Source organism: Aotus nancymaae, unplaced genomic scaffold, assembly GCF_030222135.1.
Source record: "Aotus nancymaae isolate 86718 unplaced genomic scaffold, 86718_ANA_hifiasm-v0.15.2.pri h1tg000064l_1, whole genome shotgun sequence".
NCBI classification, from domain to species: domain Eukaryota; kingdom Metazoa; phylum Chordata; class Mammalia; order Primates; family Aotidae; genus Aotus; species Aotus nancymaae.
Window position 1 is genome coordinate 25,313,697 of NW_026988479.1, and position 140,409 is coordinate 25,454,105.

At 49.0% G+C, this 140,409-nt stretch overlaps 3 protein-coding genes, 1 long non-coding RNA gene, 1 other non-coding gene and 1 pseudogene across 23 annotated transcripts; 2 read left to right on the forward strand and 4 right to left on the reverse strand.

Moving 5' to 3' along the window:
- Window positions 1-14,270: 14,270 nt before the first annotated feature.
- Window positions 14,271-36,537, reverse strand: LOC105716192 (uncharacterized). 3 transcript variants are annotated; one of them, XR_001107234.3, is made up of 5 exons: window positions 36,289-36,537; window positions 27,423-27,571; window positions 21,575-21,666; window positions 16,194-16,372; window positions 14,271-14,429 (listed from the first exon to the last, which is right to left on the reverse strand). It is a non-coding gene; the product is annotated as an uncharacterized LOC105716192 (long non-coding RNA). The 3 variants fall into 3 exon arrangements; XR_001107222.3 differs by having other exon boundaries at window positions 27,409-27,571; XR_010338750.1 differs by having other exon boundaries at window positions 27,409-27,577.
- Window positions 36,538-39,235: 2,698 nt separating this feature from the next.
- On the forward strand, window positions 39,236-80,958 carry TCOF1 (treacle ribosome biogenesis factor 1). 15 transcript variants are annotated; one of them, XM_012449629.3, is made up of 28 exons: window positions 39,236-39,384; window positions 42,571-42,626; window positions 45,531-45,670; window positions 48,948-49,021; window positions 49,956-50,139; window positions 50,770-50,843; window positions 52,244-52,471; window positions 54,361-54,573; window positions 54,785-54,973; window positions 55,121-55,330; window positions 55,513-55,701; window positions 56,153-56,359; window positions 56,552-56,797; window positions 56,890-57,087; window positions 59,392-59,529; window positions 59,716-59,883; window positions 60,015-60,218; window positions 63,451-63,576; window positions 68,644-68,830; window positions 70,572-70,708; window positions 72,262-72,375; window positions 72,671-72,890; window positions 73,403-73,488; window positions 74,057-74,237; window positions 76,940-77,488; window positions 79,037-79,134; window positions 79,705-79,753; window positions 80,482-80,958. In XM_012449629.3, exons 1-27 carry the CDS (start codon window positions 39,277-39,279, stop codon window positions 79,729-79,731), a joined length of 4,551 nt encoding a protein of 1,516 aa, XP_012305052.3. In that variant the 5' UTR covers window positions 39,236-39,276; the 3' UTR covers window positions 79,732-79,753; window positions 80,482-80,958. The 15 variants fall into 15 exon arrangements, with proteins under 15 accessions (XP_012305052.3, XP_012305127.3, XP_012305203.3 ...); XM_012449704.3 differs by having other exon boundaries at window positions 73,406-73,488; XM_012449780.3 differs by having other exon boundaries at window positions 63,466-63,576.
- Window positions 80,959-82,126: 1,168 nt separating this feature from the next.
- On the reverse strand, window positions 82,127-93,434 carry CD74 (CD74 molecule). Of its 2 annotated transcripts, XM_012450647.3 has the most exons (9): window positions 93,141-93,434; window positions 87,583-87,755; window positions 87,304-87,383; window positions 86,667-86,729; window positions 85,498-85,593; window positions 85,094-85,181; window positions 83,581-83,772; window positions 83,043-83,105; window positions 82,127-82,722 (listed from the first exon to the last, which is right to left on the reverse strand). In XM_012450647.3, the coding sequence occupies exons 1-9, from the start codon at window positions 93,215-93,217 to the stop codon at window positions 82,712-82,714; spliced, it is 843 nt and encodes a 280-aa protein (XP_012306070.1). In that variant the 5' UTR covers window positions 93,218-93,434; the 3' UTR covers window positions 82,127-82,711. The 2 variants fall into 2 exon arrangements, with proteins under 2 accessions (XP_012306070.1, XP_012306123.1); XM_012450700.3 differs by lacking the exon at window positions 83,581-83,772.
- Window positions 93,435-108,752: 15,318 nt separating this feature from the next.
- LOC135270669 (small nucleolar RNA SNORA8) lies at window positions 108,753-108,891 on the reverse strand. The gene has a single exon (XR_010338812.1). It is a non-coding gene; the product is annotated as a small nucleolar RNA SNORA8 (small nucleolar RNA).
- A 9,079-nt stretch (window positions 108,892-117,970) lies between these two features.
- LOC105715225 (NADH dehydrogenase [ubiquinone] iron-sulfur protein 5-like) lies at window positions 117,971-118,540 on the forward strand (annotated as a pseudogene).
- A 12,075-nt stretch (window positions 118,541-130,615) lies between these two features.
- RPS14 (ribosomal protein S14) lies at window positions 130,616-136,258 on the reverse strand. Of its 2 annotated transcripts, none has more exons than XM_012449361.2 (5): window positions 136,188-136,258; window positions 134,089-134,239; window positions 133,308-133,469; window positions 132,109-132,185; window positions 130,616-130,731 (listed from the first exon to the last, which is right to left on the reverse strand). In XM_012449361.2, exons 2-5 carry the CDS (start codon window positions 134,235-134,237, stop codon window positions 130,664-130,666), a joined length of 456 nt encoding a protein of 151 aa, XP_012304784.1. In that variant the 5' UTR covers window positions 134,238-134,239; window positions 136,188-136,258; the 3' UTR covers window positions 130,616-130,663. The 2 variants fall into 2 exon arrangements, with proteins under 2 accessions (XP_012304784.1, XP_012304859.1); XM_012449436.3 differs by lacking the exon at window positions 136,188-136,258 and adding an exon at window positions 135,969-136,109.
- Window positions 136,259-140,409: the final 4,151 nt, after the last annotated feature.

Genomic DNA, 140,409 nt, shown 5'->3' on the forward strand with positions numbered 1-140,409 from the left:
TGTAATGCACTTAGCACAGTGTGGGACACTGGTAAAGCTCTTGGCAATTGGTAGCTATTATTTAGATAATATTATAGTAGACATTATCCAGAGTCTCTTCTCACATTCTGCTTTCATTCATTCACTCACTCATTCATTCATTTGATGAGTATTTATGTATTGAGTACTTATAGGGGTGAGGGGCAGGGCTCAGGGACAGGCCCCTGAAGTGAGGCTTTCTGGTGACTGATGGTCACTCGATTGCTGATTGTATTATTCCTTTTTCATACTGCTATAAAGAACTGCCTGAGACTGGGTAATTTATAAAGGAAAGATTTACAGGCATGGTGGCTCATGCCTGTAATCCCAGCATTTCAGGAGGCCAAGGCAGGCGGATCATGATGTCAAGAGATGGAGACTATCCTGACCAACATGGTGAAACCCTGTCTCTACCAAAAATACAAAAATTAGCTGAGCGTGGTGGCACGTGCCTGTAGTCCCAGCTACTTGGGAGGCTGAGGCAGGAGAATCGCAGGAACCCAGGACGGGGAGGTGGCAATGAGCCGAGATCGTGCCACTATACTCCAGCCCGGCAACAGAGCAAAACTCCATCTCAAAAAAAAAAAATTGTTTTCAAAGGAAAGAGGTTTAATTGACTCACACAGTTCAGCATGGCTGGGGAAGGCCTCAGGAAACCTACAATCATGATGGAAGATGAAGAGGAAGCAAAGCACCTTCATCACAAGGCAGCAGGTAGAAGTGCTGAGCAAAGAGGGAAGAGCCCCTTATAAAACCATCAGATCTCATGAGAACTCACTATCACGACCCACCCACCATGATCCAGTTACCTCCACCTTGTCTCTCCCTTGACACGTGGGGGTTATGGGGATTACAATTCAAGAGGAGACTTGGGTGGGGACAGAACGCCTAACCATATGTTCATGGTTAACCCCTTCGTTGAGCAAAGAAAATGCAGATATCAACAGACATGATCCCTACCATTGTGGAACTTATATTCTAGTGGGGGGAAATGAGACAATAAACAGACAAATGGACAATAAACACGAAAACAACAGATATGGTGGAGAGTGATGGGAAGAGGCCACTTTAGATGGAGAGGCCAGGGGCAACCTCTCTGAGAAGGTGACATTTCCTGAGCCAGGAGAGCTGAGCCATGAGGGGAGCCTGGGCTTGTGAAGAGTCAGGAGGAGTGTCTCAGGCAGGGCAAGGTCAAGGCAGGCACCAGTGTCAGGAGAAGGCTTTGCTGTGGAAGACACAGCCAGGAGACAGGGAGACTGCAAGGAGAAGGGAGCGGTGCAGGGTGAGATGAGGGCAGGGAGTGGCAGGGCCTTGTGGGCCATGTTAAAATGTGTGCATTTCGTGCTAAATGCAATTCCATGCCTCTGTAGGCCGGAGTCCAGAGTAAGACTCCTGAATGCCTGAATGAGAACTAAGTTGAGAAGAGCTTAACCATCTTTCTGAGGGCCATCCATGGCCCATCCAGACTGCTGTGAACATCAGCCCTTTCAGCACCAGCAGGGACCTTGGAGTGAGCCCCTCCCCACCACAGAAAGCCACCCTGCACTGTGCTATTTCTGGCAGGGGGCCGGGCCCTCCAGCTGCATTCCAGGAGGAAATCTGCCCAAATGGTTGAACCTGAGGAATGCAGAGCCCACCCCTACCTCAGACACAAGGAGCCCTTTCTCGCCCAGGCCCCTGAGGTGAGGCTTTCTGGGGGCTGAGGGTCACCCAATTTCTGCTGTTTATGGTTAAGGCCTTTGCTGAGCAGAGAAAACACAGCTGTCAGCCAGAGGCTCAGCACAACACCTGCAGAGGAAGGCCTGGGCCTGGCAGGGGAGGGGGCTGCCCAGGCTTGCTGGGGTCCTGTCCCTGCCTGCAAAGTTCAGTCACACTGGTATTCAAGGACCTGCGTCTACCTTGACTATCCCAAGCAGGGAAGACAGCCTGCCACAGATCATCCCCTGAAGCCAGAGAGGGATGGGACCACCCAGCTAGATAATAACAATTGCTAACATCAAGAACGTCTATGGATCGGGCAGTATGGTCAGAGCTTGAGCAATATCTAACAAACCTTTGGTGTGGTTACTCGTGTAACTGCCATTTTAGAGATGGAGAAATTGAAGCTTCAGAGATTCAATGACAAGCCCAAGATCAAACAACTGCTAAGTAGGAGATTCAATATTTGAACCGGACTTCTGACTCTAGAGCTCACTCTAGTTTTCATTGTGTTTTATTTCCTTATATTAATTTCTCCCCCAAAGGGAATTTATCATAATACTGCTATTAATGGAAACACATATTAGGCAAAAGTAAACATAAAAGCAAAGAAAATCAAATAATGTTAGTAAATTCCAGCTAGTTACTGTTGCTGTTTAAAGAGCTGAATCTGAAACCTTGATTCAACTGATGAACAAGAGAGATTAACAAATGTCAGAAAGGTGTTGATGATACACAAGCATTGAACTGAGTCAGGGTTTCTCTTGAAATAATCTGAAGCTAAAATGAGATTGAAAAGGAAATCAGTGTTTCACTGTGTGCCTCACTGTTATTTAATACGGTTTAGCTACATAGTCATCATTAGTGCTGTTCAGCAAACATTTCTGGCTTTCTGCCTCCCAGGCACATGGAGGGTTGACACCTCCTGGTTCCTTTGTGATTGGGTGGGGCCATGTGACCAGTTCTGGCCCTTTCTAAATGGCACATTACTTCTGGGCTAGAACATTTTAATTCCTGGTGTGAGGCCAGCCAGCCCTCTCTTGTCCAAAGCCTGGGTCCCAGAGTGAGGACAGTGCAGAGGAGAGAGAGCCCCCAGCTAAGCCACAGTGATTATGTAACACAAGCCAGAAATAAGTTTGATGTTATAAGTCATTAAGACTTTCAGGTTGTTTATTTACTGTAGTGTAATCTAAGCTATTCTGACTCATACAACATGTCATCTAAAATCACATTAAAGATGCAGCCCCCGTTTCTAAAGCCCACAGTCTTAATTGCTGTGTTGTGCTAGACACTGACCAAGCCGTGACCGGAGCAAAGACTTCATGTTCCTTGTGGAATACTCCTACCTTTGCTGTTTTCTCCATCCCCAAGTCCACTACCTTGGAAAACTACCCATTTCCCCAAAGTGTCCTTGACTCTCCCCATCTCAGAGTGTTGCTTACATTTTCCTCTCTGCCAGGAATGATACATGCCTCCATCTCTGCCCTAGTCGGCGACATGGTAAAGAGACAGGCTGCCTATGTTTAGACGTGGACTCTGCTATTTGTCAGCTGTGTGATCTGGGCTCTTAACCTCTCTGGGCCTTGGTTTCCTAATATGTAAAATGAGATAGTCTTGACTCTACTATTCACAGAGCTATTGTGAGGATTTCGTGTGTTAACATCTGGAAACCACATAGAACAATGTCTCACACATAGTAAGATACTTATAAGCATTAAGCTATCAGTAGCAGCCCTGCTTGCTGAAATCCTGCCTACCTTTTGAGGACTAGTTTACATTTCACCATTTCCATGAAGCCTTCTGCAATCCTCCAAATGGAAGCACTCTGCCCACTCTCAAGGCAAGTTGCCTAGTGCTTTCAAACTCCCTAGGTCCTCAGCTTCTTGGGCAGAGTCACGTCTTCATCATCGGGATCTCCCCACCTCCCTTCACAGTGGCAGCACACAGCCCAGCACACAGTAGGACCAAGGAATGGGGGTTACATTGAACAGAATAGTCCAGGGTAGGGAGGGGTACCTTGGGTATCAGTGAGGTTCATGCAGGGACAAGAAGGCTCTGGGTCTTGGCCTTGCCTCTTAAGAGGGGCTGGTCTTATCAAGTCAGTGCATCAAAAGCCTGGAGCCCTCTCCCTCACTTTCAGGTGGCAAGACCGAATACAGGTGGATTCACTTCCTGCGGCTGCCATAACAAAGAACCACAAAGTGCGTGGCTTAAACAGCTGAAATGTATTCTCTCAGTCTTGGAAGCTGGAAGTCCAAAATCAAGATGTCAGTAGGGCCATGCTCCTCTGAGGCTCTGGGTAGAATTTGGCCTTGCCTCTTCCTAGCTTCTGGTAGCGACCATCAATCCTTGGCTGGTAGACACATCGCTGCCTCTGTTGTCATGTGGAATCGTCCCCGTGTGTCTGTGTTTTCACATGGAATTCCATGTGTGTGTATCTCTCCTCACTTCTTAGAAGGACACCAATCACATTGGATTAGCCTTCCCCACCAATCCAGTACAACTCATCTTGAGTTAATCTGTAAGACGCTGTTTCCAAATATTGTCATGTGTGAGTTAACTGCTGGGATATTTCTGAGAAATATGTTGTTAGGCAATTTCATCATGTGTGAACGTCATAGAGTACACTTACACAAACCTAGATGGGATAGCCTACTCCATACCTAGGCTGTATGGTAGGCCCATTGCTCCTAGGCTACAAACCTGTCCAACGCATTCCTATACTGAATACTGTAGGCAACTGGAACACAATGGTAAGTAATTGTGTAACTAAACATAGCCAACAGAAAAGGCACAGTAAAATACCATGTACAGTTAAAAAAAAAAAAAAAAAAAGCTGGGAACGCTGGCACCTGTAATCCCAGCTACAGGAGGTTGAGGCTGGGACTCAGCCTTGAGTCTAAGAGTTCAAGATCAGCCTGGGCAACATAGCAAAACCCTATCTCTAAAAAAAGACAAACACAGATGAAAAAGATAAAAAAAATTACACCTGTGTAGGGCACTTACCATGAATGAAACCTGCAGGATTGGAAGTTCCTCTGGTGAGTCAGTGAGTCAATGGTGAGTAAATGTGAAGGCCTGGGGCATTAGTGTACACTACCGTAGACTTTATAAACACCGTACACTTTGGCTACACTAACTTTTCTTTTGAGACTGGGTCTTACTCTGTTGCCCAGGCTGGAGTTCAGTGGCTCAATCATAGCGCACTGTACCCTTGAACACCTGGACTCAATTAATCCTTCCACCTCAGCCTCCAAGGTAGCTAGGACTACAGATGTGTGCCACCACACCTGGCTACTTTTTATTTCATTTTTTTGTAGAAATAGGATCTCATTGTGTTGCCCAGGCTGCTCTCAAACTCCTCCCACCTCAGCCTCCTGACTAGCTGGTGCTACAGGCATGTGCCACCATGTTCAACTAATTTTTGTACTTTGTGTAGAGATGGGATTTGGCCATGTTTCCCAGGCTGGTCTCAAACTCCTAGGCTCAAGCAATCCACCTGCCAAAGTGCTGGGATTATAGGCGTGAGCCTCCTCACCAGGCCACGTTTTTTTTCATGTATAAGTAGGAGGAGTACACTCTAAAAATTGATGATAATAATAATAAATAACTAAAAATAAAATAGTAATAACAATGTATAGTAAATACATAAACCAGTGATATACCAGTTGTTTATTATCGTTATCAAGTATTATGAACTGCCCATGATTGCGTGTGTCATACTCTTATATAACTGGAAGCATAGGCCGGGCGCGGTGGCTCACGCCTATAATCCCAGTACTTTGGGAGGCCGAGGCGGGTGGATCACGAGGTCAAGAGATCGAGACCATCCTGGTCAACGAGGTGAAACCCCGTCTCTACTAAAAATACAAAAATTAGCTGGGCATGGTGGTGCGCGCCTGTAATCCCAGCTACTCGGGAGGCTGAGGCAGGAGAATTGCTTGAACCCAGGAGGTGGAGGTTGCGGTGAGCCGAGATCATGCCATTGAACTCCAGTCTGAGTAACAACAGCGAAACTCCGCCTCAAAAAAAATAAAAATAAAAATAAAAATAACTGGAAGCATAATAGTTTTGTGTATGCCAGCATCACCACAAACACGTAAATAATGCATTGCACTATGACGTGACTAGATGACAGCAATTTTTTAGCTTCAGTATAATCTTATAGGATCGCTGTTGCGTATGCAATCTGTTGTTGACCAAAGCATCATTATGCAGTTCACGACTGAAATCTCACATTCACAGGTACTAGGATTAGGCATTCAACATACCTTTTGGGGAAACACAATTCAATCCATAACACCAGGAGTCAAGAAACTGGGACCTCTGGGCTTCCCCCATGGGGGCCATAGAAACTAGGAGAGAAGGGGTGAATTGGAGAGCTGTAGCCTGGGAACCAGGACACCTGGACTCTGCCTTCAGCTCATTCCCCTTGATGGTAAGATGAGAAAAAGTGTCCCCCATCCTCACCAGATAGGTTCTTGTGAAACTCAAATAAGGTAGGGAGTATGAATGTAGGAAAATTGCTTTGCAGCCTGAACACTGTGCACAGATGAGAAGACCTTCTCCTAGGCCCCAACTGCACTCTTACGCTTCACTCGTGAGTTTGGCAGAGAGTGCCTGCAAGGGCAGTTTTTCTACACAACCTTACTAATTAGAGGCTTCTGATGCTGTTCCCCTGGCCCTCATTAGTTTGATTTTATATAGAAGTAAGCATCATCGCCATAGAGAAATAGCACATGTGACATACGGAAATACAATACAGAGCATTGCGGCCACTGCCTGTCTACTAAACCCCCAGGCCTTCACTGACGCACCCTTCCAGCAGACTTTGCTTCAGCCCTACTCAGCTCCTTGCCAGGCTTCAGAGAGGACGGGACCGCTCCTTTGGAAACCCCAGTGGCTTGTTGTGTGGCTTGGGGAATGGCCACTCTCTCTGGTCCTTAGTCTTCCAGTCTGCAGTATGTACAGGGAGGGCTTTAGGTGATCTGAGAGGCCCTGCCACCTTTCTTTTTGTGTGATTTTAGCCTAGGGTGGTCCTTTAGGACACTTTTAGCTCCTGACCTGAGGATAGGCATGATGGCAGGAGCTCAGACAAAGGCCAGGACACCAGGTTCTGTGTCTGCTCTGCCACTGACATGCTTGAGCAATTCCTTCCTTCCTTCCTCTTTCTTTCTTCCTTTCTTTCTTTCCTTCTTTCTTTTCCTATCTTCCTTCCTTTCTCTCTTTCTTTCTTTCTGAGACAGAGTTTTGCTCTTGTTGTCCAGGCTAGAGTGCAATGGCGCGATCTCGGCTCACTGCAACTTTTATCAAGCGAATCTCCTGCCTCAGCCTCCCAAATAGCTGGGACTACAGACATGTGCCACCAAGCCCTGCTAATTTTGTATTTTTAGTACAGGGTTTCTCCATGTTGGTCAGGCTGTTCTCGAACTCCTGACCTCAGGTGTTCCGACCGCCTCAACCTCCGAAAGTGCTGGAATTACAGGCGTGAGCCATGGCATCCAGCCAATTCCTTCCCTTCTTTAGGGCTTTTTCCCTTGCCATCACAGAGGAGTCTGCCCTCAATGAAAGCCCTTCCCGTTTGGCTTTTTTGGAGTCCAATAGCCAACACCTTTGGAAAATGGCATGGTTACCCTCGCCACCTGGACTTAACACCTGCTATGCCCTCCACCAGGACCACTGTTCCCCACCGTGCTCACATGGTGTATTTCTTCATTCAGGTCTTCACTACCCAGCAGAACCTCTCCTTTCCATGCAACCTAAAGTCACATGCATATACACAGCCCTGATAGTCTTTTTCCCTAAAACATTGATCATCACCTGACATCATACTGCACGTTTATTAGTATCCTGTCTTTTTGCCAGCCCTCTAATGGAATATAAGCCCGATAATGGCAGGGATCTTCTCTAACTTATTCAACATGGCACCCCAGTGCCTAACATAGAGCTGGGCATCTAGTAGCTACCTGATGTATTTTGGAAGGAAGAAAGGGAAGGAGGGAAGAAGGAAAGAGGGAGTGGGGAAGGAGGGAGAAAGGGAGGAAGATTTTACCTATCTGTATGAAATTAGCCTAAGATCATGTAAAATGCCTTTTCTTTCTCACCCTTGCTGTTGCTAGGCTATGTCTTTTTACCTTGCATTTGTCTGTTCAGCCAATATGTGTGGTTGGCTAGCTCTGCCCAGGCATGGTGCTAAGCCCAGGCGATCTGAAGGTGAACCTGATGCCCCAGCCTTCTTTTTGGCCTTAATCTTCTGTGGAAGATGCAAGTTAGCATTTGACCTATATAGTAAACCAGGACCACACCAAAGACTTCTGTGCAACCCTCCACTCCACGCCTCGCCAGAAGAGCAGTGGCCTCGGAGCCCATCTACTCCATGACACTGTGGGGGCTGACCCAGGGCCTGCTCCTTTTCCAGAGACTCCTACTGCTTCCTCTAACGAGGGGAGTGGGATAAGGTTGGGAGGGGACTTGAATCATAGAACTTTCCAAGCTTGAGCGAGACCTAGGAGAATGGAATTAGATAGGGATCCTGTCCTCTGAAGGTTCTCATAAATATTAATAACTGCAGGAGCTGACATTCACCCGGTGCTTACTCTGTGCGAGGCACTGTTCTAAGCAATTGCATTAACTGGCTCAGTCCTCACAAGAACTATCCTCTCCACTTTACAGATGAAGAAATCTAGGCATGGAAACTCATCCACACAGCTACTAAGTGCTAGAGCTACAAGCGAACCCAGCAGGCTCTCGAGTCAAGCTCCTCCCTGAAGCATTTCTCAGGCAGTCACTAACATCGCACTTTGTCCAGGCTAACTTCAATCCAAGACTAGGAACACCCAGGGACAAAGGGATGGATCATCGCATCCCACAGACACCCCAAGCCCCTGTCCTCAACCTTCTGAATGTTTGTCCTCCAGTCTAGAGGCCATTTACACAGTGATGGGTCTGGATCCCTTGCAGAAGAAATATACAATTTTCTTTTCCACTCAACAAGCCCACGTTTCTTTCCCCTCCCTCCAGCCCCAGTGTTTATTTCAGCAAGGAAATGGCCTTTGAAGTCCTTGCTTCTTGAAAGCTGAGAGGGAGAGGGAGGCACTACAAACATTTAAAAGCATATCCACGTTTTGGTTGGAACCTGGAAGTTTTTAAGGATTAATCACAGTTTTTGGAATCCATGGACCCTGCTACTCTTTCAAGGTGAAAAAAATAACCCTTTGAATATCACAGCTGCTGGGGTCTGGGGGAAGAAAACCATCCAGAGCCCTGTCAAGGGTCTGCTTAGGCAGAATGTGATGAGGAACAGACCCAAACTCTGGTCCAGGGACTGTGTTCATAGCTCTGTGGTAAAGGGCAGTAGGAAAAGGATTTTCCCAAAGCTCCATTCCCTCCTTCGAAAGGACCATCTTTTATGCAGGTTATGCCCTCCCTGCTTTGTTTGTTGTCAAAAGTCCTTTCTTTAAGGAATTTGTGACTATGGTAAACAAAAGTTATTTAAAAGTGTCTTCAGCAAAAAAAAGTAGTTGGCAATCCTCCCTCAGTCTCCCAGTTCTTAATCTTTTGGAATGTGCCTGGTTAGGGAAATCTCAGTTCTTCAGCTGAGGAGGAGGAAAGAGGTGGACACACGTTATCACACCCTGAAGTAGAGACAGGGGCCTCATAGGACGCCGCCAAAGTGCAGAGCGTGCTTCAGGGGCAGTCGCTGCAGATGCAAATCCTGGGGAAGGCTTCTCAGAGGGGGAGTGCATCCCCGGGCATCCGTGGAAGGCAGGTACCACCTCACCCCCACAGCCAAGGGGAACTCCAGGGAGAGGGAAGGAAGCAGCAGCAGAACCTGTCCTAAGAGGACACCTGCGTGTCTAAGGGCTTCCTCAGATGCTGCTCTCCTATCCTTCTCCCACAGTCCTGTGATGGGTGTACTCCAGTTAGCGCCATCGGACATCCAAGGAAACTGAAGTATGGTAAGGTGTAAATTTCCTGGCCATTCCCTCACTTCCCTTCCAGGACCACTTGACTTCTCTCTGCCCATCATCTCTCTGACTCTGGACCCCTGCCACCCCACTTCAGTCTCCCATCCTGGCTCTAATCAATGACTGATGGTCAGGACAAGAGTGTATTATGATCAACCAGAGCATATGGGCCGGCAGAGAGACCACAGCCCTGGAAGAGAAACTGAGCCTAGTCCCTGCACTGCCAGGCATGTGCTGTGTGGCCTTGAGCAAGTCCCTTTCCCTCTCTGAGCCTGATGTTATAGTGGGGTCCTTTAACACAGTGTGGTCTAAAGCTCAATGACTGCAACAGTCAAGGAAGCAATTCCAGTTACCAAGAACTTTTCCTGAGAAACAGCAGAGAGGGAGTGAAGCAGGACGGTCTGGAATGGGGCAGTGTTGTACAGTGGGAAGAGGAACTCTGAGTTGAAGATCAACTCAGGTGCTCAGATACAGTGAGCAGTATCTGCCCCTCTTGAGATCTCTGTCCTCTCTGCTTCAAACTGTCCATGGTTCCAACTGCCTCGAGAATAAACCCCAAACTCCTTCCCATGGTCCTCCACAGTCTGTTCTGCCAGCCTTGTCTGCTCCCATTCTTGATTCTTGCTCACGCCCCGCCTGCCACACTGACCTCCCTGCTTTTGTGTCAAGCTCATTCCCCTAACAGGGACTTTGCACTGGTTGTTCCCTCTGCCTGGAACTCTCTTCCCCAGACCTTCACCTGACTGACTCTTTGGATTTTGAGCCCCAGCCAAAATGATACTCTCAGAGAGGTTTCCCTAGCTACACAGCCCTCTATCCCATAAGCCCAGGTCAGTGTCTTCACAGCACACTCATCATCTAATGTTTCCTGTTTATACATTCTCATGTTCATTATCTTTGCATGTCCCCCACGACACTGAACACCATGCCAGTGACCTACTGTCTGGTTCCCCACTGTGCCCTCAGTGCTTAGACAGTCAACAAATAGTTGATGAATGAGTGAATGGGCCGCAACGCGCCTAGCAATACAATTAGAGGGTAAGGAGAATTCAATTGTTCTGGTCACAGATGTCTTTTAAAATATAATAAAATGTAGGGATCCTCTGCTCAGGAAAGCACACACATAACATTGTGCATCCAGTGAGGTCCCCTGCTCCTTTGAAGCCTACCCCAGAATCCCTGATCATGCTCTGAGGTTTTCAGATCTGGGAGCAGAAGACAACAAAGATCAAATGGGTGTTCCTTTGATTGTAAAAGGTGCTCAGGACTTGGCACTCCATCCTTGTGGAGTTTATATTTCCTCATTTGGAGCCAGAAGTGTGTCTCCGTGCCCTCTCCCACACTCCTGTCCCTAACTCAGCCGACCCCCTTGGCTGGAGGGGCCTGGCTCTATTATTCTTGCTCCTTCGTTGGCCCCCGGTTTTCCCTCTGGCCCTCTCCTCTCCTCTTCCTGCTGCTAGGATCTTAAGACAGCAGACCCAGGCCCCTGGAGAAATGGTCTCCCTTAACACCAACATGCTCCCCCATCTATAAAATCTTTCAACTTCATAAACTCGTAACTGCGGAAATCTGTCCAAACATTCTGGGGCGGTTGTAACTATTGGTGTTGGCCTGCAGACCTGAATGGAGCTGCCAGAACTTTAATGAGGAAATACTTAACAGGCCCAGCCCAGGGTGACGGCCAGGGAGGGAGGGGAGCCCACAGATGGGTGCCAAGGAGCCATGAGCTGGGCACAGTGGACAAGACAGGCTATCAATTGGCTTCTCAGAAAAGTGAAATTGACTTAATCCTGTTACCCTTTGAAGGTGTGGGTGGAAGAAGGTGAGATGGGTCAGAGATGGTGGGACAGCTGCCAGGAGTGAGAGCTTAGCCAGGACTGAACTTTGTGTTGAGACAGATGAAAAAGGCGCTTTCTCCCTCCCAGGCTGGGGCACGCTGTCTTTTCCATGATTAATGCGGAGAGAATGGTTTAGACGCTTTTGAGGGCCGGTGAAGAGAAGTGGTCTTTTTTCTCCTCCTCCCCAGGCGCCTGTCTGGAGAATGGTGGCAGGGAAGCGTCAGTTGTGTTGATGGGGACTGCTGTGGGGCCACCTGGAACTTACACAGGAATCCACATCACTGAACACCCAGGGCCCCTGGCACCCAGAAGCTGGGCTGCGGGTGACCTCAGGAAGAGAGGGCTGCTGCAGTCCCAGCCAGGCAGCTACAGAGAAGCAACTACCCCTGGTATTTCCCCTCCCAGCAGCCACATGAAACAGTTCTTGGGGGACAGGGAGAGAGAACACACTTCAGAGGTGGCTGTGAAAATTTGGGCCTGGCAGACAAAGTGCTAGCCACAAAAAAGGGGCAATTCTGTGGTCTCTTACATCCTGGAGACTTCATTGAAGGAATCCTCTTCAATTTGATCATCAGGAGGAAGGGCGCTGTGCCTGAGGTTGGAGGAAATTGTTGCCCCCGCCGCCGAAGCCCCACGAACCCCACCCCCCCGCCAGAGGCCCCTCTCTCCTTGTGATGTGATAAAGGCCTGGACCCTGATGGGGCCACACTTTGTGCCTGTGGCTAGGTGGGCATTTCTAGAAGCTGGGTACCCAGAAATACCGGATCAGAACAGCATCTCTGACCTAACCACATGGCCCAACTTAGAACCACACCCTGGAGTCCCAATTTCCAGGGAAGCCGCCCCCAGGCCAAGGAGGGCCCATAAATTCCATGTACATGAAGAAATGAAGTCCATGCTTACAGAAGCAGGGAGATAGGGTTCTTTCCCAGCTGGGTGATGGATTTCTTTTCCCTTCACCACATCAATAGTTCTCAAGACCTTGCCTTCCTTAATGTCAAGGACCCCATTGAGACTCTACAAGACTCCATGGAATGAAGCCCTACTTTCTTTACAGATAAGACCCCAGAAATCCACTTGCAGCCCTGAGGGACAGGAAAAGAGTGCTTAGGTGCCTGTCTATTAGACAGAAGGAGAAACTGAGGCCTTAGCAAAAAAAAAAAAAGCTGAGTTCAAGTCATAGAGCAGATTTTCCCTTGGAGGCCATCTGGCAACACACTGGTTTTACACGTGAGAACTGTACGGCTCCGAGAATGGAGAAGACGAAATATGCCCCAACCCCTCCACGCAGCATTGCACCATTCCCTCTGCCCACGACCCCTGAACGTGGCCTCTGCTCTCGTCTCTGGAGGGGGCCCAGCAGGCCATCCCTCCACAGATTTGCTCCCAGCTCCAGCAGAGGCCAGGCCTGAGCCTCGAGAGCCTCGCCATCACTGAGGGGGCCTAAGAAAGTACCATCTGCAGGGACAGGCATCGAGAACGCTGATTTCAGTCCCAGATCTCTGCTGGAAAGCCCTGTGACTTTGGGGGGCCCTTTAAATATTCTAATATTTAAAGAACACATTACGTTTCATGAGGCTCTTCACATATGTTATTTCATTCTGTCCTAAACCTCTTGGGGCCTCAGTTTCTTCACATCAAAATGAGAGAATTGAACTGACAGATGGCTTCAAGGCTTTCTTTCCCACATGCTAATATTTTGTGAAAGACTATGTTTTATGGCATCTCATAGATTATATTGTTTGTTTTAGGATTTATGGTGCTAAGAATCTGTGCTGTGGGATTGCAGAAGCCCCAGTTTCTAAAATTCAATGGTCTTTGATTCTCAGAGTAGATAACTTTTTTCATTCCATGATTGCATATGTCAGAGTTTCCCAGATTTCACTCGTTCCTGTTCCACCTTTAGCACATAGACTGTGTCTGCATACCACCTGTATTATTATTCATTTAGTATTTTTTCTTTAAATAGACACTTTTTTAACTTAAATAAATGTCTTTAAAATGGAAACTTTATATCACTATTGCAAATGGAAAACCAATCTCACCTGCCATAAATAGGAGCTAAAAGTAAAAATAAATACAATAAAAACAATGCTATTAAATTCTAACTAGATACTGTTGCTTGCCAAAGGCTCCAAGCCCAAGGCTTGCTCTTTAAAAAACGTTTTAATATACACACACACACACACACACACACACACACACATGTGCAAGGTTTAGAGAGGTATTAAAGACATGTTAGCATCAAATTGAAATGGTATAATGAGAAGGATTGAAAATATAACTGAACTTTTCATCTCTTTCTCATGAAGTGGTTCCATGTTGTTCAGTGCTGTACCTGGGCACCACCTAGGTTCACTGTGGGGCATGTCCCCTCACTAGGTTTACCTAGTGTAAAACTCCTTGTTCTGCTACGTGGTAAAAGAACCTAAACTGTTGCCTCTCAGGCCACACAAATATTGTCCAGAGAGTTCAGTTGGCTTCTTCTCTTTGAGCTTGGAAGAGCTTTGCACTATTGCAAAAGCAGTCCCTCAGATTCAGGCCTGGGGCTTCCCTCTGCTGGTCTTCCCCTGGATAAGAAGAGGCAGACCAGAACCCCCGCCAGGCCTGTCGCCTGGAGACTGTTAGAGACATCAGAGGTTCTGGCGCTGCTGACAGGACTCCGCTGGACAGAAATGCACTTGCTTTAGTACAGGTCTGGTGACAGCTAGGCCTGTAAATGATGCCTTTGCTTGTGGTGCAGAGAGAGCAGACACAGATCTGGGGGTGCTGGCCCCCAGAGTCAGGAGTAGGGGTCTGCAGGAAGAGCCTGTTGGAAGAACTCGGCGTACCTGTGGAGGTTCAAGGCTGGACTCATCCTCTCTGGGTCTGGCTGCAGAGCCACGCTGGTATCAGGCCAGGCTGTGACCTGTGGGCAGGAGAACCCAGGTTTTAATCCCACCTGCTGCTGGCCCACTGTGTGACCTTGAGCAAGCCCCTTATCCTCTGCAGGCCAACATCCTCACTGTACAATCAGGGAGTACACACTGGCTCTGACTATCTCTGTGAGGAGTAGGGTATAAGAACGCTTGCTGGCTCACAACTCTATCTTCAGCACATGTTTGCACCCAAATAAATGACTGCTGCTATTATCATGATACCAGTAATTATTATTTGGTCCTCATGATTCTTTGAGAAGGGGTGAGATGAGCAACAATTTTCTCATTGACAGGGGCAACATATAGAAACGTTTTGATACACAGAAGTACTCCATATATTTGATAACGATATTTCTTTTTCCTTCCTCCCAGGCACCCTGGTACCTGAGGGCAGCATCAGTCCTTGGACTGGGCTCAGTTTCTGAAGCTGGCCTGGTGGCTCCTCTGTGATAGTGACATCGGCCTCACATCAAAGACAGCCTTTCTTTGTCTGACTCAAGAACAATATATGAGGAACCAAGGCAGCCTTTCCCTTGCTCCCGTCACCTCATGCAGAGTCCCACCTCCGGGCTTTGCTCTTGCCCTTGCCTTCCCCTACAGTGTCCTCCTCGCTTCCCATGGCTTGATCCAGCCCTCAGAACCAACCTCCAAAACCCAGGTGATAGTCCTGGCTCAGCCCCGGACTCTCTGATTGGCTGCTATGGGCGTCAGTTTCCCCATGTGAAATAAAGAGATTGAACTGCATGACCTCCAAGCTCCTTCCAGTCCTGGCGTTGGGAATGGCAGATGCAGTAGTGCACACCATGGAAAGGAAATGACCATGGCTGCTTAGACTAAACTGCTCAATGAAGACCCTGTCATGCTTGGAATCAGGAGAATAGGGACAGATGGCTTCATGGCTTATGTGTATAGTGTATACCCTTTATCCCATAAACTGTAGGCAACCAGAGGACAGGGGTAATGTGTGACTTACTAACCCTCACATCTGTAGAGTGCTCAATGCATAAAACTTGCCCAATAAATAATGATCAAATAAATGCATATATGCTTGAACTGGGCAGTACGATAAGCCTTCTTACTAGAAAACTGAAGTTGAAGTCAAATGCAATCAAATTAACGCTCCTTGACTTTAAGCTCCAAGGAGAGAAGCCCTCCTCTTTCTTTTCCTTCAGGCTCAAACTGCAGCATCAGCCAGAGCCTGGGGCCAGGGGTAGAGAGTAGAACAAGGCTCCATTAACTTATTTGAGCTATCTAGAGAAAAATTTCTTTCTTTTTTTTTTTGAGACAGAGTCTCGCGCTGTCGCCCAGGCTGGAGGGCAGTGGTGCAATCTCAGCTCACTGCAACCTTCACCTCCTGGGTTCAAGCAATTCCTGTGCCTTAGCCTCCCAAGTAGCTGGGATTATAAGCACACACCACCACACCCGGCTAATTTTTATATTTTTAGTAAAGATGTGCTTTTGCCATTTAACCCAAGCTGGTCTTGAACTCCTGACCTCAAGAGATCCGCCCACCTTGGCTTCCCAAAGTGCTGAGATTACAGGTGTAAGCCATCATGCCCAACCAAAAACTTCGAATCTATGGGCATATTCAGGCTTTTAAATAGCTTTTCACCCTTCCCAGTATTCATGCATTGATTTCACAAACACTTCTTTTTGTTTAACTTGGGGATACATGTGACTGTTACATAGGTAAACTTGCATCACAGGAGTTTGTTGTACAGACTATTTCATCACCCAGGTATTAAGCACAGTACCTGATAGTTAACTTTTCTACTTGAGAATATCCATGTAGCTGGAGCTACAAAGAGAGTGTGATGGACAGGCATGGAATTAGAGGCGTCCGAATACTTGGTTTCCGGCTCCAGCTCTGATAGGAACGGTTTGTGTGATCTTGGGCAAATCACTCCTCTTCTCTAGGCTTTAGTGTCCTCATCTGTAAAATGGAGTGTTAGACTTGTTAATATCTAAGGATGTTTCCATTCTTATTATCTGTAATCAACATCTTAACCTGTGAGCTACAGATTCCCAGAGCGGAGGGACTAGAATTTTGTTAAGTGGTCTGGGAAGTAAGTCTATGCATCAAGCATTATCTATAAATAATACACAAAATTACAATTCCTTTTGTGTGTGTGTTGGAGCAAGGAGGCTAATGTGCTTTGCACAAGTGCAAAATCAAGAAGCTCTGGTGTGAATGGCACCGGCTATCATCCTGACTTGCACAGAGCTTACAGTCTAGCAAACATATAACCCAAGCAACTCAAATACAATGAAAGAAACAGATGTGGGTCCTGAAAGTTTAGAGGCAGGAGAGACCAGTAAAAGCAAGAAAGTTCTCTTAGAAGTCATAGACACCACTGAGAAATTGAGAGAATTATTTTTTCCTTTTTTTTTTTTTAAAGATCGGGTTTCACCATGTTGGTCAGGCTGGTCTTGAACTCCCAACCTCAGGTGATCCACCCACCTTGGCCTCCAAAGTGCTTGGATTACAGGCGTGAGCCACCGTGCCCAGCTGAAATTGAGAGAATTATTGGCCTCTCCTCACCCCCACCATACAAAATGCACCAAATTTTACATACAATTTCTGGGTGATCACAGGCCTTCAAGTTCATCTCACAGAACCCATCTCAGTTCTTAATCAAGGTTAAGAACTATTGATTTAGATAGGCCCATAAGCATAAATCAGACAAGTCTGGAGCAAATCCCTAACTTGAATTCTTGAAAAAGGGCACCACACAAGCTTGTAGGAGAGGCTAGAGACACTTTGGGATCGATGGCCCCAGGACCTGAGAGGTCTTGATCAGAGAGAAGGGGGCACAGGGACGCTTGGGTGAAATAAGCCATAAGCCACCGTCTCTGCTTTTTCTGATAGATGAAGCAATTTATTATGCTGTTTCAGAAGACCAAACTCATAAACTTCAAAACATAAACAAGCAAAGTCTCTTAAATCACTGGGCAATTGTTTACAAATTAAATCATCTCTTCGTAACAAATAGAGACCGGGCTGAGCATCCACAACCTCCATGATTAGATGTAGACAGGCAAGGAATCAAGAAGGGCCCCTGTGGGAATGAGACCTCATCTGAGATGGTCCCATTCAGAGGCAAGGCCACTGGCTAGAAAACTCTGCCTCCATTCTCATGAGTGAGTTGCTTGGGGTAGTAGAAACCTGATGGACATATAACAAGATTTAAAAGGTAAAAATATGCTTTTGATCCTGAAGTGGTAATCATTTTAAAGGCTATGGCCAACACCACCAGCATTCAGCAGTCTTGTAGCAAAGGACAAAGGACCCAATAGCAAAGTGTAGTTTGATTGAGTCAATGACACAGACCCCCTGAGTGACTGTGGGCCCGGAATGACTCCTGAGTCAGAGCTTCTCCCACTCTAATATATATCTGAGTCACCCAGCATCCTATTACTATGTGGATTCTGATTCAATAGGACTGGGATGCAGCTGAGATTCTGCATTTCCAACAAGTGCCCATGATGCTGGTTCCCACGCCAAGATAATGGCAGTGACAGCAGAGCACAGCTAAATCCGTGGACTCTGGGGTCAGATGGGCCTGAGTTCAAATCTCGGCTTCCTTATCCCACTGGCTGAATAATCTTAGTTATTTAACCCGTTTGAGATTCAGCTCTTTATCTGTAAAACAGGAATAACAGGCAGGATTATCTGTTTATTCAATAAATATCTATTAACATCTTCTATGTGTCAGGCTTGTGCTAGGCCCTGGGGATACAATGGTGAGAAAAAGCAGACTCGGTTCCTGCTCTCAGGGATCTGACGGTCTTTGAGATGATGGATGTAAAGTATTTAGCACAGTGCCTGGTACCTGGTAAGAGCTCAACAAATGATATCTATTTTTATTAGTATCATCAATTTGAAGCACCTCGGGGAGAGAACTCTTCCGTTAAGTACTGACTTCCTGAAAGGAGCTGTGATTCATTCTGTAATAAAGAGGGCACAGAGATGAAGGGTATAGGGTATATGGTCCCGCCCCTTGAGGAGCTCCGGGTTTCTTGGAGAGATGTGTATTTAGCCCAGGTGTAGCACAGGTTAGATACGGAGTTCGCTCTGTTCACAGGCTTGATCCAGAACCACTAGCCTTTGCGTGCTTCTCAAAACTGGCCCTGCTTCTCTCTTGGTTGCTCTGACCCCAACCTTTGTTTTTTGACTCTGCATTCCATTTTTACCCTTTTCCTACCCTTTGACTTGAAAAATGCTTTAGCCCCTCAGTAATGACTGTAACCCAACTCCTGCTGGCTAGACAACCTGTAGACCTCCCATTAGAAGCTATGTATCACCCACTAGGCCTCCCTACCTTCCTGCCCACCAGGGTCATACAAATGGATCAATCTAGGCACCTGCCATGTCATGGAACTCTGGAAGAAAATCACAAAGACTTGGAATGCTCTGCATTCCATTGGAATTCTCAGTAGGCTGAGTATCAGGAGGCTGGAGATCATGGATGGTGTTGGTAAGGAAATGGTAGTGTGCTTCCAGATGCACTGGGCGTAGACACCTAGGTCTGGGCCTTCCTGTGTCCCATTCCTGGTACAGGCTTCACGACAGTGGGGCTCTAAGTCAAGGCCAGTGAGAAAGTGAGAAGGAGTAGGGAGCAACTTCAAGGAACAGCTAATGGAAGGAGACTCAGAGCCTTAATCTTAAAATCAACTGAAGCAAGCAGACAATTGTTGAAATTGTCACAAGCAGCACTGAGGCCTATGGATGCAGTGAGGAATGGGGCATAGTCCCTGCCCTCATGGAGTTTATCATCAAGCACAGAAAGCCAACAATAGCAGGGCATGACAGCACAGCGTGGTGGGCACCGTCATGGCGGACACACTGGAACCAGTATAGCCCATCAGCAGAGGCTTCCCAGGAAGAGCACTTCAGCTAAGACCTGAAGGAGAAGGGTGAGGCCAAGGACGGTGAAAGGAAGGAGCGTATGAACAGCACACAGAAGGCTGGACCAAGAGGGCTGGTCCATGTGATCACGGAGACAGGTGTGAGACATGGACCTGTTGAGGAGGCCAAGGGCAAGCCGTGGAAGTCTAACCATTCCGAGGAACCTGGACACCTCCCCGAGGGCAATGGGGAGCACCCATTATTAGTCTGCTTTTACAAATGGGAAACTGAGGCACCAAGGAGTGGTTAGGTAACTGGCCAGAGGTCACACAACCAGAAAGCGCTAGGGCCAGGATTCCCTGCCATCTGAGGCCAGAGCCTACACTTTCCAGCACGCTGTTAAGTGCAGACACAGGTACAAATAAAAACAGCCACGGTGCAGGGCTCAGCCAGAGGCCTTACAGGCAAACTCTATTTAAACCCGTTTAACAAGGAGCCTCTTAATGATCTCATTAGCCTGGGCAGGGCTCTTAGGAAACTTGAGGCAAGGCTCTGCTTTAAATGGGGCTTCCTTGAAGTGGCCACCACCTGAAGCAGCCACCTGAGCAGCGGGTAACAACGGGAGCCTGTGAGCCCCGCGCCCACTTGGGCTGCAGCCACGGGGCCTCTAGCACAGCAAGACTTGGCCTTAGTGGGGCCCAGGGCGCCCATCAGGTTGCTATTAGCTCGCTCCCAGCCACCCTCTCTGCAGGCCCATTCAGATGGGCGATCTGGCTGGCAAGGCCACAGTGAGGTCATGCGTCATGATGGCGGTGGTTGGAAGGAGACTGTGGCCTTCCCTAGGCCTCACCCTCTCATGTCTGGACTCCCAGGCTCCCCTTAGCCTGGCTTGGCTCGTGATCAGGGATGCCTCATGGTTCTCCCTGAGCCCAGGCTCTACCTCCACCCTCTCTATCCCCAGTTCCTCTCATTAGTCCTCCTGTTTCTCGACTGACCCCTTTCCCTTCCAGCCACCCAACTCTGACCTTTCATGATCCCCTTAAGGGTGGGTGCCTGATTTTCCACAGGAGCAGCTGTGAGACCCCACCCAAATGTCACCCCCAACCCCAGCACCCTGGATTCCTGCTGCTCTGGTCAGCTCTGGGGACTCTGGACCCCCTCTCCCTTGGTCTGAGGGGGAGTCAACATCCCATCAGGGTCAGGCCACACAGCTCCCAAGCTGCCCCAGGAAATGACTGGGGGTGACTGACCTTCTGAGGAATATGCACCTGGCCAATTGTCCCGCCACAGGGTGCAAAACCCAGACAGGCAGAAGGAACCGATTCACCTTTTCAGAACTGCATGCGGAGGCCCTCCCAGCAGGCTGTGGCTGCCGCCCTGCCTATTAATAGTCAAGCAGCTGTTTGCCTCTCTGAATGAGACTCTTTATTGCAAGCTGCGTTGACAAAACAGATCCTGCTCCTTCCTGCCCAGAATATTTGGGGGTGGAGGGGCCACAGTGAGATGTTCCTTCCTTCCAGGGACATTGAGAAGATCAGCACTGGGACAGACCTTAGCAGAGACCCCCTGAAAATCAGGGCCAACACCAAGCTCATTATTGCCACGTCCTCGGCCCCTCACTCACTCCTCTGCTCACGTTTTCAGTTTCAGCCAGCAGCTCCACTGCTCTCGGTACTTTCACAACATTCTCATCCCTCCCTTGTTCCATGCCAATCTAGAAGCCTCAAAGGCGAGGCCTTGGGCCAGCACAAGGACTCACCCAAGTAATCTCAGCACTTTGGGAGGCCGAGGTGGGTGGATCACTTGAGCCCAGGAATTCGAGACCAGCCTGAGCAACATGACAAGACCCCATCTCTACAAAAATACAAAAGTTAGCTGGGTGTGGAGAGCGTGCCTGTAGTTCCAGCTACTTGGGAGCCTGAGGTAGGAGAATCACCTGAGCCTGGGAGTTCTAGGCTGCAGCAAGCTATGATCATGCCATTGCACTCCTGCCTGGGTGACACAGCAAGATCCTGTCTCAAAAAAAAAAAAAAAAAGTTAAGGCCTCTTCTGACATCTGGCCTCACCTCCCATGCCCCGCCCCCTCAATCAGCTAAGTATGTGACTTGACATGCTCTCCCTTACCTCCTGGCCTTTGCACATGCCATTTTCTCTGCCTGATGTTTCCTTTCCCCAGATCTTCATGTGGTTGATGGTCCCTTAAGTCTTGGCTTGGAAGAGACCACACTAGAAAGACTTGTCTCCCAAAACCCACCTCGGTGTGCCTCCATGCTCTTCTGAACTTACCTCCTTACCTGAAGTTCTTTCTGGGTGGGTAGAGATGAGGCCTTTTTCTTCTCTTACTTGCCTCTACCAGCTGCCAGGACACTGACACTGAGCTGAATCAAATAAAGATACGTGAATGCTCCCCTCTCCTTCCCCAAGCCCCCATGCTCTGACCAGTCAGCAAGTCCTATTCATTCAACCTGGTAAAGAATGAGAGATCTGGAAACAGGCTGCCTAGGTTTGAATCATGGCTCTGCCACTTATCAGTTGAGGGATACTTGGGCAAATCATTAACGTTGCAGAGCCTGTTTCCTTACCTGTAAAACGGAGCCAGTCATAGTTCCTGCTTCCTAAGGTTACTATAAGAAGTCAAGGAATGGCCAGCACAGAGCCACATGCCTGTAATCCCAGCACTTTGGGGGGCCGAGGAGGGTGGATCACTTGACATCAGGAATTCGAGACCAGCCTGGCTGACATGGCAAAACCCCATCTTTACTAAAAATCAAAAAATTGGCTGGGTGTGGTGGCATGCTCCTGTAATCCCAGCTACTCAGGAGGCTGAAGCAGGAGAAAGGCTTGAACCTAGGCGGCGGAGGTTGTGATGAGCCACTGTACTCCAGCCTGGGCAACAGAGCAAAACTCCATCTCAGGAAAAAAAAAATAAAAAAAAGTCAAGGGACAATGTTTATTAAAGGCCTAGCCCAGCATCTGACACAATCAGTAAATATTAGCTGCATAAATAATTTTACTCGATGTTTCCATCTGACCACAGAAACTTCCCCTATCCATGCCTCCTCCACCCCCATATAACCGTCATCCACAGTGGGAAGTGTCCCACAGCACATGCTTTCAGAAGTGCCTCTGTCGTCAACACTCCTGCCATTGAATGAGTGAGGCATGTAGGGCCAGAGGAACAGAGGACAGAGCCATGTGCCTACATATTAGGCCTGATGGCTTGGCCACATTGCTGCATCTTGGCCTAAGGAGCTAAGCTTGTGGCTGCCTGTGGGTCCAACAGCCTGCAGTGTCGGGTCTCCCAGTAAAGGACCAGGTACCAAGGGGTCACTGTCTTCATATTAGAGCAGGCTGGCACAAGTTTTGGTTCCCATGGATCCTCAGGATAGCCTAAGGCACACGTAGGCCAGGAGTTAATGGAGTTTTGTTCCTTCCCTGCTTGATGGGTACCTGGAGATGAGGGCTGTGTAAAGGAAGAAGATGTGCATTTAAGCCTTGGTGCTGACGCTTTCTGCCTACTGGAGGTTGGCTGGCTGCTTCTGCTCCGCTGGGCTCCAGAGCCTTCTTAAATTGTCTTCAAAGAGGGAACACTAATCCCTGACTGCTGCAGGACTTTTGAGTCCCCAAAACACATCCATTTTCTTGATCTCACTTTATCCCTTAACTGCCCTCCCTGTGAGCAGACTAAGTCTCTCCCCAACTTGGCCAATTATAAATGTGAGGGTCAGAAAACACAATGCGCCTTGCCTAAGGCCACAGAGTAATGATGTGGCCATCCTGAGGCTAGAGCCCAGGTATCTTGGCTCCCTGTCCAGTGCTCTTACCGCTCTACCTGGCTGCTGTCCAAGGCGTGTAGTGGAATGTTCACTGTGGTATGAGGGAACCAGGCACCACTTTTTTTTTTAAATTCAGTATTATTGAGCACCTACTGTTAGCCGTAGTATTAGGGATAAAATTATAGGCCTTTGGGGTGTATATGTGTGTGTGTGCGTGTGTGTGTGTTTTAATGGCTTTATTAAGATATAGATTATATACAAAAACTGCACATATTTAACACATACAGGACCCAGGACTTTTAAGCAAACAGTTCTAGGCCCATAAACATATGAAAAGATGTTCAACTTCACTGGAATTCAGAGAGATGCAAATTGAGACCATTTAGAGATGCTTTTACACCCACTGGATTGACAAGAAATTAAGGACCCTGACAATACCAAGTGTTGGCAAGGATGTGGATCAACTAGATGCTTATACACTGCTAGGAGGAATGTCTATGGGAATAAGTGACTTGGAAAATCATCCAGTGTGATCTTGTAACGCTGAACGATCACTTTCCCTGCAGCCTCACAGTTCCACTCCTAGGCAACATATACTCCCAGGAACATACACACCCATGCTTACCATTGTGACCACACAGTTGTTAGAATCTTGAAATACTTCCATGCCAGTTGGTAAATAGCTACTACTCCAAGTCTCCCCCACCCTTTTACCATGTGACCCCCTGTGATCCAACTGCCCCCAGTCTTTCCCTTAGGTACCCACCCAAACTCCCTACGATCCAGCAACTAAAAGGTTAACACCGCATCGACTACTCCCAGGACCACATTCCAGCTCCACAGCATCCGTTCTGATTGCTCAGTGCCCTCACCTCTCCGGTTGTTTATTGTTATTGTGTCCACCTTAGAGAAACCCTTCCTCACATGCACCAAGAGGAATGCACAAGGTTATTCATAGAATCAATGTTCTTAATAGAAACAACAATAACCACAACAACCACAATAACCAAACAAACATAAATAACCTCAGGTCCACAGAAGGGAGATGCCCATCTAAGCTGCTTCCTTCTGTCAGCTTAGAGAAGCTCCTGAAGGTTCAGGGCAGACAGAAGAGATGGGCTCGTTTCCTTCCTTCCTTCCTTCCTTCCTTCCTTCCTTCCTTCCTTCCTTCCTTCCTTCCTTCCTTCCTTTCTTCTTTCTTTCCCTCCCTCCCTCCCTCCCACCCTCCCTCTTTGCCTTCCTTCCTTCCTTTTTTTTTTTGACAGAATCTCACTCTGTTACCCAGGCTGGAGTGCGATGGCAGGGTCTCAGCTCACTGCAACCTCTGCCTCCCAGGTTCAAGCAATTCTCCTGTCTCAGCCTCCCAAGTAGCTGGGACTACAGGTGCTGCCACCACACCTAACTAATTTTTGTATTTTTAGTAGGGACAGTGTTTCACTATGTTGACCAGGGTGATCTTGAACTCCTGACATCGTGATCCAAGATGGGATCATTTTCTAGTAGGATCCAGGCCCAGGCAGATGGTCATGCTCACTCTGTGCCTTAGGTTTTGTCTTATTTACCATCCAAGGTAGCAGTTAGCATTCTTCATCCCATTTTACAAGTAAGGAAAATGAAACATAGAGAAGTAATGTAACTTGGCCAACGTCATATATTGTAGAGCTAGGGTTTGAGCTCATGTCTGTGTGATTTCAAAGCCCAAACTCTTCTTCACCACAATGGGCACATTACCATATCTTGGCTTGTGGGACTTTTTTCCACTTGGGATCCCCTGCAACTAGCACAAAGCCTGACACACAGGAAGATGCTCAGTGAACAGACTGTGATACAGCAAAGCAGTCAATCCATCTGTTGTGACTGACTTCAGCCTCTGCACTAGGCCTCACTTCCTACTTATCTCCCTGATTCCTGAATTCCAGACCAGAAGAGCATTTTGCCCTGAGATCCCTTGTTTCCTGACTTCCTGATTTTGAACCTGGACTTGTAAGGTACATCTCTGAGACCACTTCAAATATTTAAACACAAATACTGCAACTCTAGTCATTCCTTCCTTCCTTTTATGAGTCCTTAAATTTTTTTTTTTTTTTTTTTTTTTTTGAGATGGAGTCTTGCTCTGTCCCCTATGCTGGAGTGCAGTGGCATGATCTTGGCTCATTGCAATCTCTGCCTCCTGAGTTAAAGCGATTCTCCTGCCTCAGCCTCCTGACTAACTGGGATTACAGGCATATGCCACTATGCCCGGCTAATTTTTTTTTTGTATTTTTAGTAGAGCTGGGTTTTCGACATGTTGCCCAGGCTGGTCTCAAACTCCTTAGCTCAGGCAATCCACCTGCCTGGGCTCCCAAAGTGCTAGGATTACAGGCATGAGCCACCACACCTGAACTTATTCTTTAAATATTGATTGCACACCCATGTGTACAAGGCACCGAGCTGAGCTTGAGAGAAACAGCAGTAGCCAGACACAGTCCCTGCTTTCTAGATCTCTCAGCCTGCCCTGGGCGCCCCCAACCCTGAAACACATTCCTCAGAGCAGCCGGGTGCTGACATGAAGCCCACACGCCTGGCTCGGTGGCCCTTCAACTCAGCAAAACAGCAAATCCAGGAGGCTGGCACTGTAGCGCCTGGGTGTTTTGTCCCCACATGCCTCCTGTCTGACCTTCTGCCTGAGGAAAGAGTTTGTTTTTGCTCCTGGAAGAGAGGTATAGCTGTGGGAAATTCAATGTGCTTATTTGTTTGGCTTCCCTAATTTAATCTCCTTAACGAATAAAAATAAAGATAGCATATTTGCCCAAATAGCAACAGGCCCCACCTGAGATGTTATTACGCTTTCCAGAATTAGTTGCACCATTACTGCTAGTGGCCAATGTGCCCAGGGCAACGGAGGGTTAGAAGCCCGAGCTCCCACTCCAGCTCTGCCAATGACGGTTTGATGTCAGAAAAGTCCTTTCACCTCTTCAAGTCTTGCTTCCCTCCTTTATAACATGAAATGCTTGATGCTTATAAAGTCAGAACTTTCACTATCACATTTTTTGTTCATAATATGCTGTGAAGAAGGCATTTTGATCCTATTTCATTGGAGGAGAAATTAAAGCAGAAGAGACAGAAGAGTCCAAGTGACCCAACCCATAAGAGGCAGAGATAGGAGCCGAATCCAGGCTCCTAACTCTTGTGTGGGGTCCTTTTGTCCTCACCAGGGTTTCTAATAGTTGAGTAATGTACAGATGCCTCCAAAACCATTCTCACTGGCCCTAAGAACATGGCCAGAAATCTTAGGAGTCTGAAGATAAAGAAATTTAATCTACAGCAAAATCTTGGTTTATTCAGATGGCTGTGAAGTCATTGATGATCCCAGCGTCAATGTGATCACAAATACAAGCATCAATACAGCACTGAAATCACATGTCCATACAATGTTATAAGGCAGATGCTCAAATGATCCACAAATACAACTTTTTTCTGAGACCGAGTTTTACTCTTGTTGCCCAGGCTGGAGTGCAGTGATGCGATCTCTGCTCACTGCAACCTCTGCCTCCCGGGTTGGAGCAATTTTCCTGCCTCAGCCTCCCAAGTAGCTGGGATTACAGGCGCCCACCACTACACCTGGCTAATTTTGTATCACCACACTGGGCTAATTTTGTATTTTTAGTAGAGGCAGGTTTCACCACGTTAGTCAGGCTGGTCTTGACTTCCTGACCTCAACCTCAGGTGATCCACCACCTTGGCCTCCCAAAGTGCTGGGATTACATGTGTGAGGCACCCTGCCTGGCCTAAAAAAATTTTTTTTTTTTTTTAGAGATGCAGTCTCACTCTGTCGCCCAGGCTGGAGTGCAGTGTCGTGATCTCAGCTCACTGCAACCTCTACCTCCCAAGTTCAAGCAATTCTCCCGTGTCAGCCTCCTGAATAGCTGGGATTACAGGTGCATGCCGCCATGCCCAACTAATTTTTTGTATTTTAGTAGAGACGGGGTTTCACCGTGTTACCCAGGCTGGTCTCGAACTCCCGAGCTCAAGCAATTCGTCCACCACAGGCTCCCAAAGTGCTAGGATTACAGGCGTGAGCCACTGTGCCCGGCTAAAGTGTTTAATTATTTTAGATTATCATTGAAATGAAAATTAAAAATTAAACTCTTGAAGAACTTGTTGGAACCGTCCCCTTTCCCATTCTGAGATTCTATCACGCTGCCTCCACATTGCCTGAAAACCCCTCCCGGTTCTAACATTCTTTGAGTTTCCCTGGTAACCATCTGCTGGTGGAAATGACAATTAAGCTGTTCAGCTGCCTGGTTCACTTAGTTCCCCCATTGTGGCTCTGTGCCAGGGTCAAGAAGGCCTGAATTTACCCACCTGCAGCAACATACCGAAGGAGAGGGATCCTCCCAGGGACGGATGGGTCTCAAAACACAGAGTAGAAAACGCCTGCACCTGGATAGACGTTGTTCATCCTTCCTCCACCTCGTCCACTAATCCATCTGTTCTGCATTCACTCTTGTCTGTTATGTTCCAGGCCCTAAATCTGTGGGAGAGAAGATGGGGTGAAAAAATAAGCAAGGTTTACCTTGGTGTATATAATGTACTACTATCAATATTGCGTGTGTGTGTGTGTGTGTGTGTATGTGTGTGTGTGTGTGTGTGTATATACAGTCATATCTAAGCTCTGGTAATATTGCTTCCTCCTGGGAAGATAACTGAGAAGCTGGGGAACAGAGGATGGGAAGCCTTTTCTCTGTACCCTTTGCATACCTTTACATGTTTGTATCATGAGTATGCCTCGTCTACTCCAAAAATAGGCTTCAATTTTGAACTACATTCTTCACTGGCATCCAGTGCTCTGGCCATGTGAGCAGGCTGACCCTTCAGAAGTGGTGATGGTAGGGTGACTCGAGGTCAGTAAGTGGAAGGAAGAAGGAGGCATCGTCCAGCCCTATTGGCCATGGGCTCTGTGGCCTTGTCCAAGAGGCTGCTGGTCCCACAGGCCTCTGCCCACCTACCCCCAAACCTGTTCCTGTGTATTCTGTGCCCAGGATGAACTGCTCAGTGGTGATGGAGTACCCCTACCCCCCTGCCATGGCCTCAAGAGACCTGCTTGTGTGGGCTGATATGTGGTCACATGTGAGTGAAAGTGATCAGGTACGTGTGTCCTTTTCTTTCTCCAGACAAATATTTTCCTTGGAGGCCGCAGATGTCCTCCCAAACCTGCTGCCAGGGTGACTGGGCAGCTTTGAGTGGCTGTGGTATATGGAGGCCATGGGATACATTCCCTGTCATCTTCTGGTTTTCTTGAGACATCACAAATGCCACTTCCATAAGTTCCTGCCTCCAGAGTCACCAACCATGGCCCCAGGAACAGCTCAGAACCCAGGGCCATGGGTGGGAGGGAGAGGAGGGGGACTGGTGTCTCGTGTCTCGCATGCCTCAGCTCCTCCAGAGACCCAGCTCCACTTGCAGATGCAAAGTTAGATTTGGAGATATTGCTTTGAGCCCTTGGGGCCAGGCAAGATTAGGACAACCACACTGGGTAGCTCTCAGGGAGCAGTGTCTTCTGAGGCTTTTCTCAGTGAATCCCCCCTCTCCCTGGGGGATTTCAAGATGCCCCACTGTGCATTGGCCTGCTCCCTCTAGCTTCATAGCATCCTCAAGAGCTCAAGACAGTTCTCATGCTTATTTTACAAGTAAAGAAGCTGAAACCCAGAAGTAAAATGTGTTTTTACCCCAAGTTCACCAGCCTGTAAATCAACCAGCCTGAATTTCAACCCTAGTGGGCCCTGCTCTAAAGCCCATGCTCCTAACATTCCACCTGAGATCAAAGCCTCCTGAGGAGGGTGCCAGGCCAAGAAATGGCCTCAGCTTGCTGTGGCCTGCAGAACCCCAAACCGTAGAGGAAGACATTGACGCAGTTCATTATATTCAAGCCTAAAGCCTTTGTGCTTCGCAAGGCTGCATAAATAAAGTGAAAACAATCCACACACTGGCAAAAGATAGTCACAGCAGACCACAGGATTAGAGCTCCTGCAAATCAATAAGAAAGACACAAACAGCACCATGGAAACATGGACAGAGGGTAAAGAGGCAATCCACAGAAGAGGAAAAAAATCCAAACCACCAGCACAATTATGAAAACGGTTTAACTCCACTGATCAGAGAAAGAGAACTTAAAAACAAGAATGAGAGACATTTGGCCCTCATCAGAGTGACAAACATTCCAAAGTCTGACTATTGCCAGCTTGAGTCTGTATGTGGAGCCACAGAAACTCACCCTTTCAGATATAGCCAGGCAATGACAGGGAGCCCCAAGATGCTCACGCACCCGGCCATATACAAGACACACACGCGGATGGTCATGGCAGTGCGGTTTTTATTGTGGAAAACTGGACATCACCCAACTGCCCACCAACAGGAGAATAGATTGATAAACTGTAGTACATGCTTACAATGAAATTGATTGAACAGTGGATATATGTATACTGGTGCTCTGCACATCAAATGTGGATAAATTTCAAACACAATGTTGAATGAAAACAAGCAAGTTGCAGAAGGCTATGCACAATATTATGTCATTTACAAAAAGTTTAAAGCTACAAAGCAACACTTTCCATGTTTTATGAATGAATACATGTATAGCATATATACATAAACATGTCTAAAAACAACTCATGCCAACTTCAGGGAATGAGCTGGTGACTATCTCTGGGCAAAGGGAAGGAAAATGAACTGAGATGCTCTTATTTATTTGAAATGTCTTATTTCACAATCTAGGCCAGCTGCTGTGGCTCACACCTTTTATCCCAGCACTTTAGGAGGCCAAGGCAGAAGGAGGATTATTGAAAGCCAGGAGATCGAGACTGGCCTGGACAACAAAGCAAGAGACTGTTTCTACAAAAAGTTCCTAAAAATTAGCTGGGCATGGTAGTGTGTGCCTGTAGTCCCAGTTAATCTGGAGGAAGATAGCAGAACAAAACACTTGTCTCTAAAAAAAAAAAAAAAAAAAAAAATTAAAAGAAATCTAGGCCGAGCATGGTGGTTCTATGCCTGTAATCCCAGCACTTTGGGAAGCTGAGGCGTTTGGATCACCTGAGGTCAGAAGTTCGAGACTGCCTGGCTAACATGGTGAAACCCCATCTCTACTAAAAATACAAAATTAGCCAGACATGGTGATGCATACCTGTAATCCCAGCACCTTGGGAGGCTGAGGCAGGAGAATCGCTTGAACCTGGGAGGCAGAGGTTGCAGTGAACCAAGATCATGCCATTGCACTCCAGCCTGAGCAACAGAGTGAGACTCTGTCTCAAAAAAAAAAAAAAAAAAAAGAGAAATCTAGATCATGAGAACATGGAACTGTATGTGTATGTCCCTGCATTTTTCACATGCCAAATATCTTAAATTTTAAAAATCAGGGAGCTGGACAGTTCCTCTAAGGTCAATTGGCTTCCAGGTCACTGAGCACTGTTTGAGAGTTTCATCTGGAATTAACTTCCTATTCATTGGCCCAAATTCTCTTCTTTAAGAATCCCATGTGAAAATCCAATGGCTGGTGTCATACATGTGAACTAGCTCCTGCCTGCAGCAGGCTGACTGGAGGCTGGCAACTGTGAGAGAAGGCCACGTCTCCCAGCCACCCTCTCCATTGGCATCTCCCTCCACCCTCTCCCACCACCATCCCTTGCCACCCCTCTGGCCTTCTCAGCAAATGGTAGCTCACACAGCCCATTTTCTTCTGTAGAAAGTCCTTGACAAGCCCAGAGAAAAGAAGGCTCAAAGAAACCCTACCACTTTTGTCAGTGGAGTTGTGTTTGCTAACCATGGACTAGGCTCAACAAGGGACACTCGGAAAAACTGAGCTGGGAGTCAGGACAACTGCTGGGTGACTTTGAGTAAGTGACACAACCTCTCTGAGTCTCCACAGGTACATTGAGGGAGGTGTGTGGTTTGAAACCTCAAAGCCTCAGAATCCACTAGAGATATTTTAAAAGCCCAGATGCGGGGGTCCCAAAACAGAAGTTGCTTGAGGTGAGGCCTTAGAATTGTATTTCCATTGACTAGGAGGGTGATTCCAATGCACAGCTAAGCCTGGGAATCATTAGATAGTCGTGGCAGGTTGGAGATTCAGGTATGTGAGCAAACTCTGTCCATATCGCCTATTTTCTCTCCCCACCCCCAGTGCCTTCCTGCATCCTTGTTAATCATCACCCTGAATAGTTTATGCCAAGCAGGGTGCTGGGTGAGAATGAGGGAGCAGATGAGCTTCCAGAATGAGGCCCCTTTCAGCCTCCCACTCCTTAGTAACCACAGGGAAGCTGAGAAAGAAGGCGGGAGGGGGAGTCAGCAGTCGTACCCTCCACAGGTGGAGGAGGGTCTGGGAGGGCAGGGGCACATGGCCCATCTGCTGAATTTCTGACCCTCTGTCCAAGGCTCAGCCTCCCAGCCCTGGGCCAGCTCCTTCTCCCTGTCTCCACCCCTACCAAAGGCAGGAGTCTGCAAATCACAGCATTCTAGAGCATCAAAAGCAGACAAATGTTTTCCAGATTGCAGCCATTCACTGCTGTCTTACCACCTGTATATTATTTAATTGGTACTTTCTTTTACATTGACTCACTGTTTTTTACTTGAATGCCTACTTTAGCCCCATTCTAAGCAATAATATCTGCGAAATAACAGGTTTGATGTGCTAGTTATTTTTTGTCTAATACACATTAAAATAAATACATAATGATTTCCATTTTAAAATGTCCATCTTTTTATCTCTTGAAGTCACTCTGCATCACCACGCTTTGAGAAACACTGAGCTCGTCCAACCCTGCCGTTGCACAGAGATGCAAACCGAGGTCCACGGAGGGGTGGAGCTCGCCAAAGGTCCTGCCACTGGGGTGGAACCTGATATCCACAGATGTCCATGCTGGGCAGGCCCCAGGCGCCCTGGTGACCTTGACCTTTTGAGGGACCTTTCTTTGGTTGTGCACTGCCCCCTCCTGGCTGGTTCTTCTGCAACACATGACCTCCCGGAGGAAGCAGCCAGGCAGGGCGCCTTGCTGCAGAACACAGATGACTGACTGCCCAGGGTTAGAAGGCTGGACAGTCAAGGAAGTCACCATTGCAGAGGCAGCCTTTGCACTTGGCTTTGAAAGATGAATAGGAAACAGTCAAACTTTGAAGAGCAAAAGGCAGCTCTGTCCAAATGGCATGAAGGGAGTGAGATGTTCTGAGGACAGACAGTACTCAAGATTTAGTGGCTGGTTTGGATGATAGGAGACACACCAGGGAAAAGACTGGGATGGGCTTTGAATGCCTATGAAGAAGCTGTGACTTGAGTCTGTGGTCATTGGTTAAGCTGGGGGAGATGTAATGAGCAGGGAAGTGATGTGATCCCAAGCACAGTGTAGAGAGTGGACAGGAGAGGAGAGAGAGCCAAGGCAGGGGCAGTCGGAGGGAAGAGGATGGGGCAATGGCCCGGGAAAGGTGGACAAGAACCTCCCCCTGCCTCTAGCCTGCTGGGGTCCTTGTTGAGTCACTTCCTGTCACTGGGCCTGTTTCCTTACCAGCAAGAGGAGAGAGCTGGGCTAGATGCTCTCCAAGGACCCTTCTAGCTCTGAGAAATAAAACCACAAAAATAAGAAATTATGCTGATGAGGCTATGAATTGCTACAACCCTTCTGGCAGTTAATTGGGCTTTAGCTATTAAAATAAAACACATGCATCCCCTCTGGTCTGCTTTCAATTACATCATACAGAATTAAAGCTCCAGTCTGCAAGGGTCTATTTACGAGGATGTTTAGAGCAACACTACTGTTTTAGCCAAAACACTTGTGGTGAATAACCTACATTATATCATCTCCCATCTCTGTCTGTTGATGGCCCTAACAGGTCACTGGTTATGAGGCCCCTGGCAGCTGGAGCCTGTCTTGAGCCTCAGTTTCCTCATCTATAACCATTTGACATGTTTCGTAGGATGTTGTGAGGTTTCGATTGGTTATTGTTGGAGCCTGGAAGTACAGCTCCAGCTCAATGCACACACTCTACAAATGATAGCCATTACTATTACTCAAAAGGGTGTGGCAGATCCCAGTGGCTGGAGAAACAGCTCTACCTTATTATTAGGTGAAAAAAGAGCTGCAGAGTTGAGTGTTTCATATATTCCCTTTTGTAAGAAAAGAAGCAAACAAGTCAGGTGAGGTGGCTCACACTTGTAATCCCGGCACTTTGGGAGGCTGAGGCAGGTGGATCACTTGAGGCCAGGAGTTCAAGACCAGCCTGGCCAACATGGTGAAACACTGTCTCTACTAAAAATACAAAAATTAGCTGGGCTTGGTGGCGGATGCCTGTAATCCCAGCTACTCAGGAGGCTGAGGCAGGAGAATCGCTTGAACCCGGTTGCAGTGAGTCAAGATCATGCCACTGCACTCCAGCCTGGGTGACCGAGTGAGACTCCATCTCAAAAATAATACTAATAATAAAAATAAAAAAGAAAGAAAAGCAAAGAGAAATGAAAAAGGAAAAGGAGAAGGGGGACTAAACTATATGAAGGGTGTCTGTGTTTGTCTGGGCAGAGAAATGATGTGAAGGGATCGAATACCAGACTCCTGTCTGATTGGGAAAGAAGAGGCTGGAGTGTGGAGAAGTGGGCTGGGAATGGCTAAAAGGGAGGGAAAAATGATTGACTTTGTCTTAATATATCTCTGAATTGTTTAACTTGTTACTTTAGTAACAACTTGTAAACCTTTAAAAGCTCCTATGAGATTCAAGAAAAAAGAAAGAAACAAATTGTCATCTCATGAAAGGGAAAGAAGCCTTGGGAAATCTACTAGCCAAAATGACTTGGGCCAGGGAAAACCTGTTACAACGGATGAAGAGAGCTAGGGGGAAGGGCACCCTTCCCAGATGTGCCCGTCTCTTGAGAGTTCCACTGCTGGAAGGACCTATGTTCAACAGCTTCATTTAACAGAAGGTAATGCTGAGGACCAGAGAGGGCAAGAGACTGGTCCAAGGTCACACAGCTGAGCCAGGTGAAAAGGGCCAGATTCCTGACAGTAACAGAGGAGAGAGACCCAGTAGCCTTTCCCCTGTATCACTGCTACCTCCCACCTCTGTGCCAGACCATTCCTGCTGGGAGAGACAAGTAGAGTGCCCCACCTGCTGAGCTTCCTTCTCTTGTTCATTCTTTCTTCACTCATTTCCTGAGTGACCTCACCGTGCCCTGCATGGGAACCCAAGGTGACTAAAGCACGCTGCTTGTCCAAGAGGCACTCACAGTTCAGTGGTCTGGGGGCATCTGGCTTCTACCACTAACAAAGATATTTTCTCTTACTGGTAGAGAAATACTCTGAGGCTATTTTTTTTTTTTTTTAATGCACTGTTTTGTTTGCTGCTGTCTTAATTGTTGCCATGTTATATTTTATCAGTTTAATGTTCTCATTTTGTGCTTGGGCCCTGAGGCAATTCGGTGAAGGGTATGATTTGGAAAATGAGGGAAATAAAGAAATTGTCCACAGAAGAGGCAGCCTCCCAGGAGCCAAGGACAAAGCACGAGTACTGACAATGAATTTTATTGGGAGCAAAACAAAAACAAACAACCTGTTGCCAGACAGAAGGTATTAGACCATGCTGGCGTGGCGTTGTTTTCGTTCTTTAATTTAATTCCAGTTCTGCATTTCTTCCAGGGTCAGCCAAGGATGCACAATCCAGTTCCTTCCCCCCTGCCTTCCAGAAGCCTTCCTCATTCCTGCCTCCAGGCCTAGACTCTGTGAGCACCTTGCCTGCCGTGCCCTCCCTTCTTCTTCAGCAGAGGTCTGTAACCATTCATGCACTTGCCAATACTTATTAAATGCTTGCGGTGTGCAGGCACCGTGCAGAATGCTGGAAATAATGCAACCAACAAGGCAAAGATAAGGCTGCTTCCAGGGAGTTTACATACTACTAAGGCACGCATTCTCAGGTGGGGCCTCGATCCCCTCAAGGAAATGAAAACTGGTTCCTGGAGGTGTTGGTGGAAAAAAGTCTTAGATCTTATCATGGTTTGTATGCACATCATGTATAGTCATCATCCATCCAGCCACCCAAGCAGAAACCTGGGCGTCAGCACCAGTTCCAGCTGCCAGCCCTCTCTGATCTCAGGGCTCCCAACCTCATAAGGCCTGGCCCGTGAAGGTTTCCACTCTCTCCCTGAAAACTTACCCCGTCTGCCTTGCTTCCCTCACTACCCAGCCTAGATCTCAGGACCCAGAAATTCAGCATCTCTTTGCCAGCACTTGAGACCCCTGTGCCTTTTTTTCCCTACCCATCTGGCCAAGCCCTAGGCCTAGATAAATCCCACTGTGTACACACCTCCAGACTGCAGCTGGGTAGGTGAGCCTGATGGAGGAATGGACTCGGCAGGACAGGACAAGACACACATACACTAAGGACCACCAACATCAACCGGGGAGCCAAGACTATCAGGCAAGCGGGGATTTTGTGGGCAAGTTGCTTCTCAACTCTCTGAATGATCATTCTCCTTCTTTCAAAACTCCTCACCACCTCTTCCTCATTCTCAGCAGAAGACCTAGCCTCCCACTTTGCAGAAAAAAATAGAAGCTCAAAATGAAATCTCCCTTAACATCCCACTACAAACCTACATCTACATCTGCACCCATCCTCTCTTTGTTCCTGCTTTTGGGTTCTAGAGAACTCATCCCTCCTCCTCCCCAAGACCAACCCCCAACCCACATGCCTGATCCCAGCCCCTCGCACATGCTTGAGGGAACATTACTCGCTGATTAGCTCTATTTCTTACACTCTTGATTAATCTCTCTCTCCTGGATCTGCCATTCACTTTTAAACAAATCTCAGGTCTCTGTACCTTAAAACACACCTCCCCTAACATACATACTGGCCCTATCACTTATCTTTCTCATCCTTTTTACACAAAAAATTCGGGGAAGACCCACTGCCTCCCTCATCCCTCCTGCACTCATCAGATCACTCCCATCTGACCCCTACATCACACCAACTAAATAGACCTCCCTAAGGCCCCAACAATCTCCACACCTGTCAATAAAGCAAAGCCCAGGGCTGTACCCTCCTCCTGTCTGACCTCTCAGAGCATCCCCCCATCGAGTCTTCTCAGCTTCCTAAAGCGTTTCCCTTGGCCTCCTTCCATAAGCCCACTCTCCTGGGCTTTCTCCAACCTGTCCAGCCACTCCTGTTCAGTCTTTGCAGGCAGATCCTTTTGCACACAGCCCTAATCTGTAAGTGTACCTCAAAACTTCATCCTGGGCCGTCTCTCTTCTCTGTCCACATTCTCCTCCCTGAGCAAGCTTCTCATCCACAGCCACAATTATCATTTCTCTCTATCAACAACTTCTCATCTTCATCTCCAGCCCAGACCTCCACGCTGCATCCAAACCCAGGTTTCCAAGAACCTTCTCATCATCTGCACGTGGTGACTGTAAGGCACTTCAAGCTCAAGATGTCTAATGTAGAACATATACTTTCACTTCTCCATCCACATCCTCCTCTCCTCACTCAAACCACCCCACTGTCTTAGTCCTCTTCCAGTTTTTTCTGTCTCAGTGAAAGATACTGCCTACTTGTTTGCACAGAAACCTCAAGGTCCATTCTGACACTGCCTCTTCCTTCCCCTCCCATTCCAACACACCTCTGTGACAACTTTAGCTCCTGATTAACTCTGGGAACCTTCCACTGCCCTCCAACTCCACTGCCACCAGCACCACACCCTCCCCTAACACTGTCTTCTCCCTGGATGCCTGCCTGCACTCCTAACCCTGACTTGTTTTCCCACAGCTACTCATACCAGACACACTCCACCGTCCACTGGGCAGGCACACAGGTCACAGTAAAATTCAGATTTCATCCTGTATCTCTTGGGCTTACACCATCAGTGGCTTCCAACGGCTCTTAGGATAGAGAAAAAAACCCTTGATGTGGCCAGTCCTTCACATGGAGTCTGCCCTCTGCTCACCTTCTACACTCCCCAGTCCCCCTGCTCTCCCTCTGGGCTCTGCTACAAAGGCCTTTCCTTGTCTCTTCTCTCAGCTCTACCTTCTGCTTCAGGCCCTTTGCACAGGTTCTTCCGTCTGCTCAGGTTTCTTCTCCCCGGCCCTCCTGTACACATAGTTCTGGTTTTCTCATAACCATCAATTTCTCAGGGAATCCTTCCCTAACTCCCAAGAAAAAAATAGATTCCTCCTTCCTGTTAAATGCTTTCACAATAATAGCACACACACACACGCACACAGAGTGCTATTGTTCAGAGCTCTTCTAAGCATTTCTGCTGAGAATTCATTTACTCCTTATGACAACACAATGAGATAGAAATTATAATTATCTCCATCATACAGATAAAGAAACTGAGTCACAGAGAAGTTACGTAACTTGTCCAAGATCACCTAGTTTGTGAGGCAAAGCCAGAATTTGAACCCAGGCAGTGGGACTCCAGTGCAGCTTTTAAACATTATATTATTCCATAAGAAAACACTATTATTTTCCTTCCTTCACTTACTTGCTGTTCGGAACACTGTATTGAACACTGTATTGAACTTCTCCATTTGACTGCAAGCTCTACAGGAGTAGAGATTGTTCCATCCCCAATAGTAGGTGCTCAATAAATATTTGCTCAAGAAAATAGAAAATGTGAATGTGTATAGGCAGATAACATTTTCCATCCAAGTTCAGGACAAAGATAAGCACATACCTGGACCTTCCAGGGTTAGGGACTCCTGCTCCAGAAAGAAACAGACTGCCATCAGATTCTCAATGGGTCCATGGAATTAAGAACAGCTGACTCTCGTATTCTCCAGCCTACCTCACCTCTTCCCTGCCAACTTTCCCCCAACAACTATAACAGCCTCACATTTAGTATTAATAGTATGTGGTTTGGTCTTAGCAATTTTTTTTTTTTTTTTTTTTTGAGATGGAGTCTTTCTCTGTCACCCAGGCTGGAGTGCAGTGGTGCAATCTCGGCTCACTGCAACCTCCACCTCCCGGGTTCAAGCGATTCTCCTGCCTCAGCTTCCTGAGTAGCTGGGAATTACAGGCGTGCACTACCACGGCCAGCTAATTTTTTTTTTGTATTTTTAGTAGAGAATGAGTTTCACCTTGTTGGTCAGGCTGGTCTAGAACTCCTGACCTCGTGACCCACCTGCCTCGGCCTCCCAAAGGCTGGGAATACAGGCGTGAGCCACTGCTCCTGGCTTAGCAATTTTTAAAAACACAAAACAAGGTCAACCTTTGAAAAGCCAGTCAGACTATCTAACGCCCTCAGAGCAAAGTCCCAAACTCTGCTGGGGGTGGGGGTGTTGTAGGCCTTGTCTACTTCATCCTCATGGGCTCTCATTTGTTTCCTCTTCTCCACCCCACCCCACCTCGATAGCCTAGCAGCACAGACTGGGTTCTGGGTTTGGGGTTCCTAGGCAATAGCAGGGTGTTTTCTCATGCCTAGACTCATGCAGTGCCCTCTGCCAGTCGTTTCCTTTGCACCCAGCAATTTCTGCTCTGTCTTTATGCCTCAGCTTACATATCTCTTTGGGGTTAGGTGCCCCCTCCTTGGGGCGCCCGTAGGCTGCATCTGTCCCTGACAATGCACACCAGATATTGAACTATAGCTGCTTAGTTACAGACAGTCGTCTCTGTCAGCCTTGAGGGCATCTGCCATAAGTATTATGCATCGTTTGAATCTCCCTAGCCTAGCCAGGTGCTAGCCCAAGTTACGGTGCTTACTACAGATTTGTTCAATTAGTGAATGAATGAATAAACTGACAACTCGTGTCTGGTTCATGGGTACCAAAAAACGTGTTAAATGGATAAATGAGAGAGTAATGGCAGTTCGAAGTTCAGGTCTAGAGAAAGATCCAGATTAGGGCGTTCAGAGATGAGTAAAACGCAGCCTTCAGAGAATTAACAAGGAAGATAAATCTCTTCAGGGAGCCAGCCGGAAGGATTAAAAGAGTCATCCATAACCCGGCCGGCTCCGGGGTCGGGTCCCTCTCTAGCCCCGCCCACTCCGCGCCAATGGGTGGTCATGTTGCCCGCTAAACCCCGCCCCTTTCGCCTTGAGAGGCGGGGTCGGCCACTCCAGGAGAGGGTACTACGTTTCCCGGCGCGCCGCGCGGCCGGGGAGAACGAGGAGCCGGAAGTGGGGCGCGCGAGGTCTAAGGGCGCGAGGGAAGTGGCGGGCGGGGACTAAGGAGGGGCGTGCAGGTAGCCGGCAGGCCGGGGGTCGCGGGCATGGCCGAGGCCAGGAAGCGGCGGGAGCTACTTCCCCTTATCTACCACCATCTGCTGCGGGCTGGCTATGTGCGCGCGGCGCGGGAAGTAAAGGAGCAGAGCGGCCAGGTAAGCGTTCGTGGGCCGTGTGCGAGGGCCGCGTGCAGGATGTGGAGATCAGCGGCCCGCGCCCCGCCCTCAGGCGACCCGGCGGGCTCCCAGAGCCGGAATCCGCCGTGCTCAGCGGCTCGGGCCACGGGTACCGGAGGAGCCGCAACCTCTGCCTCGCCACTGCGACTTCACTTCCCCTGGGCCTCACTTTCCTCATCTGTGCAGTGGGCGGGCCGGAACGTGTGCTCGCAGGGGCCGAACTTTGTAGTTCCCGCGTCCCTTACCTCCACCCCCTTTCTGGTAGCGGCTGTTTTAAGTTTCCTAAGTCTCCCGCCACGTGGCTAGGCTCAGCACGGCCCCCCTGGGGCGAGGAGGTTGCTGCGAGGTGGATTGCGACCAGCGCCTTGGGGGCGCGCCTCGAGAAGGTATCCCACAGCCCCTTAGTTGAGCTGGAACTCAGGCCCTTAGCGATTGTCTGTACTGAGACGGACAGCTTTGGGACTCGAACTCCTGGTACAGTCATTTCTTACTTGATTGATTCGTTCAGCTGTTAGTACAGTACTCAGGGTGCTTCCTGGGAGATGCTGAGCACCGTCTTCCAGCCCTCCTGGAGCTTACACTCTAGTAGGGTAGAAAAATCAAAGAATCACAAAAGTGACTATATGCTTAGTACTACATTAAGTGTTAAGAATGAGAGGGATGAGCTGTGCACGGTGGCTCACGCCTGTAATTCCAGCACTTAGGGAGGCCGAGGCAGTCGGATCACCTGAGATCAGAAGTTTGAGACCAGCCTGGCCAATATGGTGAAACACTGTCTCTACTAAAAATACAAAAATTAGCTGGGCTTGGTGGCTGAGGCATGAGAATTGCTTGAATCCAGGAGGCAGAGGTTGCAATGAGCCGAGATCGTGCCACTGCACTCCTGCCTGGGTGATAGAGTGAGACTCCGTCTCAAAAAAAAAAAAAAAAAAAGATGAGACGGGTGACAGATTGTCAGGACTGCCTTTTAAAGCAAGTGACAGTTGGTTTGAGATCTGAAGGAAGAGAGGTGAATATTCCAGGCTGAGGTGTAAATGCCCTGTGGAGGGAGGGAACTTGTGTACACACTGGCCTCGAGAAAGTCCACTCTCTTGAGCCCGGGAGTTTGAGGATACAGTATGAGCAGTATAAGTCATGATTGTGCCACTGCACTCCAGCCTGGGCAACAGCAAGACCCTGTCTCAAAAATAATTTTTTTTCAAGTCCATAGCAGGCCAGGTGCCGTGGCTCATGCCTGTAATCCCAACACTTTGGGAGGCTGAGCTAGACGGATCATTTGAGGCCAGGAGTTTGAGACCAGTCTGACCAACATGGTGAAACCTATCTCTACTAAAAATACAAAATTTAGCAGGGTGTGGTGGTGCGCACCTGTAGTCCCAGTTATTTGGGAGGCTGAGGCAGGAGGATCACTTGAACCCAGGAGGCGGAGGTTGTAGTGAGCTGAGATTGAGCCACTGCACTCCAGCCTGGGCAACAGAATGAGACTCCATCTCAAAAAAAAAAAAAAAAAGTCCATAGTGGCTGAAGTGTGGAGTACAAGGGCCAGATGCCCCTGGAGAGATGGAGGCAGGGGCTGGCTGGAGTGGTCTGGTGGGCAGTTTGATCTTCCTTGGAAGAGCAGTGGTAAACCAATGGAGAATTTTGAGCTGATGAGACAGTATCCTGAGTAGTCAAATCACTTTACCTTGTAGTTTAGGCTCTGTTTCTAATGCTTGCTGTTTGAACCTCCTGGAGGGACTAAAGGGTGAGGGAAGCTAAAGCGTTATCTATGCTTTTCCCAATTATCTCTGAACCTCATTTGCTCTTTGTACTACAGTTATACCACTTCACAGATAAGGGTACTATCTGTGTACACAGATAAGGGGAAAAAGAGATAGTACTAGTCTTCATTGGAGCAAAGATATCCTGCCCTCATGGAGCACACATTCTAGTAGGAGCAGACAGGTGAAAAATAGAAAAAGTTTAATAAGTTAATGATATAGTATATCCAGTGATGGTTGGTGCTTGCTATAAAAATAAGGCAGGCAAGGGGTATAAAGGATGTCAGAGTTCAATTATAAGTAAGGTAGTCAGGGAAGCCTCATTGAGAAGATGTCATTTGGACAGAGACCTGAAGGAAAGGAGCGGGTGAGCACCTGGAGTCAGAGGATTAGTTAACAGAGGAGCTCTGCCTGACTCCAGGTGCTGCACCCTCTTGACTACTCTGCCCAGCTTCCAGACACTCTCCACCCATGCCCCACATTGCTTAGCCTTTTTAGAGTACTTGATATCCTGGCTTCTTGACATTTACAGAGACAGTGGGCTCTCTGGCCTCTGCACCAAAGGCCTGGATTCCACCTGGTTCCCTCTGCTTCCTCCAAGGGACTGATGCCTTTTGGGCCCAGTCTTTTCCCAGCAGACTAGTGGACTGTGATCATGCCACCTGGATGCCTCAGGTATCTGGGCTATGGTCCATGCTTTGGAAAGATTGGCTGGCCAAGTCTTTGAAAGCCTTTTTAAAGGTCAAGGGTGGGAAAAACCCTGTCTCGTGGCCTCTAGGCACTGATAGTGCCAGAGAGGCTGGGGGCTGAATAAATGCTAGCTTGGAACATTCCAACTCTGGCTTCTCAAAGGGGCCTCTCACCACGTTGTCCTAAAAAGTTTTAGCTGGAATTGCTTGTCCTTTTCTCTGGAAGGTTTTGGACAAAACCGGCAGGGCCAAGCAGATATACTTCCCAGAGCAAAAAGACCCTCTTTTTTTTTTTTTTTTTTTGTTGTTGTTGTTGTTTAAAGAAAGGGTCTTGCTCTGTCGCCCAGGCTTGAATGCAGTGGCGCAAGCATGGCTTACAGCAGCCTTGATATCCTGGGCTCAAGTGATCCTCCCACCTCAGCCTCCTGAGTAGCTGGGACCACCAGTGCATGCCACCATTCCCAGCTAATTTTTTTTAACATGAGACAGTCTCGTTATGTTGCCCAGACTGGTCTTGAACTCCTGGGCTCAAGTGATCTTCCTGCCATAGCCTCCCAAAGTGCTAGGATTACAGGTGTAAGCCACCATGCCCAGCCGAAAAGACCCTCTTCTGAACCACCTATCTGTGCAAGTCATGAGTTTGGGGAGAGCTGGGCCCAAGGAGGACCCTTACTGTGCTGGGGGTTAATTGTCGCTTTCTCTTTACCTCTCTGCAGAAGTGTTTCCTGGCGCAGCCCGTAACCCTTCTGGACATCTATACACACTGGCAACAGTAAGTGGTGGGTCCGACAGGGTGGAGTAGGGACACCCCAAGCAAATCAGTGTGGAATAAGCTGGGATACCTGTCTGGTCTAAGATCTGTCCCCATAGCTCACTGTGGACACCATTGTTGCCTCCAGAAAGCCAGTCACAGCACATGGATGGAGATATCTGGTAGTGGGAGGGGACATTGAGAGCTGTGATCTCTTAAGAACAAGAGCTTCTAACCAGCTTGTTTATTCAGTTGATCAGCATTAATTGATTACCTCCTGAAAGCCAAGTCCTGTTCTTACTTAGTATGTATATATTGTCACAAGTGAGACAGACATGGTTCCTTCTTTCCTGCAGCTGACATTGTAGTCAAGGAGGTAGGCATGAGTCAAAGAATGAAACAAACAAATGTAAAATTACAGTAGTAGTAAGGATTATAAGAGAGAAGAACCTGTTGCCACAGCCACATAAATGGGTAAGCTTGGCTTCATTTGGAGGCCCACGGGAAGCTTCCCTGAGATGATCTTTGACTTGAGAGCTGCAGGAATTGGGAGAGTGAGCTATGCAGTAGGTATAGAGCGGCAGTAGGTACTATGCAGTAGGTACCTGCCAGCGGAAATTGCTAATGCTGAGTCCTGTGGCTGGTGGACAGTACAGGTGAGGCTAGATTATCGCATGGATAGCCATGCAAGGCCTGGTTATCCATGGTGAGGAGTTTTGTCTTTACCCAAGAGCAGCTGGGGCCATGGCAGGGTGAGAAAGTGAGGTGACTGCTCTGCACCATGGTAAGACTAGTCGGTGGACACTGTCATCCAGGCAAGAGCTGATGGGGCTTGAGACAGGGGTAACAGGGTAGACAGTGGATTCCAAGAGTCACAGGGTTGAAACCAGGGCCCATAGATGGATGGGAGAGGAAGTATCTGATTGACTCCATGTCTGGCTTGTGTACCCATGCATAGAGCTTGAAGGGAAACCAGTTTGGAGGGAAAGATTTCAATGACATGTTGAGTGTGAGTTGCCTTTTAAACATGTAAAACTTACGTACTCTTCAAGGAAGGGGGACTCATCCAAGGATATGTCAACAGAGGAATGGCTTGAAAATGGAGAGAGTAATTGTGTTCTCTTCGGGCACTGACCTGGCCCAGCTGAATAAGGGAGTGAAGGACGTGAAGATATATCCCGTGAGGAATGGTACAGAGTATAGAATTGCCTTAGATGAAAAGGAGGCAGGTGAGGGATGTGAGGGACCACTACACATCTTTGAGGACCAAGAATAGTGCGTTCTCTGAGGCCCTGGAGACAGAAGTGGGCCCCAAATGGACCTGCTTTAGGAAGACAGGTTTCAGCTTCTGAATATAAGGACTTGATCATCAGAGCTGTCTAAAAGACGTAGGCTACAGTGGAGGTGATGAGATCCCTGTCATTAGAGGTGTGTAAACAAAGGCAGGAATGGTGTGGAAGGGATTAGCAGGAATGGTGTGGAAGCCTCTAGTAGACAGCTAAGATCATTGAAAACCCTGCCAGCCCTCAGTTCTTGGCTGTCCTCTGCTGCTGAGGAGGGCTTAGAGCACAGGGCATCTCTGACTTGCCCAGATGTGTGGGTGTTACTCATAGTACTTCCCTTCCCCAAAAAACTGCTTCAGTGAGCTGTTCTGTACACCCTTCCCCGCCACTGGCCCCTTCTATTGGTGAGGGGTGCTGAGTGGGACAAGGACCTCATACCCACCACAGGCAGCCTAGCCTAGCAACTCCTGGCAGAGTTCAAATCCAGCAACTAGCTGTATAGCCTTGAGTGGGTTTCTTGGCCTCTGTGAGTCTGTGTCTTCATCTATAAAATGGAAATAATGATAGCAATGATCTCATTGCATTGTGAGGGTTAGACACAGTGGTCTATATAAAGTACTAAAACTACTGATTGGAGGCTTTCCCCTCTGCCTCAGTATTTATTGAGCACCTACGACAACCTAGGCAATATTCTTGATGTAGCTGGGAACAAACCAGAGAAAAATTCTATGCTCAACATTTTTGTTGGGGGAAAAGAGGCAGAATAAATAGATACATGTTAAAATGAAACCTGCTTTTAACAGGTGAATCCTGACAAGTGGCTTTCCTGGGAACAAGGAACCCAAGTAGCATATCCCAAACTATGACAGAGCAGTGTCCATCACAGCTGGGAAACCTGGCCTAGACAGTCGCTCCCTGGGATGGGGGTCAATGGGGGTGATACTTGCAAGTCCAGGGGCTCAGCCATCTAGGTGCTTATCCTACCCATGCCCCAGACTTTCTTTGCTCTGCGCAAGTCACTTAGTTTTTTAGTTTTTGAGACATTTGCTAGACACTGAGGATGCTGTAGTGAGCTGCCAGCTGCCCCCCTCCCTGGGCTTTTCTGTGTAGGGGAGGAGTCTAGGAAGTAAGTAAAATAATAGGAGATAGAGAAAAGCTCTGAAGAAAACGAAACAGGATGACAGGGCAGAGCATGCCTTGGGCGGGGGGGCGGGGCGGCAATCATCGAAGACCTCTCTGGGGAGGCTACATTAAAGTTGAGACATGAAGGACAAGGATGTGGGCAGTCTTCCCAGAAGGCACAGCACACACAGCACGTTCTGCAGGAGGAAGAGCCTGGGTGGTTCTGTGAGGTGCCTGCATGGGTCAGTTCCTATCACAGACTGGTAGCTGCTGCAGCGTTGTATAACATTATCCAGCATTCCTGATTATTTTAAAGACGAATCAAGAATTGTAAAAGCACTTTATGAATTGAGTGAAAATGCGGAATACAAAATTGTGTCTATATGGTGTTTTCACCACTGTTTACATTCCATGCACATTGCCATTAAGAGCGGGAAGGATGCAGGAAGGTCTGTGTAGTCAAATCTTGTGGAGTTGTTCTGTCGCCCAGTTGGTATAGACAGTTACCCTTGTCCTGCAGAACCTCAGAACTTGGCCGGAAGCGGAAGGCAGAGGAAGATGCGGCATTACAAGCTAAGAAGACCCGTGTGTCGGACCCCATTAGCACCTCAGAGAGCTCGGAAGAGGAAGAGGAGGCAGAAGCCGAAACCGCCAAAGCCAGTAAGAGCCTTGCAGCTTTGGGAACAGGCTATGGAGTATTGATTGTTCTAGGGTAGAGTCTAACTCCAGCTTCTCTTATCACTAGAAGACCTAAAAGATCTTGGGAAGAAGGTTGGGAGGGCACCATGTGTCTATTGCAGTATTTATTTCAGCCCTTCCTCTGTGCCAGGCATTGTGTCTCCAGGCTCTAGGGATGCAAGGCCGAACCAAAACAACCAGATGGCCCCTTCAGTCTCATTTGATGTACATACAGTGGGGCCCAGGAGCTGCCCTGTTACAGGCTCCCAGGTGATTCTTACTAGCTGGAAAGAAGACACATGTTCAGAAGTACTGCTGGAGGGGTTTCAGAAGGCAACTAGTGGACACCTTTTCTGTGTGACCTGTGGGATGCTTCAGGAATTGCTGATCTTGGTGTTCTTTTCAGATTGTACCCATTAGCACTGGAAGGCTGTACTGGGTACTGGTTTTACACCATTTGCAGGAGTAACTCAGTCAAAGCTTTACAGCCCCTTCTTTCCCCAGGGTCCCAGGGCTCCTTGTGCTTTCCCCAACAGCAGCCATAACTCTACAGAGGAATTGCTATGTCTCCTGTGCATTGTATCATCTTTTTTTGCTTACGTTGAAGACAAATCTCTTAATATTTATTTTTTATTTTTCAAGATGAGGTCTCGCCATGTTGCCCAGACTGGTCTTCATTTCCTGAGCTCAAGCAGTCCTCCTGCCTTAGCCTCTTGAGTAGCTGGAATTACATGCACATACCACCATGCACAGCTTCCTGAGCCTGCTTTTAAAGATGTTTGAGATCATACTGGATATATATTTTATTTTTATTTTTTTGAGATGGAGTTTTACTTTTGTCACCCAGACTGGTGTGCAATGGCACGATGTTAGCTCAGAGCAACCTCCACCTCCTAGGTTCAAGTGACTCTCCTGCCTCAGCTTCCCGAGTAGCTGGGACTACGGGCATGTACCACTACGTCCGGCTAATTTTGTGGGTTTTTGTTTTTGTTTTTTTTTTTTTTTTTAAAGAAGAGATGGGGTTTCACGATGTTGGCTAGACTTGTCTCAAACTCCTGACCTCAGGTGATCCACCCACCTCAGCCTCCCAAAGTGCTGGGAGGCATGAGCCACTGGACGCCCTGGATATATATATATATATATATATATATTGCTTAATTTTATATTATAAATGCAAAGTGAGTTTACTTTGAGCTGTTCAAAAGCATATAGAAGAAAAATGAAAGTTTTCTTGTTCTCCTACCCTGCTCCCATCATTCCTAAGTGCATCTCCTGGTAGGTAGCCTTTAAAACTTCCTCCTTTGCCTCTATGGTCATTCAGACATGTATTCATACATGCATATATACAGACCTGCATGCTACTTGAAAGAGAAATGGTAAAATATCATACTGATTGGCTATTTGATATTAATCAATTTTATAAGCTGTGATAATGGAACTGTAATTACACTTTTTTTTTGTTTGGGGCTTTTTTCTTTCTTTCTTTTTTTGAGATAAGGTCTTGCTGTGTTGCCTAGGCTGACCTTGAACTCCTGCCCTCAAGTGGTCCTCCTGCCTCAGCCTCCTGAGTACGTAATTTTATATATATATATAATTTTTTTTAGACGGAGTCTCGCACTGTCACCCAGGCTATAGTGCAGTGGTGCGATCTTGGCTCATTGCAGTCTCCGCCTCCTGGGTTCAAGCAATTCTCCTGCCTTAGCCTCCCGAATAGCTGGGACTACAGGTGTGCGCCACCATGCCCAACTAATTTTTTTGTATTTTTAGTAGAGCCGGGGTTTCACCATGTTGGCCAGGATGGTCTCAATCTCCTCACCTCGTGATCAACCTGCCTTGGCCTCCCAAAGTGCTGGAATTACAGGTGTGAGTCCAGCGCGCCTGGCCATAATTATATTTTTTAGAAAGTCCCCATTGGGGCGGGCCTGGTGGCTCACCCCTGTAATCTCAGCACTTTGGGAGGCCAAGGTGGAAGGATCACTTGATCCCAGGAGTTAGAGACCAGCCTAGGCAACATAGCAAAACCCTGTCTCTACAAGAAAATTTAAAAATTAGCCAGGCATGGTGGCATGCACCTGTAGTTTCAGCTGCCTGGGAGGCCTGAGGTGGGAGGATTACTTGAGCCCAGGAAGTCAAGGCTGCAGTGAGCCATGACCATGCCACTGCACTCCAGCCTGGGCGACAGACCAAGAATGTCTCAAAAAAAAAAAAAAAGAGTCCTCGTTGGCATCCTAGGCAAAATAGTGAGACTTCGTCTCTGTGAAAAATAAGAAAATTAGCTGGCATGGTGGCATGCAGTGGTAGTCCCAGCTATTTGGGAGGCTGAGGGAGGAGGAGCACATGAGCCCAGGCATTGGAGGTTTCAGTGAGCTATGAATGTGCCACCGTACTCCAGCCTGGGCAGCAGAGCAAGACCCTGTCTCAAAAAGGGAAAAAAAAAAGAGTCCTCATTGAGAGAAACATGCTGAAGTATTTGTAGGCAACATGATAGGCTATCAGGCATTTTCTTCAAAATAATGCTTTGGGGAAGGATGGATGAGATAATAGAAGAGATGAGAAGTTGCTAATGGTTGGAGCTGCCTGGTTCTTCCTTTCTACTTATGAATGTTTTTAAAATTTTCCATAATTATAAAAAGAGAGAGATGGAGTGAAGTGCCAGGAAAAGAATTAGATGATGCTATTCATCTCAGCAACATTCTCCTTAACAATAAGAAATCGTAAGATTTAAGGAGACAATACCCTGGTATAAAAACACTGAGAATCAGTGAATGTCAATATGTAACAGGGCCCAAGTGGCATGGTTCAGCTACCTCTCCACTAAGAAGCCATTTGAATTCCAGGCAACTTTCTCTGTGGACCTGGGGCTGACTGCCTGCCTGACCACTTGCCCCTTCTTCCTGAGCAGCTTTCAGGGCTACAGTGTGGTAGTCTGTGTGAATGGTACCCACTGCAGTGTGCAGTGTCTACTAGGCAGTCCTTTTCCCTCCAGGGGTCTCAACGTCTCATGCTGCAGGGGAGTTGGGAATCCATCAGGGATGCAGACATGTAGCTTCGTGTTACCATCTTCTTCTCTCTTGCTCCTGGTAGACCTGGCTGATGCATCACAGTGCTCATTCCCACAAGTCTGGGCTTAGCGTCAGATCCTCATGCCAGCACCAGGCAGCCAATACTAATTGAATTGTTAGGTGAGATGAAACCTGTTTGCCATTCATAGATGAGAAAAGCTCATCTGGCTCCTTTAGCAGATATTTGTTTCTTGCAGCCCCAAGACTAGCATCTACCAACTCCTCAGTCATGGGGGTGGACTTGACATCAAGCATGAAAGAGAAAGCCAAGGTGAGTGGGACTGCCTTTTAAGCTATTGCCTATGGGATTTAAAGTGCCTGGTAGGGGATAGTCTCCTGTGTCAGAGAAGGATAGGGCTTGAGTAATTGCCCTACCTGGATTCAGATCTCAACCTTTGTCCCCAGTTGTGGGATCTCAGTGAGTCCCTTCACCTCTCTGGGCCTCAGTTTACTTTTCTATAAGATGAGGGTGATGCCCGCTGCAGTGGGCCGCTGGGCACATTCTACATCTGGGATAGGTGATTTCTTTCCTCTTTCATCCCTGGATTCACCTTTCACTCAACGGATCTTGACTAATAGCTGTTAATTTCCAGGCACTGTGCTAGGTGTGGAGGCACTGTAGTGCTAAAGACACCTGTGATTCTGAAACTCTGAAAGCATTTTCCAAACTGGAAACTGCACAGAAAACAGGATGCCATTTTCTGATAATCCAGAAAGCAGAGTTAGAGACATACATGTATAAAGAATTGTGCCTCTGCAATTGCCTGGAGCATTAGCAACAGTATCTCAAAGTAATTATGAAATAATGGTAAGATCAGCAAACCGCTGCTCAACAGTTAGTAAATAACTACCATGTCCCAAGACTGATTCTGTTCTCTCAACGCCTCTGGTGAGAGAAGGTACTGTTTTTAGCCTCACTTTATTTTTTTTTTTATTTATTATTATTTTTTTTTAAGATGGGGTTTCACCATGTTGGTCAGGCTGGTCTTGAACTCCCGACCTCAGGTAATCCGCCTGCCTTGGCCTCCAAAGTGCTTGGATTACAGGAGTGAGCCTCACTTTAAAGATGAGGAAACAGATTTAAGGGGTAGTTTACCCAAACTCATACAGCTGGGAAGTGGTAGGATAGGGCTCAGATGCAAGTGGCCTGTGCTCTTAGTTCACCATGCCATACCAGATGTGTCTGCCACTCTTGTTCTCTGTAGGCAGAGACAGAGAAAGCCGGCAAGACTGGGAACTCCATGCCACACCCTGCCACTGGGAAGGTGGTGGCCCACCTCTCTGGGAAGTCTCCCAGGAAGTCAGCAGAGCCCTCAGCAAATACTACGTTGGTTTCAGAAACCAAGGAAGAGGTCAGCATCCCGGCTTTTGGAGCTGCTGCCAAGCCTGGTAAGAAGCTCCCACCTCTAGGAACCAAGTCCCCAGAGTTTGGCCTGGTAAGGCAGGCCTAGGCATTGCTTTGTTGAGTTCTGGGACATTTCGGGAATTCAAAGGTTTGTCTCCATGACAGCCAGGTTCTTGCGCCTTAGACCATTTTCCCTTGCCCTAGATGAGGGAGGGTCAGCTACAGGGACCTGGCCTCAAGCTGAACAGCTCACCTAGTGGTTGGAGCATTTTCTGCTTTATGACTCCCTGGTGAGTTACAGGGACCATTGGCAGCTCAGAGACTAAACTGAAAGGCCTGGGTTTGCTTCCGTTTCCTATGTAGAGTATACATCTCTCCGGCCTGCATCAGTGGATATGATGGTGGATGGAGGTTCTGTAGACTGTCAGGTGCTGGTGTATGTTTGTTGGGTCCCCTCGCAGCCCTTCCCCGGGCTTCAGAGATGTGTGGGAACATAGGAATCGTGATGGTACCCACTTCAGAAGGGGACTTCACAGCTCAGTGTATGTGAGGGGTGAGCGCTCAGCACCTGGCTTTGATGAGCAGCTGGTTTGGGGGGAGGGGCTGGGGAGGGAAAGATGAGGCTGGAAAGGGAGTCCCTCAGTCCCCTCCGTGTCCCCATGTCCATCCCTCAGGGATAGTGTCAGCGGGCCAGGCCGACAGCTCCAGCGAGGACACCTCCAGCTCCAGCGATGAGACAGATGTGGAGGTAATTGCCACCCATCCCTAGGAGTTACCCTCTCCCAGACTCTAACCCTCCCAGGAACCTGGCTAGGGCTTCAGACACCAGTGGGCCCAAATCAGTTCAGCAACTATGGCAGGGTGACCGGGAGCTGGAAAGGCTACAGCCAGGAGGGGCAGGGAGAGGAGCTTGGTGCTACTTGCTGCACTCTTGAGTGTGAGAACAGCCCCAGGGGTGGGAGAGGGACACCCTCCTGCCTGTGAAACTAGACAAGGCCTCCTGGCAGAGGTGTCCTGGAGCAGGGCCTCAAAACACAGTGGGCTTTACTGGGAAGGAGTATGGAGGAGGTAGGGCATTCCAGACAGGAAGTGGGGCAAGAGCAGGGCTTGGGGCAATACTGTGGCTACCGTGGTGTGGCTAGGGCTGCGGCTGCTGAGAGAGTTCTGGGCCCACTGGTGAATCCCAGGCCTAGACACTTGGCTACACTTGGGCAGGACTTTTAGGTCTGTGAACTTTGACCTGGAAAAGGTCCCCCAGGTTACTTTTTATTATGTACCAAGGTGTCCACAGTTAGAAAGATGTTTTAGAGGGAGAACCAGCACGAGTCAGGGATGAACTGATCTGGGCCCAGGGAACTTTTCACTTTACTGTGCTGCCTGCCCAGTAACCCTGTGAAGGCTGAAGCTTACCCCATCTACCCCAGGCTTGGCCAAGGGCCTCCCTCCACCTTTCATCCTCACCTTTGGGCCCTAGAGGACACCCCGGCCTTGCCAAAGGAAAAGAGACCACTCCCAGCTCTCCATAAACACGCAACCTCAATGGGCTGAAAGCTATGCAGAGCTCCAGTAGCAGATGCCCCAGAAACCCAGGGCTGCAAGGGGTCTGATGGATCTTGGAGGTGGAAGTAGGGCACTGATTGCCTGGGAAATGTGTGAATCGTCGAAGTCTAGGAAAGATCTCACAGAAGGAAGGAATTTGCCCAACGTGTCCAGCAAGCCAGGGGCAGGGGTGGTGTTCACATCTTGAACTCCTGGCCCTCAGGATGGGTACCATAATCAGATAATTGAGTTTAAGGGCAGACAGGACGAGCTCTCCTGATTAAGAGACGTGGCCCCTCTCTTAGGCTGAGACCTGTATGTGCCAGCTGGGAGACAAGCATAATGGTTTCAAGATCTGTCCCAAAGTCGGACAGTCCGGGGTTCCAGTGGGGGCTCTGCCCCTTCATATTGATCACGAGTGATTTTACCTCTTTAAGCTTCTTGTACTTTTCTGGAAAATGGGTCTAAAGCTAATAACTGTCTCAGGGAGTTGCTTAAAAATCCAATGACATTAGGAAAGAGCTTTATCAACTGTTGAAGCACCTGATACAGAAGCTTAGGGGAAACAGTTATTATTATTATTTTTCTAATTCCATCCTCCTCTTCCAGGGGAAACCCTCAGTAAAACCAGCCCAGGTCAAAGCCTCAGTTTCTACCAAGGAATCTCCAGCAAGAAAGGCAGTCCCAGCCCTTGGAAAGGTGGGGGATGTGACACCCCAAGTCAGAGGAGGGGCCTTGCCCCCATCCAGGAGGGCCAAGAAGCCAGAAGAGGAGTCGGAGAGTAGTGAGGAGGGGTCTGAAAGCGAGGAGGAGGCGCCTGCAGGGACACCAAGCCAGGTGAGCCCCAGAGGAGGGCTACCTCTTGGAGGGTCCTATGGGTCTCCCAGCAGCCTGAGTGCTCTCTCATGAGCACCTCTGCCACTGGAGTTGGGGAGAGGGAGGGTGGTGGTGTGAAGCTGAAGAGCAAGAACAGCCTGCTTCCCACAGGGCAGTCCTGTTCTATACTTTGTCTGTGGCCAACTTTGCCTCAGTTTCTCTGACTAGTAAATGGGCTGCTGTCCTTGTCCCAGCCAGTCCTGCTGTAAGGGACTTGAGAAGTTTTGATTGCCTGGTCCTCTGGCTCCTCGGGACAAATTAGACCCTGAGCATGCAAATACCACATTGGCTAAAGGGAATCCAGTTCCCTTCCCCTTCTGCTGGGAGCTGTCTGTTGGGGAATGGGCAGGGTTGCAGCCCCAAGGCTCTGGGTGCATCCCAAGGGCAAGTGAAAGCAATGCAAGTCAGAGCAGGAAGGAGGAAGAGTGAGGGTCACCTACCCAGCCTCATGCCTGGAGCAGGACAAGGCAGAGGCATGCAGTAGGTAAGCAGGTCCCTGTGTTAGCTGCTGATAAATGGTAAAGAGGAAAATGGGGTGAGAGACATAGGAATGGCAACTTAAAACTGCTCAGGCTGGCCTCAGGAGAAGGCGTCTCGGTGAAGACCCGAAGGAGGAAGCACTCTTAGGAAAGTCAATCCAGGCAGCAAGTGCCAAGGCCCTGAGGTGGAAGTAGGACTAGGAATTGGGACAAGTTGATGTTTCCACCCTATCTACAGGGAGCTTTGACTTCGGCTCAGTCTACTTTGCAGTGCCTGGGGGCTACTAAGTGTTGCAAGGGTATCCATCTTTGAGAAGGAACACAAATGTGAACTCTTTGAGACAGTCTCACTCTGTTGCCCAAGCTAGAATGCAGTGGCGGCAATCATAGCTCACTGCAGCTTCTTTCCTCAGTGGCTGGGAATATAGGCACACACCTCCATACCCAACTTGTGTGTGTGTAGACAGGGTTTCACTGTGTTTCACAGGCTGTGGGCTCAAGCAGTCCTCCCACCTTGGCCTCCCAAGGTGCTGAGATTATGGGTATTAGCCACTGCACCTGGCTATAAATGTGAACTTTTATGTAAAATCTTTCTTCATGTTGGCTCAAAAATTTAAAAAAGAGCTAGCCAAGCAAGGCCTGTCTGGAGCAGCCTGCACCTTCTACATGGGAAGGTTCTTAGAAGATCAGAGCTGCTGTTTTCTGGGGTTGTTGGCCCAGGGCTGAGCACCCAGGGCCTGCAGCCACCCTACCAAAGCCCTGAGGCAGTGCAGAACCCACAGAGGAAAGGGGGCCATGGGTGGAAACCTTGCCCCATGAGGCTGAGGATGGGCTTTCCAGGGGTTCTGCTGCTGTCCACGTGCATAAAGTCCAGCAAGGGCCTCCCTCAGTCCCATCTCCATTTTCAGACAGCCTCTCCATTCCTCCCATTCTTCCCTGGGCCTTTGCACACCCCCTCCCCACAGCCCAGTCAGATGATGCTCCCGACAAGCCAGTGCCTGTGCCTCCAGAGCTCTCTGGCCAGTGGGAGCCCAGTAGGGTACAGGTTGTAATAAACCAATGTGCTGGGGCAGCCCAGGGGCATCAGGGAGAACCATGTTAAGGAAGTGGTGTCTCTTAGGGAGCCAGAGGCTAAGGAGCCAGTGGCCAAGTGAAATGAAACAGGGGGCATGAAGGCTCCAGGGGTGAGAAAATGTGAAGCTGATCAATTTTTGAGAAACCAGGAGGCCAGTGTGGCCAAAGTGTCAGTCAAGGTGGGAGTGGGGACGGAAACGGGGATCTTAGGAGTCTTATTAAAGCCTCTGGACTTTATCCTGAAGACATCACCAGAGAATTTTCACAAGCAAGGGACCAAACTTCTTTTTTCACTAGGTAAAGGCCTCTGAGAAAATTCTTCAGGTCAGAGCTGCCTCTGCCCCTGCCAAGGGGACCCCTGGGAAAGTGGCTGCCCCAGCACCCCCTGGGAAGGCAGGGCCTATAGCCTCCCATGCCAAGGCAGGGAAGCCAGAGGAGGACTCAGAGAGCAGCAGCGAGGAGTCATCTGGCAGTGAGGAGGAGACATCAGCTGCCAAGCTCCTGCTTCAGGTAAGGAGGAGGGAGACCCCATGCTGCCAGGCCCCTCTCCAGAAGGCCTTCTCAGGACCTTTTCTCCCATTCAGGCATGCCTCAGACTCCAGCCACTTACTCCCCTCTCACTGTGGCGACATGTGCCCTATCTCATCTTCTATACCTAGTGTCCTGTGTCTCCTCACATGTCTGTTCTCTGAGCTGTGTTCCCTTGTTTATCCATGTGAAGGCCTCAGCAAAAACCCCTCAGGTCAGAGCTGCCTCAGCCCCTGCCAAGGAGTCCCCCAGGAAAGGAGCTGCCCCGGCGCCCCCTGGGAAGACGGGTCCTGCAGCTGCCAAGGCCCAGGCGGTGAAGCGGGAGGAGGACTCGGAGAGCAGCAGCGAGGAGTCAGACAGTGAAGAGGAGGCGCCTGCTCAGGTGAGGCGGCGGGGAGGGGTGGAGAGCAGCCACGTGCCTGGGCCCCAGCACCTGCACGAGTGTGGCCACCTTTGCTGCATCCAGCTCCTGTCTCCTCACACATCCACCCTCCGGGCTCTCTCCCCTCATCCTGTTTCTCCCCACCAGGCGAAGCCTTCAGGGAAGACCCCCCAGGTCAGAGCTGCCTTGGCCCCTGCCAAGGAGTCCCCCAGGAAAGGGGCTGCCCTGACGCCCCCTGGGAAGACAGGGCCTGCAGCCACCCAGGCCCAGGCGGGGAAGCGGGAGGAGGACTCTGGGAGCAGCAGTGAGGAGTCGGACAGTGACGAGGAGGCACCTGCAGCCATGAGCACAGCTCAGGTGAGGCTGGAAGCTGCCCTGCACGGCCTGTGCCCTGCGGAAAGGCCTCCTGCTGGCTTGCCTTTTCCTCTCTGAACCTAGAGCCTTGTGCCGCTGGCTTCGTTTCCCCTCCTCCCACCTACGTCTTCACTCACTTTCTCCTTCTGGACTCCCTCCCTGATCTTGTCCTGTGTGTCTCCCAGGTGAAGCCCTTGGGGAAAAACCCCCAGGTGAGACCTGCCTCCACCGTGGGCACAGGGCCCTTGGGGAAGGGCGCCGGCCCAATGCCACCTGGGAAGGTGGGGAAGAGGGAGGAGGACTCAGAGAGCAGCAGTGAGGAGTCGTCAGACAGTGATGATGGAGAGGTGCCCATAGCTGTGGCCCCAGCTCAGGTGAGGCCCCTTTCTATAAGGCTCTTTTCTCCCCTCAGAGTGGTGCCGTCTGTGGGTGTCCCAGCCTCACACTTGGACTCTGAATGCCATCTTGGTCTTTTTGAGACAAGTGTTGCTCTGTTGCCAGGCTGGAGAGCAGTGGTGCCATCTTGACTCACTGCAACCTCTGCCTCCCAGGTTCAAGCAGTTCTCCTGCCTCAGCCTCCCGAGAGTAGCTGGGACTACAGGCTCCCGCCACCTAGCCTAGCTAATTTTTTTATTTTGTAGTAGAGATGGGGTTGCACCATGTTGGCCAGGATGGTCTCGATCTCTTGACCTCATGATCCGCCCACCTCGCCTCCCAAAGTGCTGGGATTACAAGCCTGAGCCACTGCGCCTGACCCTTGGTCTCTTAATATCTGTACACACTTACTCTGGGCTCCCTCTTCTGATCCTGTGTATCTCACTCCAGGAAAAGTCCTTGGGGAAAATCCTCCAGGCTAAACCTGCCTCAGGTCCTGCCAAGGGGCCCTTGGGAAGGGGGGTTCCCCCAGTGCCCCCTCAGGAGGCAGGGCCTGTAGCCATCCAGGTCAAGGCTGAAAAGCCCACAGAAGACTCAGAGAGCAGCGAGGAGTCGTCAGACAGTGAGGAGGCACCAGCAGCCATGACTGCAGCTCAGGTGAGGCCTGGGGAAGGAGGCTGCCACATGGCCTGATCTGTCACACCACAATCAGCCCCACGGGGAGCTCTGCTCCCTCAGGCAGTGCGTGGGTTCTGGCTGGTGGGGCAGAACAGCAGTGGGAATCCAACTCAGAGCCAACTGGAGACTGAGTTCAGGAACCTTCTCCAGCCTCTCTTTGTGTCCCCTCAGGCAAAACCAGCTCTGAAAGCTTCTCAGACCAAGGCCTGCCCAGAGAAAACCAATACCACTGCATCTGCCAAGGTCGCCCCTGTGCAAGTGGGCGCCCCAGCCCCCCGGAAAGCAGGAACTGCGACTTCAGCAGGCTCATCCCCAGCTGTGGCCTGGAGTGCCCAGAGACCAGCAGAGGACTCTTCAAGCAGCGAGGAGTCAGATAGTGAGGAAGAGAAGACAGGTCCTACAGTAACCATGGGACAGGTGAGGCCTGTGTTTTCTGGGTGGGCCTCGGGGCCACCCCTGCATGGTCCTTTGGACTCTTGGAGACACCTCTCTTCCACTTGTCATCCCAGGCGAAGTCTGTGGGGAAAGGCCTCCAAGTGAAAGCTGCCTCAGTGCCTGTCAAGGGGCCTTTGGGGCGAGGGACTGCCCCAGTACTCCCTGGGAAGACACAGCCTTCAGTCACCCAGGTGAAAGCTGAGATGCAGGAAGACTCTGAGAGCAGTGAGGAGGAATCAGACAGTGAGGAGGCAGCCGCGACTCCTGCACAGGTGAGGCCTAGAAGGAGCAGGCCTATCCCACCCACACCTGTTCCTGAGCCAGGGCTGAGGACGGGCTTGTCTGGGGCTGGTCTTGCCCCAACGTGTGCAGAAGCCTCGGGTAACCTCAACACAGCCTCCTTCCCTACCTTTCATTTCATGTCGCCTCTCGGCCATCAGAGCTCCAGGGTCTCTGTCTTGTTTGCCTTTTGAGCTCCCGCTGATTGATTCCCTATGATTTCCACAACCTCTGGAGTTCGCACCCTGCCAGATGTTGCCCTGGGCTGGGACTACTGAGGTCCTGTTCCTCAGGGAAGTCCTGTCTCCATGGAGATTGGACATGCTCTTCAGCATGGAGTGATGGGGTTGAGACAGAGGGTGTGAGCCTGGGCTGCACACTGTGACAGGTGAGAGCATCTAGGGCTTTTACAGGAGGTGGCAGCATCTGAACCATGGGCTGAAAGAGTTGGGCAGGGAGAGTGTTCCAGGCAGAGGAAGCAGTCTCTGTGAGGCTAGGGGATGGGAGAGTGCCTGGGTTGGGTGCCTTGCCACAGGCAGCACATTGTGATGGGATGGATGGCAGGGGTTTAGAGCCAAACCACCTGGGTTCAAGTCTCAGCCCCAAGTCCTGGCAAGTGCTGTAAGCCATCAGAGCCTCTGCTTACTCTTCTATAAACTGGAAATCAGCCCTTACAGGTTTGGGTGAGAATTTAGGTGAGATCTCACCTACCACACCCAGCAAAGGACCTGCACACAGCAAGCTGTCTCTATCATCCTGAGGATGGGCCAGGCTAATGTGGAGCAGATCAGGAGTAAGGTCTCCCAGCCTGGAAGAGCTGAGAGATGGCTTACTCTCTGCACTCACCCACCCACTGTTTATTGTTTTTAATTGTCATTCTATTTTTTTCTATAACCACTCAGAAATTAGTCATTTTTTTCCTCTGTACCAGAGCACATATTTCTACCAATTTTTTTGTCCCCCTCTCATTGTTGACTTGTGGGACCCCAAGTTCCTAGGATTCCTCCACTGAGGTTTTTAAGCTCTGCAGGGGCCCCTTCCAGAGCCTCCTTTCATCTTTCCCAAACTGCAGGCACATTTCAGACCCAGTGCCTTACAGAGTTTCATTGTGCAGATCACTTAAATATTTATCTTCCCTTCTGAGCCTCCCACCTGTACCATGAGGTACCTGTTTTTTTAATTTTTGAACCATGGACTATTTCAAAGTAAGCTGTTTAATTTCCAAATATCTGGGATTACCCAGGTTTCTTTTTGTTGTTGATTTCTAATTTAATCACATTGTGGTTGGAGAACATATTTTGTATGATTTCAATCCTTTTTTGTGTATTGAGACTTGTTAGGTCAAGTTAGTTTTTGTGTCTTATTTCTTGTGAAAAACGTAACTCCCCTCTGGAGGACTTACGTGCTGTGCTGATGAGCACCTCGGCCTTAGTCATACTTGGTCCACACTGTGGGGAATCTCTCTTCTTGCAGTCCTGATTCTTCACCTCACTTGACCTCATGTGTTTGAGGAATGCTGGGGGATGGGGGTATTTTCTGAAGCTGACCAGCTACCATCCCTGAGTGAGGCAAGGGCCTTGAGATGCTGCCAGCTTCCTCGTTCCGCTTCACATTAGGCTTGTTATCATTCCTGTCAAGGATCTTACTCTGGGAATTCCCCTCTTTCTTGCTCTTCTATTTGTTGGAGTCCCTGACAGGCCTTTTGGGGTTCTCTGGATGTCGGTTAAGACTAGGTTAAACTGAAGAAAACCTTGAACAGCAAAACCTTGTTCTGCCCTGGCTGCTTGAGCTCCATCACACATCTGAGCCCTGTCAGTACTGGAATGCTCCAGCTACCCTCAGCATTCCATCTAGCCTGGAGGAGGAAGAGACATGTTTCTGACCTGTTATGGCACTCGACTTAGGTTCCCTGAACCAGAATTCAATGACATGGCCACCTAGCTGAAAGGGAGCCTGGAAAACTCTTTGTTTTGGGTAGTCTTGTGCTTAGCTAATGCACAAGACATTCATGTTATGTTATGTTATGTTATGTTCCAGACATTATGTTAAACTCTGAATCTCATATTTCGTCTTCACAATAACCCTGTGTAGGTGGGCCTTATTATTATCCCCTTTTGATAGAGGGTGGAACTGAGGCCCAGTGAGATCAAGTGATGTGCTCAGGTTCATACAGCTATTGCATAGAGGAGCCAGAATCCAGACTTGGGCTTGGGCCCCAGCTGTAGAGTGTGTGTTCTTGGCTAGCTGCTTTACTCTATCTCACCTTTTCCCTGCTTCATTCCCATTTTTCCACTCAGGTGAAAACCTCAGTAAAAAAAACCCAGGCCAAAGCCAACCCAGCTGCCGCCAGAGCATCTTCAGTGAAAGGGACAATTTCAGCTCCTGGAAAAGTTGTCAGTGCAGCTGCTCAAGCCAAACAGAGATCTCCAGCCAAGGCAAGTAGGGTCAGAAATCACAGGAGGTATGGAGGGTTGGGGCAGACAGGAGGACCACTCACTGACCCCAGCCTGGAGAAGGGCCCTGCGTGGGCAGGTTACCCACCCAGAGTTGTACTGTGATAGGGAGTGGGACCAGAAAGGAATTGCTTCCACCTCCAATACCATTATCCCCCTGCAATTCAGGTAAAGCCACAAGCAAGAAACCCCCAGAACAGTGCCGTCTTGGTGAGGGGCCCAGCATCTGTGCCACCTGTGGGGAAGGCAGTGGCCCAGACAGGGCCAGAAGTGGACTCTGGTAGCAGTGAGGAGGAGTCGGACAGTGAGGAGGAGACGATGGAGATGCCAGCTCAGGTACGCTGGAGAGGAGTAAGGAGAGAGCATCCTCTACATGGGATGTAGCCACCTTTGCTGCATCCAACTCCTGTTTCCTCACACGTTCGCCCTCTGGGCTCTCTTTCCCCTCATCCTATTTCTCACTCCAGATGAAGCCTTCAGGGAAGAGCCCCAAAGTCAGAGCTGCCTTGGTCCCTGCCAAGGAGTCGCCCAGGAAAGGGGCTGGCCCAGCACCTCCTGGGAAGACAGGGCCTTTGACTGCCCAGGCGGGGAGGCAGAAGGATGACTCAGGGAGCAGCAGTGAGGAGTTGGACAGTGACGGGGAGGCACCGGCAGCTGTGACCTCTGCCCAGGTGAGACTTGCCAGGCCTCTGAGCCACCAGCACCCACTCCTCAGTTAGAACTGGGGTTTAGAGTGGAGCGGATCACTTGAGGTCAGGGGTTCAAGACCAGTCTGCCAATGTGGTGAAACCCCGTCTCTACTAAAAATATAAAAATTAGCTGGGCCTGGTGGCAGGTGCCTGTAGTCCCAGCTACTTGGGAGGCTGAGGCAGGAGAATCCCTAGAATCTACGAGGTGGAGGTTGCAGTGACCCGACATCACCCAATTGCACTCCAGCCTGGGCAATTTGAGTGAGACTATCTCAAAAAAGAAAAAAAATGAAAAACCAGGGTTTAGGGCCAGATGAGGAAAAGGAAGGCCAGGTTAAGGCTTAAGGCTACAGCTTCACTGTGTCCTCCTCCCTCTGCTGTCATCCACATCTCCTTAGGTAAAACCTGCTATAAAAACCCCTCAAACCAAGACTTCCCTAGCTAAAAGTGTCCTGGATCTAGATCAAGGTCCAGATCTCCACCAGCCCCCAGGCTAGGCGAGTATCTCCCATCACGGGATATGAGACCAAGAATCTAAATGCTAGTTATTGTGCATACATTAATACAAGATGACTCTCCCAGTCAGAGTCCCAAGGAATCTTGGAATGTGGCCCTGAGGCCCTGGGGAGATGGAGGAAGTCACATCCCTCACGTTGGCCTTGGGGGTCTCACATAGACAGGTGTATCTCCTCAGGCAGGGCTTGTCTAGCTTAGTGTAAAGCCTGGGACCTGGAGAGTGGAAAGAAAGAAAATCTGGATGATTCCCTAGGTCTGTTTGCAGAAGGCAGTGGGGTGGCTACATCCTACAGAAGTGTAGGGTGACAGGCTCCAGCACTGACAGGCTCAGATGTATGATGGAAATGACTGATGCAGGCCTGGCAGAAATGATGGATGTCAGGAGAGACAGTAGATAGTGGCAGCAAGTAGGGCACACTGGGGAGCCCTTGCCCCATCCAGAGGGACAGTTCCTATCGGCTTCAGACAGTCGTGACTATGGAAATGTACCCTCTGTGTGGCCACATCTTCCATTTCTTAAGGGAAGCTGGAATTCACTGTGCTAGGCCAAGCTCCATAACCTCTTAGATTTCTGTTTTCTTTGTGAGTAAAACAAGCACCGAGATGAACACTCCCTAGCCCTAACCTCTGCCTTTGATACACCAAACCAACAATGACTGGGGTGAAAGACATTGGCCCTGCCCTTAAGGAGCTCACAGTCTGTGGGGCAAGACAGGTGACCAGATTATCACAGAGTATGCTGGTGGTGCTGACAGCTGAAATAGGTCACTGAAAGACCAGAAGAGGAGGGGATGATTGAACTGAGCCTGAAGGATGACTAGACACGAAAGTGGAGGGGGCCTTCAGTGTGTGCAGAGGGGCTGGGCATGAAGGCGCATGGTCACTGAACACAGCTGTCCTGCAGGCTGCAGGCCCTCCCAGGTGCTTGTTACTGGTAGATTTATGGAGGATCTAAATGCCAGACGAAGACATAGGCCCCAGCCATGTTTTGGCCTGTGTAGTTTTTTTTTGTTTTTATGTTTTCAACAAGTTTCTCTATCCATGGGAATGGCCTAAGCTGCAGGAGAAAGCCCCATTCAAAAGAACTTAAATGGGCCAGGCACAGTGGTTCATGCCTATAATACCAGCACTTTAGGAGGCGGAGGTGGGCAGATCACATGAGGTCAGGAGTTCAAGACCTGCCTGGCTAACATGGTGAAACCCTGTCTCTACAAAAAACACAAAAATCAACCGGGCGTGTTGGTGGATGCCTGTAATCCCAGCTACTCAGGAGGCTGAGGCAGGAGAATGCTTGAACCTGGGAGGCAGAGGTTACAGTGAGCCAAGATTGTGCCATTGAACTTCAGCCTCGGTGACAGAACAAGACTCCATCTCAAAAAAAAAAAAAGGAAAAACAACAAAAAACATTAAAAAGCTCAAATAAGGGGATTAACTGTCTTATAGTGCACAAAGTCCCAGTTTCAAGCTGCTGAAAAGCTGGTTCCTTCAGCTGAGCATCAGTAGTGACCAGATTTCTTCCATCTCTGTGCTCTACCAACTTCATGGTCATAGCTGGGCTGCAGCATCTCCTAAAGTGCTCACACCTGTAATCTGAGCACTTTGGGAGGCTGAGGCGGGCAGATCACTTGAGGTCAGGAGTTGGAGACAAGCCTGGCCAACATGGCAAAACTCTGTCTCTACTAAAAATATATAAAAATTAGCCAGGCGGAATGCTGGTACTGGCCTATAATCCCAGCTACTTGGGAAACTGAGGCAAGAGAATCGCTTAAAGCCAGGGAGGTAGAGGTTGCAGTGAACCAAGATCATGCCACTGCACTCCAGCCTGGGCAACAGGGTGAAGAGAGCAAGACTCCATCTCAAAAGAAAAAAAAGACTGAGGGTAGACTTAAGGCTCCTCAGACCTCAGGCTGGACGTGCTACCCCTTTAGCCATAGACAAGGTGCTGGTAGTTCCCTTGACTGGCTGGGAGGAAGGACCACCCTCCCTGAAGCATGTGGTAGGCGCCACTGAACAGAGTGAAAGTTCTATTAGCAAGGAACACATTGGGGCATGGCTTTAGGAGGCAGCCTGCGGTGTGTATTGTAGTTGCCCCTTTTAAAAATTGGAACTGACATGTACAGATCTTCCAGCTTTTTTGCTAGGTTGAGTAGTGAAAGGGAGGGCCTCCGCCCCAATAAGGACCACTGAACTGCCATCACCACCAGCATCTCCACCCTGATCTCTTGAGCCCTCCTCTGCCCTCTGACTGCAGTGCTCACCAGTTCAGCCCCCATCATCATGCCTGCCATAGCAGGAGGAGATGGTAGCTAGTGGAATACTTCTAGGCAGCTCCTGCTTTTAGGGGGTGTTACAACCAGAAGTGAACTGTGCTGGGACCACTGGCTTATGCCTGCAACTTGTCCTAGGCTGCTGTCACCTCTTGTCCACACCCTGGGCCAACAGCCCTACAGCCCTCAGGTTTTAGCTGCATCAAAGTCATACATCCCTTTCAAATTTGGAGTCAGTTCTGGAAGGAGACTAGCAGGGTAGAAGCATGTTTCCAGTGGCTGTGGGGCAGGTCAGGCCAGCAGCTATCCCTGTGCATGTGCAGGAAGGGGCCAAGCTGCCTTCCCTGGAGACCAGAGTGTCTGAGGGTCATTGCCTGCTGGTTGTTTCCCCCTCAGTAGATGTCTCTCTCCCCCACCATGTGCTTATCCAGGTCTTGTCCCCTCAGAAGGATGGTAACTCCAAACCTGCCAGAGGCAAGACCCTGGTCCCAGCACCTCCAGAAAGGAACATGGAGGGGTTCTCAGAGAGCAGTGAGGAAGAGCTGCCACTGACCCAGGTAGGCCATGCCTTCTTCTCTCTGTAGACGCTCCAAGTACAGAGCTGGGCTGGCAGGCCTTGTGGGAGAGGGCACATCTTTCCCATTGGGAAAATCTTGCCATACTTAAACAGCACCTCACAGCTTCCAGAGCTCTTTCCTCTACTGTGACATTCGTCTGAGCCCTGTGAGGCAAGCAGCAATGCACAGTTAAACATACAGGTTTCAGAGCCGGGTGGTGTCGGGACGAAGCCCGGCTCTACCACCCACCGGCTCTGTGGTCCTGGGCAGATGCCTTGCCCCTTGTGTGAGGCTCAGTGTTTCAGCCATAAAATGAGGACAATACCAGTGCCTCCCTCTTTCCTTTGTGTACTGGTGCCGGCACACAAAGTACTTGCCACAGTCCCCTGACTAAGAAAGGGTACCTCTTAACTGTGAGGAGGGCAGGGAATGTTGCCTCATTTGACAGATGGGGAATCAAGCCTTAGAGTTGAAGCAGTTTCCCCAAGTTCTCATGATTCATAAGAGGCTGAGGAAAGGTTCAAACACTGGTCCCCTGTCTCCCTACATCTCCCTGTTTTCTGTTTAGGACTGGGAGTCTTGTCGAATCCCGTGAGCTTTGCCCAGGACCCTCTCTCAAGTGCCTGTGGCACACCTTCACGAACTCTACTGCACCCAGAGCTTAAGCCATGGTCTTGCCCAGGCTACACCCCCAAGGGTGGGACCAAGCCCACCTTATTTCCCTCTACAGAGGCCCAAGTCAGCCATGCTGGTGTGGTCCAAGCTTCTGTGTGAACCCTAGCCCTTCCATCAGACACCATTGCCCTTTGTCCTCCTCCAGCCTCAAGCTCCCAGAAGTTTCTGCCAGGCACCTCAGAGCACCCGTTCCCCTCCCAGGGCCTAACCACAGATGTTGGAGTCCTGCAATCCCCAGACCAGAGTGGTCTCCTGAACCATCTCTCCTTGAATATCATATACCACTTTTTTTTTTTTTTTTTTTGAGACAGAGGTTTGCTCTGTCACCCAGGCTGGAGTGCAGTGGTGCGACCTTGGCTCACTGCAGCCTTCGCCTCCTGGGTTCAAGCACTTCTCTGCCTCAGCCTCCTGAGTAACTGGGATTACAGGTGTGCACCACCATGCCTGGCTAATTTTTGTATTTTTAGTAAAGATGGGGTTTCCCCATCTTGGCCAGGGTGGTCTTGAACTCCTGACCTCGTGATCCACCTACCTCAGCCTCCCAAAGTGCTGGGATTACAGATGTGAGCCACTACACCACCCTCACATTCTTACCGGTCCATCAATAAGGTCAGATGCTGCTTGCACACTTCCAGCAATAAATAGGGTGCTCACTGCCTCTCTCTTCTCAATAGCACAGATTACAAAAGTAATGAACTACAACTAACATCTGGTAATTTCCTGTGTGGCAGGCACTATGCAGTGCCCTGTATTTGCATTTTTCTGTTTAATTTCCATAACAGCCCCATGAGGGCAGCTCCCTTTGTTACTTGCCTTTTGAGGAACTGGGAATGAGGCTCAGAGAAGTTGAGAGACGTGTCCCAGCATCACATGGCTGATGACAAGTGGACAGACCTGGTATTTGAGCCCAGGCTATTCACACTCTGACCTGTTGCCTGGTACTGCCCCAATACTCCCCTGGGCTTGGGCATCGCCCTGTGGCTCAATGTGAAGCCTTTATGAGGCCGCCTGACTCTGAGGGATCCAAACAGCTGGGAGGGAGGGGGCCGCTCCGGCTTTCTCTGTGGGGGCGGACTAACACAATTAAAATGAACATCATGCTTAAACTGAACCATTTAATTGGTATGTTAGCCCTGAAGATTCTGGAGTCCCTATTTAAAAAGCAGAAGGAAAAGAAGTCAGCAGTTTGTGCATCCCCCCAGGAGGATTCAGGGAAGACAGGCATAGCCTGGGGAAGCTGCAGCCTCTGCCTGACTGAGAGATCTTTAGTTCCTAATCCCTAGTTCACTGATTATGATTATTTTCATTACTGTACATTTACTGAGCACTCTGTATTGACAGGTTTCAGTCTGATTTTATTATTTAGCCCATCAGTGGGGCAGGGGATTGAGGCCAGGGTGGCGGGCAGAGCCCCAGGCTAGTGGGCAGGGATAGAGACTGTGGCTCCATTCCTAGGCCACCTCACTATGCCTCTGCCCTTTTGTGCAGAGCAGACCTCAGGCCAGAGTCTGTGCTGGGGCCTGGAATAGCTTCCAGGTTTAAAAGAAAACAAGTATATGAGATGATGAATATGTTAAATAACTTAATTTAGCTATTCTACAATGTATATGTGTGTCAAAACTTCATGTTATATACCAGAAATGTATACAATTTCATTTGTCAGTAATAAAATTTTTTAAGGCTAACTTGTTCCATTATTTTGTCAAAGAGATGTAGGCCCCACTCTCAGAGTTTTAGGTTGAATCAAAGAGAAAAAAGAAACCTGTAAGAAATTAAATTTGGGTGTTAAATTGAGGCCTAGCATAATTGGTTCTAGAAAGAGCTACAGTCTGGTGCCTGGAGAACTAACTTCTAATCCTGGCTCTGGCACCAGTTTGCTGGTCACCCTGGGCAGTGGCCTGCTCTGAGCCTCATTCGTCTCAATGCCTGGGATAAGACTTCTTGGGTGGACTTGAGGTTCCAGGCCATATCCCCGAAGGGTAGAATTTCTCAGTCTCCTGGGGTGGGGCTGGCCTAGATCTGTTAACCAACCCCTAGGCAGTTCTGAGAGATTCTTAGAAGAGTAATGCCTTTGTGGTTGTGTCCCTTGCCAAGGTCCACAGCCTAGGCCATCAACCCCCTCTGTGCCCCAGACTTGCTGGAATTGTAGGCACAGTTAGAATGAGCTCAGCTTTGACAGGAGGGGGTGAGCCCCGTCCAGAATGACCCTCGGTTTGGTTCTGCAGGTGTCAGACCTGCAGGTAGGAAGGGCATCCTTGAGTTCCCTCTGAGTCTTTACTGCCCTCTTCCTACAGGGAGGTACAACCAAATGTTCAGGCAGTGCTGGTTTTGCTGCTTCACTCCCATGAGTTTTTTTAAACTGACCCCAGAACTACATTCCTGTGCTTTGCAATTTCCATAGTGCATTAGAACCCCTCCAGTGAATGAACTGAGGCAGGGATTACTACTAGCCCTTTTATTAAACAGGAAACTGAGAATCACAAAGTTCAGGGGCTTGACCACACAGCGAAGTCATGACAAAGGTGGAATGAGAAGTGGGTCTTCCCCAACACCCTGGGCAAGCTTCACTGCCCACCTTTGTGAACTCTACAGACTTGATCCTTGCACTCATATGGTAGGAGTGCAAGGATAATGTACTAGTGCCCTGCCCCAGCCCCCCACAGCCAAGCCCCTTGCACCACTTCCCTCCTACGGCCCAGAGGCCCAGTGGGGTGGCGTGGGCAGGTGGAACTAGGAGGAGGCTTTTGCTGCTGAGCTGCTTTTAACATCCCAAGACGCTATTGTTTGCCTCAGTGGGTTCGTTGCTTCTCTTGTCCCCGACAATCTGTTCCTGTCTTCTCACATATATATAGATCCCCCCTCCCTCAACTGTAAGCCTTCTCCCACTTTCCATCCTTCTCTTTTTTATATCGTGGGAAGGAAGGCTCTGGAAGTGGCAGATCAGAGCAGCCATGGGGGAGGCTATTTGGCAGGGGTAGGAAAGGCCTACTAAGTCCAGCGAAGCTTCCACCCTCAGGCAGGCACCTTTCTGTTTTACTTTTTACTTTATGCCTTTCCACAGTACCTTGCACCCTGAGGAGCCAGGTGTGTTAGGTCAGGTTCAGGAGGTAGGCAGGATGGTACAGCAGCTAGAGACCAATCCCGACCTGACTTTTCTCCTTCCTTAGCCTTAGGCAGCTCCGTCCTCCTGCCCTGCAGCTCTTCACTGGCCAGAGAGGGAACAGAGCTCAAACCAGATCTGACATTTAGGGAATAGAACGTAGACCTAACCAGCTCCCTGGCTCACAACTGTGTGTTCTCGTTAGCTGGGGATTTGGGAAAGAAATGAGCCTGGAGATGCCCTTGCGTGCAGTGAACATGTTCAGGGATGCTGTAATTCAAAACCAGACTGGCCTGCAGAATACCAGGGAACTGCTGTTGCTTGCTTTTTCTTTTACTGTTTTATTGGAAAATGTAAAGCATATCCAAAGATAGAATAATGTAAAGAACCCCCACGTGCCATCCCCAGCCTCAACATTAGGAACTCCTGAGCAGGCTCATTTCATGCAAACCCTCCACTCAGTTCCCCAACGCCCCTGGATTACTTTGCAGCCAGTCTCAGATGTGTCAGCTCATCCACCAGGATTTTAGTATGCAGCTCTCAATTATAAGGACTTTTTTTTAAGCACAACTGCAATACAGTTTCACACCTAAAAAGTTGATCTACCCAGTGTCTATTTCCTCTATTGTCTCATGGAGTTCAGTTAAAGGCCACATACTACATTGAGTTATTAATCCTCTAAGTCTTAATCTATTGGTTCTTACCCAACCCTTGTTTCTCTTGTGCATTTTTTTGTTGAAGAAACTGAGTCGGTATAGCTGGGGCGCTTCATCCTGAGCCACATATCAGGAGGGCTGCATCAGAACCTCTGGGGTGCGGGCAGCTAGACCTCCCCAGGTGAATTGTATATTCTAACTAGGCAGCCCTGGGAAATGCTTAGACCACCCCCTGCATTCAGCAGGTAACTGTCTCTGAAGCTAGCCAGGGGAAAGAAGGCAGAACTGGACATTCTGGCCTTGGCTTTGCTTCCAGTAGGCACTGTGGCCTTGGGTAGCTCCCTTCCCCTCAGAGCATGTGGTTTTCCCACCTGTACAAGGGAGCTGATCCTGCTGACTGCAGGGCTTCACTGTGAGGGTCAGGTGGGCTTCTGTGAGTTGTGAAGTGCTGTGCTGGGTCTTATCAGATGTGTATGGTGGGAGGGGGCACCCTGGGCAGCTGGAATGGCCTCTGTGCCCAGCTGTCCCCGAGCTCTGTGGACCCCTAGCCTTGTAAAACATTCCCTAACCCCATCATCTCCTTTCCCTGGCCAAGACTTTAATCACTGGGGGGGTGTTTTGTTTTTGTTTTTCAAGGTGATTAAACCCCCTCTGATTTTTGTCGACCCTAATCGTAGTCCAGCTGGCCCAGCTGCTACCCCCGTACAAGCCCAGGCTGCGAGCACCCCGAGGAAGGCCCGAGCCTCGGAGAGCACAGCCAGGAGTTCCTCCTCTGAGAGCGAGGATGAGGACATGATCTCCGCTACACAGTGCTTGACTCCTGGTGAGCGCAGCCCCTATGAAGTGGTGGGAGGGGCTACCAGCACTGCCCCATATTGAGGCCCAGAAGGGACAGGACACTGGCTAAGTCACATAGCAAGGTGTTGGTCAGGAGGGGCTTGGGGCCAGGTCTCTGGGCCCTGCATTGGCCATCCTAATTAGACCTTGGCTCAGACCTGCAGTTCTGCCAGGGCTTTTTTGTGCCAGCCCCGGGCATGGAACCCAGACCTGTGCTAGAAGCTGCAGGGACCAGGTTCCTACACAGTCTAAGTAAGAACTCTCTAAAAGTTGACTGAATGTGGAACAGGTAGTCAGGGTAGTAGTGAGCTTCCCATCCTTGGTAGCATGTAAAGTGGGTTAGGCAGTCCCTAAGCCAGTGACATTACAGGGAGAGATTTCATCTTTTAGCGAGTGACAGGACTGTGATTCTACCAATGACAGCAGGAAAAGAGTTTATGTTGCTATTAGTGTTATTATAACACTTTTACAAGGAAATAATACCTGATCCTGATAGGATAATGTAAAAATACAGGCCAGGTGCAGTGGCTCACCCCTATAATCCTAGCACTCTGGGAGGCTGAGGCAGGCAGATCACCTGAGCTCAGGAGTTCAAGACTAGCCTGGGCAACATGGCGAAACCCCACCTCTACTAAAAATACAAAAAATTAGCCTAGCCGGCGTGGTGGCACACTCCTGTAAATCCAGCTACTTGAGAGGCTAAGGCACGAGAATTGCTTGAACCCAAGTGGCAGGAGTTGCAGTGAGCTGAGATTGCACCACTGTACTCCAGACTGGGCAACAGAGCAAGACTGTCTCAAAAAAACACAAAACAAACAAAATGCAGATTATGTCTGGGCATGGTGGCTCACACCTATAATCCCAGCACTTTAGAAGACCAAGGTGGGAAGATCACTTGAGCCCAGGAGTTCAAGACCAGCCTAGGCAACATAGAGCCCTATCTCTACAAGTGTGTGTGTGTGTGCGTGTGTGCGCGTGTGTGCGTGTGTGTGTGTGTGAGATTTAAAAATAAAAATACAGATTAGCACTTAAGAAACTATTATCACCTGTAATTCTACTGCCCAAAATAATTACTGTTAACATTTGACAAATGCTAATTTATAAAAACCTAAGATATACATGTGTTTTTAAAGCGAGACCATACTGTAACGCTCAGTAACTTTTACTCTATATTTTATTACATCAGGTTTTTTCGTTTTTATTTGTAGCACAATGCCTACTGGCTACAAAGAAGTCCTTCAGGTGGACATGCCACAGTTTGTGTAGCCAGCACCATGTTGGAGGAAGCAGAGGGTTTTGTTTCAGGGTGGAGGGGTGAGGGAGTTGGCTGTTAAAAACAGTGCTTCAAAGAACTTGCATGTACCTGGGCCTCTGCAGATAACCACAGGGACTCTCAGGAGAGACGATTTTAACTGCAAGGAGAGTTGTTTGATACCGGTTCTCTGGCCCATTGCTGAGGAGTGGCAGCCTGGCCAACTGGGAGGGAGGGGATGAGGAAGCCTGGGGTCACCCCCGAGCAGCCATTTGAGCTCCCTGAGCCTTGTCAGATGACATAATGACATCTCTTGCCTGGGAGGCTTGGAGAGGGAAGTAAACAAGCTTCTACCTCTAAGCTCTGAGCACGGCTCTAGGTCCCCAGCACAGGTTGGTAAATTGGGTTATTGCCACTGCTAAGGAGGCTGTGGGGCTTTAGTGCCCTGATATGCTGCCACTTCGCTCCATTTCAGCCATTAGAACCAACGTGGTGACTGTGCCTACTGCCCACCCAAGGATAGCCCCCAAAGCCAGCACGGCTAGGGACAGCAGCAACAAGGAGTCCAGTCGGATATCAGATGGCAAGAAACAAGAGGGACCAGCCACTCAGGTACCTGGTGGGCAAGGGAGGGCTATGCAGGCCAGTAGGGTGGGGCCCTACTCCCATGCTTACCTACACATGCTGATGGGATGGCTTGCAGTTGCTGTCACTTCTACGCCCCGGAGGTAGTGGCCTCACAGCCAGAGGCTTTCTGGTCTCCTGGCTCCAGCTCCTGTGCTGGCTTCCCAAGTCACCTTTGAGTTATGAGGAAGAGTAATCTGGGGACACAGCCTCCGGGCCAAGCAAGCCCTGCACCTTGAGTTCCTCATGAGATTTTTCCAATGTGCTGGGGCTTTTGATTTTTTTCTTCAGTTTTATGATGCCATGAACAAAAGTTGCCCTTTTTTGGTGTTTGTAATGGTGACTTTAGCATTCTTCCCAGTCTTCACCATTTTCAGTGCATTTTTATTTGGTCCTTGCCTGAATGTAAAAGCTGGGCAGAGTAGGGTTAATGACTTGTGCATTGTTCAGATCATAAAACTGAGCACACATCCCTACCCCCAGGGCTGTAACGTGACCAACATTCAGCAAGGCCAGAACCCGGGTCTTCTGAGACCCAGTTCATTGCTCTTTGGGCCATATCAGTCTGTTTTTTCATCTCATTGAGAGGAAGATGTCCATGACACACTCCGTCCTCTCTTCCTGAGGAGGTGGGCTCGCAAAGTTGGGAATCCCCAGTGTTGGGAGGCTAGTGTGCCACCTACTCCCTGGACTCATCCCTGGACTCCAGGACAAAAAGAACTGGGAACATGGGTGCTGGATGGGAAGTCGGGCTGTGGTCACTGTGTCCATGAGCATCTGTTCCTGCCAGGCCCTAGGGATACTGCAGGAACCAAGGCAGGGACAAGGAGTTCCCAGGCCAGTCAGGGAGTGGTGAGGGGCAGCCATTAAACAAGGGAACCCACATAAAATTATTCACCAGCTGGTAGGTGAGGAAGCAACATAAACTAGAGAATAGTGGGGTCACCTGCTATAGGAAGGCCTCCCCAAGGCAGCAGTGTTTAAGCAGAAGCAGCCAGTCACTGGATAAGCTGGGCCACCCTCCAGGCAGGGAAACTGCAGGTGCCAGAGCCTTTTGGGGAAGTGCTTGGGGATGAGGGAAACTGAGAGGTAGGGACAGCTGGATGAGGAGCTGGGGGAGAGGAGTGGAAAGGAGCCAGGCCATGGCAAGGGCCGTGCCACATCTGAAGGCTCTCTCAGCAAAGGGCCATGCCCAATTTCCTTCCTAAGTTCTGTCTTCCTGACTGCTGGTGGGTGTAAGAAGTAGAGGTGGCACCGGGGGGCCACCAGGTTGTCCCTAATGAAGGTACAGATTGAGTGGTGAGGTCTAAGCTGCTTCCCTACCCTGGGCTGGGAACTGTCTCTTGCTCTTTGAGAACAATGTCATTAGCTCATAACCTGAAGCCTGCCACCAGTTTTGCTGCCCACATGGTGGCATTGCCCCTTTGTCCCTCAGTTCCCACTCCAGCCCCCACACCAGCTAGACAGCATCTGACCAGGGTTTGGCACAGCTGGCATCCCAAGGACTCATGAGTCTCAGGGCTACCTCTTGCCACCCACAGGTGTCAAAGAAGAACCCAGCTTCCCTCCCACTGACCCAGGCTGCCCTGAAGGTCCTCACCCAGAAAGCCAGTGAGGCTCAGCCTCCTGTTGCCAGGACCCAACCTTCAAGTGGGGTGAGCTTGGGGAGCAGGGGAAGCAAGCCCTCAGAGCATAGAAGGCACAGGCGTAGCCTTGCATCCCAGCACCAGCACTCGCCGCCTGCCTGTGACCTCTGCACTTGGTTTGCCTCCCTGGGCCTTGTGGCCTAATCTGTAAGAAGGAATTACAGTACCTTTTGTTGGAAGATCAAATGACACCGCATGTGCTCCCTGTCTAACACGGTGCCTGGCCCTATTGAAGTGTTCAGGAAGGACCAGATCTTACTTGCACTAATTTTTCCTTCCATTCCTTCTCCTTTCACCAAATTAGGTTGACAGTGCTGTGGGAACCCTCCCTGCAACGAGTCCCCAGAGCACCCCCGTCCAGGCCAGAGGGACCAACAAGCTCAGAAAACCTAAGCTTCCTGATGGCCAGCAGGCTGCCAAAGCCCCTGGGAGCTCAGATGACAGCGAGGACAGCAGCGACAGCTCTTCAGGGAGCGAGGAAGATGCTGAAGGGCCCCAGGTGGCCAAGTCAGCCCACAGGCTAGGTGAGGGTGCCCAGGGGAAAGGCAAGGCTGGGCTAGGAGGCGGGTGGAGTCTGACCTGGTGGAGCCATAGCTCTGGCCTCAGCTCTGTATCTCAGACTTGTTCTGTGCCCTTGGCTGAGCCTGGGCCTCAGTTTCCCCACCTGTACAATTTCATGAGGAAGTCAGTCTAAATTATTTCAGAGACCTGACTTTGCTGTTTGACCGCTGTCAGCTTTTTGGTGTCAGATTCCGTTCACTGACTCCCCAAAACTCCAGGGCCATGTTTCTGGAACGGGGGAAAGCAGGGAAATAGAATTGAGGCCTCAGGAATTAGAAGTAAGGCTTTGGCATTCAGATGTCTCGCCTAGCATGCTGTGAATAGCAGCGAGTGTGCAGGGAGCATTAGAAGCAGTAGAAGACTTGGGGTGGGGGTGAGGGACCTGCAGAGAGACCCAGGCCTTTTTGAAGGGCTCTACCCTGCCTGGCTGGCAGGGATCACCTGGGGCTACCAGCAGGATACTGTACTTCTCCAGTAGGTCCCACCCCCTCCAAGATGGAGACCCTGGTGGAGGAGACCACAGCAGAATCCAGTGAGGATGATGTCGTGGCACCATCCCAGGTAACTGCAAGGGAGAGGGCTGGCAGTGCAGCCTTAGGGTGGAGCCCCAGGCTAGGCGCCTGTCTACCCCAGGTCAGGGGTCTGGGCCCCCTCTCTTCACAGAGGTCTTGGGCAAGGTCCTGTCTGGGAAGTACTAGCTGTGGCCCAGCCAACAGACTACATCCAGGCTGTCTCCCTCCCAGCATAGAGCCCTGAGTAGCTGACCCTTGGGGTCTATAGAAGGGATTTACCTTGATTCTGGGTGATGTCCGGACAAAAACATTCTTTAGCAGACTTCTTTTAAAGTTACTGTCTGTATGTGGCAAAAGCTAGTAATTTTCCATTTGCATTAATATGAAATGTCCTTTTTAAATGTGCCTGTCTAGAAATTGTATTAATTAAAATAGTTCAGGAGGCACACACCAAGGACTGAAGTGCTGCTCTGCGCCTTGCCGCCCACACACTCTGCACCCACAGGGCGGGGTGATTCTAGAAGCCCCAGGCTGCTTTCCTCACAACAGGCCATGACTTGGGCTGGGTTGGGGGGCGGAGTGCAGCTGGCAGCCTCTTTCACACTGGGCTTCTTCAGTCTCTCCTCTCAGGTTATGTGACCCCTGGACTAACCCTGGCCAATTCCCAGACCTCAAAAGCCACTCCCAAGCCAGACTCCAACCCTTCAGTTTCCTCTACTCTGGCCACCAAAGATGACCCAGATAGCAAGCAGGAGGCAAAGCTTCAACAGGTAGCAGACACCTTGTCCCCTAAAACAGGTGAGTTGAGGTCTGCAGGAGGGACACAGCAAGACACAGAGGAACAGGGCAGCGGGCCCCTTCTTGCCCTCCTGTAGCAACAGTCCTCCCAACATGGTCCTATCTGCCACCAGAGCCTCTCCAAGTGAGACCTTGTGGCCCTGCATTGGACCTGGAGATGCTCATCAAAGTGCAGGTGGAGCCAGGTGCAGCAGCACACACCTGTAATACTAGCACTTTGGGAGGCCAAGGTGGGAAGATTGCTTGAGCCCAGGAGTTCAAGACCAGCCTGGGCAACACAGGGAGACCCTATCTCTAAAATTTCTTTTAATTAGCTGGTGTGATGGTCCACACTTGTATTCCCAGATACTTGAGAGGCCGAGGCAGGAGAATCACTTGAGGCCAGGAGGTTGAGGCTATAGCAAGCTGTGATTATGCCACTGCACTCTGGCCTGGGTGACACAGTGAGACCCTGTCTCAAAAAAAGTACAAGTGGGCCCCATGTCCCAGACAGCCTGGAAGTAGGGGTATATCCAGGCCTGGGTGATGCTAATGTACCAGATAGGATAACCCCTGCCTCAGAGGAAGCCACGTCTTTTGGCTTGTGAAGCAAGCATTGGCTCTCTCCTGCCATCGCCATCAACTTTTCTTCCCTGTAAATAGGCTCACAGTGTGGGGTGTGGGCCGTGGGCCTCAGAGGATAGCTCAGACAATAGGCTGAGAGTCATGTTTGGAGGACACTCAGCACATACAGGAGACCCCAGACAAGAGGCTGGCCCCAGGCTGTTCTGACTTACTCTAAAGCCTTGGAAATCCCCTGGCCACTCTGGGTCTCTGTGTCTTAACCATACAAAGCAGGAGTTGATATATCCAGTCTGTGTCAAGGCATGGCACATGTAGAAAATAGTCACCTGGTATTTGGAAGTCATACTGGAGTACTCAAGCCAACATGGGGCGTCCGCTGTCTCTGACTCTGCTAGAGCTAAGGGTCAAATATATCCCAACTGGGCACACCTAGGACAGCTCCAGGGCTTCCCCAGCCTTGGTGTTCAGGGTGTTCGCAGACAAGAAGCAGAGAAGTGGGCCAGGTGTCATGGCTCACGCCTGTAATCCCAGCACTTTGGGAGGCCAAGGTGGGCAGATCTCTTGAGGTCAGGAGTTTGAGACCAGCCTGGCCAACATGGTGAAACCCCGTCTCTACTAGAAGTACAAAAAAAAATTGCCAGCATGATGGCAGACACCTGTAGTTCCAGCAACTTGGGAGGCTGAAGCAGGAGAATCGCTTGAACCTGGGAGGTGGAGGTTGCAGTGAGCCAAGATTGCACCACTGCACTCCAGCCTGGTCAACGAAGAAAAACTCTCTCAAAAAAAAAAAAAAAAAAAGCAGCAGAAAGGTAGGCTCTGGGGAGAGAGGTTGCCAGGGCTAACTGCCCTCCCCAGCTTCCCTCTCCAGTTGGCTCCTGCCCTCTTGAAGAATCACCAAAGGATGGAATTGGGCCTCCAGCCATCTTGGGGCCCCCTTGCTTGATCTGGCCTGCCCTGCCCTGCCCTGCCCAGCCCAGCCCAGCCTACCTCCCCCAGCCCACCACACTCTAGAGAGCCAAAAGTTGCTAGAGATCCTGGGTGGGGCTGGGTGAGGCTGGGGGGCCAGGCTTACCACATGGTGCAGAAGGCAGCCCTAGCCTCAGTGTGACATGGAGTGTTCACCTGGGCCTTCCTCCGGGTGAACACCTCCAGGGCCAAACCACCAAGCCACCTTTCAGAGCCCAGTGTGCAGGAGTGTTGCGCCCATGAGACCCAGAATGCAGCAGAGACCTCCAAGTCACCTGGGAAGTTAGAGGTGGCAAGGGGATGCAGTCATGGGGCTTTCGGCCACAGCTTGCCCCAGGCTGGGTCAGAAAAGGAATTACTGCTCACTTTCTTCCCCAGCATTCTTTATGAGAGGCGGTGCGACAAGGAGACATTTTAGAGGGGGCTGTGGAAGGTTTTTTTTTACACATGTAGTCAGCACACAATTATCAAAGGCAAGCAGAGGCGTGGAAAATTCTAAACAAAGGCTGCACCAGAAGTCTCTGGCAGGCAGTAAACCTGCTTAGTCAGCCGCCACGTGTATATACACTGTACCCAGCACTCCGCACCTTGTACCTGGACCCCCTGACCAGGAACGGCCAAGTGTGGGTAGTCATGAATTGAATGTCTGCATGGCCTCTGCTTTTATTATAAATCTACAGTGTTTCATAGGGAGCCTTGCTGTTCATCTACCCCTCAGATTATAGACAGGGAAACTGAGGCCCTGGGAGGAGATGGGTCCTGGCCAGAATCACACTGAAAGTTAGTGGGAAGGTCAGACATAGTACCCAGGTCTCCTTCCTCCCAGCTCCAGACTCCATCTCCCTCCTGTCTGACTTCATTTCATTGATAGATTTCAGGCCCTTTTATTAACATTCTAGAGTCGTTTTCTGTCCACTACCCTAACTTCAGTTTTTAGTGTAAAGAGACAGGGAAAAGCTGTAAGTTAGAAATGAAGTCAGAATGTGAAAATGGTGGAAAGGTGTGAGCTTAGGAGACCAGCTGGGACAGAGTGACCGCCAAGCATCTCTCTCCCCATCTGTGCCATTGTAAGAAAAGACGGAGTCACTCACTGCACCCTCTTCGCTCTTAGGTACCGTAAGATTTATCCCCCAACTCTCCCGGATCCATGACCCCACATTCTCTCTCCATAGGTGGAAAAGAGGCTGTCTCAGGCACCAAAACTCAGAAGTCCCAGAAGCCCAAGAAAGGAGCTGGGAACCCCCAGGCCTCAACCCCGGCGCTGCAAAGCAACATCGCCCAGCGCCTCGTGGGCCAACCCTGGCCCCTGAGTGAGGCCCAGGTGCAGGCCTCGGTGATGAAGGTCCTGACTGAGCTGCTGGAGCAGGAAAAAAAGAAGGCAGCGGATGTCACCAAGGAGAGCAGCAGGAAGGGCTGGGAGAGCCGCAAGCGGAAGCTGTCCGGGGACCAGCCTGCTGCCAGGAACAAGAAGAAGAAGCTGGGGGCCGGAGAAGGTGGGGAGGCCTCTGTCTCCCCAGAAAAGGCCTCCATGACTTCTAAGGGAAAAGCAAAGAGAGACAAAGCAAGTGGTGGCATCAAGGAGAAGAAGGAGAAGGGGTCTCTTGGCTCCCAAGGGGCCAAGGACAAGCCAGAAGAGGAGCTTCAGAAGGGGATGGGGAAGGTTGAAGGTGGAGATCAAAGCAACCCGAAGAGCAAGAAGGAGAAGAAGAAATCGGACAAGAGTGAGTGACCACTTCTCTGACCCCACACCGAGGGCTGCTGGGCACCTCATGGGGGCAGGAGGGACCCTGAGCCAGCACCTAGTCTCATTTTTCCCATATAGAAAGGAGAGGCTGAAACCAGCCTGGCCAACATGGCAAAACCCCATCTCTACTAAAAATACAAAAAATTAGTTGGGCGTGGTGGTGGCACCTGTAATTCCAGCTACTTGGGGAGGCTAAGGCAGGAGAATCACTTGAACCCAGGAGGCGGAGGCCGCAATGAGCCAAGATCACACCGTTGCACTCCAGCCTGGGTGACAGAGTGAGACTGTCAAAAAAGGCTGAGAAGTGGTTTGTCCAGAGTCATAAGGGGGCAGTTACTGGCAAAGCCAGAACTTGGTTCCAGAGCACTTGGGCCAGCACTGCCAGGAATGCTCCAGAAGGATGAGGAATCATGTCCTCTTACCCCGAGCCCAGTGCAGCAGATCTTGCAGGAACCTGCTTCTCCAGCCAGCTCCCTGAGTGCAGAGTAGACCAGACGCCAGACTGTCAGAATCTTCATGCCAAACCCCATCTTCTCTCTATACCTCAGTTTTCCCTCCATAGTAACACTGGCTTTCTACTGAGCTCTGTGCTAGACTCTGCACGCAGCAGGTCCTCATTTAGGTAGAAATGAAGCTCAGCAGATAGAAAACTGAGGCTCAGAGTAGAGGTGCTGTTCAGGGCCACAGAGTTTTACTAGGTGGAACCAGAGTCAAACCTAGGCAGCACTCTGAAGCGCCACCCTGGATGGTGGGAAAGGGGTGTATGAGATGCCAGTGTGCCCAAAGAGCCAGCTCATTCTAGAGCAAGAGTCGGGCACCCTCAGAGCAGGATGCAGGACCTGCAGCCCCTTGGCGCTCAGAACTGTGCTAGATTTCCATTTACAGGAGGAATAGATAGTGTCCATTTAAAATAAATTTGCAGGAGTTTTTAAAAGTGAGTTGACCTAAAGAAAAATGGTAGTCATCCAGGTGGTCCACAGATGAGACAGAAATCATGAGCTGGCCCCCAATGGCAGGTGAGCTGGCACTGCTGGGTGGTCACCAAGGCCACCAGCCTGTTTTATTTTTATTTTTTTGAGTCAGGGTCTTGCCCAGTCACCCAGGCTGGAGTGCAGTGTCATGAACGCAGCTCACTGCAACCTCAGCCTCCCAAGCTCAAGCAGTCCTCTTGCCTCAGCCCCACAAATCGCTGGGACCACAAGCGTGCACCACCATGCCCAACTAATTTTTGTATTTTTTGTAGAGATAGGTCACTATGTTGCCCGAGCTGGGCTTGAGCTCCTCGGCTTGAGTGATCCACCTGCCTCAGCCTCCCAAAGTGCTGGGATTGCAAGCATGAACCACCATGCCCAGCCCTGCCAGCCTGTTGTGATGGCTCCCGGTGATGTGGGGAGAGCTGGGAACCCAGCATCAGCAGAGACAAGTTTTAGGATCCTGGGAGCCCTTCCCCTGTGTGCCTCCCAACATTGACCCCAGCACTTAGGATTACCATCTGTTGTTCAGGAAGTTTGCTTTCTTCCCTCAGGAAAAAAAGACAAGGAAAAAAAGGAAAAGAAGAAGAAAGCAAAAAAGGCCTCAACCAAAGATCCTGAGTCACTATCCCAGAAGAAAAAGAAGAAAAAGGTAGAGTGAGTTCCTGAAGGGTCTCAGGCCAGAAAACGGACCCAAACCCAAGCCCCTTCGCACATACCCAGACCTGGTTCCTGCCCCCTTCCCCTTTCCAGGGCCTGGTGGGGGCCTCATGAGTTGTGACACACCAGGGAAGAGGCTGGCAGGACATGTTCTTTGAGCATGTGGAAGCCATAGAAGTGGCCTGCCACTTCTGTGAAGGGTGTTGGGGAAGGAAGGAGAGACTCCCCCCAGCACAGGGAAATCACGTAGACCATGGAGGTTTCCAGGTGAGAGGAGGCATTGCCTGGGATGTGTGTGCCCCGACTGGCAGGCTGGCCCTGAACAAGGGCTATCCTTACTGCCTGGGGCCTCAGCACCTCAGATGTAGATGAAGTTCTCCCCTTGGCCAGCAGGGCCTCAGGTGTATTTAGGAGAGCTGAGCATCTGTTTGCCTCTGCCTTCAGGGGTTCCCTGCAGACCCAGTATTTGTTCTGGGGGAATTCACTAGTCCTCAGGAGGTTGGGGCAGCAGTGGGTGGGGAAAAGCTGCAGGTCTGAGCCTCTCGAACTTCCCTCCTCACAGAAGAAGACACCAGAGCAGACTGTGTGATGGGCATCAGCACAAGTCACAGGTACGCTTCCCAATCATACCTGAGCATTCGGGGCTGGAGGACAGCTCTGGCATCTGCTGTAGTCCGAGAGAGCCAGGCAGACCTGGTTGGTGGGCTCCAAGGAGAAAAGAGGCTGGGGAAAGAGGTTCTATTGCCAAGGGTCCATGGGGCCATTGGGGTGACATCAGGAGCTGGCACTGCAGCGTCAGAAGGATCCAGAATGGTAATGGTAGTGGCTGACATCAAGTGTACCCTGGGTGCAGGGATTGTACATGCTTTAGGGGGTTGTGCCCTGGGAGATGGAACCTGTTTGTAGGTGAGATCGGATACAGCTTGGTCTTTCCTTCACTTCTGTCCAGTTTCCTTTCCTCATGATCCTGTAACTTGGGGCATTTCCTTTTGGGAAGGAAGATGGTTTGCTCAAGATGAGCTGTCTCTGTGGATCTATGCTTCTCTATGGAGGACAGGCCCTGCCAAGTGGTGGTGACAGTTAGCTGCTCCACTGGCTGTGATGGCTCTGTGGAGCCTCCTGTAAATGGGGGCAATGCAGAGCCCGCCTCCTGGGCTGGTGGTGAGGCTTATGTGAAGCCAAACACTAAAGGACTCAGCCCAGTTCCCAGAATGTTCCAATTGCTAAAAGTCTGCTGTGGTTAATGCCTCTCCCCTGCAGTGGAGATGCCAGGCTTCATTTTCCTTGCAGGGGAAAAAGGTCAGAGAATCTGATGTCTGGGTGTGTTTCCTTCCCCCAGGGATTTTCTAGCCGAGCGGTGACCATCCCCCTGCCTCTGACCTCCGCCGACCTCTGCTCACCATGGGTTGGAAGTAAATTGTTACCTTCCCCTCACTCCACAGAAGAAGACAACCAGCTGCAGGGGTCCCTGTACTGGCCAAGCCAGTGAGCCTGCGGGGAGGCTGGTCTGAGGAGAGAGTGGGCCAGCTCCCATGACCTCGCCCTATTCCCTCAACAAGGGACGCTTCGTATAGATGTGTACAGTATATGTATTTTTTTAAGTGACCTCTCCTTCTGCAGACCCCAGATGCCCAAAGGCCTCAGGACTTCCCACCACCTTGCTCCACAGATCCAGCTAGGCCCGACCTGTGCCTCATCCCGTGCCGCTCGGTCTCTGGCTGATACTGAGGCTTTGTCTTCCTCTTGTCAGTTCTTTTGGTTGTATTTTTATTGGTTTTTTTTTTAAGAACTCAAAAAAATAAAAGACTTGGAGGAAGGGTGCAAGTTCCCAGTGCATCTGGGGCACAGGTTTCTTGGGAGGGACCATCTCACCAGCACTTGGGATTCCTTCTTGCATGTGTGTTGAGGCTGTGGGTGACCACAGTTAGTGGGACAGGCAGTAAGTTTGAGAAAGAGACGCAATGAAATGCCGAATTGGCAGGGAAGGCTTCCTGGATGAGGTGACATCTAAACTAAAGGATAGTCATGGTTGATTTCCTGTTGCCAGAGTAAGTCATGCAAATACCCACCCAAAGACAAGAAATGGAAGGGGGCCTGAGAAGCCTTGAGCTAGGCCTTGAGCTAGGGGTAGGCTCTCTTGAAGTATGTGGTGGAGAATAGCTGTGGCAGGCACAGCAGGTCTAGGAAAATCAGGAGTGGTGAGTTGTCCCTCACATCGAGCTCACCATGGTTGTATGGTGGTGGGGGCAAGAAGCAGATGAACATGAAAGACATGGGATGACGTCTTGTGTGTGGAATGAAGGAGGGGAGGGGTAGCAAAGGAGGTTTCCTGTTCCATCCTGGAAATGCAGAAGCCCACTTCCCTAGGCCCAGAATCATATAAAACACCAGGGGTGCTAGAGATGTCTCCAAAGTTTTAGCCTCCGGCTGGAAATAACCAGAGGTAGTGCAGAAAAGGAATGCAGGGCTGGAGGTGTTGGAGACCCTGCAGTTCTTGATTTCTGGCTCCTCTTAAAAAGACAACATCTGGCAGCAGGGGGGCTGTGCTCCTTCCTGGCAGCAACCAGATAGAGCTGAGTAGCAGTTGGCCCCTTAGGTAGGGCATGGGTGCCCAGTTCTCCACAGTCCCCCACTTCCTGTCCATCCCTGACACTGAGGCCCCGTGTTGGTTGCCATCTGTCTTCACATTCGCACTGTTCTTAGTATAGAAATAAAATTGGGGACGTAGGAAAATGAAAGCTGTACCAAGAGGAGCTTGTGCTTAAAAAACTAGGCAAGAGCTTATTTCTTTTTGGAAGTAAAGAGTGCTCCTGTGTGTTCAACATGTAATCAAGTATATCTATGTCTAAGACTGCAGGCCCCGCAGGTATCTCTGTCGGTTCTTTGGATCACATTGTCCCACCCAAATGACGGGTTTAGGGTCTTTAGTTACCTCCTTAGGATAAATGAACTGGATCCCAACAGACGAGCCAGGAGCCAGAGTGTTCTACTTACTACTTTTTATTCTAACATGAGCTATGGCCCTGAGAGCTGATGACAAGCTTGACTGAGCAGAGGGAACCAGGGGTCAGCAGAAAGGATTCTGGGTAGGGAATCTTGGCTCTTTCTTGGGGAGTGATGGGGGGAAAGGGAAGAGAGTGGCTCGGCCTACAGGTAGATAGGCTAGGAAAGCTGAGGCCAAAGGCCGGAGGGGAGAGAACAGCAAGCCTGTCCAGCCTGGGGTCTGAGGGTAGGGTTATCCTTTCTCCCTGTGCCTTCCCACCTCATCCATGGGCCTAGATCTCGGAGCCCCGTGTCGGAGGCTGCTGTGATGTCTGTCTAGCTTCTGGCTACCTCCTGGGACCTCACGCCCCTGTTGACAGATGGAGATTGGGCAGCAGGGCCCTGCTGCATCATTATCTGCTGTTCCGACTTGGTTTGTCATGTCCAGGGGTGACGGAGAGCCAGGCACCAGGTCTCATGGGATGAGGTACAGGGTGGGAGATGGGGGAGGGGCTGGGGGCCAAAGGGAGCGAGAAAGCTGTGGCTGTGCAGGGCCGGTGGGATGCTGGAGACCACCTCTGCCGTTCTCACATGGCGACTGGAGAGAGAAGCAGCAAGTTGAGGTTGGGGTCATCCATTTGTTGTCTTTGCCCCTTCCTAAAATCCTGGACCTGCAGAGCAGGTGAGGACTGTCCATCCTCCCCTGTCCCCTGCTAGGGTCCAAGTAATAACCATCATGGATTTGTGTAACTCCCCACAGCCCCCCACCCCTCATCTGATGTTCCTCATCTCTGAAATGGTCATCCCAGGGATGTTGGAGAGTATCCCAGGGTCACACTCCTTCACCTGCCCACAAAGGAGCTGGCCCTGCTGGGGATGAGCTGCTGGTGACCAGATGCCCCTCTGCAAGGCCCTTACCTGGGCCCAGATCCTGCTTGGTCACACCCAGCCCAGAAGACGGGTCCTCCAGTTCCAGTGACTCTGCAAAGGAGCAGCAAGTCCATTTGTTACTTGAAGTGCAGCCTATCCAATCCTAGATGCCTGAGGGCAGTGCTTCCCACCAAAGCAGGTGCCAAGGGAAGGACAGCTGCAAACAACAACGAAGAGGTGTAATGGGGGCTTGAGTGAGAGGGGTGATGAAATGAGATGGTGGGTCCGTAGGACTCCTGGATGCTAGAGGGTGGCGCACGGATGAATGAAAATCAGATGAAAGGACTGATGGATAAGTGAACAAATGAAACAGATGAGTGGATGTAAGAGGAGAGATGATAAATGGCCAAATAGGAATAAACAGGTGGGTGGATGGATAAAGGGCTGGACACATGACTATGTGGCTGCCCCCAGGAGCTGACGTCCCGGGTGTCCTGGCCCCATGTGCTTCAGAGGGGACCTCTTGCCCCTCAACCTTCCTAGTACTTCCTGGTCCTCTGACACTGGCACAGCGGCCACTGCTTACCACTGCAGTTATGGTGCCCGCGGCTTCTGGTGTTGGGGACCTCTGTGCCGTTGGGGAAGACGCACCAGCAGTAGCCGATGCTCCCATAGCACTGGAGCGGCAGATAGTTGCCGTTCTCGTCGCACTTGGGACGGAACGAACCCGGGTGGACATCAGGGATGCGGCTGACCTCTTCCTGGCACTTGGTCAGTGCTGAAGCGACAGGTATGATGAGGACACAGTGAGTGAGTGAGCTCTGAACCAGGGTGTGAGCAGAGCCAGAGACCCACACACCACTGCTGTGGGCCTAATGCCATCTTTCCAAGTGGCTTTACTCACTCCAGCCATTACACAGATGAGAAAACAGGCCTGAGGCCTAGACCAACAAGGTCTGAGATCAAAAAGGAAGTGAATGGCTGTGTGTCCAATTCACCTCAGAAGTTGATGTCTTCTAACACTCAAAGCCCATTGCAGTTTCGGGCCAGGCACAGTGGCTCTTGCCTGTAACCCCAGCACTTTATGAGGCCAAGGTGGGCAGATCACTTGAGGTCAGGAATTCAAGTCCAGCCTGGCCAACATGGTGAAACCCAGTCTCTACTAAAAATACAAATATTAGTTGGGCGTGATGGTGCCCGCCTGTAATCCCAGCTACTCTGGAGGCTGAGGCAGGAGAATTGATTGAACCTGGGAGCTGGATGTTTCAGTGAACTGAGATGGCACCACTGCAGTCCAGCCTGGGTGACAGTCAGACTCCGTCTCAAAAAAAAAAAAATTTACAGTTTGGAATTGCACTTGCGATTCTGATTTCTAGAGAAAAGCTATGGGCATCTTGGTAAGTCTAAGCTTGCTGTTACTGGGAGTTCCCAAGCAGAAATGAGGGTTACCATTTGTTGGAGATGTCTTTGAGGGGTTTAATAAAGCATCAGCTAGGAGTTGGTGGAGGTAGCATGTAAGGTGCCTTCTATGAATCTGATGCAGAAACTGAGGCCCTGGGCAGGGTGGCCTTTGATCTACTTCGGGACCCTGAATCCCAGAGGGAAGGAGACTTGGCCCAAAGTTACATAGCCAATTAGAGACAGCACCGGGATAGAAACAGCACTCTTTGGCTTTGGGGCTAAAACCATCCTAGTCTGCGTTGTCCATGAGGTGGGAAACTTGCAAGGCTCTCTTGGCAGCAGCTGTGACCTTGGTGCCCTCACTGGAGTTGCAGGCAGTGCTGGGGCAAGGTCATTACAAGGATTCCTTCCTGGGGTGTTTCAGGCTGATTTTGCTCCAGGCCCCCTGTGTGGTGCCATCCTCCATGAGAGAGGTCACCTGTACCCTCTGGTGACGGGCCTCTGTGGGCCCTTAGGAACCCTTAGACAAGATAGGGATGGCCTGGGGGCAGAAGACAGCCAAACCAAGAAGGAACAGACAGGAGAGACGGAAATGAGAGCTGAGAGGATGGGAGGTTCTGTGGTGCTGGGGCCAGGGGGTGAGAGCCCCAGGGGAGTACCCAGAAGCCCCGGCACCCTAAAGCTCCCACTCCCTGTACCTTTTGGTGGAGCCTCAGTGGGCTTTTGCTCCAGGGAGTGCTTGCTCATTTCAAACAAGAGCCAATGGTGCAGCCAGCTCTCAAAGATCTAATGGGGACAGAGGTGAAGGTCAGGTTCAATGGCCACCATCAAGCTCCTACACTGCCTGGCTTTTCCCCTGGGGACAGAAACATGCAGGGCCAAATAGGGCCCCAACACCTGGGTCCAGCTGCAGCCTGGTTCCCCCTTAAAGACCCATGGTGCTGAACCCATGCACTCTGCAGTGTCCAGACTTTGGAAGTGCTGGTAAACACCTTCAGCTTCCTGAGAATGGCTTCCCCAGCCCACCATCACCCCACCTCTCCCAGCCCTGCCCTAGACATTGGGTGAGAGAGACAGTTCCCAGGCAGGGGAACCTGCTAACCTTCCAGTCCATGGTCTCCATGGTGTTCTTAAGGTGTTTCAGGTTCTCGGAGAGGCTCCCCTTCAGCGGCGGGTATACCTTCAGGGGGTCAGCATTCTACAGGGTAGCAGGGCAGGAAGGATGATTCAAAAAGAGCTCCCTGGCAGGCAGTGTGACGTGTAGCCCACATTCCCTTGGTCTTCCATTCTGAGGAATGGACCAGACCTGTACCAAGCCTAAACCCTGGACCTCAGCCGTGATGGGATGGGAGGGGAGGGGTAAGAGCAGTTCAGCTGTAGACCTGCAAGACTCCAGGGCTGGGAACCGAGTTTCAGATTCCAGGCCAGCTCTACCAACAAGCCCGTCTCCTCCTCCCTGCGGATGGCTGCTCAGCTTTCAGGTCTCACCTGCTCCAGGTGAGGACCCAAACTTGACTGCCCCCAGCTAAGTTGAGTCCTCTGCCTCTTTCCTCACAAAGCCCCCTGGACTTCTGTCATCATCTGGTCAATTGTCTGTCTCCTACAGTAGCCTGGGATCCCCATGGCTTTAGGAGCTGGGTCCAGTTGCTCCCCATTGTGGGCCCAGAGCTTTGCACACTGCCTGGCACAGAATAGACATGCAGTATAAACTGGAGGCCCCAGGAGGAAAAAAAAAGGTGTCTTCAGCAAGTCACTTCCAAGATTTGAGCCTCAGTTTCTTTTTCTTTCTTTTTTTTTTTTTTTGTATCTCTCTGTCACCCAGGCTGGAGTGCAGTGGTGCGATGATCGCAGCTCACTGCAAACTCCACTTCTCGGTTCAAGCGATTCTCCTGCCTCAACCTTCCGAGGAGCTGGGATTACAGGTGTCCGCGACTGTGCCCGGCTAATTCTTGTATTTTTAGTAGAGACAGGGTTTCACCATGTTGGCCAGCCTAGTCTTGAACTCCTGACTTAAGGTGATCCACCCACCTTGGCCTCCCAAAGTGCTAGGATTACAGGCATGAGCCACCACACCCAGCCCAGCCTGTTTATCTATCTCAAAAATGCAGAGGCCAGACTACATAGAACATTTAAGGGTCATCCTTGTATTCAGTAATCCAGAGAGCACATACTGAAAGTCTGCCATGAGCCAGGTATACAGGCCTTGGAGCTCGGCTTGGCCAGTGTCGTGGGTGGGCAGGCAGGGCCACCCAGCTGGCTCCCTGCACTCACCAGGAGCAGGTGCATCACATGGTCCTCCGTCATGTTGCCATACTTGGTGGCATTCTGCATGGGCTGTGGGAGAAAGGAACAGAAGATTACCAGCACCGGTCCCCAGAGCAGGGGAGGGGGGTGGAGCAGGAGCCAGTTGCTGGGATCTAGGTAAGAGTCTGAAATCCCAGGCACTTGGTCAGTGAGTCCATCTCTGCCGCCTTCAAACATGAGAGCTCGAGCAAGTCACTTTAGCTTCCTGCCTCAATGTCCTCATTGGTCAAACTGGCATAAGCTTTCCTGCCCAGGGTTTTGTCCACAGCAGTTTTGTGAATAAAAGCATTGTCGATACATGATAGCAAGGGCTTTGAGAATGGGAGGGGACAGTAAGATGCTATGGGAAATGAGTAGCACTTTGTAACCTATAGAGGGCTGAGCCTTCTTCCCAGGGATGGCACCAAGAGACTCTTCTTCACCTGTGCCCTCCACACCTGGGAAGCCCTATTCTTCCTGAGGCAGGCAGTGTGCCTCCCGGAGCAGTCAGGACCCCTCCCCAGCTGGGCTCTCCTCCCTGCCTCTCCCCACCCCTCCCCTTGGCACTGTCCTCCATCCAGGCAGGATAACCTTGCCCCTCTCACCACACTGGGGCTGTCCTTACCTTCTGGGGCAGGCTCGCCATGGGCAGCGCCTGCATCAGCAGCGGGGTGGCCATGCGCATCTGGCTCAAAGGCTTGGCAGCTGTGGGGACAGGGAACAAGGATAAGTGTGGCCCCAGTGCCCAGGGAGGAGGGTATCAGATCCCAGGTCCAGATGAGCAGTGGCGGGAGTCCCAAACCAGAGGGAGAGGACAGTGGCCCCAGCTGGGTGCAGGGATGGTGGCATCTGAGGTAAGGGACAGTGGGAGGTGGGGGGTGTCAGGACGGAGTGGTGCACGCACGCTTGGGAAGCTTCATGCGCAGGTTCTCCAGCTGCAGGTTCTGGGAGGTGACCGTCAGTTTGTCCAGCCGGCCCTGCTGCTGGTACAGGAAGTAGGCAGTGGTGGCCTGGCCAGCCAGGAGCAGAGCCACCAAGACGGAGAAGACTGTGTACACGGCTCCTCGGCTGCACTTGCTGTGGGAGGTGGGGAGGATAGGTCAGAGGAGAATCCACAGTGGTGGCTGCCCCAAGGGCTGGCTGGCAATGGGGAAATGTATCCCCCATCTCCATCAGCCCCCAAGCCACCCCTAACAAACAATACACTTGAAACACAAACAAGCTGGCTGTGGAAATGCAGCTTGAAGACCTCGCCCCACCCCTCCTTCCAACCACTGATGCTCCTGAAGTCCTCCCAGGCAGAGACCGTGCAGCTGCCCCGGGCCTGAGTTGAACAGAGAAGAGCAAAGAGCCACCACACTCCTTGTCCTCTCTGGACTTTTGTGTCCTCCCTTTGCTGTGAGGATCTCCTGAGGGTCAGGGCTGCCCTCAAGGGGAACGGGTTTGGTTTTTGTTTTGGTTTTCTACTGGCAGGATCAACCAGGTATGTTTTTTTTTAATTGACCAAAAAAAAAAAAAAAATTGTATTACTTACCAAGTAAGGGGAAGGTGGTTTTCACCCCTCTGCCCAACCTCCCACCCCCACAGTGAGATCGGATTTAAGGAGAAAAGGAAAGGAAATGGGACCGGGACAGGACAGCAGAAAATGTGTCCCACCTGAAAAGGGGAAGTGGGGACTGGCCATTTTAGGAGTGGGTTGGGGGAGCCTTGGCAACGTCAGGCTGAAGCAGGGCCAGGCACCACCCACTCTAGGACCATCCTTTGCCCAGACTCTCCATGTGTCTTTGAGCATGTCCCTGCCAATCTGTGTGCCTCTGTTCCCTCACTTGTCACATAGGTGCCCTTCACCTCTGCAGTTCTAGGATTTGGTAGGCTGCTGCTTTTAAGCAAGAGCTCACTGCCACTTCCAAAGTATTTCAGATGGTAATATCCAGACTGCAGGGCGTGGGTAGGGGTCTAGGTGCCTGAGCCTGCGTGGTCTGGATGAATTTCTCATGCTCTGTGGACTCACCATCCAGACCCTCAGACCTCAGTGAGCCCTTGTATCTGTGGGCCTTGGATGTGATTATGGGGGTGCATGCTATGTTACAGTACAGGGGATGTAAGGATCCTGCCCCTGTATCTCGGGAGTTTCTGATCTGTTCTTTGACTCATCCCAGGGGTGGGACTACTAGGACCCTGCTATGGTTTGAAGGTGTCCCCTCCAAAATCCAGGTGTTGCCAATGTGAAGGTGTTGAGGTGATTGGGCCATGGGGGCTTCTCTCTCATGAATGGGATTATGTGCCCTGTAAGAGGGCTTGACGAATGGCTGGGTGCAGTGGCTCATGCCTGTAATCCCAGCACTTTGGGAGGCCAAGGCAGGCAGATCACGAGGTCAGGAGATCGAGATCATCCTGGCCAACGTGGTGAAACCTCATCTATACTAAAAATACAAAAATTAGCTGGGCATGGTGACACGTGCCTGTAATCCCAGCTACTTGGAAGGCTGAAGCTGGAGCATTGCTTGAACTAGGGAGTAGGAGGTTGCAGTGAACTGAGATTGCACCACGGCACTCCAGCCTGGCGACAGAGTGAGACTCTGTCTCAAAAATAAAAATAAAAGAGGACTTGATGGAAGACATTGGTTCTCTCTTGCCCTTCTGCCTTCCACCATGTGAGGACACATCAAGGAAGCCCCTCACCAGGCCGGGCACAGTGGCTCACACCTGTAATTCCAGCACTTTGGGAGGCTGAGGTGGGTGGATTACTTGAGGCCAGGAGTTCAAGACCATGCTGGCCTCAAGTAATCCACCTGCCTCAGCAAAACCCCATCTCTACAAAACATACAAAGAAAATTAGCCAGGCATGGTGGCATGCACCTCTAGTCCCAGCTACTCGGGAGGCTGAGGTGGGAGAATCACTTGAACCTGGGAGGCAGAGGTTCCCATGAGCCAAGATCACTCCACTGTACTCCAGCCTGGGTGACACAAGACTGTCTCAAAAAAAAAAAAAAAAAGGAAAGCTAGGCCTGTAATCCCAGCACAGCACTTTGGGAGGCCAAGGCAGGAAGATCACCTGAGGTCAGGAGTTCGAGACCAGCCTGGCCAACATGGTGAAACCCCGTCTCTACTGAAAATATAAAAATTAGCCGGGCGTGGTCTTGGGCACCTGTAATCCCAGCTACTCAGGAGTCTAAGGCAGGAGAATTGCTTGAACCTGGGAGGTGGAGGTTGCAGTGAGCCGAGATCACACCACTGCACTCCAGCCTGGGGGATAGAGTGAGACTCCGTCTCTAAAAAAAAAAAAAACAACACACACACACAGAAAGCCCCTCCAGAACTGTGAGAAATAAATTTGTTTTTAATAAATTACACAGTCTGTAGTATTCTGTTGAAGTGGCACAAAATGGACTAAGACTCATTGGGGACTGCCAGGATGAGGCTACACCCTGCCTACTCCAGCAACCAGCAAGGATGGTTTAGGAAACTCCAGGAGACCTTTCTGCCTGGTAACCCATGACATCACAGACTGGCTCATTCTCATTGGCTTGCTGCTTGCCAGTCTGTGCTTTCTGGGCTAAGGTCTGGCCCAAGGGAGAGTTATTATGGAAGGAAACAGCAAAATCCCAGCATGGGGAAAGTGGAGAGACCAGATAGGAAGGGAGAACAAATTCTACTTCTTGGCCTTCCCAAGAAACAGCGGTACCCTGGCCTGAGTTCAGGCTCTCCAGCCTTATCCTCCACCTGTTCAGTGCTTCTGCAACCCCACACACAATTCTAGTCCCAGCCCTACCTCCCACATGTGACATGGGGAAGTACCTTCCCCTCTCTGCACCACAGTTCCTCAGGAGGCCTAAGAATCTAGAGATTCACCCCAAAGACAAGACCGCATAACCTGGATTGGAATCCTGGCTCTGGAGTCCTTTAGTTCTGGGACCATCTAAGTTGCTTAACCCTCTGTGTGAGTAAAATTGGGTAAGAACATCTGCTCCAAAGGCTGTTACGTTAAATCAGATGATGAGGGTAAAGCTCTTGGCTCCACACCTAGCACATTGTTAGCACTCTATAAATAAATTACACTCAGTGAGATTCTCAGGGGAGTTCGTAGTTAAGTTTAGCATCTGCTTTTCTTCCTCTTTATGCATCTTGAACGCCTGTCCCCTGGTTCTGGTAGAGTGCCAACTCTTGTCACCCCCCCCCCTTTATTTCCTCATTTACACTACCTTCTTCTGGAATTTAAAAAAAAAAAAAACAAAAAAAAACCCAAAGTCAGGAGCCAACCAGAGCTACCAAGAATCATGACACAGGTGTTACCAGGCAGAAGCGTTCACAAAAGCCTCCAAAACAGGCTCCAGTCTGGAATGGCCTAAGCACACATGGCCAGCTTTAGAAGCAGTAACTGAATAAAGAGAAAACTAGACGAGGATTAGACAAGGGGGCATGCTTTCTGAACACTGAGCCCACCTGGGTCTGTAAGTCACTGGGTGGTCTGAGCTCAGAGGGGTCCCACCTCCTCTTCCCACAAAATGCACCTCTAAAAGGGGGCTAGATGGAGGCGTGAGCTCACACCTTGATATCAGACTAGTCCTGGTTCAAATTCTGCCTCCAACCACTCACTAGCTATGATTACTTGGGTAAGTCACTTACCAGTGTGAGCCTCAATTTCCTCTTCTGTAAAAAGGGACCACAAAAGTACCTAACTCATACGGTGACTGTGAGAATTAAAATTGAGGTTAGCCTTTAGGTATGTGTCCTACAAATAATCACAGTACTAACTAATAGTGGCTGAGGCCTGGTGACAGGTACACAGTAGATGGGAACTATTATGGCTATTATTATTATTACTGAGACTCACGGAGAGGCAGTGATTTATCCAAGGTTACCCATGGCCTAGACCAGAATCCAGTCCTCACAGAGGAGTCTGCCCTCCTTGCTGTGGGATTCCCTGGGGTTTTCACAGGCCACAACTAATGGTCTGCATCGAGTTACCGTGTTTCCCAGAACATAGCTTGTCATAACATCTCTTCAGGCCTCTCTCAAACCCCTTTCTGCCTGGCAACAGCTGACATCACACCTAGCTGTAAGTCCCTGTAGATTCCAAATGGCTTTCTGGAGACTGGGGGTAGCAGGGGCAGTGGGGTAATAGCCTTCTAGCCCTTTTTTTAGGGAAACACATGAGTGAGGCTATTTAGGGGCTGGGAGGCAGGACCTGGGGTCCTCTGGATGACTCTGGCTGCAAGGGAGAGGGGCACAGGCAGGGACATGACCCCCATCAACCCTGAGCCCCCTCCAGAAATTTAACCAGATCCTGTCCCTCCTTTCTTGCCTGCCCCCAGCATCTCACAATCCCTCCTGTGATGGCAGACGTTTCCATCTACTCTACAGACACCTGCAAGTATCATTCCCCTGATCCGTGGTAATCAGAAGGGAACTCTGCGAAGAACTGCTTCTACCATCCTCTTTTAGAAACCCTGTTTCTCAGCTGGGCGCAGTGGCTCACTCCTGTAATCTCAGCAGTTTGGGAGGCTGAGGCAGGCAGAGGCAGGCGGATCACGAGGTCAGGAGTTCAAGACCAGCCTGACTAACATGGTGAAACCTCGTCTCTACTAAAAATACAAAAATTAAACGGGCATGGTGGTGTGTGCCTGTAATCCCAGCTACTCAGGAGGCCGAGGCAGGAGAATCACCTGAACCCAAGAGGCCGAGGTTGCAGTGAGCTGAGATTGCACCACTGCACTCCAGCCTGGGTGACAGAGCAAGTCTCAAAAAAAAAAAGCAAGAAAGAAACCCTGTTTCTCCACTGGGATCTTGAACATTTTCAAGGTGTTTATTTTTATTTATTTTATTTTTTGAGACACAGTGTTACTCTGTTGCCCAAGCTGGGGTACAGTGGCGCCATCTTGGCTCACTGCCAAGACGATTCAAGTGATCTTCATGCCTCAACCTCCCGAGTAGCTAGGACTACATGTGTATACCACGACACCTGGCTAATTTTTGTATTTTTAGTAGAGATGGGATTTCAACATGTTGGCCAGTCTGTTCTCGAACTCCTGGCCTCAGGTGATCTGCCCACTTCAACCTCCCAAAGTGCTGGGATTACAAGCGATAGCCACCACTCCCAGCCTGGTCCAAGGTCTTGAACCTAGCGTTCATGGCCCAGCCTCAGGGGGGTCTGCAAAGCCCCTGGATAGCATGTGAAACTCTAGGAAGAGAAACCAGGCTCTCTTCTGCTTATCAGAAGGAAGGGGTCTGATGCAAGGAAAGTTACAAACTCCTGCTCTAAAGGAACCCCCTCATTTGCCAAGAGAGGGAGCGAGAACCCAGAGCAGGCCAAAGACTTGCTCAAAATCACCCAAAAAGTTACTGTTAGAGCCAGAGCCTGAATGCCTCTTTCCTGTGACTCCTGGCCAGTGCTTCTTCCAGCACATGCGCACAGCTCTGCAGTCCAGGATTTGTGTGCCCTTTCTTGGTGCTCACACGTACCTCTCAGGGGCTCCAGGGCGCTGGCCCAGCATGGGCAGTTGCTCATTGTTGGAGATAAGGTCGCGCTGGTCGTCCATGACTCTGGCTTCTGATCTTCCCAAGAGTTCCTGCTGCTGCTGCTGCTGCTGTGTATCTGGGACCCTGAACCCCTGGCTCGCCTCTTAAAGTTGGTGCTGGGGAGAAATCTGATTCGTCCACAGGAGACCACTCCCCCTACTTGGTAGATGTGGAAGTGAAAGCCACAAAGCTGGAAATACCCCACTTTGGTGAAGCTGCCTTTTGCGGGGCAGGATGTGGAGCAGGGGTGCTCCCTAGGCAGGTAGAAAGGCCAGCGTGATCCCATTGGCTGCCCAAGGCCCTCATCACTTGTTTCTGGGCAGACCTTTGGATTCATAAGGCTCTTCGGATGCTTCAAGAAACAGGCAAATGTCCACTCCCTAGACAGGAAAGCACTTTGAAGCAGAAGACGCCTTTGTTTGTCTCCCCTTCTCATCCACAGATGAGTGGCCGCAGAAAGGGGCTGTGCCCCCTCCGTGAGCTTAGACAAGCCCTCCTCTCTAGCCTCAGTTATGTTGTCTCAAAAATGCAGAGGAAGTTTGGACTACCTGCAGGGGAAAAAGCATTGCTTTTCTTTCCCGGTTTAGGTTCTTGGTTGAGACACTCTCCTAAAAACAAAAGTTAACAAAAGAAAAACCAGCCAAAGTTTATTAACACGTGCTGTACCCATCATGCAGGAGAGGCCTCAGTTGAAAAGTATTTCTCTCTCAAGGCAGTGGCTTAGGGGTCTTGCTTAAGTAGTATTTTAACAAAGAGCCATAAGTCCCATAGAGTGACAGGACAGAGAAGAGGATATCTTCAGGGTCCCAAAAGGAGGGAAACGTAGGAAGACAAATGTACGGGAAGAGCCAAGTCTGATCCGGATCCTCTGAGCTCTGCTTCTGAGCTGATCAAGGCAGAGAGGAGGGGCAGAGGGTACCCCTGGGTTTTATCCTTTTACCTTTAATTAAAATCCACAGGGTTTTAGAGAGGAAGATTTTAGTTTCCTTCAAACCTAAGAGTCTGTGGTTTTAAGGCTCTGGCACTCAGACTTGCCTCCACTTACTAAGCCCTGCTTCGTGCCAGGCACAGTGTGCATGCTTTGTTCCTGTAATCTTTACAGAGGCCCTCTGAGGAGTGTTTCATCATCTCCATTTACAGATAGGGACACGGGGGCTCTTGTCCAGGATCACACCTCCAGGAAGTGGTGGAGTCTGCGTTTTCAACCACTTTACTCCTCTGCCTCCTTGTGTGGTTCAAATCCAGGAGAACAGGGGCCTGTGCAGGAAGGGAAGAAGAGGGCCTAGGAAAGGGTTCCTGGGAGATGTGACTGTGTTGGCAAGGCTCCTGTGCTGTGATACAGTGAAAAACATCTCTGCTCTCTGTCCCCGATTCCTGACTCAAGGACCACTAAGAGCCATAGAATCTCCAGAATGAGGCCGGGCGTGGTGGCTCACACCTGTAATCCCAGCACTTTGGGAAGCTGAGGCAGGAGAATCACTTGAGGTTAGGAGTTCGAGACTTGCCTGGCCAACATGGTGAAACCCTGTCTCTACAAAAAAAAGGAAAAATTAGCCGGGCGTGGTAGCACATGCCTGTAATCCCAGCTACTTGAGAGGCTGAGGCAAGAGAATTGCTTGAACCAAGGAGGTGGAGGCTACAGTGAGCCAAGATAGCACCACTGCACTCCAGCCTGGGTGACAGAGCAAGACTCTGTCTCAAAAAAAAAAAAAAAAAAAGCATCCCCTGAGTGAGAAGAATGTCTTTTTTTATATATTCAGGAAATGCTGGTAGCCGGAAGCCTCTACATAGCTTCAGGATGGGGGCTGGGAGCGATGTGAAGAGAGGGTCGGGACTTTCAGACCTCACCCCCACCCACCCCGACTTCCAGAGAGAGGAGAAGGACTGGAGGTTGAGTTCAATCACCAATGGCCAGTGATCTAACCAGCCATGTCTACATAACGGAACTTGCATAAAAACCCCAAACAACTGGGCTTTGGGGTCTTCCAATAGATGAACACATCCATGTGCCAGGAGAGTGGTGCACCCCAACTCCACAAGGACAGGGACAGAAGCTCCTGTACTCAGGACCCTTCCCGTATGCCATACCATATGGACCTCTTCATCAGCTGCTCATCTGTATCCTTTATAATAAACTGGTAATAGTAAGTAAAGTGCTTCTCAGTTCCGTGAACCATTACAGCAATTTATCAAGTACCAAGAGGGAGTCGTAGGAATCCCCAATTTGTAGCCAAGTCATCAGAAGTACTGGAGGCCTGGGATTTAGGACTAGCATCCGAAGTGGATGCAATCTTGTGGGACTGAGCCCTCAACCTATGCGTTCTGATGCTAACCCCAGGTAGATAGTGTCTGAATGGAATTGAATTGTAGGATACCAGCTGGCGTCCGGAGAGTTGGAACTCTCCGGTTGCTGGTGTAGAAAAAATACACACATTTGGTGTCAGAAGTGTTGTGAGTGTAAAGAAACAAGTTCCTTTTATATACCATATTTGTTTTATTAATCTTTATGTATTGTGTGTGCTTTACAATTTGCATTAATTTTTTTTTTTTTTTAAAGATGGGGTTTCACCATGATGGCCAGGCTGGTCTTGAACTCCTAACCTCAGGTAATCCACCCACCTCAGCCTCCCAAAGTGCTAGGATTACAGGCATGAGCCACCACACCCGGCCAATAATTTTTTAAAATAAATTTAGGCTTTGTGGTTCTAAGGTTCAGTGAGTCTTGGATTTCAGGAGTCAAAGATACTATATGTATTTTGGGAGGAGAGAGAAGAGCAGTCATGACCTTTGACATGGCCAGACCTGAGTTCAAATCCCAAGTCAGAAACATCCTAGCTGTGAGAGTCCCCAAGCCAGTCCCTCAACCTTTCTGAATTTGCTTTCTGCTTTGTAATATGGTAATACTAGCTTTGCAGAGCTGTTAGACTAAATAAACATTTAGCCAGAGCCTCGCACCATGGATATGAAACTGGATCAAACTGGAGACATTTTGTAAGTGAAATAAGCCAGGAACAGAAAGTTAAACACAGAATGTTCTAACTCATATGCGGAAGCTAAAAAAAGTTGAACTGATAGAAGTGAAAAGTAGAACAGGGGATACTAGAGCCTGGAAAGGGTAGGGGGAAGGGAGGGATGGGGATGCAAAAGGATACAAAAGTGCACCTGCATAGAAGGACTGAGTTCTGGCATTCTATACCACTGTGGGATGACTATAGTTAACAATAATACACAGGTTCAAATAGCTGTGAGACAGAGCAGGGACCCCCCCTTAGAGGCGGGCCAAGCACCCCACCAACATAAAAATAGAGAAGAATCTAGGCCAGAAATGGTGTCTCACACCTGTAATCCCAATACTTTAGCAGACCCAAGGTAGGAGGATGGCTTGAGGCCAGGAGTTTGAGATCAGCCTGGGCAACATAGTGAGATCCTGTCTCCACAAAATTTTTTAAAAAAATAGCCAGACATGGTGGCCTATGTCTGTAGTCCCAGCTACTCAGGAGGCTGAGGCAGGAGGATCACGGGAGCCTTGGATGTCCAGGCTGCAGTGAGCTGTGGTAGAACGTACTGCAGCTGGGGTGACAGGCCTCACTAAAGACCATCACTAAAGAAAAAAAAAAAAGGGCAGGGCGCAGTGGCTCACACCTGTAATCCCAGCGCTTTGGGAGGCTGAGGCAGGCGGATCACCTGAGGTCAGGAGTTCAAGACCAGCCTGGCCAACATGGTGAAACCCCATCTGTATAAAAAAATAAATAAATAAGTAAATAAACTTAAGTTTCTTCAAAAGTATTTCAGGCACCTAGCTAGCCTTGAGAAGTAGATGAGCAACTGATAAACAAAAATGTAATAATGACTTAATAGCAAAAAAAGTTAGAATCATGGGATATTTGGCTCCCTATAAAAACTAAAGATAACATCTTTACATATGTCTCCGCATTGCTTTTCGTAAACCCAGACCCCCACCAAACCCATCCTCTGGCACACAGATCTCAGATAAGGGGAGCAGAGGACTAAACTCTAACCACCAGACTTTGCTCTAAACTTCTTGCTCTGACACCTGTCATCTCAGCACTTTGGGAGGCCAAGGTGGGAGGATTGCTTGAGGCCAGAAGTTTAAGACCAGCCTGGGCAACAAAGCAAGACCCCTATTTTGTAAAAAAATTAATTAGCCAGGTGTGGCAGCACACGCCTGTAGTCCCAGCTAGAGGGGAGACTGAGGCAGAAGGATCACTTGAGTCCAGGAGTTTGAGGCTGCAGTGAGCAATGATTGCACCACTAAACTCCTCCAGTCTGGGTGACAGAGCGAGCCCCTGTGTCAACAAATAATACATTTTAAATATTAAAAATAAATAAATTTCTTTCTGAAGGCCCTGGAAGAGGCCATGCCACAGGTCAGAGCTAACATTCTTTTTTTCTGACCCCAAATTTTTAGACAAAGCTTCATCTCCTCAACCAAACACAAATCAGAAAACCTTTAAATCCACCCACGACCTGTGGGCTCCCACTTCAGGATATTCCCCCTTTTTAGGTCGAACCAATATAACCTTCATGCATTGATTTACGATTTTTCCTATAACTTCTGTTTTCCTCAAATTTACCCCTGACTTTAAAAATCCTTGCTTATAAGCCATTGGAGAGGTCATGTTTCTTTGTTTTGTTTCAAGCGATCCTCCTGCCTTGGCCCCACAGTGTGCTGGGATTACGGGCGTGAGCTGTTGCACCCAGCCAACGTCAGATCTTAAGCATGAGCTGCCCTATTCTTTTTCTTGGTCATCTACAAATAAATACCCTATTTTCTTCTACTACAAACCTCTATATAAACATTTGGCCTTATGATGCCTTGAGAGCAGACCCTCGTTCGATTCAATAACAGCTTAAAAGAGGATATTGAATGTTCCCAACACAAAGAAATGATAAAAGTTTGAGATGATTCTTTTTTTTTCCCCACCAAAAAAAAAAGAAGTGAAACTAATTTATTATTATTATTTTTTTTGAGACAGAGTCACCCAGGTTGGAGTGCAGTGGTGTGATCTCAGCTCATTGCAGCCTTTGCCTCCTGGGTTCAAGCAATTCTCATGCTTAAGCCTACCAAGTAATTGGGACTACAGGCGTGCGCTACCACGCCCAACTCAAATATTTATTAAGCTATTTTCTGTATAGTCAAGACAAATGATATCCTATATCCACACAAAAATTTGCACACAAATGAATATAGGGCCATTATTCATAATATCAAAAAAGTAGAAACAATCCAAATATTCAACTATGAATGGGTAAATAAAATGTGATGAAATACAATGAAATAGTATTCTGCCAGAAAGAGGAATAAATACTCAATAAAACTGTTACTTCAAAAAATAATGAAGTACTGATTCATACCACAACATGGAAGAACCTTGAAAACATTGTGCTAAGTAAAAAAAGCCAGACATGAAAGGCAATACATTATATGATTCCATTTACGAGAAATGCCCAAAACAGGCAAATCCATAAAGACAAAACATAGATTAGAGGTTGCTGGGGCCCAGCATGGTGGTTCATGCCTGTAATCCCAGCACTTTGGGAGGCTGAGGTGGGTGGATCACCTGAGGTCAGGAGTTCGAGACCAGCCTGACCAACATGGTGAAACCCCCATCTGTACTAAAAATACAAAATTAGCTGAGTGTGGTGGCTCATGCCTGTAATCCCAGCTACTTGGGAGGCTGAGGCAGGAGAACGGCTTGAATCCAGGAGACGGAGGTTGCAGTGAGCCGAGATGGCGCCATTGAACTCCAGCCTGGGCAGCAAGACTGAAACACAGCCTCAAAAAAACAAGTGGCGGGGAGGGTGTTACTGAGGGCAGCAGGGGACAGAAAGGGGGAGTGGTTGCTGATAGGTATGGGGCTTCCTTTTTGGGTGATGAAAATATTCTAGAGTTGACAGTGATGATGGCTGCACAACTTTTTGGATATACAAAAAACACTGAATTATACAGTTTTTTTTTTTTGAGATGGAGTTTCGCTGTTGTTACCCAGGCTGGAGTGCAATGGCACGATCTCGGCTCACCGCAACCTCCGCCTCCTGGGTTCAAGCCATTCTCCTGCCTCAGTCTCCCGAGTAGCTGGGATTACAGGCACCCGCCACCATGCCCAGCTAATTTTTGTATTTTTACTAGAGACGGGGTTTCACCTTGTTGACCATGATGTTCTCGATCTCTTGACCTCGTGATCCACCCGCCTCAGCCTCCCAAAGTGCTGGGATTATAGGTGTGAGCCACCGCGCCTGGCCTGAATTATACGATTTTTAAAGGATGAATGTTACGGTGCATGAATTATATCTCATTTTTGAAGATTTTGATGATGAATAGAGCACACGTTTACTTTTGCTTCCTCTCTCACTTTGCTTCTGTCACTAAAATGACCATAGATTGTTTTAAGTGTACATCTACAAGAAAGAGAACAGGAGATGAGAAAACAACAATAGAATTTTAGAAGCGGGAAAGCAGGTGAGCAAGTGTTAAGTCCCTTAGTAGACCCCCCAAAACTGCATCCTAAGCCTGCAGCTAGAAAAGCTGAGAAGCCACCTAGTTATGTGGCAGAACAGACTCAGGAACTGGTGTGTCAGGGACCCGGGTGGTGAGTAGAGGTGGGGCTAAAAAGAGGAGGGTAGTTTTGAAGTCTGTTTCTGAGGCAGTGAGATACCCATGCCCTCTCCCTCCCCGAGTGCCATCTGTCCCCCTCCCTGAGGCAAAACTGCAAGTTTCTTTACCAGACACAATAAAGAACGTGAACCTGTCATGCCTGTAACCTCAGCATTTTGGGAGGCCGAGGGGGGCAGATCACAAGGTAGAAACCCTATCTCTACTAAAATTAAAATAAAAAAATTAGCCAGGTGTGGTGGCACGTGCCCGTAATCCCAGCTACTCAGGAGGCTGAGATGGGAGAATTGCTTGAAACTGGGAGGTGGAGGTTGCAGTGAGCAGAGATCATGCAGCTGCACTCCAGCCTGGGCAACAGAGTGAGACTCTGTCTCAAAAAAAAAAAGAAAGAAAGAAAGAACGTGAGCCTGGTACTGAAGCTGAGGCCCAGTGTTCTTCCCTACCCACAGTGTGAAAGCCAGGCCTTCACCCAAGCCACAGCCTGAAGGAAACTTCTCTGTGGAGCATGACCACCTCAGGAAAAAAAGACCACAGGACTCTAACATTGGGAATTTCCTGATGAAACAACCCAGCCAGAATACCCTATAGGAAGTCCTCGGTGGACAAGCCCTACTCATGGGTCACAGCTGTCAGACAATCAAGTTTTTTAGATAATTAAGAATCATGGCCGGGCGCGGTGGCTCACGCCTGTAATCCCAGCACTTTGGGAGGCCAAGGCGGGTGGATCACGAGGTCAAGAGATCGAGACCATCCTGGTCAACATGGTGAAACCCCGTCTCTACTAAAAATACAAAAAATTAGCTGGGCATGGTGGTGCGTGCCTGTAATCCCAGCTACTCAGGAGGCTGAGGCAGGAGAATTGCCTGAACCCAGGAGGCGGAGGTTGCGGTGAGCCGAGATCGCGCCATTGCACTCCAGCCTGGGTAATAAGAGCGAAACTCCGTCTCAAAAAAAAAAAAAAATTAGCTGGGCGTGGTGGCATGCGCCTGTAGTCCCAGCTACTCAGGAGGCTGAGGCAGGAGAATCGCTTGAACCCAGGAGGTGGAGGTTGCAGTGAGCCAAGATCGCGCCATTGCACTCCAGCCTGGGCGACAGAGGGAGACTCCGTCTTAAAAAAAAAAAAAAAAAAAGAATCATGGGACATCTAAAGAAAGCCTTTAACACAAAAGAGAGTGAACCAAACAAATAATCACACAGGAAAAAAAGCACTATGGCCAGGCACAGTGGCTCAAGCCTGTAATTCCAGCACTTTGGGAGGCCGAGGTGGGTGGATCACAAGGTCAGGAGTTTGAGACCAGTCTGGCCAATATGGTGAAACCTCGTTTCTACTAAAAACACAAAAAAATTAGCCAGACGTGGTGGCACACACCTGTAATCCCAGCTACTCAGGAAGCTGAGGCAGAAGAATTGCTTGAACCCAGGGAGTGGAGTTTGCAGTGACCCGAGATCGGGACACTGCACTCCAGCCTGGGTGACAGAGTGAGACTCCATCTCAGGAAAAAAAAAAAGCGCTATGGAGGAAATGAACTGTCATTAATAGTCCTAGGGAGATAAAGGACAACACCGCGCTCGTGAAACAAGAATAGGATGCTATAAAAGTATGAGTAGTATAGAAGAGCAAAACACAGCTCTCGAAGATTAAAAATATGAGAGCAGATAATACACGATCAATAGATGAAAGATAAAGTGGTTTTTTTTTAATCTCCCAAAGTATGGACCACAAAGATAACTTTAAAAATCAGACAGAAAAGATAGGAGGATTAAACACCAGTTCAGAAGGCCAAACGGCCAAATATCAAGTTCCAGAAATGGAGAACAGAAAAAATAGAGGGGAAGAAACCACCAGTGAAATAAGTCAACACATTTTCCAGAACTCGAGGACATAAATTTCCAAACTGAAAAGGCCCGGTGAGCACCGAGGACAAGGTGTGAAAGCAATTTCACAGCAAGACATGCTGTTGCGAAGTTTCAGAAAAATAAGAACAAAGAAGATTCTGCAACTTTCCAGAAAGGAAAAATCAAGCAGATACAAAGGATCAGGAATCAGAATGACTTTAGATTTCTTCTCTTTTTTTTTTTGAAATGGAGTCTTGCTCTGTAGCCCAGGCTGGAGTGCAGTGGCACTATCTAGGCTCACTGCAACCTCTGCCTCCCATGTTCAGGCAATTCTCCTGCTTCAGGCTCCCAATTAGCTGGGATTACAGGCATGCACCACCACGCCCAGCTAATTTTTATATTTTTAGTAGAGACGGGATTTCACCATGTTGTCCAGGCTGGTCTCAAACTCCTGACCTCAAGTGATCCACCTCCCTTGGCTTCCCAAAGTGCTGGGATTATAGGCGTGAGCCACCACGCCTGGCCTAGATTTCTTAGTATTAATAGTAATGCTAAAAACAGACAATTGGCCGAGCACAGTGGCTCATGCCTGTAATCCCAGCACTTTGGGAAGCCAAGGGAGGTGGATCACTTGAGGTCAGGAGTTCGAGACCAACCTGGCCAACATGGTGAAACTCTATCTCTACTAAAAATACAAAAATTAGCCAGGCATGGTAGCAGGGTTCTGTAATCCCAGCTACTTGGGAGGCTGAGGCAGCAGAATTGCTTGAACCTTCAAGGCAGAGGCTGAAGTGAACCAGGATTGCGCCACTGCACTCCAGCCTGAGTGACAGAGCAAGATCTGTCTCAAAAAAGATATATATATATATATATATATATATATATATTTTTTTTTTTCAGACATCAGACATCCGGTATCTCAAAAACATTTCTTTTCATAACTCCCTTCCTCCTCTCAGAAAGCATCAGGAAGGTACGCATCACCGAAAGGAAGGATTTTTTTTTTTTTTGAGATGGAGTTTCATTCTTGTTACCCAGGCTGGAGTACAATGGCGTGATCTCCCCTCACTGCAACCTCTGCCTGCCAGGTCCAAGTGATTCTCCTGCCTCAGCCTCCTGAGTAGCTGGGACTATAGGCTTGTGCCACCACACCTGGATAATTTTTTTTTTAATTTTTAGTAAAAACGAGATTTCACCAAGTTAGCCAGAATGGTGTCTATCTCCTGACCTCGTGATCTGCCCACCTTGGCCTCCCAAAGTGCTGGGATTACAGGCGTGAGCCACCACACTTGGCCTTTTTTTGTGTTTTTAGTAGAGATGGGGTTTCATCATATTGACTGGGCTAGTCTTGAACCCCGGACCTCAGGTGATACGCCTGCCTCAGCCTCCCAAAGTGCTGGGATTACAGGCATGAGCCATCACGCCTGGCCCGATCTTTTAGACTATGTCAATTTGCAACTTTGATACAAGGTAAAAACTAAATTTATAAGTTTTTTGTTTGGGTTTTTGTGTTTGTGTGTGATGGAGTCTCACTGTGTCACCAGGCTGGAGTGCAGTGGTGCAATCTCGGCTCACTGCAACCTCTGCCTCCTGTGTTCAAGCAATTCTCTTGCCTCAGCCTCCAGAGTAGCTGGGATTGTAGGTGCCTGCCACCATCCCTGGCTAATTTTTGTATTTTCATAGAGATAGGATTTCAAGATGTTGGCCAGGCTGGTCTCCAACTCCTGGCCTCAAATGATCCGCCCTCCTCGGCCTCCCAAAGTGCTGGGATTACAGGCATGAGCCACCGCACCTGGCTTAAATTTAAAATAAAGGGAAAAATGCATCGAAGTCACTAGATTGTCAACCAATGGTGATCGAATGGCAGTCCAAACCTTTTTCTCTGTGAAGCAGTTTCAGGACACAGCTGAGGGAAATCTCAAGGTCATCCTGCCTGTGCCCTTGGAAGTTAGAGACTGATTGCAGCCAGGAGGGAGAGTCCCAAGACTGAGTTTCCCAGGTGGGGGCTGGACAGTGGCTTCCTGCATCTTTCCTTATAGGGTAAGAAGTTCCAGTTTTCGGCCGGGCCTGTAATCCCAGCACTTTGGGAGGCCGAGGCAGGTGGATCACGAGGTCAGGAGTTCAAGACCAACCTGGCCAAGATGGTGAAACCCTGTCTCTACTAAAAATACAAAAATTAGCTGGGCATGGTGTTGGGCACCTGTAATCCCAGCTACTCGGGAGCCTGAGGCAAAGAATTGCTTGAACCCAGGAGGCAGAGGTTGCAGTGAAATGAGATCACATCAGTGCACTCCAGCCTGGGTGACAGAGTGAGACTCTGTCTCAAACAAACAAAAAAAGGCCCAGTTTCCCACTTGTCACACAGGCTCCACCACCCAGGGGAGGAACCCTGTCCCACCTACTCCTGATCACCACAGGAGGAGGGAGACAGAGTAACAGGGAGCACTGGGGCTTGGATGCCACACCCTGATGGGGAGATGGAATAAGATGGAATCCAGCTCCACAGACTTTCCTACAGAGAAAGTATGACTCAGAGAGGGGAGAGGAACCGGCCTAGGGTCACATAGCAAGGTGCCCAGCACTGGAACTGGCCCCTGCAGTTTGCCGTGAGTGTGAAAAAACAAAAGAACTTGAGGCAGACTGCCTGGGGTCACATCCCAGCTTCCAAATGGCTAATTTCTGGGCTTGAGTGGAGGAACGCAGGTGGCTCTGAAACATCTTAGTTTTTTACTTTCCAGAAAGCCAGGAAGTTCTCAAAGAATCCTGGGGCTTGAAAGGACCCAGGAGCCAACTTGAAGGGACACCGCCAGCCAAATATGGAACAATCCCAGCCTCAATAAGAGTGATTTGGCCAGGCCTGGTGGTTCATACCTGTAATCCCAGTACTTCAGGAGGCTGAGGTGGGAAGATCGCTTGAGCCCAGGAGTTTGAGACCAGCCTGGGAAACATAATAAGAACTCTGTCTCGGCCGGGTGCAGTGAGGCTGAGGTGTTAGGGTAGCTTGAGCCCAGGAGGTTGAGGCTGCAGTGAGCTGTGATTGCGCCACTGCACTCCAGCCTGTGCAACACAGCAAGAGACCCTATCTCAAAATAATAATAATAACAACAGTAATAATAATTTGTCCTGCCTCTTTCAAAGAAGCTGTAGTTCAATCCCAGTTGACAAGGAAAAACTCTTCTTTACAGAAGAGTACGTGCAAGCTTCTTGCATTTTTGCAGAATAAAAGACAGAAATAGAAAATCATCTTCTTGTAACCCCTCGTATCATAATTGATTGGGACAGGATTATCCAGGGAGCCAGAACACTGGGATGAAAGGCTGGGGAGGACAGAACAGTCACATGGCAAAGAATCCACCTGTGGCCTCTTGCTGATTGCCAAAGGGGGGAAGTGCTTTACAGTAGTAAAAAATGGTGGAGCCTTGCTGTCACCACCTCAGACAAGTGATCAAATTTAGTATCATCAGTAATTGAACAATCTGACATGTGTCTCTGGATGGGATATTATAATAATAATACTCAGCATCAGCTGGGCAGTATCTTTACTAAAGACTGTTAACCTGAATCTGCCTTTTGCTTTTCTGAGACAAGATTCTCACTATGTCACCCACACTGAAGTACAGTGGGGCAATCTTGGCTCACTGCAACTTCTGCCTCCTGGGCTCAAGCAATCTTCCCACCTCATCCTCCTGAGAAGCTGGGACCACAGGTGTACAGCACCACACCTGGCTATTTGTTGTTGTTGTTGTTGTATTTTTAATAGAGACAGGATCTTGCCATGTTGCCCAGGCTGGTCTCAAACTCTTGACCTCAGTGATCCTCCTGCCTTGGCCTCCTGAAGTGCTGGAATTACAACCTGAGCCACAATGCTCAGCCTGAATCTGGCTTTAAACCTAAATTCCAGTTTAGAGTGACAGGGGGTAGAAGAACAAGTTAAATAACACCATGAAGAAACAACCAGGCAAACCCAGGGACAGCCTATAAGATGAGATCTGCACTCTCCAAAGAGTCAGTGTCACAAGAAAAGGTGCATGTGTGTAGATACACGGGGATCTATATTTTAAAAGATTTAAAAAACAATAAACCAAATGCAATTTGTAAATCTTTGCAAGATGTACGATTTGGAAAAAAAAAAAGTATAAAAGAATTTTTAGAAGCTGGGGAAATTTGAATATCAGATGACATTTGGAAATTGTAATTGCTCTTCTTAGGTATGATTATGGAATTTGAGTCTGGTGGGAGACTTTGTTTAGGAGATGAAGGCTGAAGTACTTGGAAGTAACATGACATGATGTCTAAACTTACTTTCACATTGTTTAGAAAAGAGAGAGAGAGAGGCCGAGTGTGGTGGCTCACTCTTGTAATTTCAACACTTTGGGAAGTTGAGGTGGGAGGATTGCTTGAGGCCAGGAGTTTGAGACTAGTCTGGGCATTATAGAGAGACCCTGCCTCTGAAAACATTTTTAATTAGCCAGGTGTAGTAGTGCATGTCTGTAGTCCTAGCTAGCTCAGGAGGCTGAGGCAGGAGGATTGCTGGAGCCCAGGAATTCGACATTGCAGTGAGCTGTGTTCATGCCACTGCACTCCAGCCTGGGTGACAGAGCAAAACTCTCTCTCAAAAATAAAAATAAAGGCCAGATGCAGTGGCTCACATTTGTAATCCCAGCACATTGGGAGGCCAAGGCAGGAGGATCACTTGAGCCTAGGAGTTTAAGACCTGCCTGGGAAACATAGTGAGACCCCATCTCTACAGTTTTTTTTTTAATTATCTGGGCCTGGTGGCACACAACTGTAGTCCCAGCTAGAGAGGCCAAGATGGGAGGACGGCTTGAGCCCAGGAGGTCGAGGCTGCAATGAGCTGTGATTGTACCACTGCACTCCAGCCTCGGTGACAGAGATGCTGTTTCAAAATCTAAAAATAAAAGTCCAGGCATGATGGCTCATGCCTGTAATTCTAGCACTTTGGAAGGCCAAGGCAGGCAGATTGCTTGGGCTCAGGAGTTCAAGACTAGCCTTTGCCACCTGGCGAAAACTTGTCTCTCCAAAAAATAAGCCAGACCTCGTAGAGCGTGCCTGTAGTCCCAGCTACTTGGGAGACTGAGGCAGGAGGATTGCTTGATCTCACGAGGTCGAGGCTGCAGTGAACCAAGATCATGCCACTGCACTCCAGCCCGGTGACAAAGTGAGACTGTGTCTCAAAAAATAATAATAAATAAAAGTAAAAGAGAAAGGCCAGGCATGGTGGCTCACACCTGTAGTTCCAACACTTTGGAAAGCTGAGATGGGAGGATTCCTTGAACCTAGGAGGTCAAGACCAGCCTGGGCAACACGGCAAGAAACCACCTCTACAAAAATTGTAAAAAAAAAAAAAAAGAAAAAATTAACCGGTCATGGTGGCATGTGCCTGTGGTCCCAGCTACTTGGGAGGCTGAGGTGGGAGGATCACTTAGCCAGATTGAGGCTGCAGCGAGCCATTTTTGTGCCACTGCATTTCATTCAACCTTGGTGACAGGGGAAGACCCTGTGTCAAAAATAATAATAATAGTAATAGTAATAATAATAATACAGCAGAGCGAGAGAAGTGAAATTAATAGTAGTCGAAGCTAAGTGGTGGGTATGTGATCAACTTTTCTGTATGCTTAAATTTTTTCATAAAAAATGGCTGGAAAAAAATTTAAAGTCAAGCATGTACAAACTCAGTTTCCTTTGTACAGGAATTATCCTCGCTGCTTCCCATTGTGGTTATATTGACAATTGGGGCACAATGGGCTCTTTGACAGCATAGGAACATAATGTGTGTGCGTGTTTTAAGATGGAGTTTTGCTCTCATTGCCCAGTGTGATCTCAGCTCATCGCACCCCCCGCTTCCCAGGTTCAAGTGATTCTCCTGCCTCAGCCTCCTGAGTAGCTGCATTTACAGGCATGCTCCACCACGCCCAGCTAATTTTGTATTTTTAGTAGAGACGGGGTTTCTCCATGTTGTTCAGGCTGGTCTCGAACTCCCAACCTAAGGTGATCCACCCACCTCGGCCTCTTAAAGGCCTGCCTTTGGGATAGAACTCCCAAAGTGTTGGGATTACAGGTGTGATCCACTGCACCCGGCCCATTTTGTGTGTGTGTGTGTGTGTGTGTGTGTGTGTGTGTGTGTGTGTGTGTGTGTGTGTTTTGAGATGGAATTTCGCTCTTGTTGCCCAGGCTGGAGTGCAATGGCGTAATCTTGGCTCACCACAACCTCCGCCTCCCGGGTTCAAGCGATTCTCTTACCTCAGCCTCCCAAGAAGCTGGGATTACAGGCATGCACCACCATGCCCGGCTAATTTTTTTTGTATTTTTAGTAGAGATGGTGGTTTCTCCATGTTGGTCAGGCTGGTCTTGAACTCCTGACCTCAGGTGATCTGCCTGCCTCGGCCTCCCAAAGTGCTGGGATTACAGGTGTGAGCCCGGCTGTGTGTGTGTTTTAAAGTCAATAAATTTTTATTCAAGGAATTCCATGTTGTGATTTCTTCCACTTCAAGCTGGAGTGAAAAGAGTTATGTTCAAGTTAGCCCTTTTTAATGAAACCAACGCTTATTTTAATCCAGTTGTCCTGTCAGCCTATAATTCTTTTATTTTGGCTTCTGTCATCTCCTTTTTTTTTTGAGACGGAGTTTCGCGCTTGTTACCCAGGCTGGAGTGCAATGGTGCAATCTCGGCTCACCGCAACCTCCGCCTCCCGGGTTCAGGCAATTCTCCTGCCTCAGCCTCCCGAGTAGCTGGGATTACAGGCACGCGCCACCACGCCCAGCTAATTTTTGTATTTTTTAGTAGAGACAGGGTTTCACCTTGTTGACCAGGATGGTCTCGATCTCTTGACCTCGTGATCCACCCGCCTCGGCCTCCCAAAGTGCTGGGATTATAGGCGTGAGCCACTGCGCCCGGCCCTGTCATCTCCTTTTAATATGGCTATACTAATGAAGACTTCAAAGTTCACCTTTTCATTGTGGGTGGCAAATCTGCCTGGTTCTCAGTTTGACACCCTGGAAAAAAGAAAAGTGCAGCTTACTGTTTTAGAGTATATCAAACTGAACACTCTGAGAAACCTATACAAATACTGTATCAATAGGAACACCAGGTTTAACAAGCACAAAGCCAAGAAAACCAACGATGCCAGATACTGAATTTCTATGGCACTGACCTTTGAACACCCCAGCAGCAGTAAACTGCTGAGTGCAGATACCATGCAGCGCAGTGTGTTTTAATCCTCAAAACACACTGAGACAAAACGTCTCAGTACTTTATCAAAAGTTTTCTATTTTGTTTTCCGTTTTGGGTTTTTTTTTTTTGAGACAGAGTCTTGCTCTGTCACCTAGGCTAGAGTGCAGTGGTGCAATCTCAGCTCACTGCAACCTCTGCCGAGCGGCTCAAGTGATTCTCTTGCCTCAGCCTCCAGAGCAGCTTGGATTACAGGTGCAAACCACCATGCCTGGCTAATTTTTGTGTTTTTCATAGAGATGGGATTTCACCATATTGGCCAGGCTGGTCTTAAACTCCTGGCCTCAAGTAGTCTACAAACCTCAGCCTCCCAAAGTGCTGAGAATTTTCTTTTGATAAGAAAAAAGGCCGGGCGTGGTGGCTCACGCCTGTAATCCAAGCACTTTGGAGGCCAAGGCGGGCGGATCACCTGAGGTCAGGAGTTCAAGACCAGCCTGACCAACATGGTGAAACCCCGTCTTTAAAAAAAAAAAAGAAAAAAAATCCAAGTCCACCACTTACTAGACATATGATTTTGAGCAAGTTACTTAAATATTTTGTGCCTCAGTTTCCTCACCTGTAAGATGAGCATGCTAATAGAACCCATCTCGTTGGGTTGTAAAAGGATTGAGTAAGTGATACACACGTGGCTGACACAGAGAGAGCATGCAATAAACCTTAGAGAGCTCAGCGATGCGTTCTTTTCTGTACACTTGTTCATTCTGAATCTGGGACCCTGTGCATGTGCAGAGATTTGGAGCTGCTCAACAGAGCCAGAGGGAGCCTCATCCTCCCTCTCTGGACTTTCCTGGAGGTCTCATCTAGGGGGTCTCATCCCTGATGTCACCCCTGTGATAGTCTGAGTGACTGCCTAAGATGCCTGCCCTCTCTTGGTCTGGACACTCCAGGTCCCAGAGTTGTGAGTTCCCACCCTGAGTGAGCTGGGCAGGTGGAGTCTCCTGAAACCTCCTCTTCCCCATTCTCCTTCTTGGTCCCTGAGTCCCTGATGAACTGGTTCAAGAAGCAGGCAGGCAGTGTGTGCCCAGCCCTGCCCACCAGCCCATATGGCCCAGCCCATCCTTCTTATGTGGGGCCTTTTGGACCCCAGTACACCTTGGTCACAAATAAGGGGCTGGAAAGGGGGCTTTTTCTGGGGAAGGAGCAGGCCTGGGCTCCAGTCCTGTATTTGCAATATGCACCCCAGGCAAGTATACATCATCCCTTCTCTCATTTGTTCAGCAGTCACTTATTGAATACTTGATGCCAGGCACTGTTCTAGGAGCTTGGGATACATGGATGAACAAGGCAGACAAGTAACCTCATCCATATGGAGTTCACATTCTAGGGGCAGAAGACAGGTCAGTAAACTACATTTTTGTTAGAGAGTGGTCAGTGCTATGGAAGAAAGTTGTTTCTGGAGACGCAGGGTTGGGGGCAGGCTGTAGTCTTCAATAAGATGTAGGGATGAGCCTCACTGACAAGGAGAGGTTTGAGCACAGGCCTAAAGGGGGGAAGAAATTCACCAAGCCCACGACCAGGCAGAAATCACAGCCAGAGCAGAGGTGCCTGGGTGGGAATGTGCATGGCCTGGTTGACTAACCCGCAAGGGGGTCAGCATTGCTGGGGTGGAGCGACTGAAAGGGAGAGGGAGACGGAGAGGGAGAGGGAGGGGAGAGCAGGTGGAGGGGGAGGGGGGGGAGGAGGGAGGGGGAGAAGGAGAGAGAGCGATGGGAGAGTCACGAGGTATGCAGCCAGATCCTGCAGCCATCCACTGGACTTTGGCTTTACGCTGAGTGAAACCAGGAGCCATGGGAAGGCTCCAGCAGAGGAGTGTTGCCTCCTGACTAGTGCTTTGAAAGGGTGGTTTGCTCGGGCTGCTGCGTGGGGATCTGTACAAAACCAGCAGATCATCCTCATGCCTCGTGGGTGGCTGTGAAGGTCAGCGGGGACGCTGGACGAGGAAATGCGTGGAAACAAAAGGTCCTATGTGTGGTTACCGGGCTTCCAGGAGAGAGAGCTGAGTGGTTCTGCTCACTCCCGCATTACTGAAGGGTCAGTGGAGCTCAGGAGGGGGTTATGATTTGCCCAGGGTCATATGTTGTACAACCAATTCAAGATCTGAGAAGAGACTACCCACTCTTCTCCCAGGGCAGATGCCATCTGGCAGGTGGCTAAGTAGCTCAGCCTTTGGACCTGTGATGGCTGTAGTGTGGCTGAGCAGAACTGAGTCCTCCCCAGAAGATCCCTTCACTCCACAAATATTTGTTAAGTGTCTGTTATGGGCCAGGCACTGATCTGGACTAGGAGCTGGTACCTAGAGGCGTTGGGAGACACCTGGCAAGGGCGGAGTCCTCGTCTCTGGTGGCGTTGGGGCTCTGTCGGTCTGTGCAGGAGTCAGTGTTAGACAGAGGCTAGGCTCCCAAGGGCTAGTGTGGGACTTAGGGTCAGGAGTCCATCTGGGGCTGGGGTTAGGTCACAGCTGGAGTCAGGCAGCCCAGTCAAGAGGCTGTGGAAAGCCAAGCTAAAGAGGCAAGCCCTGGTGGGGGCTGTGGTTAGAAGGCCACACACCCTAGTCCAGACTGCGTATGGGAGGGGTGGAGCCAAGGTGCCACTGAGCTTTTACCTTTAGGTGGCAAAGAAGATTATGTCTGCCAGTCGCAGTGGCTCACGCCTATAATCCCAGCACTCTGGGAGGCCAGGTGGGTGGGTCACGAGGTCAGGAGTTCAAGACCAACCTGGCCAACATAGTGAAACCCCCTGTCTACTAAAAATATACAATTCAGCCGGGCATGATGGCATGGAGTCCCAGCTACTTGGGAGGCTGTGGCAGGAGAATCACTTGAACCTGGGAGGCGGAGGTTACAGTGAGCTGAGATCTTGCCATTGTACTCCAGCCTGGGCTACAGGGCGAGACTCTGTCTCAAAAAGAAAAAAAGAAGAAGATGATGATGTCATTATAAACGCAGGAAGGCAATAGCTCATTTGAGGAACAGAAAGAGTGCAGTGCGTCTGGTGAGGGGGCAGGGAGAGGCGTTTCAGGTGAAGAGACAGGCTGGGACCAGATCCTGTAGCCTGGTAGCCTCTTGGGGACTATTCCAAGAACAATGGGAAGCCCTCGGAGGGCCAGGCAGGGAGGTGCTGGGTCTGGTTTATATTTGAAACTGATTCATGGCACACAGATTGAAGGGGGTAGGAGCAGGACCGGGAGACTAGTGAGGTTATGGTTTAAGTGGTGGTGGAGAAGAAGAAGGGGGCAGATTCCACAGCTGTCTTGAGGGTAGCAGTGTCAGGATTTGCTGTGGGAGGGAGGGATGGAGGAGGTGAAGGTGGCACCCTGGCTTGGGGCTGCCCAAGGCGTGGTGCTGACCTCCACTGAGATGGGGAGATGGCAGAACACCTTCTGGAGTAGGCAGAAAGCGCTTTGTTCTGGCCGTATTCTGTGATGGCACTCATCTGTAGACACCAAGGAGGTGGCTGATACTTCCTTTTTTTTTTTTTTAATAGAGACGGGGTTTCACCATATTGGCCAGGCTGGTGTCGAACTCCTGACCTCAAGCAATCTACCCACCTCAGCCTCCCAAAGTGCTGGGATTACAGGTGTGAGCCACCGCGCCTGGCCATGGCTGATACTTCCTAAAGAGAGAAATGAACATGTACATGTGTGGCTTATCCATGTGCAGACCCTATTGAAAACCACAGAACTGGGGCCGAGCTTGGAGGAGCCCCAATACTTAAGAGTGTGGATGGGCCGGGCGCGGTGGCTCAAGCCTGTAATCCCAGCACTTTGGGAGGCCGAGGAGGGCAGATCACGAGGTCAAGAGATCGAGACTATCCTGGTCAACATGGTGAAACCCTGTCTCTACTAAAAATACAAAAACTAGCTGGGCATGGTGGCGCGTGCCTGTAATCCCAGCTATTCAGGAGGCTGAGGCAGGAGAATTGCCTGAACCCAGGAGGCGGAGGTTGCAGTGAGCCAAGATTGTGCCACTGCACTCCAACCTGGCGCCTGGCAACAGAGTGAGACTCTGTCTTAAAAAAAAAAAAAAGAGTGTGGGTGGAGGATCAGCCCTGATCAGTCTGATCAGTGAGGAGGAAAGGCAGGGAGGTGGAAGGAAAGCTGGGAGAGGGGCCACCATAGTCCCAGGAAAGACTGGAAGGAAGTTGTGGTCAGCTGTGTCGAATACCGCTGTGAAGACGACTCAGACAAGCGCAGAGGAAAGTCCGGTGGACCTGGGCGTGGGAGGTCCCGGCGACGCTGACAAGAACAGGCTGGTGAGCTGGTTGAGGGGTAGCTGGAGGAGCACTGGGGGCAAGGACAGGAAGTGAGGCAGTGCCTGGGCAGGAAGCGCCCCGGGTGCGAGCATGCTTCTCTGCAGAGGGAGTAACTTGGTGGGGAGGGAGAGCCAACGGTGCTGGCGAGGAGAGGCAACAAAGGAGGGATCCGGGCCAGGTTCAGTGAATCACGCCTGTAATCCCAGCACTGTGGGAGGCTGAGGCTAGAGAATCACTGGAGCCCAGGTGTTCGAGACGAGCCTGGGCAACATAGGGAACCCCTGTCTTAGTCAATAAGTGGTCTTGCACAGCCCAGGATCAGTGACCAATGCTGCCACCAGTCCCCATCTGCTGAGTTTGAGGGGAAAGTGAAACTTCCAAATCCCACAAAGGCCCTGGCTCCTGAGCCTCACCTCTTTGTTTGAGTGTAAATTATTTCCATGTGGCTTCTCATTTTATTGTCACAACAAGCCCTGTGAGTTTCAAGGGACTAAATGAGCTGCATAAGCCCCAGCTGAGTGCTAGTAAGTGGCAAAGCCAGGATTGGAAGCCAGGTCTGAACTGTCTCCAGACCACATCTTCTCAATCCCCATGTCACGCTGCTTCCTGCAGGCCTCTTACTCACTTTGAGCAGTCTTAGTGAGGGTCAGGTCACCTGCCACTCCTATTCCCAAGGGGATGGATTAGGCAGGCAGATGGGATTCCATCCCAGTCAGTTTCATATGGACAATTCCTACCTCTAGTACTTTTGAGACAAACTTAATATCAGTCCTCCAGGCTTCTGTCCTACCCAGAAATGATGCTTTTTGAGCATTTGCTCACATGCCTGATGGTCTACTTACATGCCTCCAGAGACAGAAAGCTCACCAGCTCCATGAGTAACCCATTCTAGCAGTAGGCTTGCATGACAACTTAGAGCATAGACTCTGATCCAAGTTGCTTTGCTGAATCTCAATTCTGCTGCCAAATAGCATCCTGTGCCTCAGTTTCCTCATCTGTAAAATGGTAATTACAGCTTGGCACAGTGGTTCATCCCTGTAATCCCAGTAATTTGGGAGGCCAGGGAAGGAGGATTGCCTTGAGTCCAGGAGCTCAAGACTAGCCTGGGCAACATAGGGTGACTTCATCTCTTAAAAAAAAAATAGCTGGGCTCGGTGGCTCACACCTATAATCCCAGAACTTTGGGAAGCCAAGGCAGGTGGATCACGAGGTCAGGAGATCGAGACCATCCTGGATAACACGGTGAAACCCCGTCTCTACTAAAAATACAAAAAATTAGCCGGGCATGGTGGCACACACCTATAGTCCCAGCTACTCAGGAGGCTGAGGCAAGAGAATCGCTTGAACCCAGGAAGTGGAGGTTGCAGTAAGCCTAGATCACACCATTGCACTCCAGCCTGGGTGACAGAACAAGGCTTTGTCTCAAAAAATAAAAATAAAAATAAAAATAAAATTATTTAATTAGCCAGGCATGGTGGTGTGTGCCTGTAGTTCTAGCTACTTTGAAGGCTAAGGCAGGAGGATCACTTGAACCCAGGAGTTTGAGGTTGCAGTGAGCCATGATCGCACCACTGCACTCCAGGCTGGGCAACAGAGCAAGTCCTGTTTCTAAAAAAAAAGCAAAAAAGATAATAATAGCAGTATTTGTTCCTCACATCTCTGATGATCTACTTACATGCTACTTCCTACTGTGAGTATGAGAATTAAATAAGCTGCTACTTTTTTTTGTTTTTTTTTAAGACAGTTTTACTTTTTTTTTCTTTTGAGACAGTCTTGCTCTTTTTGCCAGGCTGGAGTGCAGTGGCACGATCGTGGCTCACTGCAACCTCCGTCTCCCAGATTCAAGCAATTTCCCTGCCTCAGCCTCCTGAGTAGCTGGGACTACAGGCACACACCACTGTGCCTGGCTAATTTTTTTTTTTTTTTTTTTTTTTTGTATTTTAGTAGAGATGGGATTTCACCATGGCCAGGACGGTTTCCATCTCCTGACCTCGTGATCCCCCCCACCTCGGCCTCCCAAAGTGCTGGGATTACAGGCGTGAGCCACCGCGCCCGGCTCCAGAATTTTCCTCTTGTTGCCCAGGCTGGAGTACAGTGGTGCGATCTTGGCTCACTGCAACCTTCGCCTTCTGGTTTCAAGTGATTCTCCTGCCTCACCCTCCTAAGTAGCTAGGACTACAGGCATGCACCACCATGCCCAGCTAATTTTTGTATTTTTAGTAGAGACTGGGATTCACCATGTTGGCCAGGCTGGTTTCAAACTCCTGATCTCAGGTGATCTGCCCACCTCAACCTCCCAAAGTGCTGGGATTACAGGCGTGAGCCATGCACCTGACCAAGAAGCTGCTACTTTTAAGTTGCTTGATGAGGGCTTAAAAAGTTTCAGCTGTAAAACATCTTCAGTATAGTTAGTGCTATTTTCCCTAAAGGTGCACCACAACCTGCTTCCCTGTAAACTCCATACTTCAGGTCTAGCCCTGTCCCTTGGAATTCTACCCTCTTTCACACTCACCTGCAGGTTATTCCTATGTTCTGCATTTCTCTTTTTTTTTTTTTCATTTTTGAGACAGAGTCTTGCTCCATCTCCCAGGCCAGAGTGCAGTGATTCCATCTTGGCTCACTGCAACCTCTGCCTCCTGGGCTCAAGCGATCCTCCCACCTCAGCCTCTTGAGTAGTTGGGACCACAGGTACACACCATGACACCTGGGTAATTTTGTATTTTTGTAGAGACAGAGTCTCCCCATGGCTGGTCTCAAACTCCTGGGCTCAAGTGAGCTGCCTATCTCGGCCTTCCAAAGTGCTGGGACTACAGGTGTGAGCCACTGTGCCTGGTCCATTTCTCAATTTAAATTTTCTCCTGATGCCAGATTTTCTTTTCTTTTTTTTTGAGACAGAATCTCCCTCTGTCACCCAGGCTGGAATGCAGTGGCACCATCTCGACTGACTACAACCTTCACCTCTCAGGTTTAAGCAATTCTTCTGCTTCAGCTTCCCGAGTAGCTAGGATTACAGGCGCCCACCACCACACCCAGCTAATTTTTTTTTCCTTTTTTTTTTTTTAGTAGAGACAGGGTTTCACCATGTTGGCCAGGCTGGTCTTGAACTGCTGACCTCAAGTGATCTGCCTGCCTTGGCCTCCCAAAGTGCTAGGATCACAGGCGTGAACCACTGCACCCAGACACTTGATGCCAGGTTTTCTTTTTGCAAGTTCCATTTTTCATCATGCAAACATAATTTCCCCAAGATCATGGTTTCTTCTTTGTCAGAGTCACTGGTTGTTTGCCAGCCAAGCTCAATTTTACCAGACACACAACTGCGGGGGGTGGGAGAATGTAGCTTCAAGGCCTCACCTTCTGCCCTAACAGGCCTGCTTGTTTGCTCCTGGGATTTTGCATTCCTTGTATTTGGAATCCCTGTCAGTGGGTCCCTCTGACTGCATACCCTAAGCATCTGTCCTCAGGGCAGGATGATGTCATGATGAAGGGCCTGGACAGAGCCAGACTGAGCTAAGTTTAAATCCAGACTCTTCCACTTATTTGCCATGTGATCTTGGCTGAGGCACTTAGTCTCCCTAAGTAAGCCTCAGTTTCCTCATCTGCAAAACGGGACTAATAATAATCTTGCCACCGGGCATGGTGGCTCACGCCTGTAATCACAGCACTTCGGGAGGCCGAGGCATGTGGATCACCAGAGGTCGGGAGTTCGAGACCAGTCTGACCAACATGGAGAAACCCTGTCTCTACTAAAAATACAAAATTAGCCGGGCGTGGTGGCGCATGCCTATAATCCTAGCTAATCGGGAGGCTGAGGCAGGAGAATCACTTAAACCCAGGAGATAGAGGCTGCGGTGAGCTGAGATCGCGCCATTGCATTCCAGCCTGGGCAACAAGAGTGAAACTCCGTCTCAAAAAAATAATAATAATAATAATGTCACTTTTGATACTTTATTAATATGGCTACTAGAAAATTTGAAATTACATATGTGGCTCACTTTCATGGCTTGCATTGTATTTCTTTGGTGCTAATTCTAGTGGGTGGTGTTGTTTTCAGCAGGGGAGAAGAGATATGGTTTGGTTTGGGAGCATTTGAATTTCACTGGCTGCACCTCTCTCTTTTATATGGTATCTGAGCTGCAAGGGCTCTTTGGAGATGACAGAGATGCATCTTTTTGTAAAGATGAGGAAATCAGGCACATAAGAAATGGGATATGCTAAGGGCCACCGAACCAGGGATGGCAGAACCCAGATCAGAACCACCACCAAGGTAGCAGGCGACTTCCTGTCAGAACAATGCTGCCACCTGGTGGCCACCTATATATGACCGATTCAAGCTCCCATGGCAACAGGGCTCCCTTCAGGGGCAGGACTCTGCTACCATATACTTTTTAGACATCTGCAGAGATGCTAGGACAGGGCAGGTCCTCCTCCTCCTCAGCTTTCTTGCTAACCTGATTACGCTGAGCTCCAGCCTGCTAGAAGTGAAACAGTGTGGCGATTAAGGGCACAGTCTATGGCTATAGACAAACATACGTATGTTTAAATCCCTGCTCTGCCCCTTTCTTCTCTGACCCTCAGTTTCTCCACATGTGAAATGTAGATAATAATAGTTCCTCAAAGCAACTGAATGAGGTAATACTTGTCATTTGAGTCATAAATATTTATAGGATACCAGGTGCACATTGTCTCGGGTTCTGGATCAGCAGTGACCTGAGCAGAAAAGTCCAATCACTTGGTCACCAAACCCAGTGATTCTCAAAATGTGGTCTCTGGACCATCAACATCAGCACTACTTGGGAACTTAGAAATACAAATCTTCAGACCAAGCACGATGGCTCATGCCTGTAATCCCAGCATTTTGGAGGCTGAGGTGGGTGGATCAATTGAGCCCTGGAGTTCAAGACCAGCGAGGGCAACATAGCAAGACCCCATCTCTAAGTAAAGAAAAAGAGAGTCGTCCTGAAATGGAGGCCAGAGAATAGACGAGGGCACGAGCATCGGATCGCCATGCCTTTCTTGGACGTGCAGAAAAAGTTTGGCCTTAACATAGATCCATGGTTGACAATCCAAAGTGCTGAACAGCCCTGCAAGATTCCTGCTTGATGCCATGCTTTTGAAAAAGAATGGATAGAATGTGCACATGGAATCGGTAGTATCGGGACAGAGAAAGAGCGCAAGATAGAATATGATGATTTCATAGAGTGTCTACTTCGGCAGAAAGTGATGAGACATGTGAGTACCATCAGGAAGCAGCGGGATGAACTGATAAAGGAAGGGAAGTACACTCCTCCACCTCACTATGTGGGCAAGGGGGAGCCTCGGCCCTGAGCAGAGCAGCTGCTGATGTCTGGAGGCTGATTTCCTGTTCTCTGTTCTCCCAGAGAAAAATAAAGGATTGCTCCATCCTAAAAAAAAAAAAAGAAAGAAAGAAAGAAAGGAAAGAAGGGAGACAGGAAGGGAAGGAGGGGAAAGAAGAGAAGGAAGGGAAGGAAAATCTTCAGGCCTCCACCCCAGATCTACTGAATCAGAAACTTGGGGTGGGAACCCAGTGATCTGAATCCGATGCGTACTTCTGTTTGAGAACCACCGACTTGGTGATATAGACGTACATACCAAGTCGAGCTAAGGTCTACACATTTGGCAGCCTAAACAGATAAATAGCTAGAGAATGATGGGCAGAGGTGAGGGATGTTAATGGATCTGTGATGTCAGGAAAGTTTGTCTGAAAAGGTGACAGATTCCATCAGAGATCTGAAAGTGAATGTCTAGAGGAAAGAGAAGAAGGTCATATCTTCTCCTCTTCAAGACTCTTCCTGTAAACTGCATGCAGGACTCTGCTGACGTCTCACTGGCCACAACTTAGTTGTATGAGTCACACTTAGCTGCCTGGGGAGGCTGGAAACTGTAGTCTTGATTCCTTGTTTCTCTTAATTCGATGTTTCTTTTTTTTTCTATTTTAATATTGCTCAGACCATCCTCCATAAAAATGTAGTTTTTATTCTGATCAGCCATACATGCAGCTAAAAATTGAGACTCCTATTTCCAATAGAAGATGAAGAGAAAGCATACTGGGAAACAATTATCTCTGCCACATGGTGGTTGAGCCCTTGAAATGTGGTTAGTCCAAATGGAAGTGTGCTATAAGTGTAAATGGACAATGGATCTCAGACTTATCACAAAAAAACAGTAAAACATCTTAGTATTAATTTTTTTTTTTGAGATGGAGTTTTGCTCTTGTTGCCCAGGCTGGAGTACAATGGCACGATCTCGGCTCATTGCAACCTCCGCCTCCTGGGTTCAAGTGATTCTCCTGCCTCAGCCTCCTGAGTAGCTGGGACTACAGGCATGTGCCACCATGCCTGGCTAATTCTGTATTTTTAGTAGAGACAGGGTTTTCCCATGTTAGCCAGGCTGCTCTCGAACTCCCAACCTCAGGTGATCCACCCGCCTCAGCCTCCTAAAGTGCTGGGATTACAGGTGTGAGCCACTGCACCCGGCAGTAATAATTTTTATATTGATTATATGTTGAAATGAAAATATTTTGGGCATATTAGGTTAAATGAAATATATTGTTAAAATTAATGTCACTTTTTGGTACTTCATTAATATGGCTACTAGAAAATTTGAAATTACATTGTGGCTCACTTTTGTGACTTGTGTTGTATTTCTTTGGTGCTTTTTTTTTTCTTTTTAGACAGAGTCTCGATCTGTGGCTCAGAGCTGGAAGGAAGCACAGTGGTGTGATCTCGGCTCACTGCAACATCTGCCTCCCAGTTCAAGTGATTCTCCTGCCTTGGCCTCCCAAGTAACTGGGATCCCAGGTGGGCTCCACCACACCTGGCTAATTTTTGTTTTTTTTTTTTTTTTTTTTTTGAGACGGAGTTCTGCTCTTGTTACCCAGGCTGAAGTGCAATGGCACGATCTCGGCTCACCGCAACCTCCGCCTCCGGGGTTCAGGCAATTCTCCTTTCTCAGCCTCCTGAGTAGCTGGGATTACAGGCACACGCCACCATGCCCAGCTAATTTTTTTTTGTATTTTTAGTAGAGACGGGGTTTCACCATGTTGACCAGGATGGTCTCGATCTCTTGACCTCGTGATCCACCCGCCTCGGCCTCCCAAAGTGCTGGGATTACAGGCGTGAGCCACCGAGCCCGGCCTAATGTTTGTATTTTTAAGAGACACAGGGTTTCACCATGTTGGCCAGGCTGGTCTCAAACTCCTGACCTCAAGTGATCCAGCTGCCTCGGCCTCCCAAAGTGCTGAGATTATAGGCATGAGCTAATTTTAGTGGGTTTTATTGTTGTTTTCAGTAGGGGAGAAGAGAGATGGTATGTTTGGTTTGGGAGCGTTTGAATTTCACTGGCTGCACCTTTCTCCTTTATGTGTTTGTGATATAATTCGCCTTTGAAAGTCTCTTACACTTGTTTGCCTCCAGTGATAGAGAGATCACTAACTCATGAAGCAGTTTAAATTCCTCTTTGAGCAGCTCTTTTACAAAACTCCTGTTTAGGCCAGGCGCAGTGGCTCACACCTGGAATCCCAGCACTTTGGGAGGCCAAGGTGGGCGGATCACCTGAGGTCAGGAGTTTGGGACTAGCCTGGCCAATATGGTGAAACCTCATCTCTACTAAAAATACAAAAATTAGCCAGACGTGGTGGCTGGTGCCTGTAATCCCAGCTACTCAGGAGGCTGATGCAGGAGAATTGCTTGAACCCAAGAAGCGTAGGTTGTAGTGAGCCGAGATCGAGACATTCCACTTCAGCCTGGGCGACAGAGCGAGACTCTGTCTCAAAAAAATAAATAAATAATGCCGGGCGTAGTGGCTCATGCCTGTAATCCCAGCACTTTGGGAGGCCGAGGTAGGAGGTCAGGAGTTCGAGACCAGCCTGACCAACATGGTGAAACCCTGTCTCTACTAAAAATACAAAAATAAATAAATAAATAAAAATAGAAAACTCCTCTTCAGGCCAGGGATGGTGGCTCACACCTGTAATCCCAGTACTTTGGGAAGTCAAGGTGGAATGACTGCTTGAGCCCAGGAGTTTGAGACCAGCCTGGGCAACATTGTGAGACCCTATCTCTACAAGAAGTGGGAAAATAATTAGTTGGACATGGTGGTGCACACCTGTAGTCCCAGCTACTGAGGAGGCTGAGGTAGGAGGATTGCTTGACCCTGGGAGGTTGAGGCTGCCGTGAGCTACGATCGCACCACTGCACTCCAGCCTGGGTGGAGACCGTGTCTTCAAAGCTAAAAATTAGAATTAAAAAAGGAGGAAAGAAAGGAAAACAAAGGAAGAAAACCTCTCTTTATTTGACATCGAGGCTGTCTCTACAACTCCTTCCCTGGCCAACGTCTGCCGTCTTAGACTACACATAACAACACTGCTGTCTTCCCTGAGGCAGAACTTCACCTATTTGAAATCCCTTAGACGTTTTATTTTTGACCCATTTAAGGTAAATAACGCTCCCTTGCAGTCACATCTTGGGAAAGGTTTTCCTGATCCTGAACCAAGAGATTGAGGATGGCCTGGCTAGCGCCCTCTCTGGACAACAGGGGCCACGGCAAAGTCCCCCAAGTGAATAGAGGCTCACTGGGCACCAGAGCGGCTGGCAAGGCCGGTGCTCCCTCAGGCAGAATTGTCTTCAGTTCCAAATCCTCTTGGAATCTTCTCTGCTTTGTAATTTCTTCAGATTTATTTTGCAGTGCAGTAACTCTTCTTGCAGCTGGCTATAATCTGCCATTTAATTTATCCACTGAGCACTTCATTTCAATGATCATAGGTATTTTTCTTTCTGAGAGTTTTCTCCGGTTCCGTTTTGAATATACCTGATTGTTTTTTTAAAATAGGTTTTGCCCACTCTTTTTTTGTTTCATTGTGTATTTCTTTCAACATTTCGTACCTAGTTATATTCTAATTCTAACATAATCAGAAGTCTTTTGGGTATCTAAATCTGTTGTTTCACTGCCTGTCATTCTGGTGGTTTATTTGCATTTGTGTTGATTTTTTTCTATGAGCTCTGAGAGGGCAGGGAATGACCCCGTATTTGGTTTCACCTAATGTGTGGGAAACTGGAGGGCTTTCGTTGTAGAAGGCTTTCCTCAGAGAGGAAGTGCTTTTACTTCTGCCAAGAGCTCAAGGACACTCCTACCTGGGCTCACATTAGCCCAGAAATCAGAGTATGTAAGGTTCAATGTGAATGTCAAGTTCAGCTCCCTCACTTTGGGGTTGGGGATGGGGGAGTGATAGAGCCTAGGTCTAACCTCCCAGCTGCTCTCAGGGGTTCCCCATTCTTCGCCTGCAGCTTTGCGTTCTCTCACCTATTTCATTTTGATGTCTGGTTTTTTTCTCATTTTTAAAGCAATCCTCCTACCTCAGCCTTCCGAGTAGCTGGGACTACAGGCATGCACCATGTCTGGCTAATTTATGTGTGTGGCAGTGGGTAGGGAGGTTTTTTTTCCCCCTTAAGAGATGGAGTGTTTCACCATGTTGCCCAGGCTTGTCTCAAACTCCTGAGCTCAAGTGATCCATTCAAATCGGCCTCCCAAAGTACTAAACATTATCATTTTTTAAGTCCTTGGACATTTCCTTTACTTCTTTGGAGCCTTGGAATGAATGTCTAGGATCTAGAAAACTTCTTCAAACTACAGTCATTCCTCTACATCCATAAAAGATTCATTCTAGGATCCCTGAAGATACAAAAATCCAAGGATGCTCAAGTCTGTGATATAAAAGGGCACAGTATTTTCATATAATCTCTGCACCTCTTCCCACATACTTCATTTTTTCTTTCTTTTTTTTTTTGCCAGACAAAGTCTCACTCTGTTGCCCAGGCTAGAGTGCAGTGGTGCAATCTTGGCTCACTGCAGCCTCTGCCTCCCAGGTTCGAGCAAGTCTCATGCCTCAGCCTCCTGAGTAGCTGTGACTACAGGTGCCCACCACCACACCCAGATAATTTTTGTATTTTTCTTTTTCTTTTTTTTTTTTTGAGACGGAGTTTCGCTCGTTACCCAGGCTAGAGTGCAATGGCATGATCTCGGCTCACTGCAACTTCTGCCTCCTGGGTTCAGGCAATTCTCCTGCCTCAGCCTCCTGAGTAGCTGGGATTACAGGCACGTGCCACCGTGACCAGCTAATTTTTTGTATTTTTAGTAGAGACGGGGTTTCACCATGTTGACCAGGATGGTCTCGATCTCTTGACCTCGTGATCCACCCGCCTTGGCCTCCCAAAGTGCTGGGATTACAGGCGTGAGCCACCGCGCCCGGCCCAATTTTTATATTTTTAGTAGTGATAGGGTTTTACCATATTGGCCAGGCTGGTCTTGAACTCCTGACCTTAAGTGATCCACCCTCCTCAGCCTCCCAAAGTGCTGGGATTACAGGTGTGAGCCACTACACCTGGCCTCAAATCATTTCTAGATTACTTACAATAACTAAAACAATGTCTATGCCTTGTACATAGTCACTATACTGGTTCATTTATATATACATATATATATGTCTTTTTTTTTTTTTTTGACATGGAGTTTCGCTCTTGTTGCCAGGCTGGAGTGCAATATCGCAATCTTGGCTCACCACAACCTCCCGGGTTCAAGTGATTCTCCTGCCTCAGCCTCCCAAGTAGCTGGGATTACAGGTGCCTGCCACCACACCAGGTTAATTTTGTATTTTTAGTAGAGATGGGGTTTCTCCATATAGATCAGGCTGGTCTTGAACTCCTGACCTCAGGTGATCCACCCGCCTCAGCCTCCCAAAGTGCTGGAATTACAAGCACGAGCCACCGTGCACGGCTATTTATATGATTTTTTCTATTGTAGTATTTTTTCTTGGTTTGGCTTTTTTTCCAAATATTTTTGATCTGTAGTTGTTTGAATCTACAGATGCAGAGCCTATGGATGTGGAGGGCTGATCGTGTTTAGTTGGCTGAAATATGGTAGGTGGAAGTCTGTTCATCCATTCTTTCAATGATTCATCCAACAAATCTTTTTCCAGCCACTACTTTGTGCAGATCAGGCTGGGTGCTGATGTAGCAGACACTGAACTAGACATGCTCCCTTCCCCGTCAGGGCTCACAGATTTTTGGGGGCATAGAGGGTGACCACAAAGGAAATACTACACACCTGTAGCCCCAGCTACTCAGGAGGCTGAGGTGGAGGGGGATCACTTGAACAGGTGTTATGAGAATTCAGTGGAGAGGTTCCTTGAGGGCATCCAGGAAGATACTTTTCATCTTCAACTCCTGACGTCAGGTGATCCACCTGCCTCAGCCTCCCAAAGTGTTGGGATTATAGGTGTGAGCCACCGTGCCCAGCCTCCAGGAAGATACCTTTGAGAGAGTGATGAAAAACTGATTCCAGGCCAGGCGTGGTGGCTCATGTCTATAATCCCAGCACTTTGGGAGGCCAAGGCAGGAGGGTCGCTTAAGCCCTGGAGTTTGAGACCAGCCTGGGCAACATAGGGAGACCTAATCTCTACAAAAAATTTTAAAATAGCTGGACATGGTGGCACACACCTGTAGCCCCAGCTCCTCAGGAGGCTGAGGTGGAGGGGGATCACTTGAACCAGGGAGGTCAAGGCTGCAGTGAGCCGTGATTGTGCCACTGCACTCTAGCCTGGGCAACAGAGTGAGACCCAGTCTAAAAACAAAAAACAAAATAAAACAGATTCTAACAGGTAAGCAGATGATAGTGAGGCCAAGCTGGGGAGAGTAGATGCTCCATGAGCCAAGCTGGGAGGAAAAACACAGAGGAGAGGCTGAAAGCACGAGAAGGCATGGGTGGGGGGAGAACTGAGGGAACCAGGCTTGGCTTGGGCAGAGTGAGAGGAGGGTGAAGGGTGCAGTAGGGCCAGCTAAAACACAGCAGATTCACTGAGGAGATTGGGTCCTAGTCTAAAGACAACAGAGGCCAGGCACGGTGGCTCATGCCTGTAATCCCAGCACTTTGAGAGGCCGAGATGGATGGATCATCTGAGGTCAGGAGTTCGAGACCAGCCTGGCCAATGTGGTGAAACCCCGTCTCTACTAAAAATACAAAAATTAGCTGGATGTGGTGGCAGGTGCCTGTAATTTCAGCTACTTGGGAGACTGAGGCAGGAGAATCACTTGAACCCAGGAGGCGGAGGTTGCAGTGAGCCATGATTGCACCAGTGCGCTCCAGCCTGGGCAACAACAGCAAAACTCTATCTCAAAAAGAAAAAAGAAAAAAGAGAGAGACAACAGGGAGAGCAGTGATAAAACAGCAGGGGAGGGCCAGGTGTGGTGGCTCACAACACTTTGGGAGACAGAGGTGGCGGATCACCTGAGGTCAGGAGTTTGAGACCTGCCTGGCCAATATGGTGAAACTTACATGGTGAAACTCTACTAAAAACTACAAAAATTAGCTGGATGTGGTGGTGGGCGCCTGTAATCCCAGCTACTCGGGAGGCTGAGGCAGGAGAATCACAACCCAGGAGGCCAAGGTTGCGATGAGCCGAGATCACACCATTGCACTCCAGCCTGGGTAGGGGGAAAAAAAAAAAAACGAGCAGGGGAGTGACAGAATCCAGTTAGTTTTAGATGGCATGTTGCAACGTGGTCTAGAGATAGGTGGGGGCCAGAGGGAAGACCGGGAAATGCTAAGAAGGAAACCATGGTGAGAAGGCAGCCAGGAGGGGAGCAGGGAACAGGGGCAGGGACTATCTCTAGAGGCCTGGTTGGGGCTGCAGTCACAGCTTCAGGCCCCTCTGCTGCGGTCTGCAGTCTCAGGTGGGCAGCAGCCCAGCTGCCTCCGCAGTCAATAGGCTGCTATGTTCCCACCACCACTTGGCTCTCCTTTCAGGCAAACCCCCCGAAAGGAGCTGCTTTCAAAGACCCGGCTGATTGCATCCCTGGTTACCAGGAAAGAGCAGGACAAGTTGCAGACTCACCACAGGAAATAAAAAGAATGCTCCAGCAACTGGCAACATTTTTCCAGCATGATTCTAGCCAGCTGTCCTTTATGCTGCTTGGCACAAGAGCTGCATCAATGTAAGAATAGCAGCAGCTTCTTCAGTGCCAGGCACTGCGCTAAACACTTTGATCTTGTGTGATTCCATTTGAGGCAGCCGTCATCACAGGAGTTACCACTAAACGGCTGAGAGGTTAAGTACGTTGTCTAAGGTTGAACGGTCGGAAGCTGCGGAAGAGGATTTTCATCCACGCGTGTCTACCTCCTGAAGGTCTGTGCACCACATCCTGCCTTAGAAACCAGACTGACAGTACAAAAGTACCCCTCATCTTTTTCCCTAATAATTTGACTTTGGCATAATTTTAAGTTTACCAAAAAGTTGCAAAGATAGAGCTTCTGTGTGCCACTCACCCAGTTTCACCTGTTACCATCTTTTCTTTTTTTTTGAGACAGTCTTACTTTGTCACCCAGGCTGGAGTGCAGTGTCGCAATCTCAGCTCACTGCAACCTCCGCCTCCCAAGTTCAGGCGATTCTTCTGCCTCAGCCTCCCAAGTAGCTGGGACTACAGTAACGTGCCATCACACCTGGCTAGTTTTTTTTTTTTTTTTTAATTTTTAGTAGAGACCAGGTTTCACCATGTTGGCCAGGCTGGTCTCGAACTCCTGACCTCAAGTGATCTGCCCACTTCGGCCTCCCAAAGTGTTGGGATTACAGGCGTGAGCCACCACGCCCAGCCCACCTGTTACCATCTTACATTGCAATGATATATTTGCCAAAAGTAGGAAACCACTGATACATTACTACTAGCTAAACTGCAGACTTTATTTGTATTACTTTTTTTTTCTTTTTACTGTTCTGAGGCGAATGAATTGAACCAAATGTATTACTTTTTTATTTATTATTTATTTAGTTAGTTTATTGAGACAGGGTCTTGCCCTGTGGCCCAGGCTGAATGTAGTGATGCAGTCATGGCTCCCTGTAGCCTCCACTTCCCAGGCTCAAGCAATTCTCCTACCTCAGCCTCCTGAGTAGCTGGCACTACAGACATGTGCAACCGTGCCCAGCTAATTTTTTATTTTTTGTAGAGACGGAGTCTCCCTATGTTGCCTAGGCTGATCTCAAGCTCCTGGGCTCAATCCATCCTCCTGCCTTGGCCTCCCAAAGTGCTGGGATTATAGGCGTGAGTCACTGTGCCCAGCCTTTATCCTATTTCACTAGTTTTTATGCTAATCCCCTATTCTGGTTCCAGAATCCAATCCACATACCACAATGCATTTAGTTTTCACTCCTTCTCAATCTCCTGTCCTTGACTTTCAAGACTTTTTTTTAAAGAGCTCCCACTATATGGCGGGGGGATTCCAGAGAGCCGAAAATCCTGACTTTCATGACTTAACAATTTAAGGAGTCAGGAACAGTGCTAACGCCTGTAATCCCAGCACTTTGGGAGGCCAAGGAGGGTGGATCACCAGGTCTGGAGTTCGAGACCAGCCTGGCCAATATGGCAAAACTCCATCTCTACTAAAAATACAAAAAGTAGCCGGGTGTGGTGGTGCCTGCCTGTAGTCCCAGCTACCCGGGAGGCTAAGGCAGGAGAATCGCTTGACCCTGGGAGGCAGAGGCTGCAGTGGGCCGAGATCATGCCACTGCACTCGAGCCTGGGTGACAGAGCAAGACTCTGTCTCAAAAACAAAACAAAACAAAAAAACAAAAAAATAAGGAGTACTGTTATTTTGTAGACGTCCTCTAACTTGGTTATAGGTTTCTAGGAGAATATCACAGAGGTGAACTACTCTTCTTATCATATCAAACCAGAGTATGTATCAATGTGATTCACAAGTGATACCAACCTCAATTTGGTTAAGTTAGCATATGCCAGGTTTCTTCACAGTAAAGTTACTATTTCTCTCCTCCATATTCTGTTCTTTGGAAAGCAAATCACTAAGTTCAACCTACACTCTAAGGGTTGGGGAGTTCCACTTACTGAAGACAGGAGTATCTACTTATATTATTTGGAATTTTTTTTTTTAAGACGGGGTTTTACCACGTTGGTCAGGCTGGTCTCGAACTCCTGACCTCAGGTGATCCGCCTGCCTCAGCCTCCCAAAGTGCTAGGATTACAGCTACCTCGCCTGCTTTAGAATATTTTTTATAAGATTTGTACCTTCAGTCCGGCGTGGTGGCTCACGCCTGTAATCCCAGCACTTTGGGAGGCCAAGGCGGGTAGATCACAAGGTCAAGAGTTTGAGACCAGCCTGACCAACATGTTGAAACCCCGTCTCTACAAAAAATACAAAAAGTAGCTGGGCATGGAAGATTTATCAGTATCGGCACAGACTCATTTATCTTATGCTTTTGGCTTAATCATACCCTTTATTTAAAAAACAATTTTTTTTTTTTTGAGATGGAGTCTCACTCTGTCACCCAGGCTGGAGTGCAATGGTGCAATTCGACTCACTGCAACCTCTGCCTCCCAGGTTCAAGCGATTCTCCTGCCTCTTGAGTAGCTGGGATTACAGGCACATGCCACCACACCCAGCTACTTTTTTGTATTTTTAGTAGAGACGGGTTTCTCCACGTTGGTCAGGCTGGTCTCTAACTCCTGACCTCAGATGATCCACCGGCATCAGCCTCCCAAAGTGCTGGGATTATAGGCATGAGCCACCACGCCTGGCCTGCCTTTTCTAAGTTAGGATACAGATGATACCATTGTTATAAGTGACTCCAGTATTCAATACGGTAACATGCTGTACTGACTGAAGCACTGGATCAACAGACATATGATCTAGGCTTATAAGTAGTTTATACAAAACAGTTTATACAAAAATCATTAAGCAATGCATAATTGTATATGAAATCCCCATAGACAAATTCAAAGATGGATTAATGATTATTTAAGGCAGGGGAAAGAGCAATTGCTAATGGGTTTGTTTTGGTGTGTATAGGAGTAGGGAGACAGGGTATGAAATGCCCTAAAGCTCATTGTGATTTTCGTAATATATAGCACTAGAAATCAGGCCAGGCACAGTGGCTCACACCTGTAATCCTAGCGTTTTGGGAGGCCAAGTTGGGTGGATCACCTGAGGTAGGGAGTTCAGGACCAGCCTGACCAACATGGAGAAATCCCATCTCTACTAAAAATACAAAATTAGGGCCAGGCACAGGGGATCATTCCTGTAATCCCAGCACTCTGGGAGGCTGAGACAGGTGGGTCACTTGAGGTCAGGAGTTTGAGACCAGTCTGGACATGATGAAACCCTGTCTCTATTTAAAAAAAAAAAAAAAAAAAAAATTAACCAGGCAAGGTAGGTGGCACATGCCTGTAATCCCAGCTACTTGGGAGACTGAGGCAGAAACACTGCTTGAACCCAGGAGGCAGAGGTTGTGGTGAGCCAATATGGCACCATCGTACTCCAGATCTTGCAACAAAAGCGAAACTCCGACTCAAAACAAAACAAAACCATTTTATAGGTGAATTGTATATAAATTATCTCAATAAAGCTGTTATGTAAAATGTGTGCGGCTTGAGTCATAGCTATTGTCCTCTTATTATAAGCTGTGACCTTTGCCAAGTGACTTCCCATGCTGTTTCCTTAGTTGTATGATGGGCACAGTATTATCTTTTTCATCAGATTAAGATTCAATGAGATTATTAAAATGCTTAGCAAGGTCTGGCATGTAACCAATGCTGCCTCATCCCAGTAACCCCCTTGTCTCAGGACCTATTTATTTGCGTATTCCCTGTCTAGAACATCCATCAAAGGCTTGCTCTCAACAGCAGCATCTCAACAAACTTTCTACTCTTGCTGGTACCACTGACTACCTCAATGCTCTCACTTCTCCAGGCCATGACATGCAGCATCCTCTTATCTTCGCTGGACCTCACTAATCCTACCCAGCCACCAGCCTGTCCTAACCATGGCAGGCACCATCACGGGGTCTTGTGGTAATCTCTTGCAAAACATTCAGTACCATCTGGTGTCATTGGGTCCTCGGAGCCGCATGCAAGCTTCCGGAAAGCAAGAACTTTAATCTTTTTTACTGCTGATGAAAATAGGACTTGGTGTGTATTTGTGGGGTGACAATCTTTATGTACTTTATGTACTGATGTGGAACGATCTCCAAGATCTGCCAAGTGAAAAAAAGCAAGATTCAGTAGAGTGAGCTCCTAGCTTTGCACAGAAGGTGTGGGGGGAGAATGCACACCCACATGTGTTTATATATGGCATGGGTCTGGAAGGCTCCTCTTCTGCTCAGGCTACACTTGGATCAACAGTTCCCACTCTGGTTCTTTAAGAATTGATCCATTTTTAGAATCAGCACCTCCACTGAAAACGAGGTCTCCAACGCCTTGGTTTGCTTTAGATGACCAAGGCATTTTAATGCCACAAGTAGTGTGGCAAAGACCTCAAATGCAGCACCAGGATCTCAGCTCTCCTCGGGCTTCTTCTCCCAAGAAGCCAAATAGGAGGAAGAAATCAAATGTCTGAGCAGCCCCTGATGGAGCAAAGACTAGAGTTGAAACAGTTTACATGAAGGCCATTTATTAACAGAAAACATTTTGAGGAGTCTTGTTCACAGACGGCGACCACGGCGACCCCCCTTCCTGCGGGTGCTGTCAGAGGGGATGGGGGTGACGTCCTCTGTGGGGAGGAAGAGAAAGCCTCATCATTGCCTGCAGCTGGATGGAAAGGGCCCCGAGGCCTCTCTAGAGACCAGTGGCCTAACCAATCAGCAACAGATCCTGCTGCTCCCAAAATGACCCCCCAGTATGTAACAGATGGATGTGAAGGTGGAGCAGCTCCATCTGCCAATTCCTCGAATTTCCTGACACGGTCTTAACTCACTTTCCAGAAGGGGAAACAGGCTGAGAGTTATGCAAGATGTCAGAGGCACAGGACAAATCCAGGTTCTGACAGTGGGCTAGTTTTCTCTAGCCCACCGTCTTCTCTAGAGCAAAATGTCTCCTTTTCACTAAGTAAAAGGAGACTGAAAAGAGTCTGAAAAAAATCTTTCAAGGCTGGGTGGGGTGGCTCATGCTTGTAATCCCAGCACTTTGGGATTTGAGAGGCTCAGGTTGGTGGATTGCCTGAGGCCAGGAGTTCGAGACCAGCCTGAGCAACATGGTGAAACCCCCTCTCTTAAAAAAAAAAAAAAAAGAAAGAACGAACAAAAGAAAGAAAGAAGAAAGAAAGAAAAGAAAAGAAAAGAAAGAAAGAGAAAGAAAGAAAGAAAGAAAGAAAGAAAGAAAGAAAGAAAGAAAGAAAGAAAGAAAGAAAGAAAGAAAGAAAGAAAGAAGGAAGCCAGGCATGGTGGCACACACCTGTAGTCCCAGCTACTTGGGAGGTTGAGGTGGGAAGATCCCTTGGACAGCTCCACCCAGGAGGTGAAATTTACAGTGAGCTGAGATTGTGCCACTGAACTCAAGCCCACACAACAGAGCAAGACCCTATCTCAAGAAAAAAAAATCTTTCAAGTAGGACACAGTAGGAACTTTGGTGGAAGATGTCAGTGTACGTTGCTACTAACTGCACAGAAACAATGTGCAGAGAAGAACTAATGTCTCCTTCCCGGGAGCTGTAAGGAGCCAGGACATCACAAGCGTGAGTACTAATAATGGAAGCTGGTACCCCCCACTTCATTTTTGGTTGTTACAGGACTGGCATCCTCTACTGATATTTAGTAGGCAGAAACCAAAAATGCTGAACATCCTACAACGCAGGAGATGGTACACACAAAATGCTAACAGCAATGCCCTCAAGAACGGAGAAACTTGTCAGTTTCACCTGCACCAGGCAGTGTAGGGCAGAGATTCACAAATGAAACAGGTCATTCACATCAAGGTGACACAGATATTCAGGGAGATTTTAAGTCATGAGGTGCCTCTTGCAGGCTCCCTTAACAAACTTAACTGACAAAAGCGACCAGACCAGCCACTGAGCATCCACTGGGCACATCACATGCTTTCTGGGGCCAGTGCTTCACAATAAATCCAAGTGTTAGCTAGAGGGGTCACTTACCAATCCGCCCGATCTTCATACCCGAGCGGGCAAGGGCTCTGAGGGCCGACTGGGCTCCGGGCCCAGGGGTCTTGGTCCTAGAAAAGGAAGGTTTAAGTTAAGAATAGCCTTTGGCCAAGTCAATAGAAGATCTCCTTTCTAAGATCCCAACACCCTGACAGTTCAGAGGTCTGCAAACTTTCTGTAGAGTCAGACAGGGCTAGGCAGGGTGGTTGACACCTGTAATCCCAGCACCTTGGCAGGCCAAGGCAGGGCAGACTGCTTGAGCTCAGGAGTTCAAGACCAGCCTGGGCAACATGGCAGAACCCCGTCTCTACAAAAATACACAATTTAGCCAGGTGTGATGGCACTACTACTAGTAGTCCCAGCTACTCGGGAGGCTGAAGAGGGAGAATTGCTTGAGCCTTATAGGCAGAGATTGCAATAAGCTGAGATAGCATCACTACACTCCAGCCTGTGAGAGTGTGACCCTGTCTCAAAAAAAAAAAAGCCAGACAGTAGATATTTTAGGTGGAGGTGCCACTATGGTTTTTGTTGTTACGTTCTGACCACTGTCTGTCCTGTCTACCCAAGAGTCATCTATTTTAGCTTTCATGCCCTCAGCACTCAAGCCCATGTCCTTACCCTCTCCTACAGGACTCCACCCCTTTCCTTCTCTGATTACACCTCATGCCATTCTTTCCTTCACAGGTGCCCAAGTTCACCCCCACCTCGAGACCTTTCCTTGCAGTTGTCTCTAGCTGGAATCCCCTCCTCTTGTCCTTCCTTCACTGGAAGGACTCCAGACTCATCGTTTAGTTAGTTTAAATTACACTTTATCACCAACTCCCTACTTGTGCTTCCTGGCATTTGTCACAAATGAAAACCACATACTGCCTGGTGCTCTGTGGTTTAAAGTCTGACTCTCCCACCAGCCTAGGTCCCATACAGGGAGGGTAGAGACCATGTCTATGATTCCCATCACTCTCTTCTAGTACCTAAAACACAGCTCCTGGTATAGAGTGGGTGCTCAACACTGAGCTGCTGGGGGTGCACCCAGGAGCCAAGTATTAAATACGTACGTGCCTAAAATATCTTGTTCAAGGTCACAACAAAAAAACCAAAGCCTCAACCAGGTCCTCCAGCGCCCAAGCCCCGCAGTTTTTTTTTTTTTGTTTTTTTTTTTACCACCCAGCCATAGCTCCCCCACATACGCGTACCTATTTCCTCCTGTGGCCCGGAGTTTGATGTGTAGGGCAGTGATACCCAGCTCCTTGCACCTCTGGGCCACATCCTGGGCAGCCAACATAGCAGCATACGGCGAGGATTCATCTCGGTCTGCCTTCACCTTCATCCCACCAGTCACACGGCAGATGGTTTCTCTGGGGACAAAGGCACACGGTCATTTTTCCTTGTCCAACAAGTTCTTACAACGTCCTAATGAGTGTAGAGCACCACAGCTCAGTCATGGTGGAAGACAACGGTCATGGGCTCTGCCCTCATGGAGTTCAGTCCAGTGGGGTTGAAAGGCCCAATTTAGCTAAACTTAGTATTAACATTTTATATATTTACTTTTGCATTTAATCCTTACAATTACTCCATGAGGTAGGCACTACTGTCCTCATTTTATATATGAGGAAGCCAAAACTTGTAATTTGAGTGACTTCACACAAGTCACAACTTGCTAACGGCAGTCGAATCCACACCCAGAGCTCACGTGCAGTCCACTGCTGCTCCTACAAAGGGAACTAAGGAAAGAAGAGAACTCCCAAGAAACCAAGGAGCCAATGACCATCATGCTGTAAGGACAAAGAATGTGTTGCGTCTCTTGTAACCCCTGGGAATCACAATTATTTGTGGGCTAAATGGACAAGCACACTTTCTTTCCTAGATGAAACAGTTTCTTTAGAAAGAACCCCCTGTATTGCTGGCCCGTCCCAGTCATTACTTTCTTCAGCCTTTTGCCAGCCGCGTTTTGTGCCTCTCCACCCAGGTACTCACTTGCCAGAAAGATCAGTGACATGGACAAAAGTGTCATTGAAGGATGCAAAAATATGGCAGACACCAAATACATTCTCTCCTTCAGCCACCTGAGGTCCAAGGCTGATGACCTGTTCTTCCTTCTTTTCCTTCCCCTTTCGAGGTGCCATTTCTGAATGGAAGGAAACGGAACTCAAAGTTAACAGACAACACATTTCCAGAATCCCTCTCCCCTGGCTATGAAAGGAAACCCTAAGTCTTGCTTCTTCATGTCCCTGTCTCCTTCCATCCAGGACTCTGCTATATTCTCTCACCTCTGCCTCACTAAAACTTCTTTTTCCTTGCACTTGGTGGGGATTGGCGGGTCGGGGGGCTGTCAACTGTGGTCATATAGCCAAGTGCCACGAGAAGTATTCTTTCCCCCAGAAACTCCAAAAGCGCAGCTCACAGCACCTATAGGATAGAAGCCTAGGGTTCTAGCAGCAGATGCCTGAAGACTACATCCCAAAAGGAAAGAAGAAACCCAAGACCAATACCTACCCATGTACTGGTAACACCATCCCAAAGACCCTTTGTGGGGCGGGGACCTGTCTGACTCCTGAATGAATTCCTCAGCTTAGTACCAACACAGCCCTAAAGCCTCATCTCGTTTTCCCATGCTCCACCTGATCCCTTCAAAAGCCAAAAATGCAACTGATCTGACACCCACAATTATTTAGAACGAAATCTTTCACCAGCATCAAGTATCAAAGGCACTAAATCACATCCAAAAGTCAGGCTCATGGAAAAGACCCAGCCCAGAAATCTGATGTGTCTCTTGGACCAAATAACTCTAACCTGTTATATGGCCTTCTAAGTGCAATCATACTGTTACAGGATCTAAGGGAGGAAGAAACTGAAAGGAGGAAGGCAGGTGAGAATGAATGAGAATGTGGAAGGCTAGGAGAAGACTGCTTCCTATCTAAAGCCTCAGGTCTTCTGAACCTCCTGGTGTTCTATGTGACATTTTCAGAAGACACTAAAAGCTAATATCGGTATCCCTGCAGATGGTGAGTGTCTCAGCCTATGGTCATAGTAAGGACAGTGGCAAAACCAAATCTAGAAACGAAGTGTTCTGACTCCCAGTCCGGCACTCTCTGCCTCCTGCCATGATGTCCTACTCCACAAATAACTACCTCAGACCCAGAAAAGTCTGTCTCAGGTGTTCTGGATCTCTCCTGTGCCTTCCCTATATAACCTTTAGTTAGTGTGTGACCACACTAAGTACTTCAAGACTCGGGTGTACGAAGTTAACTGTTTCGATCTTCAAATCAGACTAATGAACACGACGCAGTGCGTTAACTATTGTAAGGAAGGCGCCACAGTAAAGAAGCCCCAAGTTTTGCCTGGAGAAGCACAAAGAGGCTCCATCAGATCCTAACTACGTAAGTATGAGTATGTTTCGGCAGGTGGCCATTCAGTAAATGCTAATTTGCAGTTTCTCCTTTCCTAACATCCCCTAAAGTAATGAGCAGAGTGGTCATTAGGGGTATATAAACGCAGGACAAGGACACAGCAAACATCGGTGCTGGGCCCTGAGCGCCCCCAACTTGCAACGTGCCCAACTCAGCAACGGAAAGAATCGCCCAGATTTAGAAGCATCCTACACAGGGAGAGTTTTCCCTGCTTTCCTTCCTTGAATGATCACTACAAACCCACGGAATCGGTGCTGTTATTCCTATTCTGCAGACGAGGAAACAAAGGAGATTAGGCGCGGGCCTGCGATCTCCACGAAAAAAGCTGGCGAGGTAGAGGCGGGAGCCCGTATCTGTCCCGGGTTCCCTCTACTACGCTGTGCCGCTCAAGCGCGGCCGCGGTCATACTGCGGGGCCGAGGCCTTAAAAGGCTGAACCCGCACTCACCCTTACTTCACCAGCTCCTCCCTGAAGCAAGACTGCCGCCTTCCGAGACCAGCCGCGAACTCGATCCCGAGTTGGCTAGCATCCAAGTGGGCCAGCCGCGCGTCTCTTGCCCGGCACCTAACTTGGTTCCCACGGAAAGACCCCAGTCTCGCGTCTCCAGCCCCACAGGGCCCCCTTGCCGAAGGATGCCCCCCGATTGTCCGCGTCCGGGCCTCCTACCTGCACGTCGTCTCCGGACTCCACACCGGAAAGGGAGAGTGGGAAAGGGCGGAACAACAGGTCACTTCCGTGTCCCGGAAGTATACCTCTGAGGTCACGGGGCGAGGTCGGCTCCCGGAAGACGCCGCCATTATTGCTTCCAAAGAATTTTAAGACTCCTCCTAGGGAAAGACGATTTATTACTTAAGAGGGAGCGAAAAGAATGTGAGGGATGGTTGTCGCTGCCAGCGGGTCTGCTTACGCGACTGTACGAAGCGGCTACACCTGCAGGGTGAGGTGAGCCTGTATTCCATGATGGCGGTGGCCGTGGCTAGAGAGACTTCCGCCGTCCTGACTCCCTCCCTGGCAGCTTCGGAGCGGCAGCGCCCCTCGTGGGGAGCAGGGGAATAACAACAACAAAACGGCCTTAAAGCCAGGGTGGCGCCTACCGGTGGTCCCAGCTACTCAGGGAGACTGAGGATCTCTTGAGCTGAACAGTTCGAGGCTAGCCTAGGCAACACAGAGAGAAGGGAGAAACCCACTGTAATCTCGTACTTTGGCATACTATATACTAGGCAAAATAAGAATAAATTATTCAATATGTATTTACAGAACGGTCTGGGCTAAACAGTTTCTATGCATTGCTTCATTTACTCCTCAAGACATTATCAAATAGAACTGTTTTGATTTCCATCTTACAGATAAAGGATGTTAACTGAGAGCATACATTTGCAGATGGTTTGGAATTCTAACTTCAAAGCCCATGTGTTTAATAGCCACTTCCATATAGCCCTCTAATAAATACATATATTTAAAAAAAAAAATTTTTTTTTTTTTTTTTTTTTGGACATGAAATCTTGCTCTGTTGCCCAGGCTGGAGAGCGGCGATGCGATCTCGGCTCACTGCAACCTCCGCCTCCCGGGTTCAAGAGATTCTCCTGTCTCAGCTCTCCAAGTAGCTGGGATTACAGGTGCACACCACCATGCTCAGCTAATTTTTTGTGTGTCTTTATTAGAGACTTGGTTTCACCGTGTTGGCCAGGGTGGTCTTGAACTTATGACTTTGTGATCCATCGCCTCGGCCTCCCAAAGTGCTGGGATTACAGGCGTGAGCCACTGCACCCAGACTCTAATAACAATATTGAAGGACCTTGAACATTTGGGACAATGTGTTGGAGCTACGGGAAAGGGCCAAGAAGTGTACCTCGCAGAGCTAAGCAAGCAGTAGATACATTATATATATATATAAAATATAAAATTTATAGAATTCCATATAGAAATTTATATGGAATATATATGGTATTTTTGTATTACATATTATATAAATATTACAAATATATTTTTTCCTGGCACGGTGGCTCATGCCTGTAATCCCAGCACTTTGGGAGGCCGAGGCAGGTAAATCACCTGAGGTCGGGAGTTCGAGACCAGCCTAACCAACATGGAGAACCCTCTGACCAACATGGAGACACCCCGTCTCTACTTAAAATACAAAATTAGCCGGGCGTGGTGGCGCATGCCTGTAATCCCAGCTGCTAGGTAGACTGAGGCAGACTTGTTTGAACCTGGGAGGCGGAGGTTGCGGTGAGCTGAAATTGCGCCATTGCACTCCAGCCTGAGCAACAAGAGCAAAAACTCAGTTTTAAAATATATATATATATATAAATAATACGTTCATCTATCCTGTAGCTCCAGCCTGGGTGACAGAGCAAGACCTTGTCTCAAAGAAAAAAAAAAAATTCTCTCTGCTAAACTGAAAAACTCAACATACCTTCTTTTTTTTTTTTTAGATAGTGTTTAGCTCTTGTTGCCCAGGCTGGAGGGCAGTGGTGTGATCTCGGCTCACTGCAACCTCTGTCTCCTGGGTTCAAGTGATTCTCCTGCCTCAGCCTCCCAAGTAGCTGGGATTACAGGTGCCCGCCAGCATGCCCGACTAATTTTTGTATTTTTAGTAGAGATGGGGTTTCACCATGTTGGCAAGGCTGGTCTCGAACTCTTGACCTCAGGTGATTCACCTGCAAAATGCTGAGATTACAGGCGTGAACCACCGTGCCCAGCCTCAACATACCTTCTTGTTGATTGCATTTCTTTTGTGACAAGTGAAGTCAGACATCTCTTTATGGATGGTTTTAACCATTTACATCTCTTCTGTGAAATGTCTGTGCTTTTTGTCTTTTGTTTTTTTGAGATGGAGTCTCGCCCTGTTACACAGGCTGGAGTGCAATGGTGTGATTTCAGCTCACTGCAACCTCTGCCTCCCAGGTTCAAATGATTCTGCTGCCTCAGCCTCCTCAGTAGCTGGGATTACAGGTGCCCACCACCACACTCAGCTAATTTTTGTATTTTTATTATTTTTTTAATTTTTAAATTTTATTTATTTATTATTATTTTTTAAAGATGGGGTTTCACCATTTTGATCAGGCTGGTCTCGAACTCCTGACCTTAGGTGATCTGCCCACCTTGGCCTCCCAAAGTGCTAGGATTACAGGCGTGAGCCACCGCACCCAGCCTAATTTTTGTATTTTTAGTAGAGACAGGGTTTCACCATATTGGCCAGGCTGGTCTCAAACTCCTTATCTCGTGATCCTCCTGCCTTGGCCTCCCAAAGTGCTGGGATTACAGGCGTGAGCCACCGTGCCAAGCCATGTCTGTGTTTTTTTGAAGGAGAGGGCTTTTTTGTTTTAAGTAATGAGCTTCCCAATATGTTAGCAGGGAATGGAGTATTGTGGAGTGAGTTCCTGCTTTGTTAAGAGTTGTATTAAACAGACCTTCAAACCTCAGGTGGCTTCTTGGAGGGAGCAGGCCTTGATCTTATGGCTGAAGGCAGCCCACACAATCACCTCAGGACAAATTTTTCCACAGGGAAGCCTTATCTATATCCCAGAAACCATCAAAGTCACTGCTTTCAAACTCCACTTTGATTGTTTAATCAACATATTTATTGTTTCTGCAGTTATTAGCTGTGGGTCTTTGGGCAAAAATTGTAACCTCTCTGGGCTTCGGTTTTCTCATCTGTGAAATGGGATGATAATAATATATTTTTATTATTATATTATTTATTTATTCATCTTTGTTTGTTGTTTTTTGAGATGGAGTCTCACTCTGTTGCCCAGGCTGGAGCGCAGTGATTCGATCTTGGCTCACTGCAACCTCCACCTCCCAAGTTCAAGTGATTCTCCTGTCTCAGCCTTTCCATTAGCTGGGATTACAGGCATACACCACCACACCCAGCTAATTTTTTTTTTTTTTTTTTGTATTTTTAGTAGAGATGGGGTTTCACCATGTTGGCCAGGCTGGTCTCGAACTCCTGACCTCAGGTGATCCACTCGCCTCAACCTCCCAAAGTGTTGGGATTACAGGCGTGAGCCACTGCACCCAGCCAAAAATAGTATATTTTTAAAATGTATATTGAAAACTGTGGGGCTTGGTGGCTCACACCTGTAATTCCACCACAGTTGGAGGCTGAGGCAGGAGGATAACTTGAGCTCAGGAGTTGGAGACCAGTCTGGGCAACATGGTGAAATACCTTCTCTACAAAAAATAGAAAAACTAACTAGTCATGGTGAACTGTGCCTATAATCCCAGCTACTCAGGAGGGTCACCTGAGCCTAGGAGGTCAAGACTGCAGTGAGCTGTGATAGCCCCATCGCACTCCAGTGTGGGCAACAGTGAGACACAATATGTATATTTTATAAATGTATACTGAAAACATGTATCTTTTTTTTTTTTGAGACGGAGTCTCACTCTGTCACCCAGGCTGGAGGGCAGTGGCGTGATCTCGGCTTACTGCAACCTCCACCTCCTGGGTTCAAGCAATTCTGCTTCAGCCTCTTGAGTAGCTGGGATTACAGGCGCCGGCCACCATGCTGGGCTAATTTTTTGTATTTTGTTGTTGTTGTTGTTGTTGTTTTAATTTTTTGTATTTTTAGTAGAGACGGAGTTTCACCGTGTTGGCCAGGCTGGTCTTGAACTCCTGATCTCAGGTGATCCACCCGCCTCAGCCTCCCAAAGTGCTAGGATTACTGGCATGAGCCACTGCACCTGGCTGAAAACCTGTATCTTTATTGGGCACTTACTCTGTGTCAGGCACTTGATGGCATTTGAGCTGAGACTTGAGAGTAGAGTAGGAATTAGCTACGTGAAGGTGTGAAGAACAGTCTGGGCAGGGAGAATAGAAGATGCAAAGGCCCTGAGGTGGGTAGGTGTTTAGAGAGCTCTAGGAATTAAAAAATGGCCAATAGGA

Excerpts from the sequence above, each read along its gene's own strand:
- CD74 (XM_012450647.3), bottom strand. The coding sequence starts at position 93,217 with ATGGACGACCAGCGCGACCTTATCTCCAACAATGAGCAACTGCCCATG. Across the intron at positions 87,756-93,140 it reads CGCCCTGGAGCCCCTGAGAG|CAAGTGCAGCCGAGGAGCCG; the intron begins GTACGTGTGAGC and ends CACCTCCCACAG. Across the intron at positions 85,594-86,666 it reads ATGTGATGCACCTGCTCCTG|AATGCTGACCCCCTGAAGGT; the intron begins GTGAGTGCAGGG and ends GCTACCCTGTAG.
- TCOF1 (XM_012449629.3), top strand. The coding sequence starts at position 39,277 with ATGGCCGAGGCCAGGAAGCGGCGGGAGCTACTTCCCCTTATCTACCAC. Across the intron at positions 50,844-52,243 it reads GCGATGAGACAGATGTGGAG|GGGAAACCCTCAGTAAAACC; the intron begins GTAATTGCCACC and ends CTCCTCTTCCAG. Across the intron at positions 72,376-72,670 it reads GGACCCAACCTTCAAGTGGG|GTTGACAGTGCTGTGGGAAC; the intron begins GTGAGCTTGGGG and ends TCACCAAATTAG.
- RPS14 (XM_012449361.2), bottom strand. The coding sequence starts at position 134,237 with ATGGCACCTCGAAAGGGGAAGGAAAAGAAGGAAGAACAGGTCATCAGC. Across the intron at positions 132,186-133,307 it reads CGGGCCACAGGAGGAAATAG|GACCAAGACCCCTGGGCCCG; the intron begins GTACGCGTATGT and ends TTCCTTTTCTAG. Across the intron at positions 130,732-132,108 it reads TATGAAGATCGGGCGGATTG|AGGACGTCACCCCCATCCCC; the intron begins GTAAGTGACCCC and ends TCCTCCCCACAG.